Here is a 144,179-nt window from a genome sequence, read left to right on the forward strand (position 1 = left end):
TATTGCAGAAAAAATCTGTCAATATGCTTCTATTATGATCTCTTGATCTGTGGCTATAAAAACCTTTAGCTGCAGCCCTTATTATAAAATAATGGAAGAAGCGATAGTTGATTTTTTTCCCCTTTCTTTTCATCCTCCCTCTCCATAATACATGGAGATTTTTTTTCCCCAGTGCCTCTAGAACAAAATTAAACTATATTCCTTCTGTATTTCCGTATTAGAATAATACAGAAGAATTTCTATCACTAATTAATTTGATTGACTCTCAGCAGGAAAGGATCAGCTGTAGCATCATGAACTTTAACAATAACTACCAACTGATGGGCATTTCACATCAATAAGACCATCACTAGCCTCCCTCACCTGTCACCAGGCAGGGAATGAGCAATAACCACCCCCTGCAGATGCACTGCTTAGCTCTTTCTGCCCGATTAACAATTTATAATGGTGATCAAGAAACAGTCAGCGGCAAATCAAGACAACTGTCTGACTGCCTGTTTAATTGGCCTTGTTTTCTTTTTGATAAATGGCTCATGACTGCTACAGGCCTCTGTATTTTGACTTTTAATAGGCCACTGTGATTAGACTACCAACAGATACTAGGTCAAAGCTGAGGGAAGGTGCAAAAAATGTTAATTAATATCAATAATAGGCAATTATTAGTTAGACAGAAGGACCTACTAGCTGCGTGCTCTAATGACTCAGAGCTAACTTGAAGGGAAACAGTGCCAAATTAGCATAACTGTGTATGCAGGCTGCATTGTGGATCCTAGCAAACATCTGTTATGTAATTCAAACAGAATTCTTCCTTTTTGCACGATGCTCACAAAATTATCAATTCTTTTCAGTCATTTCAAGACACTAATGATACCGTGGGGGTTACTGACCTCACAGTTGGGTTTTGAGTCTGTCCTTTGTATCAAGAGCTAAATTGCAAAAGTTAATATTTTAGGTGTGGTTTTCTAGATCTCTAAATTAGTAACTCCTGTATAAAGGTCACCAATACTCTAATTGGAGGAATACATGCTGAGCAATCATGCTAGTCAAAGTGTTGCTCTCACTACAAATAACTTTTCCCCCACTTTGTCTCTTACGAAAACAAGCACACAGAACAGTACTGGATACTGAAATATTTGTGTATCTGCTGTTTTTTACCTGCTGAATAGGCATGAAGCAATGCAATGCCATATGATGAGAGAGTCAAAATTCTTACACGTGGGGATGACACAAAGAAGAGAAGGAGCTCCTTTGAGTCTCTAATGGGTCTACTTTTCTATGGTGGTTTTGAGGATGCTGGGTGTATCACCTTTCTAAGTAATGGAAGAAGCCTATATATAAGGATATAATGGAAGAATCCTATATAGAAAGATAATGGCCCTACATTTTAGGGAATCCTTTATTCTTGCAAGCTTAAACTCTAAGAGAGATGAACTCCTGTGGTGTAGAGGTTAGAGGAGGTTTAGTTGAGAGTTGATTATCTTGTAAGTAGTTTAGGGATTTTTTTTCTCTTCACTAAAATGATCAGAAACACTTTAAAGAGTTAATGACAATCAAGCTCTGACACAGCTTTACTCTGGCTATTTCTGAGGCAACTGCAGTGCCCACTAATATGGCTGCAACACTGATGGCAATTTGGTCATGACTGAAGAAGACACATTGATGAAGACAGAATCCAGGACTCGTTATCAAGCCCAGAAAGAACAATCTCATGTTAAGGGCCATAACATCATCCATCTCTCTCTCTCTCTATGTGTGTGTGTGTATCTCTATCATCTCTATCTCTCATTCCTTTACCATTTTGTAACTACATCTCCTTATCCAGATGTCAAACCAACAAGTGTCACCAATCCCTGATTTGCCTGCACCAAGGTCAGGTTGACTGTCTGCTTTAGCCACAGAACTGTCCTCCTAAATACATCAAAAACTTTCTACAATATTTGAAGTAAGCAGTGTTTATGGGCACACGTATAACCTATAATCCTAGTAGTTTTCTACTGAAATGCATAGTCTATATTTTTATATTTACAACAAATTGAGAATGAAAGATGTGACTTCAAAAAATTATTTCCTCACTTAGAATTGTCTTGGCTTTTGATTTTACCTTGAGGAGAGGAAACAGTGGGAAGGATAAGAAAACATATCAGCGAAGTGTTCCAGGCAGTTGTGGCCAGTTTTCGTCTCCTAAGGAGGGTATTTTACTGCTTATCTGTCTACTCAAGCTTCACTTACACGAAGAGGGAATTGCTTTGCACTTCCAGCTTTTGTAGCCAAAATGTATGTTGTGATGCTTATCAGCTTAAGGAGTCATACATGTTAGTACTTACATTTTGAAATTCTGGTTGATGCCACATTGAACCATCATAGAGGTACACTGAAAAATTATCATTTTCAGGCCTTAGAAGATTTTGTTTCCTACAGAGAAAACTCTCTGATTAGTTTCATAAAGAAAAGGTGAATAATGGTGTCAAATTTGCTACAGAGTATTTACATGCTTCATTTAATTTGTAATTTTTTTTTCAGCTGTGACTATCATGTTATTAAAAATATTACTGTTTAAACACAAAATTACCTGAATTTGGTAACTTTTGACTGTTTCAGGCTAGATTATTCCATCTTTTATAAAGAAAAAAAAGTTTAATTAGCTACAGCTGAAAATCTTTTTTTTTTTAATTTACATGGAAAATTTGAAGGCATCTGACAGAGTAAAAGATTTTTAAAAAATTCTGAATTTCTATTTTGATAGGATTTGTCTTGAAAGTAATTTGTTCAGTATACCGGAGTTTTACAATCTTAAGGGCTTTTAACTTCGGTTGTTGTCTGTTATCTCTCTCCTAAACATTCTTGATGTCTAGAGATTTAACATTAGTTTGGAGGAAGAAAACAAAACCTTCAGTCTTCTGTAGTGTACGTACCTTGATTGACCTTTTTTGTATTTTCATTTATTTTGCATAAATTATTTTTCTAGCCTCATTAGGGAAAGAATTGTGGAAATGTATATTTGATACAGCATGGAAGCGCTGCACTGGAAATCACGCATGATACAACACGTTTTCGTACATAAGGGCTATTGCCTGAAGAGCTGTGGGAGGTTTTATTTTCAGTAAAATAATCTGGCCCAGCTGTTAGGTGTATTCTTTTGCTTTCCAGTTCCCTCAAATTACGTGAAGTGAGTTTTAGAATGCACAGAAAGTCTCCTTTGATGTTCAGGTCTGCTAAAAGCTGGAGCACCAGAGGCCTGTGCTGGAATATTATACCTGTGTTATGAGGTCTTGTTCTTTCAGGTGAATTCTGATTAAACCTTTTCTGAGATGCTCTGAAAGGACACATTCTCTTCTTCATCACAAATAACCACAGGAAGTTATTTTTAGGTTAGCAAGGAGTCTAGAATACATATATTCTAGAACATATATAATAATATAGGATTTTGGTCCTCACATGATCTTCTAAACCATCTTTTGTCCTCTAAACCATCTCTAGTGAGTCCTCTGGTGACAAGGTTATAGAAAAGTGCAGGGAATTTTCGTCTTCTTTCAAAAAGGAATTTGAGAAATTTACTCTGGTGTAAAATAAAAACAGAAAAAAACCTGCAATTCATAAAATAATTTGAAGTATGAAAAAAGTACTTGTAGTTATCTCTAAGAACTGTGCCAGAAATGGATGAGTCTGACCTATGTAGGTCGGATTGCCATTTTCATATGAACCCTAAATTACTGGCCATTGATACCTGTGACAGTGTATTTCTGTGCTAGATGCATGTGTTTGAAAATCTTTGAGCAGGAACTTTATTTGACTGATTGTAACAGGCTACAATAAGCTCTGAAAGAATGGTTGTTGTCTGAAGATGGTCAACATTTTCCATATTAAATATGCTTCTATTGTATAAAGTAGTTCAATGGGAAAAATACAGTACACTGCAATCTTTCTCTTGAAGACTTTATATTCTTGCATTATGAAGGACAGCTGTCTGTAAAGCTCATCCAATGAGATCAGCACAGTGTGGAAGCTGCATGTAACATTGAAAATAATGAACATCTGTATTGCACAACTTCCCATATCAAAACTTAGTTTAATAGTTCCTTGGTTTAGTTTGTATAAAAGCAGAATCACAGAATCATTAAGGTTGGAAGGATCTCTGGAGATCCTCCAGTCCAACCACCTCGTAATGAAATGCAGCTCTGATAATGTTTGTTTGTTTGTTTGTTTGTTGTAGGAGACATATCAAACACTTAATATCCAACGTGGGCAATTCAGGGAACTTGAACTTCTTGTCTTCAGATTTTGCTTCAAAATGTTGCTTTTAAACATTAAGGTCTCTGGAAAGCTGTAGGCCTTAGAAGGTTGGTTGTGCATATTCCAGTTTTACAAATAGGAATGTAAAGTGGATTTATCTGCTTTTGTTTGAATGGTCTCTTGAATGAGATTTTGACTATTGCATACATGAAGTGAGAAATTCTGTGGTTTTAACACTATTATTATAATGCATATCAAGCTATTTATGGATTTAATTTTTAAGATCTATGACTTTATCAGACTTTCATTTTATTAGCTTTTTTTTAAGCAGCAGAGAACACTTTATCACAAGCTGTCATTTCAAAGCATTGGGTTGAGATTTGGTAGAAGATGCCTTTCTCTCCTGTTTTGCACAATCTGCTCATTGGCTGCCTGTTACCCCACCTCCTTGATAAGATAATAGTATGTGTCTAGGTCATTATTGCTTTTGACAAGATAATGGTTTAAAAAAAATCCCCCAGAGATTTGTAGTAGTAGTCATTTGTGTCCAAAACACATGTTCTACAGTCTTAGAACAATAGAATCCATGAAAAATAGTTTTGATTTCCTGGAGCCATAACAACTGGTTCTGCTAGCACTTTGCCTTGTGTTTGGCCGGTTTGGGATGGGGAGCCTTGCAGACATTCTGCTACTCTTTTTGTGCTGTGCTAAAGGAAATGACTCTCTCCTTTTATGCTTGCCTAGTTCTTAAAAATTACTGTCCAGACTACAACTACTAGAGATTTGTGAATGTAGGTGGCATGATGTGGGTATAGACTCTGGTGTATTAGCTGCTGAATATTGAAAGGAAAACCTGAACCCAGCTACAGAAGATGAAATTAGGGCATTGTTCTGGTTGTGAAGATTAGAGAGGGGTTGAACTAAAGCCCTCTAAATTCAGCACAAATACAGATCTCTGCCTTTCTCAATTGTTTCATATTGAAGTTATTGGGAGACTTAATCTTGAGTTCAATGAAAATATCTTTTAAGATGTAATGTATTTCAACAAAATTGTCTTCACCTCAAATAACATTAGAAAACCCTCAAATGAACAATTTCAAGTGCATTGCTCTTGTGTATTTTAGGTGCTACTTACTTTTTGTTACAGATAAATTATCAAATGGAAAAGTGTCAGAGGAGAAAGTTCTCTTTATATTAAGTAATGTTCTCAGAACTTTGTACTAGAATTTATGGTTATATGCTGTGAAGAAAGTACAAAATTTCAGGTGCTACTAACATGAAAAATACTGTCCAGCAAAGATTAAAAAAAAAACCAAACCAAAACTGGAAGAGGAAAATAAATGGCCTAGGAAGCATTTGGAGCCAAGTAGCCCGCTGTAGCCTTTTTCTTCCCAAACAATGTGTTACCTTTGTATAATGATTATACCATCTTTGTGTATTTTATCATTCCTGATAAAAAAAGAAAAACTGTAGGAACAAAATGAGAATTCTTGATACTTGGGGACTTATTTTTGACTGGATTAACATAGAAACAATGGCCTTTAGGGGGACTTTAGGGAGACTGATGAGATTGCACGGCTGTCCTCAGACCCAGTCATGTGCTGTGAACTCAGATGCACAGGATGCACCAGGGAGGAAAGTAAAAATTCTGCTCTCATCTAAGCCGAAATCCTGTAAGACTCATTCAAAACAAAATCCTTCAAGTGTATCCATTTAATCTGTGAGACCAGATACAAGATTAATTTGAATGTACTGCTAATCTATAGATCTCAGGACACTGGAGCTTCTTGCAGGGACTGCCTAATACGCTGCCTGCCATAGTGATGCCCACACAGCTCCTGGTCTGAAGAGACCTGAGCATCTGCGCTCTGCAGATCAGCCTTGCCCAGAGGCTTAAAACTGCTTTAATTTGTTTTAGACCCAGAGCACACAAGATTGAGTGCCTGGACGTACTTTCACCATACCTCAACTTTTCCTTTGGGTTGTCTGTGAGCAGATAGAGCAGGAAAGCCATTCTAGTTTCCTAGCATAGGTACTCTCTCTTATGAGGTAGAAATTAAAATCATTGCTGTGAGAAGGAAAGGTCTGTCATGCAACTTCTTGAGAATTACCATCTTGTCATCCAAAACCTCTCTTAAGTAAAACTACAGCTAGCTAAGAAGATAGACTTCAAGGGAAGTAGTAGCCTTCCCTGATTGTGCAGTCAAGTGGGATCAAGTTTAGAAGAAAGGATGTCTATCTGGATTGCCTGATACCACTTATATTCACATAAAAACACACAAACGGCTAAGAAAATTAAATTATACTGCTTTCTGGTTTTCTGGGAGAAAAATATTCTCCTCTTGGCCAGCCCAAAGCAGTCTACTTCTCCTATAATTTTCATGTCTTATGCTTGTATTTTTACTTTCTTGTCAAAATTCAGCTATATTTTTAAAATGGAATCCCTGTTCAATGTTTTTATGAAGTCTTTTTCTGGGAGAAGTTCAGACGAAGGATGCAAGCAAATGCAGCACCTTCACCCAGCAGCTGGGTGAGACTGCAGGTTTCCAAACCAAATGAAATCTAACAACTAATTCTACCACCTTAGGGGAGAAAAAAGCTAATGGTGCTTTGGTCTTACCCTTTATTATATTACCTATAAGATCTATGGTCAGAACAAAACCAGGTAATTTCTCCCTGAGCACAGAGGACCCCAGACCTTGTGTGGAAGGGCAAGCAGGGCACCTTGTAGCCCAGTGACCGTGCTGCTGGTCCCAGGGCCCATCACAAGAACAGTTCTATTCCACTTTGCTCATAGACAAGTGCTTCTGAGATTGGGTGAAAGGCTTGTCACTAAGGACAAGTGCCTCCCAGATGTTATATGGACCTGATGGCCTGTTTATCTGCTTTTATATATGTTCTTTCCCTTGCACTTGGTTAGGCATCTTTGGCTTCCCAGACTTTCGGATTGGAACGAGACCGTAACTTAGGCTTTAACACCATCTTCGTACCTTACAAGCCTTTCCCACTGTATGTCATCTCTGCACTAAATAAAATAAACTGTATGTTAAGTATATCATAAAATCTGCTGGTACATCCATAATTTGTTCATCCAACCACACATTGTGTTATAAATAATTGTCACTAGACTCTATTTTCAGCACTCAGGCTGCAGCTATATCTTTCCTCAGGAATTGTTCACCACATTAAAAATTACCACATGGTTAACTAATGTTCTGTTTAGCATTTTTGCAAAGAATAATTGACACAGATGCACAATCAATGCTGTCTATATGAACCCAAATTTAGCTGTTTCAGCTCTCATTAATGCAAAAAATTGCATGAAATGCTATATTCTCATGGTGAAAAATTTAATAAATGAAGCCCAGTTATGCTTTTCTGTTATGCAAAGTAAGTGAGGATGTGTCATTGGAGTAGGGAGGTGTTTTTTGATGGAAGAGGTTTTGTTAAAGAAAGCTTTGGATGGGCCAAATACATGAGGAAATTCTCAATGAATTTCCAGGATCTCTTTTTATTAATACAAGTTAGTTGTGAAATTTGAATTCCATTCCTTTGTTTTAATGGTTAGTATATTTTAAAACTAGAGAAGCTTAATTGTGACATATGAAAGTCCTTATTTGGGGTAGATTTTTAATCTGATTGCTGTCTGCCCTGCTGTGTAAATAGTCTCTTGGGTATGGATTTTTAAGAGTGTGTGTTCTCCTTTACATTTCACTGTGTGACAATTCCTCTTTACCCATCCTCTCCATCCTCTGAGCAAGCTGAGAGCAGACAATAGATACATACTAATGGAGCTGTGTACTTGCCATCTGTAAGAGCAGCTGCTCTCCTGCATCTGTACAATATGTTGGAACTGAGAGCTTCACTAATCTGCATAATAAGGAGAAGGCTTATCCCACTCTAGCTAATAATCGCAAGCAATCGATGCACTTCATTCCCCCACTGCAGAACACAACAAAGTTGCAATATGTTTGCATATTCTCCAGATATAGAGAGGTCAAGCAAAAGAATGGACTGCTCATTCTGCCTCGAGCAATGAAGAAAATTCCATTCTCTGTCATTTTTGAAACTGTTATCAACAAACCCCCATTACTATATTCTTATTTAGCAATTCAAATAGAAATTAAAAACTTCGAGATTCAAATTAAAATATCAGTACCTCCAATCAAGCATATCCTTTAAACTCTCTGTAGTATTGAGTGTTTTGGGTTTGTACAACGACCTCCTTCACTAACCTTGACCCCTATGAAAACACTACATTAGCTAACATAGGATTTCCCCACCCTAGGTGCTACTGAACATAATCCATGAACAGAGAAGTGATTAACTTCTTTCGGTACAAGTACATTACATACAAGCACTGAGGGAAGATCATACAAATGCTCTTCTCCTAACTGTTGTGCACACAGAAGATGAATTTGCAATTCATGGCCATTTCAGAATGGGAATTTGGTTCATGACTCCCACAGAGGCAGAAAAGACTGTAATGCTGTATTACACTGAGGAGCAGCAGAATGAGAGAGAAAGTAGGCAGAGAGCAAGTGATAAGCAGTATTTATTTTCACTTCATTTACAACATCAGGGTGAAAGGTATATCTCATCACTACCAGCATCCTGCAGGCAGCAAGGCTGAACATAAAAAAATTATGAAAAAACTTTCACCTAGAAAACAGAAAAGTAAAATTTGAAGGTAAATATCTGAAGTCCTGTTACAAGAGCATTAATAAAAGCTATTCTCTGATTTCTCGGGAACTGGTTGCAACTCTATGGTTTCTAATATTAATAACTTGCTCTAGATGAAATGAAAGAGGCAATACTGAAAGAAAACTGAATGCAATTGCATTTACAATGTTGGAGTAATTTGTAATCAGTCTGTACAAGTTTATTTTCCTGGCAGCAGCAGGAGCTGTAGCTAGCAGCCCATGGAAGGTGGTAAACAGGTCTTCCTTCCCTCCCTCCTGGAGGGGAATTGTAACAGTTCTCACAGTGACTCCCTGGCACCTTCCCAGCGATTCCAATGTATTTATAGAGCACAGCAACTGGGGTAACAACTGGCTCAACAACAGTGCCTATATTAATCTATGAACCTGCTGTGGCTAGAAAAGCTTATAGGACACAAGTTACGACTTGTGGGGTATAAAGGGTTTTAAAAAACTTCATGTCAGAATCTCTAAGAAGGGTGGCATCTGGCAAACCTCTTGGAAAATATGAGAAATGTGTGTGCATATGTGCTCTACAAACTCACTGTCATGCAGGTAACTTTTCAGCTCCCACAGACTTGAATGTTTATGATCAGGCCTAGCCATAGCTATGTTTAGATCTGGCTATCAGTTTGTTTTAGCCCCAACAAACCATGGTTTTGTGGGTGAAGGCCATGTGCCTTAAGAGCTGGGGAGGCTGCACATAAGGGCATGCCTCGGCGACTTTGCTTCGTGCCTGTGCTCACCTCTCCCAGCACAGGGAAATCCTTGTGGCAGCACTTCTCACCTCAGTTCAGCAGGATGTAAAAAGCTTCTTTGAAGAGAAAATGCTGGGAGCTGGCAGTGATTATTTTACTTCTCATTGTACCGGTGTGGGGGTTTTTTTTGCATGCTGGTAGAAGGAATCAGATAATTATCTCTGAATTTTAGTTTTCAGATTACAAGAGGCTTATCTTGAAAACAGAAATCAAAATATGCTCCAAATAAGCGAAAATTTTTATGTTAAAATCAATCTATTGTGATTTTTATTGTTGTCACAAAAGTCAGGGTTTAAACATTAATATTGGATAGCACTGTGTCAGTGATTCTGAAGACCATACCAGTGAGAACCTGTGTATTTGTAAGGCTGCAAACAGTAGATACACAGGTAAAAGGGGAGATAAGACCCAATCACTTGTGACAGAAAGGGGATTTTTTGAAGAGTGTTTATTAATATTCTGGTTCTGGAACCCAGGCAAGCAGTTTTGGTGTTCCCCACCTGTGTCCGTGGGTGTGCAATGGCTGTTGAAGCAAAGTTTAGAGGAGCACTGAATGATGTGATTTTTTTTAAACCCTAACCTTCCACCCCTCAAATCCAGTTTTATGGTGCCCTGGACAATAGGACCTACTTCAGTTTGTCTGTTATGTTAGCATTCAATATTGCTGTTCATGCTGCAGAGAAAACTGTGGTAGATCTTTTGGCATTTTATGCTCTTTCAATACACTGAGCTCTGCAAATGGAGAAATTGAAGAAAGCTTGGGAGAAAACTCAGATTTGGAGGAGATGTCCCACTCACATATCTGCCTTTTCAATACAGTCAGCCAGGGCTTTTGCTCACATCATGTTTAAAAAGGAAACAGTAGCTCTAATGGGGGGAAATCAACAAAACCCAGTGGCATGCCCAGATGTCCACCCTCCATTCAGTGGCTGACAAATGTGTGGCAGATGGTACAAGTGCTCCCGGATGTATTTACAGATCAATGTAAACGTAAATAAATAACTAGCAGCAAATGCAGCACCTACCCTGCTGCTGGTGCCTTGGGGGCACTACTGAGTCTCACCTGACTGGAAACATGGAGCAAGAAAGAATTTGCTTGAAGTTCCTTGTCCTAATGGACAGAAGGGAAACGGCAAATCTTACAAGCTCAAGCTCCTTGTATTCCTAAGGAGAATTCCAGTGACAGGTAAATGCATGAGCGAGTGTTTTTGCCCCCTCCTTCACCCTGGGTGCAGTGATCCTACCTCAGTGTGAGTGAGATCTCATTTTCCCCACCCTCCATAAGTAAGAAGATGTTGAGCAATGTACAGTCTCAGCAGATGCTGTGAGATTGACAAAAATCATTGTTTTTTCTCTGCAACAAGTTCTCCATTTTATAACGATGAGAGAAGAAGGGAAATGTGTGTTTGGCTTTTTTATTTCCCCATGCAGCAGCAGTGGCTTCACTGCAGTGGGGTGGCAGGGACCCTGTGGAAGGCTGTTCCAGCCCCTCTCACTGCATCTCACCAAGCTTCACTCTTGGGGTTTTGCTGAAGCAATGAAGGAGCACTGACCTATCAAAGCACAGTTTCACAAGTTTCTTGTTTTAGAGAAGGTTTGTCATCCCCTAAAGCTAATCAAACAGGAGAAAAACAATCTCTAAACCATTTTCCAGTGATATTAACAGCCATAATTATGACATGCTCTATAAGCACATGTGGGCACTGCATGTCTTTCACTTGTTGGCAGACAAGACCTGGTTGTCTAAACAGAAGTGTTGTCTTTGAAGCTTCTAGGTGGGCAGAAACAACCCCAGTACTCCTCAGCTTACCTTAAAAGCAAAGCAGCCTCACTTGCTTGGCCCTCCATTCCCTACTTGAGTTTTGATGCTGTCATGTCTTCTCCAAAACCAGTAACAATACACTTGTCCTTGTGACTAATAAATTTATTACTTGTGAGATGGTTCACATACTTGAAACCCCTCAGTAAAGGCTGTTAGAACCATTACTCTCTGGAAAATCCAGGTTAAAATTTTTACCCTGTGAAGTCTATGACAACAACCTACTTACTCAGACTGCAAAAAAAGTATATCTGTATGTGGGAATGCTTTGAAGTCCCACAGTTACCAGCTGTGCACCATGACCATTTTTGAAACTATCTCCCCCAATAAAAACTTCTGAATTCAGACATTTTTCAGTTTAGAAATATTTCTGATGCTACATAAAGCTGGAACATTGTGACTTGCCTGGTTTCTCTGGATTTGAACCCGTCCCTGTGATTTCTCAGTGTAGGATGAGATTACTGGACTATCTAATTTTAGGATGTATATTTTAGTATGGATGTATTGATAAATTGAGCCTACTATTGTAGCACTGAGTTGAATATTTATTTGACCTGTGAACCTTCCAGAGCTACTGTCAGATTTCAACAAGGAGGTTTTTTGAGCTGGAGAAACAATTACTCCATGGAGGAGTTTGATTCATTATCCTCACTGTTTAAAATTAGCACCATTTGTCTGTTTTAAAATTGTGTGCCTTGAAGTTCCAGTTCTTAATAACAGCAAACCAATAAGTTCTATATAGTTACAAAAATATTGATTTTAAACAAGTTTTGAAGTAATGGATGGTCTTAAGAATACAACCACACAGAAATGAACATCTCTCAAGGCAAATTGGCTCAGTGGAGTTTTTTCACTCAACTTCAATGGGCCCAGGATTATCCCCTTCTGCTCACAGGCATTAGGAGATTAGACCTTTGCTAGATAGTTATGATTCTTCCTCTGATGAATATTTGGTTTGTAAAACTTAACTTTCTGTGAGGATTTCTGCACATTTTATACTTTGTATTGCACAGAATAAAGGTTTAGACCCAGACTTTGGACCTGAAATCTAAACAGAATCTCGGTGACAAAGTCAGATGATGCTAAACCTGGGAGTCTGACATGAGGACAACAATATTCGAAGCCAAAAAGAGAGGGCAATGTCCAAATAGAAATTCCAACTGTAGGAGCAGTGACTCAAAATCTCAAATGCCTTCTTTTTACCTTGAAAAACCTGTTTTCCTTAATGTCTGTCTGAAACAATTAGCATCTACAACTGGACAGTGTATGTGAAATGAAGCCTTCTCTTCCTGCAGCTCTTTGGTTTCAAAGTTTAAATATAGTGTATCCTTTACCACTGACTATTTCAATTTGCCTTCCTGCTGACTCCAGTCTGTAGTGCACTCTTGCATGCAGGCTCAGGTGGTGGGATTTTGTTTGTTGGTTTGTTTGTTTGTTTTGGGGGGGGATGTATTTGTGGGTTTTCTTGTGTTGGCAGTTGTTATCTCTTGTATGTGTTTCAGCTAGAAAAACTGAAGGGAGATGTACTACAACATTTGAAAAAAAGATGCTATTTCTGGAAGAGAGGAGTCTTAATTTTTGATTTTGACTTTGTTGCCATTTCTCTGTGCCCATATTCATCCAAAGGCATAATTGCAAGCCAAGACTTTATACCTAAAGCACAGCCTAAGGCAGCAACCTCTACCCAAGGTGCTGGGTGAAATGTGCAGCTTCTGTGGCACAACACTCAGTTCCTGGGAGCAGCCCTTGCTGGTACAAGCAGCAGCCCAAATGTTTAACTGCATCATAGCTGGAGCCTTTGTGATCCTGGGTAACCAAGCTTGATTCTCTGTTTCAGTTTCTCCATTTGCCAAATGAGAAAATGGACACTTTCATCACAGAAATAGAATGGAATTAAAGATTCAAGTAATACAGTGCTCTGAATTGAGAAAAAACCAAACCATCCCAAGTATTGTTATTGTAAAACATGCATTTGTAAAAGAACCCCAAATTCTTACAAAGATTAATTCAATTCCCTGGAAGTGATACATTTCTATAAGGCTGCAGAAGGTCTCCTGTAATAATGTGGATAGTGTTAAAACCCCTCTAGCAGTTCAGTATGAATTATTTTCAAAACCAAAAATTAGCATGAGCTGCATGATATCTCTGAATATCAATCTATCAGGATATAATTTTAATTCTAATCCTGTTTAATTTTTTCTTTTGTCTTCCAAAACACCCAGAAGCTATCAACAATATCTTGTATCAGCTGTACTGATATTATATCACCTATAGAGTACATGTCAGATTTGAGGAGGTTCTCTGTGAAATATCATCAGGCTGTCCCTGACTGAACATCCAGCCCACAGCAGAGCAGTGAACAGTACTGAATGGGGAAGAAATGCTGAGTTTTAGGAGAAAGAGTGATGTGCCCACAGGACATAGCAGCCAGGGTGAATAATTTTCCCCTGACCTTCTGGCAACCCAGTGTAGACCACAAGAGATCAAAGCCAGCTCAACCATCTTTACAGAGTAATGGAGTAAATAGGTCACCCATTACTGATCCTGGGCTGAAAAAATAGCTCCAGATGTATTTCAGATAGCCTGACACCTTTTGTACAAAAGCCTTCTTACTTGGGCTGTGTACAAGAAAACAGGATTTCATTTTCTATATAGTTCTTAAAACATAGGAAAGCAAATAAATACAACTGCTTATCACAGTAAGTGCCTTTGCCAGTGTTAAATACCCAGTGAAAAGGAAACTCATGTTCTTCAGTGTAGTTTGAAAGTAGCACCTTTCAAAAGACAAATGCTGCTGTGAACCTTTAAAGTTATTTAGCTTTTCCTTAGCTCTGTGTTATAATGATTTGTTCTGTTTGGAAAACATGCAGCAAGGGAGTATATTTTCAGTTCTGTGATATGTGGAGTGTGCTTACCTGAAGGAATATGAGCTCGTGGTGCTGGAGGAGGCTTGCACACACAAGACAGCAAAAATTTCTTGGCTTAGAAATGTTAACAATGCTGCTAGCAGCAACAAAAATCAGACCTTCTTGCTTTTAACTTGGATCAAGGGAAAAGACACGAAAGTGAGAAAGACTCAAAGATATTGAATAATTGGTAAAGTCAAATTAGATTTTAAATGTATTGGGTCTTCTGCCTATAAATGCAATGGACCATTTTTTCCTCTCACTTGCACCATTACTATGCTGGCTGAAATAAATGATGCTCCTCTTTTTAGTCTATGACATTGCAATGATGCCATTTCACACATCTAATGGGAGCACATTTTGCTTGAATAAGCCTATTAAAAAAAATTCCTTGTTTTTGTTGTACCAATGTATGCTGTGTGTGACAGCACAGCAGGTGGCTGCATGGAGGTGAACTCTAATTAATTCAAATCAAAAAGTGAGAGACCCAGATAACAAGCTCCACAATTAGCAAATTACATCAAGTGTATGCAACTATCCATCAGGAAGTGGCTGCCTGGACACCAGTGGTAAATCCAGCCAGTTCATGGCTGTGGCAAGCACTTCCCCAGGGGAGCAGCTGCCCCTCTGTCACTGCCACTGCTGCCCAGCACGACAGAGGGGCTGGCTGGCCCAGGCTGGGACCTGGCTTGCACTGGGTGGAGCTCCACGGACTTGTTGTGACCACTCATTTTGTGAGGAAACAATCTAGTGAGCAGCAGTCAGAGATAAAATGGGTGCTTGCCTTGCCTCCTTGTCACTGGAGGGTCCTGAGCTGTGCCCTGTACTCAGCAATAGTGTGGCCTTACAGTCCCTTCTAAAAGCTGTGCTCTGAGTGCTCCACTGTGCTTTTCAAAGTACCTATAAAACATAGGAAGGGCTTGGGGGAAAAGATTTGCTCCCACCATAAATCAAAAGTGAGCAGACAAAGGTCAAAATACCAAAAGCCACAAGAACATTAACACTTAGGATATAAAGATTCCCGAAGAAACTAATGCCTGCTCTTTCCCCAGATAAAGCAGACACCTTATCTTGGGGAGTTTACAAAATGGAGCCAAGCTATACAAGTAACCACTTAACTAAAGCAGGGCCTGGCTCTTTTAGCAGTCTGCAGTCATTAAAGCTCCAGGAAAGTCTCCCAGGAGCCAATATGCTTGCTTAAGTATATGCTGTAAAAGGTCCCTGAGATTTACAAGGAGCTGCTCCATGCTAAGCTAGGCACCATCTGATAAACAAGCAATTTTAGCTCCAGGCTAAACGATGCTCTTTGAGGCTTTGATTTACAATGCTGCAGATGATATATTTGTAGTTCTAGGATAGGTTCTGCTGTGGACCTGCTGTGATTACTCATCCATGAACTAAGTTAGGGCTCAGATCTTCAACTAGGAGGTCAGAAAATTGTCAGTGGAGCAAGAAATGTTTGATAAGGTTTATTTAGATGCTAACCACATTAAAAAAAACTAAATTAACCAAAGAGAGGTGAACAATTCTTAAGCTTTCTAGGGAACAAGCTTGGCTTTTTTTCCTTTTTTATTTCTTTTGGTAGCTTAATTTTAAATGTATTTTGAGTGAAAAAGATATGAAAGTAACTCCCAAACTGACTTTATGGACTAATTTTACTTTCATTAGGCTATCTTTTCAAAAAGGGGGATGCATTTAACATCTTAAAATAGAAAATCCTAACTTATTTTGTATGAGGTTTCTCTATCCTGTTGTACTTCTCTATAACATCTGAAAAACAACTTTGAAAGAATCAGCACAAGAGAAGTCACATAAACTTCAAAAATTAAGATTAAAAACTTAGGGGAAAGAAAGAAGGAAAGAAAGAATTTCAGGAATGTGTGGCTTTCATAATTTTTCAGTGATCCCAGACATGTGGGCCCAATCCTGCACACTGCTGGGTGCCTCCTGAGAAGTGGTGAGTTGTCTCAACTGCTGTTAAAGATGGAATCTGTTAGACATTGCTTTAACTTTGCTGTCAGGAGTACAATTCATGGATTTAAAAAAATGTGATTTTAACCTTGCTGCTACATGTATTAGGATTTCTTTTTTTCCTCCAGAAAAGAGCACAGATCAAGCAGTTTTAAAAATAGGTTAAACATGAAATTTTAGTTCAGAAAAAAAACCCTTTATTTATTGAAATTTATGTGTTCTGAAATTCTTTTCTATAATACTAATTGTTGATCTTATCTAAATAATATGTCACTGGAAAAGCCTGGAAAATGGTGGTTTTTTGGTATCACAAAAGCTGTAGACGAACTTTAAAAGTATACCTAATTTTTTGCTTCTTTTTCTAGGTTGTTTTCAAAAGCAAGCCTTAGACTTTTGAAAACTGTGTATCTGATTTTCAGAAATGCTTTGCTTTTAAGGTCTAGTTTTAAAAAATCTTTCAAACACAGAATTTTGTTTCACTTTTAAACCTATCCATCCTTGGCTCCATTAGGTACTAGGTCCATGAAGCCCTCTGCCTTAGAAGCACTGCATGCCCTGAGTTCACTCCACCTTGGCTTCCTGCAAAGTTCAACTGAATTTATATTGAAGTTTCTAAATCATTATGATTTCATAATGCAAAGAAGGCTTTTATCACATGAGCATATGACTGAGAGCAAACAAAACCTGTTGTTGCACAAAGCCTCTGGGACTCAGCAATCGCAGGAGGGGACGGTGCCAGCTGTACTTGGGGGAAATATATAACAAGATGTTTTCATTTTCAGCAAATACTGTGCAGAGTGTGCATGTGGCAGTCAAGATACTCGGCTAATATAATCTGCTGTTGTGTTATATGACATCCATTAAATTCAGAGATGTGGCACTTATTTAAATATCAGGGTTATAGGCGGTGTCCAGAAATTGTTAAGAGTTGCAATTGCAGTCATATAAGCAGCAATAACTGGAGTTAAGGCTCCAAAACTATAATCTCATTTTTCTTATTGTAAACCACAATATTTACTCATTTTCTGCAATGCACTTTTTTTAGATTAAAATTTAGAGTATGATATTTTGGCTGGATCTCTTAGTACAGTTTGGTCTGGCTTTTGAACCTAAGAATCAATATGGGAGTTTTTCTTAGTGGTTTTTTTTTTTGTTTGTGGGGTTTTATTTTCTGTTGTTTTGTTTTTTGAATGCCAGCTGGTTCGTGCCAACCCTTAAGTAAAAGGAAACACCCTGGCTTTTTTTCTGCTCACAATGTAGATACAACTAATTAAGTCCTGCATTTTCTGCAGATAGGCATGGGACATAAAAGAAATTGTGGAGTGAGTGTGATAATGCAAATATCTTACAGAATTATTCTACTTCACAAATCTCCCTACTAAAGTTTGAACAACTTCAAGAAAATAACTTTTAATTTCAATTGTTGTTTAAACAACTCAAACACTTGCATTGGCCACTTTTCTAGAGGGTATGCTGGTGTCATTCCTAGTGACATCAAGAGGGCTTGTGAATCAGCAAATGAATTCCATATCTACCTCTTAGTTATATAATATACAAAATACAGTATCCAGGTCCAATTGGCAATCTACAAGGTCACTTAAAAGGAAAGGTGCTTAACTTTTTAAGTAGCATGTAGGAGGAGTTCATGTTTTTTTTTTTTTTTGTTTGTTTCAAGACTTTACATAAAATTAAACACAGTAACTTTAATGACAGAAATACTAATAAAAAATAACAAGATAAAAGTCATAGCTTCTACTACAGTAGTTTTTTTTAATTTATTCTTTAATTGAGAAAGACTCTATGGGAATTTGTTTTCCTAGAGTATCATCAGTTAGAAGTAAGTTTTGCAATAAAAAGTGAAAGCAGTGAAGGCTTGCAGAGCCATGCTGTCACTCAGAGCAGACCAGGTCCAAGCAATTGGACAGCTGGAGGAAGGCTTTGTGAGCAATGTCCACTGCAGAGCTCAGAGTTTCAGCTGCTTTAAAGCCAGGTGATTCTCAAGTGAGAGAAGTAGTGATGGCAGCAGGGAGGAGCTGAATGAGGCTGACAGCAGCTTTGCTGCTCCAGCCTTGCTGGAGTGGGTGCAGGAATAATGAGATGCATCCATTTCCCTCTCAGCTGTGAGCAGCCTCCATCCCAGCAGCCGTGGGTAGGTGGGAGCAGGTCTTGAGTTGTCCTCTGCTGATCAGAGGAGCTCAGAATGGCTTATTCAAGCAATGAGAAGGGGCAGAAGTCCTCTACTCCTTGCTTGTCCCTGTCCTCCCATGAACTCACAGCCTGTGGGTGGGTGGGCAGTGTCTCAAGCTCTGCTGTCCAGGGATCCATTGCAGAGAGGTCCTGCTGCCCTCCCTTCAGACACCTGCCCTCTCTACAGCCTGCATGGGCAGGGGATCAGCAGAAATGTTTATTCCCCTTTTATTTTGGAGCCATAAAAGCCATCATGGCTTCTGCCAGGCTATTTATATTGGTTTTTCTTCCATAAGAGCCTCTCCATCCAATGTCAGAATATTGGTTGGGTAACCAAGAGTGTGCAGTTTTCTCTCTGCTCTACTTCTGGGGCTTTCTGACCCATGGAGCTTGGTCTTTGAGATCCTCTGGCCTCATTTCAACTGTCAAGGTCAGATGAATGTGGAATCTGAATCCTCATGAATATCATTATGCCTCAGAATTTTCCCAAATTTTGCATGCTGGCACCTTTTTAGATCCTTTGCAAGGCTACTCATCTTGAAAAATAAAATGAATTGGTAAATCTCTATGCCAATTGCAGAAGATAGAATCTAGGCAGCTCACAAAAATGTGAAAATATGCAAAGTAAACAGATTGTTTCTGACAGTAACAACCCTGCAATTGCATAAAGCATCATCAAATTGCAACCTGCATGTATTAAGCTTTGAAAACAACTGAATTCACAGTGACACATTCTCAGCTCTTGAATTCATTATCACACCTGCTCAGCTTGGAGATTTGCAGCATTGTACCTTGTTCTAAAAGGTGGTCTCCAAAGGAGCACTGTATTATCAATGTAATCTCATTTGGGTTCCATTTTATGAATTTCTCTGTGAGCTGTATGGAGAACTGTAGTGAGGGCAGGGCAAAGGGGTACCAAATATAGGTAAATATGGGCAAACTCTTCTGTGGGTGCTGCCTGCTGCAAAGATGTTCATAGCAGGACCAGGGGTGCTCCTGAAAGGAGGTTGTGAAGGGGCACTGTGCTGCAGTGCCATTAAATCATGCTCTCTCTCTGGCTGCAAGAGCCCAGCTGAGCTGATCTGCATGCACCCTCCCCTCTGTGAGTTTCACAGTTCACTTTACTTTGTAGAAGTTTCCAGGAGAAAAACAAACCCAAAACTTAAAATCTAATGCACTGGGAAAATGGTAATAACTGATCACCAGAAAAGGAGATTTTAAAACAAAAGAAATACAAACAAAAACAAAAGAAATAAATACTACTACATAAATACTATGCCCCCTAATACTATAGCTCCCACTTTCATCCATATGCAAAAAACAAAACAAAACCAAATTTCACGATATTGCTACAGTTTTGACCCTGTGCAATGTGCTGAGGATCCCTTAAATCAACATGTTAATGGATACTATTGCAGGCATTTTTAATAGTTTAATATATTAACATGCTGTAGAATTTTATAATATTTTAATTGCTATGAATTCTCTCAGTTCTGCCAGATATCTTACTAAAGTATTTTCCCACTTAATCTAACAAAATGTATATATGCAGACTTCTATTTGATGCTTGTCAGTAATTGTCATTAATGTGTAAATAAATAATTTTTAATGGTTTTCTCTTGCAGAAGTAGTTATTTTGTTATGGTTAGAATATGAGAGGTCTCCTGTTATAGCATTTATTTAAAGTCAGAATTAAAGTTAGGCTGTGATGCAATACATTCTTTATTAAACAAATGTGTTCTTAAGCAGCCCACAATTTATTGTGTATTTATATCCATCTCCTTGTTTTTATATAATTGATACTTGGATACAGATGGTATACTTAAGAAAAATACTTTAAGCTGTTAAAGGCTTTCATTTTTATTTGTTTGGGTTCAGTCTAATGTGTTTATTTACCCATTGCATGTCTTTATTTCTCACAGATGTACAACAGCACAATTTTCCAATAACAAAACTATTTCCTTTCATGAACAGCTCCATGCTATTACAGTAAACAGCTGCTGAAGCCAATCCTGGCTGGGAGCTGACAGGCATATTTCTCCAGCACAAGATCTTTCAAGGTCTTGCAGAAGCAGTTGGACAGATAGAAGTCACCCAGCCACCCCCTGGAGGGGACACTGGAGTGCAGTGAGTTATGAATACATGACTTGGGTAGAAGTTTAGACAGCTTTGCAGCTTCATATGGAGCACATTTTCAGCTTTAGGTAGACGTGTTGTAAGTAGCTACAGATCTGTCATATGCTATGATTCAACATGTTTTAGTGAGCTGTAATGTATAATCAGTCATTTCAGATTAATTGCTTGATTAAATTAGTAAAAATGCACACACATTGCATTTGAGTTATTTTAAAATGGCATGGTGCAGTAATGACCCAAGCTAGCCTCTTGGATTACCTGCCTTATTAGAGTAATAATGTGCAGATCTTGTTTTGCGCTACGGTTGCAAGGCCTTCTTTACATGTAAATTCACTCATGTTCTGCATGCTCTTATTGATTTTTACAAAAGAGAATTGGTTTGTTTGACCTACCTTACTTTGAGTTTTTTCCTTTTTCCTAAGGAAATCAATATAATAAAGTAATTCTTTCCTGCTCTCCTCTTCTTCACTAAGCTCTTCTGAGAACAGTCAGAAAATGTCTCCCCTTCAATTATTTTAGACTTGTTTGCATTAAATCCTTTCAAAGGGACACATGTGGGTGTGCTACTTTAATAAGGATGCCTTCCTGTGATATAAGCTAAATAAAATTTTACATTTAAGGTGAGTAAGAACCAGTTATGGAGAAAATTGTTCAATATAAGTTCCATCCTAATTTCATTTTCCATGCAAAGCCTGCTCCCAGCTCTAAAGTAGGATAGGAGTTTGATGATATAGTATGCATAATTCATGATTTTGGCCTTCTGTCTGCCCTTCTTTTTCTGGAATACTACATATTTAGATTAGGTAAACTTATTCTTGTCTCCTATCAATACAGTTTGTTTTCAAGCAATATAATACAACATAGAGCATTGCACCTGGAGAGAGTGAGACAGGCAGCAGGAGCCTCAGTTTGCAGAGCAAGCTGTTTTCTCTTGCAGAGTGCATTGCTCTCATTTGGAAGTTCACCTCTGTTTCATCCTGGATATTATCTATTGATGGCTTTCCAGAAAGAATGGGATGCTTTGCACCACCCTGACTTTATTAGGCAGTATTTCAGGGGCAGCAATAACAGTACTGGTGTATGCACAGTGTATGAAGCACTTTTTTGATACTCATTGCATGTGGTCTGATCCAGAGCCCAGCTCTTCTATTCTTTGTACTGTTATGTATTATCACCACTATAAAATATTTGGAAGTGTATTTTTGATGTTAAATCTCATAGACCTTCAAGGCATTAGTTTAGACTAACATGCCCCATAACTATTGAAAGTTCAGCAGGTCAGATAGGATTTAGCAAGTGAAAACTGGCAAAATTTGATGTTGCCAAATGTTTCTGAGTGGCATTCTTGTTTTTTGTAGTCTTTGAGTAATCTGGAGTCATATTGAGGAGAAAAACACTCCTTGTGTTAAATTTGGTGTCAGATGTTACTTTAAAAATCAAATGTGTCCATGCAAGGTGTTACCATACTGCAGAGAAGTAGTTGAATTTGAATGTCTGAAAATAAATTGTTACTGTTAAATTACCCCTTTGAAGTGAAAGCCTAAGATTATAATTGCTTCAATAATAATAATAGGTTGTAAAGAGACCAAAGTAAACAATGGACTTCTGGTTTCAGAAATTCAAATGCTGACCTTCATTTTAGATTCCACTCTTTATAATTTTGTTCAAATTTTTCAAATTGGATTTGAAAATTTACAAATTGGATTACCTGTTGGAAAAATTACCATTATAGTTTCCATTTATAATAACATTTTTGAAATCAACTATCCTGCAACTATCCTGCATTTTTCACAAAGGGAAATATTCATTAAATATTAACAAACTTTCAGTTACTTAGCAGTCTTTTTTTTAGTGTCATTTTCTGATATCACAATGAAGAAACTGAATGCTTTGTTTAGCCTAAGTTTTTTTGATTGGAAGGAACTTCGCAGAATCCCTAAACTGATCCCCTATAGCTTTGAAATAGCAGAACTGAATAGTATTCACAAGTACTATTGCCAGTCTGACATCTAAACATAATGTTCTCCCAGTCAAGAAATTAAAATTTATTTAATTTTATTTAAGATGATCTTTTGAGTCTTTCAGGTGCTTATTGGTTAGTAATTTTACCCTTCAACAAAATAATAATTTTGAAAGTTTTGAATAAGTGTAATAGCAATGAATTACCACTTTTCCATGCTGAATCTTCAAGGAAAAAACCAAACTACTCAGGCAATTGAATGTTTGAAACCCTGCTTTAGAAGGAATAGTTCAGATTGCTCCACTTGTTTGCAGTGGGGTTGGGGAGGTACTGGCTGTGCTGCCTGCCTGACTGCAGTGTCTGATTAGAGCACTGGGGCTGAGCTTCAGAGCTTGAGTTTGTGCAGGAGCACCTGCAAGGCAGAATGTGTTCTTCCAAATGTTTCATAACTTGCCTGCTGTTCAAATTTAACCCTATAGAAAGAAAATTAAAATCAATGAGTATTCCTGAACTTATAAAATAAATAAATAAACAAACATCTTTTCCCCATGCCTAGATGCTGTAGTTGCTCTGAGCCTTGGATGCTGCAGTTGGGGGCTGGAAAATGGCTGTGGAGATGTCTCCTCAAATGGGGAATTTCCCTTTATCCTTCTGAAAATACTTCCTGAAAGACAGGAATTGGTCCCTGAAGGTTAATTCACTGTCACAGACAACACAAGCCCATCCTTCCCAAACAGATTTTGTTTACCCATACAATTACTTGGAAAGAATAATACTGTGGATGCTACTTCTGTCAAAGGTCCTCTGCTTCAGTATAGATCCAAAGTCTATGAATTTGTATTGGGAGTTCCTGTGTGTGAGTGCTGTTTGTTGTCTTGTCTGTGGTCTCTTAACTGTCCCAGAAAGTGCAATAATTGTTTAGCACTGCAACTGCATAAAGGGCTTTGATGTGTTATATGTTGCAGCTATTTATTTTAGATATCAAGCTCCAAATTTTTGGTATTATCTGCTATGTGACCCTTTCCTACTGAGGTCAGGATTGTGGCTGCAGACTTGTCATGGACTCTGAATTCCATGAACAAGGTTGTGGTTCTGCTTCTTTCTACCTAGTGTGTTTTAACTAAAGAATGATTTTCATGCTCCGTAATAGAAATCTGATAGGCAGGGAGAATCTTAAGGATATAAAATATACTGTTTAAACAGCCCTTCTCAAAGATCCTGCCTTCATCATAGGAGTCTGTAGTAAATATAGCCAAAGTACCTCTGAGAAGAGTCAAAAGTGGTGGGTGACTAAATCATAGTTAGTGTGCACTGCAAAGTGACTAATAAATCCAATTCCTAGCTGCCATCATGGTGTAACTATTAAAATCTGGATTTTTTTTCTTGAATTTGTTTTTTGAAAAACATCTTCATGCTTATTTCAATCTCTCCCCTTCAGCATTATACCTCTAATCAGAAAGCAAAATAGACACATCAGGCAAAGTTTAAAAATGGGAAGAGAAACATTTGGTTTTGTATGGGAACAATTAGAGGCCGTAAATGGAGTAAGAATTTGCCTCATCAATCAAAGATGGGTGTTGGAGAAGCTTGTTCTGTGCAGCAGGAGAGGAAAAGATCTGAGGCAGTGTCTGTGTGTGCAGGTGTGCCTCTGCAATACACGTTAACATTCACAGTTATGATTGCCACTACTTGGGAAAACCTTTTGTTTTCCCATCCCAAACTGCACATTTGAGTACCACATCAATGTAAAAAGAAGGCATCAACAATAATCAAATAAAAGTAAATATATATTCATTTGAGAAAAATGCTAAAAAGGTGAATTCCTTGCTCTATACTAGCTTGAGCTTTTAATGTGTCACTTAGCAGTGACTCTGGGATGTGCCTTTATCTCTGGGAGTCCCAGTCAGAGGTTTTGCACTGGGTCCCCTGAGTTCTCACCATGATGAGGGACTGAGAGTGCAGGGAGGAGGAGAGCATCCAGCTGCTGGAGCTGCTCTGGATGGAGTGAGCAGGAGCCTGGCTGCCCCTGGTGTTAGTCTGGAATATAAGCTGTGCTCACTTGGCAGGCTTTGGTGATGACTGTACTGTACTTGTTGTGCAGCTTGCAAGGGCTTTTGTTTCCTTTCAGTTATTTTACCCTGTAGTCCTTGAGTTCAGCAGCATGTCTCCTTACATAGAAATCACTGTCATAATTTGAGACAGGCACTTGCTGAATTTAGTACTTTGTAAAGGCAATAATCCTAAATATAAAAAAAAATCAGCATTCCAGGAAGTAATAGAGGCAAGTGTTATATTCTTAATGTACTGTACATTTTTTAAAGGTTAAAAAATTTCAGTATGTCTCAAAGTAGCTTCTGAATGATAGTAGTCTCCAGCTGATTGCTTCTTTGACATCCAAATGACATCCTGTGTTGCACATTCATAATTTAAAATATGAAATGTGTTGCAAAGGAGAGAATGGAAACTGAAAAGAATGGAAATAGGATTTAGATTTTATATACAGCTTTTCAGAAAAAAATTAGCAAGGAATAATGTATACATTCCTAGTATTTCTATTTACTTAGTACATACACAACTAGAATGAATGTCATGTTGTATATGTTCTTGTACATAAAATGGAAACCATAAATATTTGTCAATCATTTCATATGTAGAGTGCCTATTTTAAGCCAGTGGGCTTAAAATGATTTACATTTTTTACTAGCCAATTTTTTACAAAAAAAAAGTATCCAATTTAGCCTTAAAGACCAAGCCTGTTTTCTATTTAACTGCAAGTGGTGGAGCTGGCCCTTGATGACTTGTAGAACAAGTTCTTCCCAATTATGCCTGCCATATCTACTTATGTAAAATTCCTTTTATAAACTCTATATTACAATTTTTTGCTAGCTTAATCATATTGGCTAGTGATTGATGTTTTGAATATATTTTATTTATGCTAGAACTTATTTTGGTATAGATGGAATTAAAGGCGTGCATACCTCAGCTTATAATGTGGAACAATAGAAGCTTCTGCAGAAACTGAATGGATAATATCTTGTGTTATCCTACATTATACCCCTTAGATGGAGACCCAGGTTTTTGAAATAGTAGCTGGGGCATTTGGTGGCATCTAAAGAACTGCTTCAAGTATTTATTTCTTACTTCCTTCTGCCCATCCCTGCTTGCCTAGGGCTGCAAATTATGTCCTTATGAAAAGTGATTAGAAAACTTGTACATTCAAGCAAAATTTGGCTTTCAGATTTGCACATCTTTATATAGTTATACCAGTATATGATTTTAACGCTTCTACTTGGAAGAAATTGGTTTCACATTCTTGATATCCATTTTTATCTGCAATGCATTACTGTTCAATCCTTTTTGTCCAATTGGTTCTTCTCTATTCCTGCATATAAAGGTTCAAAAGTGGCTGTGGTTTTACAGCCACTTCTCTTTTTCTCCATGTTTTTACTTTAAGTAGATCAGCCATAGGTTCTGTTAGAAAAATCTGTGAGCTCCTGGAGCAATAAAGAGAGCAAAAATCTATTCTTGGAGATGTTTGCTTTTCTTGATTTACCTTGTCTTTTTCCTATAGTCTTTTGTCTGTAGTTATTAATTATAGTCAGGGCAACATTTTCAATGATTAATTGACTACTTCTTAAAACCATAAGGCTGCTTAATAAGCAAAACACAGTGAAAACTTCTATTTTTGTGAGGCCTTCTTTGGTAAGAAAGCTCCTGTGTACACTAGCAATTTTAGTGCTATAAAATGAGGGGAAAGTTTCTCATAGATAAGCGATGTTTAGAGTAATAAACTGCTTGTTTTAAAAATGCCCCCACTCCAGTATTAACACATTTCTGGCTTTAGCCCTTGATTAAAACTTGAACTTAGTGGCATTCTTTACACAGAAAGGGGTAAAAATAATTGAGTTGGACTCACTAGCACTGGGAGAGGGAGATAAGAATTACAGCCTTGCATGACATCTGCCTTCAAAAGATGCTAGAAAGGAATGATAAACTTCAGAGGGAAGAAGGATGTGATCAAGCCAATTCCTTCCTAATTTCACCAAGGGATTGAGTTCAAGCTACAAATTAATGGGCAGTCCCCAGTTTTGTTCCTCTCCAAGCTGTGGTGTGCTCCAGGTGCTTTTGGATGCTGTTGACTTCCACTGCTTGTGTAAGAGATTTGACGTTCTTACAATTATTTATCCAAAACTGTCTTTTCAGGTGTCTTGATGTACCATCAATATGTTGTTACAATTTTCAAGGCAGTGCAAAGGCCTTGCAAACCCACTTGATGCTGGGTAGAGTTCAGTGGACTGCAGGGAGTGTTGGCTTAAGCCTGGCCAAGTGAGCCAAGTCACCACATCAGTGTTTCTGTGCCACAGACCCCTCCTTTCTGCCTGCATGCTTTCTCCATGTGATGGACCAACAGTGCTCATGTCTCTTGCTGGTTGAAGGACTTGTGCAATGATAGGAGCTATCACTTTATCCACTCTTGTGAAATTTAGTGCCTGAAGTGGCTGCCATCTATATGAAGCATAATTTTCTCTGGAGTACTTGTTAGTGTTTTATTTGGATTTCTTTCAGCTCTTTTATCTCCCTCTATCACATAATTTTTCCCTGCGTAGTTTGTTTCATCATGTTCCTTCTACTTCCACATCTTTTACCTGGGATACAAATACAATACCTCAATATGACATCACAAGCATTGGAAATCAGGCAAAACTGGTTCCATCCTCTCACCTTCAGACACTAGTCCCTGGTGATGACACTGCTTCCATCAAAGAAGCCTCAATGACATTAAGCATGTCCCTGGCTTTATCTCTTAACCCATCTTGCATTACTGCTTTTCTTCTGATACTGGAAGGGTGCAAGCTAAAAGAGCTGTGATGTTTGTGTTGATAGAGATATTTAAAGTGTCTCCAACACAGTTAATAGCAGGGTTTATGCCATTTATCCTGAAATTTGCTTGTAAGCCTATATGTCAGCTAAAATGAATCTCTTTGTAATATGGAAAATGAAGGCACTAAGCATCTTGCATACTGCCTGACCTATATCTTTCTCCACTAATGGAGCTGACAGGTCTTTCCCAGGGATGTGACAGGGGACATTATTTGTTTTTTTGAGTGCTTCTTGTAGCTTCTCTGAATCTTTTCTTACTGATGTGCAAGGCAAACCACAAAGACAGTCTGACTGCATTCTTTAGCAGCCTAATCAGAGATTAAACCAATCAAACTTGATAGACCTTCATAGCTTCTAGCAGAGTAGAGCCTCTCTTGGAAAGCCTTAGAGCAAAACCCCACCACAATAAAAGCAGATCTGCCTTAACAGGAGCAAATGGTTCCAAGGGTCTCTAACCATAACCCAGACAACTCTAGTCAGTAATCAAGGAAGGAAAATTGAAAATGTATTAAGATTTCTGCAGTCATTTGATTTGAATGAAAGAAAAAAAATGCAGACAATTGAGTTTGCTGATACTACAGTGAACCACCCAGATTCTACTGGGTTTCTGGCAAGGTCTGTAAATACAGCAGCAAACATTTACATCCTCTTTTCCTGGCGGGGTGAAACTTTCCTACTGGATTAAAATAAATGACAACCTGCATCACCAGGCAATAATTTCCCTCCCAGGATTGTTCTTATCATTTGTCTGGTTCCTGAAACTAATCAAGGTGTAGGCAACACCAAAAATATCCTTACAGCTGTATCTTTATCTTGTCTGTAAACTTTCAGGTCCTCTGTAATATATTGTAGGTGACACTGCTTATCAATAAAATTGACTTAAGTACCTTAAATCAAAGCCACAATTAGACCAGAACTGGTGTTGCTAATATATGTTAGTAATAGGATGGAAACCTCATTTTGTGAAACAATAATTATTTGTAATAGTTTACAAATTAAACTTTTAGAATGTTATAATTGGTCTAATAATGTACTGTTGTTAATGACTGAAGCAAGCTAAGTTGATCTATGGTTAGGCAATAAAGCTCTTGGAAACAAATAGTCACAATAAATCAGAGTTTTGTAAGCTTTTTAAAGTTAAAGCCAGAGGATGCTCCCTTAGAAAGGGATCTCAGAGAATATCACTGGAATTGCTTTGTAGATATGATTTAAAGGATGGCTGTGTTGAGCCTTCTGCTGAGCATAGCAAAAAGGGATGACCTGTCTAGAATTCTTTTAAAGTTCTGAGTATTGCAGAAAACCTATGTTTAGTGCAGTACAGGTACTGTAAACAGTCTTTGAACTGTTTGGCTGTGTCCTTTCATAGTGCATTCAGTACCACCCCTCATACTCACAAAAACAATCCTCAGTAAAATGAGATGTCCTGATTAAAAAACCTTACATTTTTAGGATTCTTATATAATCTGGAGAATAAGAATTATTTATTGAAAAAGAAGAGTTATTAATCTGGTTGGATATATTGTATGTGAACAATGTCAAATGTTTAATATTAAAGATATTAGTCCTTACTTTCAGCTGATTTAACATTGCCATTCAAGAGGAATAAATTCTACTGAAACTTTTCAACATAATCTATTTTTTAAAAATAACTTCCCCCTACTATGTAGTTACTTATCTCTACTATAACAAACTTAGTGTTTTATATTCATGTTATACCTTCCAGTGAAGAATGTAAAAAATCCACAACCCCAAACCATAAAAACAACAACAAGAACAACAAAAAACCCTACAGTGAATTAAAGAAAGATGAGTTATCACTTTATTGAAACAAATAGGATTTATTTTTCAATTTAAATTGCCCTCTGCATGCTAGCAAAAATATTCCAAATTTTTTTCATAACCCGGAAGGTAAATTATCATAGAGGAGAAAATTTTAAAAAATGCTATTCATTCCTAATAAAGAAGCTGCAAAACAAATCTAGTAGAAGAGAAATGCTTAGGAGATGAAAAAGCTGATATAGAGGCTGTGAAACACTTGGTGATAGGTGGGAGTTATGAGATGGAGGAGGAAGGCAACACATTAGTCTGGAGCTCCTTAGGGACTTTAATGCATGCAAATAATAAGGAAAAATAAGAAGCCAGATGTCCTGAAAGACAAACATTTTCAGGGTTTGTGGTTGATGCCATTTCAGGGAATACTCTGAAAACAATTTCTGTTCTGTATTGGCAACTTGCTGTGTTTCTGACCTAAATTTTTATTTTTACACACAACAGAATTTTGGCTGATCACTCAGAGTATTTAGTTGCAGTACTCTTATGTGGGACAGTTGTGTTGGGGTGTTAAAGTTGTTCTAAATCTACATTGGTACAGACACCCATGAACAATCATTATGGCTGTGACCAATGGCCCATTACATGCCCTGGTCTCTCTAAAAGCAGTCTTTACCACTACTGTTTGAGCTACATGGAAAAAAGCTTGAAGTTGAAATGGGTAAAAGTCAGTTGCAATGAAGCCTACAAATACTGTTTTGCCGTTCTTGGGAATTCTTTGATATATTTATTGTGAATTTTGCTAAGCCATATTTAATGTATGCTTGAGAAAAACTGCTTCTCCTTTGGCCAGAGCCCCTGTGCAGGGCAATAGTGAGGCTATTCCACAAAATCCTAATTTTAAAATATAATTTTGTCTCAAAGCCAGGACATACCAATGCTTTCCATTAGTATATGAAGAGCAACCTGCGTCTATAGCCTATAGAGGGGGTTCCCTTTTCTCTCTACAGTTTTCACACTAATTTCCATACCAGTCATATTCAGCTGCCCTGGAGAACCATGCCTGCAACTACTCAAACACCTCTGTTTCTCCTTTGACTTGGACATTGGGACAAAAAATTCCTGGGCATCCTGACCTTATAGGATTGGCTTAATCCTGCCTTGAAATAATGGTCAGAAGGATATATGCTCTCTATGGGCAGTCAGCAGCAGTCACAGCTAGACAAAACCCAACCTCAATGAAGATAAATCAGAAAGAAAAGACTATCTCATGGATCTGCCATGGATCTGCCAAGGGCTTGCAAAGAATTTGCTGGTGCATCTCTGAGCTAAAATTCTAATACATACAGCGTGTTTATCAGCTTTGAGGTAGATAAATGATGGTGGAAAAGTGATGTGAGTACATGGAGGGGAAACTGGCATATGCTAATTTAATTTTTGTTTAAATCCCCTTATTAAAATTCAGTCAAGCTCAAAAGCATGGGGGAAGGTCTCCACATTTAAAAGCAGAATATATTCCACCAAAAAAAAGACATTTCAAACAAACTTCTTGGAGGTTAAAGGGCTGGAGAATGCAGGAAGGAAAGAAGCAATCAGCAGGTTGCAGCTGTTGGAAGTGACAGCTCAGAGGATTTACAAATGTAGTTGCTATAACTATATTGCTTGAGTCACAATGAAAAGTAATAGAAGTGCAGTTGTTGAGAGGTGGTGACTAAAGTTGATGGAATAGTAGCAATTCATTTGAACATACAAAGGATTTTGGAAATGGAGGAGCCACAGAAAAAGGAAATAAAGAAAAATAAATGAGAGAAACCTGGAAAATGGATGTAAGAGTGTCCCAAGCAGCTCAGGATGTGTCTGATGTGCATTCTAGGGGAGAGTATTTACTAAAATATCAGGGTTGTTCATGTGGCTTTGTATGGTGAAGCATATTTTTCACTTTGTGCAGTGGGGAGCAGCTGGGAGCAATGGTACTCCCACAAATGACTGCTGCTTGTACCTGCCTCTAGTGAAGGTCGGTGTTTCTGCAGGGAGAGGAAATGTGCACAGACCAAAGAAGTGACAGCACCAGGCTGCCAAGGTCCAGCCCAGTCCAGCAATGGACCTGTGCATGATGCTTGAGGGCTGCTTCTCTTGATTGTGGAATCCCTCAGCAGTGTGGGTGAATCCTTCAGTAAAAACCATGGGATCCCAGTAATTGCTGCTCGTGAAGGTGAGATTGAGAGCATGCAAGTGGATGTACTCTGTGCAGGGATTGCTCACGTTTGGGAGTCTGCTGAAAGAATGGGTGGAATCCTCACAGGAAAGCCTGAATAAACTGGCATCTGTACTGGTGTCAGTCTCTTGGAGACAAGTGGATTAAGTGGGTGTGGTAGAGATGCTTGGATGAAGGAAAATGCAGCATACAGCCTTTGAAGGTGCACAGTAGACAGTATCAATCATGGACATTTTATGATGTTTTGATAGTCCAACCTGGAAGTTCTCTGAACATTTTATCACCATCAGCTTGGGAAACAGCAGCTTTGAGGGAGACCAAACAAAATCTATAACTGCCTTAAATCCACTGAAAGGAGCTAAAAGAATTCAAGTTGCTTCTGTGAATTAGTGGGTGAAATAAGTAGAAAGATGCTAGGTTTTAAGTTCAGCAAACTAAAATGACCATATTAGCACAGCTGTTCTTCAAAAGCCAAGATTGTTACAATTTTTATATATGTCCCCTGTGAGTGAGATGAAATTGAAGCACCATCGTAAAAGCAAAGGAAAGCAAAAGAGTACAAATCATTGGCAAGGCTATTACTTTAAGGTGGAAGAATTAGTGATATTTACAGAAACAATATGATCAAAAGAGTAAGATCACTGGAAAAGGCAGTCTGAATTTCTTATATTTTTGTTTATATTTAATTTTTATCAGCGTATACTCCTTTTTTCTCAATTTGAGCAAAAATACAAAATTAAGGAGCTAAGTGTTATCCAGTACTCTCTATTTTTCCTCCACAGGAACTTAAAATATGTGGCTAGCAAGTAGTCTGTGTAGTACCTTGAACTGCAGAAGTTTTTAAAGCCTTCCTGCAGAGCACATTTCCTTAGTTTACTGTTAGCTGTTGCACCTTTCTATTGCCACTATTATCTTTTTCTTTTTACATATATAAAGTATTCTAATATATGTTACAGAGAGGCCTGAACAAAGCCCAAGGGATGAATTCTCCCTTCTAATGCCCTGCTAATAGTCAGTAAGAGCTTGAAGTGTTTTATTTTAAAACAAAAGCCCCTACCTTATAAGTCCATGTGCCACAGTGAGAATTTTTAAGAAGTCCTGCAAAATTTCATAATCAAACCATTACTGGTCTGTTCTGGGCTCATCCACAGTGACAAACACAGGATTCAAAATAAGTAGGGATGTGTGAAATTGTTAATGACAGCCAAGTTCAGCATCTTGACGGGGTCTGTTTTCCTATGAGTCATGGCAGAATTGCTTCTGACCAAAGTCTTCCAAAGATACCTGAGTAAATTAGAAGCAGCTGATACCCAGGCTGGAGTGTTCAGAGCCCAGTTTATTACAGCTGTGTGTGCAGCAGCTCTGAGCAGAGTGTTTGATCACGCTCCTGCGCTGCTGATGAAATTGTCACTGCAGTTGGGTCTGGCTGCAGCTGGGTGGGCAGGGGAGATATTGTGCAGCCTCTGGAAGTGCCAATTAGCCTGGGAGCCTACATGAAGCAACTGGCTATGTCATGTGCTCAAACTGTTTAAAATTTCAACATTGACAAAACAATAATGAAATACTAATTTGCTGTGTGTCTGCAGAACTTGCATGGGAGTTTCAGCCTCTTGGAGAGAAAAAAGCAGTGAGAGATGCTGCAAGCACAGGTTGTGGAGGAGCTGTGAGGGACAGGTGACACTGAGAGCTAAGCAAAACCAAACTGTTTTTGCAAGTGTTCACCTTCTGAAATGAACATTTTTTATTTTACTAAAAGGAAATGAGAAGTCTTGCTCAGATACAGATTGCCAGACTAAGTCTGTGCTAGCACAGGACATTTTGTTGTAGAAATATAAGCATATTTATACTGTCCTAATTTAACTTACTGGCACTTACATTATTATGACTAAAACTGGCATATATATTATTACAATTAATCTTACTCAGCTAAAACTTTCCTATCATGCATAGCTATGCCAGGAAGGCCAAATCTTCTAAACTGATGGTTACAAGTGGAAGAGACAAAACAGAAGCTGATAATTTAGTGTGTATCCTCTGCCTACTCGCACCTTTTAGCATCTAGAAGCCAAAGCTGGTCTTGAGCTGCTATTTTCCCTAAAAAGAAACGGTTGCTTTTGCATTTCTCTCTGAAATACTTTCTTGTCGGTACTTTGAAAAATTATTTTCCTATGTTTATAATAACCTCTTTTCAGCCCATGCATTTCAGTGCATTATAGCTTTCCTTACCGTTCTCTTTGGTTCTGCTCCTGGTAAGTGCTTCATTCTGTAATTTTGTTTGGGGTTTTTTTGTTTGCTTTTGGTTTTTGTTTTTGTTTTTCCTGTGTGTTTCTGTAGGTTCCTCTTAGTCTCCTTTCCATTGTAGCCATTTTTTCTTCCTCCTCCCAAAGCCACACAATATGTATGCATGGAAGTACTTCAGGGCAGATTTACTTATGAATTTACCAGAAGCAGGTATTTATGGGTATTCTCTGTTTGTTCTCTCACATAGCTGGTGGCTGTTGCTGCTTTGGTTTAGAGCCACAGGAGTAAATGAGTCCTTGAGTGAACAACTACGTTTCACCCTCAAGAGAACAACCCTCATGTATTTCATCTGCAAAAAATTCAGAAAACTGGAAACTACATAACAACAACTAGCAGGATAACTGGGCAATTCAAGACTTTGGCACCAGAAGGCTTTTGTAGCCATCTTTGATGTATCCAAGTGTCTCTTGTGTTTCATTCCCAAAGGTATTTGCCTCATAAAAAAGGCAGAGATTAAATGATACAAATATGTACAGAAAATATCACCTAGCAAAATCAACAGAGGGGAAAAACAGTGTGTTGAGAAGATAATTCTACCACAACCAAACAAAGCTATAAAAATAAGATACAGTAGTAACAGCATTAGAATTTTTCTGTTTAATTTAGAGTCTGTGGAGTGGTGCTGAGTAGAAGTTGAGGATTTACCTGAGTAGGAAGGAGACAATGTGTGGGGGAAGGTCAGTGTTGTGTCAGTACAGTTGTGTCGTGGTTTGCTGAGTGCCCCTCTCCTCTCTACTTTGATAACTGACACCAGTTTTAATTGTATTTAAAACTGCCCCTCAAAAATGAAAATGTGAAAGTTCTAGTCCAAATGAGTTTTGAAAGATATAGTTCAGAAACAGGAGCTAATGTCTTCCACAAGTGGTGAAACCAGTGCAAGGTATTTCTGAAAGTATTTGCTTCTGTTTCCTTTCTCTGCCCCTTTTGCTTCAGTAGAAATAAAGTTGGGGGACTGATGCTGCATGAATTCTTCCTGGCCTATTCCTGTAATTATTCAGTGCCCATCACAGGATTTTTAGCTATAAAAAAAGCTTGGTATGTCGTGTGATATTACTGTTCACTTCAAAGAAAAGCATTTGGTTAAGAAACACTGGCAATTCCTCTTAAAAAACTTCTTTAATAACTGGATTTTGCAATCATGGAGTTAAAGGTAAAATAAAAAAAAAAAAAAAGAAACAAGATTTCAGCCAGAGCTGAGTGGCAGTGATGACTTTAGGTAATAGTACAAAATGAGACGTGGCTTCCTCAGGGTCATTTTGCTATGGATTTATTTCTTACTTGACTTCTCCAAAGTGCTTGGGAAGTTCTGCAAACAGATCTCCAGAACCAGGCTCTTTTTACTCAAAATTTCTGGTTTGACATCGCTAGATAGCTCAAAATAGTGAACAGTTTAAGGACTTTTATTTACTTTGTTCACCTATAACAATCATGCTGCTGCTAAACTTGGCTTTAAGTTGCTATATCTGAAGATGAACCTGTCCTATATGGAGAAACAACTCATACAGCTGCAGGAGTGTCCAATCTAGACAGATCTGTGACACTCCAGGTGTTGAGAACATAGCATTGCAAATTATTCTGGAAAGGAAAGGTAAAATGTTCAATAGTTTAAACATATTTTTCAAGTACTAAAAAAAGTAAGCTTCCCCTGCTTTTCTTTTGGAAATAAATACTGCCAGGAAAAAATTTGCAGATACATATTTGGCAAAAAAAGTATTTTTTTTCCTTTTATGTCTCATGATGAAGTATGAATAAGTAACCAATTCTTACAGCCAATGTCAGTTCTGCTCTACCAATTCTACTTCTAATGTGTTCTGTTTTCTAAAAGAAGTTCTTTTAATATAAAATGTATCGAATTCAAGGGGCACATCATTTAGGATTCTGCAAACTGGACCTTAGCCTGTCATCTTTTCCTTTAGCTCTAATTTGCAGAGTAACTGTCTGCCTCCACAGTGAGGATTAAGTGCTCCCTTCTGCATGTTCCTTAGTTCTTAGACAGCCCTTGCAGCCTCTGATCCCCCCAAGGAGCATGTGCTGAAAGGGGAAAAGCCTGTTTATATTAACTACATAAGCTTTCTAAACATAAACCATTAAAAAAAAGTCAAACTGGGGACTTTGATCAGCCTGGACTGGGCATCAGAGTGATAGAATCACTATAATGTATATGAAGTTTTATAGACAACTAGGAAATTAAAAAACTTAATGTTTTTTTCAGTGGTATATAACTTCTGGAGCTCTCTGAATTTTTGTGCTGTTTTCTCAGTTTTTCAGTGTTGAATAGAGAAAGCCAAAACACCTTCCACTTTCCAGGAGGTCAATTGTATGGGTGTGTCTGAATTAGTGAAAACCAGACCTAGCTTCAAGATGCAGAATTTGATCCAGGTTATATATACTTACTCAATTTGGGAAGATTCAGATTCTAGAAATACATTGTACCCATTTAAAAGAAGGATTTATAAAAGAATCTACAACTGCAGTATTCTCTACTAGTTGACCTTATGCTGATCCTCCTCTAATAGCTCTATCACATATGAAAATAATAGCTTTGAGACCTTGCTCAAAGGCATTTGCCTGCAATTTTTTTTGTGAAGGGTCAGTCTACACTGAGTACTGGACTTGCAGATATTGTGTCATCCTGTGACTAAATCTGAGTGAAGATACCTTTTTTTTTTCTCTTGTGCTTCTAAAAATGATAATTCTTGCTTTTTGGTACTCTGCATGGAGTCTTTGCACCCTTCATGGTTCACAGAAACTTCAGAAAATACAGAAGGAAAAAAAATACTCATTTTTTACTGGTTTTAGCTCTTATTTTATTGATTCCTGACTTATCAGGGAGCAGATGATAATTTGGTGCCAGATGAGATGGCTGCCTACACCAACAATATAATTTATGGCTGCCACAATGGACAGTAGGGCAAATGAAGAACCTTTGCCACTCTGGATATGTGGGATCCTGACTATTGACCAGCACTGTTGGAGCTGTTTTAAGAAACATCTGCTTACACCCACCTTTTGTTTTCTATGGCTGCAACACTGACCATGAGGAGCTTTTCTTTTCTTTTTTCTCCCTGGAGACACCAGGGCTCTGACTTGGTGGAACCAGCTCATCTCCATTATAATATTAGTGCTGATCGCTGCATTGCTAAACTAAGTTGACCTAACTTGATATGCATTTCTCTGGCTTTAGCTTTCCTCTCTATTAAAAAAAAGTTAATGTGGGTTTACTTAATGATTTTTCTTCTCTTTTATTTCCAAGACTGTACAGGAAATAGTTTCATGTCTTTGGGTTTGCATGTGTTTGGATGAAGCGTGTGTGTGGGAAACCTTACTGCATCAAAGTCAAATCAGTAAGAACAGCTTATTCTTTTACTGCCAGAGAGTTAAGCTGAACTTTTCACTTGGCTCTTGCAGCACTGAGTTCCACAGAGGAAATCTTAGAAAAATTATCTTTTGTACTCCAGAGACTCTTACTTGACTAACTTTTGAGACTTCAGTGCAAGTCAGCTGTTTGAAAACTGTTATGGTCCTGGAGGGAAGGAGTCAAGACAGACCTCAAGAGGCAAATCACTGCTTTTATTGGTGCATCAAGCACCAATGGAGCATGCTTATAGCTCTCTAAAAATTACTGCTCAGCTAGGGAGGACTCAAACTCTTTGAAAGCTGGAAGTATGGTCCTCTCAAACACAATATTGTAGTAACCCTGATAACTCAGAGCTTGAGTGTCAGGGAGAGATGATGTTCTTGTCTATGATGACTCTGGCAGGACTATCTGCAAATGTTACTCCACTGGGCTTCAGTGCCAAAAATCATTTTGGCAGCAGAGGCTGGGATTGATCCTCAACGTGAGATAGAAATGGGACAAGCAGACAGAGCTGGTGATAATGTGATGATGAATAAAGCAATCCAACATTGTGTTTGCTTCTTGCACAGTTATTTGCACAGAAAAATGCCTTAAGAGGAAGAAATAGCTAAGTTAGAAAACATGAGTACTGATTTCACTTGGTGAGCTGCTGTTGTGCATCTTATAGGTTATTAACAGTAGTGTATTTGTCCATATGAGGATATATTTGTTAACTCTTCAGTTCACTTGTAGTACTCTGACTGTTCAATTTGTTTTCTCTGGCATTAGTATTGGTGAAACTCTGCTATTCCTTCTCACTTTTGATGTCCTCTTTTCTTTGCTAAACTGAAGACGAGTTGGTAATCACTGCTGGTGTGAGTTCTGGAGCAGAAGTATATGGCTGCTTAGTGAAGGGTAAAAAAGATGTGCTGGGCTGCTGTTAGGTTGATATATCTGTAGTTTCCTTTCCCTGGAAACCCTGAAGATATGATTCCAAAAGGGAAAGATGAGGACACAAATGTGGCTCAGCTCATTCTCCTGCCACAAAAAAATAAGTGGGAGGGGTGAAGAATGAAGTAAGATTGCTTCATATGAATATTATTTAAATTTTAATAATTACATTATTATAGGCAGCTACCAATCTAGAAGTACTGTAAATAGATTTTATTCCAGTACTAAGTACTGTGTTGTGTTGATGATTCTCTAATAAATATTGTCTTCTTTCACAGCTTTTTTGTCCCCTGGAAATATGATTCTAAGTTTTAAGATCTAGGTTTCAAATAGCATGGTATTCTATCCATAAGCCCTGTGAATATTTTTACAATTCAATGACACAAATATATTTTATTTTCAAAATGTTCATTCCCTTATTTCATAAGTTAAGGGAAGGACCCCCACACATAGCTGTACTTAGTTACATCAGCATGCATCACTGCTGCACATCAGATGCAAAAAATAAACTCAAAGAAACTGCTTTATACATGCTCTCAAGCTACACTTTTCAATCTAGAAGATAAAGGCTAATTTTTCAATGGCACTATTTTAGAACATGCTTTTCCTTTCCAATTTTCATTTACAAAACTTTTTTTTATGCTTTCAGAAAATATAAACCCCTTCTTAATCCAGAAAAGTGTCCCTGTGAGATTTGGAATAATGTTTGTCTGTTGATATTATTCATATATATGAAAGAATGGGCTTAGTTATTATCTGTGATTCAATCTACTCTTTCAAAAAAGGTCCCAGCAATTACCAGGTTAGTAAGTTCATCTTTCCAGTTGCCTTCAAGTGCTGTAGTTTTAAGTGCTTGTTTGAATGCAAGAACTGTGCTCCTTCACTGCATGAACAGTATCATACTGTGAGATTTACAAGCAAGCAGCTTAATACTTTCCCCAGTATTGTCTTGAAGGTATTTCACTTCCTTTATTTTCCTTCTTTGGTAAATAAGGCTGCAAGTTGCAAATCTGAGTGTTTGAAATTAGACTTTCAGGTCTTACTGAGGCTTTTAAATAGCAGCATTCAGGTTCTCAGAAGTGAATCTGGGTTTATTTTGGAAGCCTACAGAGTGTACTGGAACAACAAGTTTAAGAACCTAGCTTAGATACTTCTTTAACCTCTGTTTTAGGGTTTGTACTGAGGTGTTTTCTTGTGATAAAGGGGCAGGTATGTGCTTGTCTTGCTGCTCAAACAGCAGCAAACTCTAAATTAAACTGCTCTTACATATAAAAAATTGGAGCCTTAGCTTTCTTCCATGATCACTGAGTATAGCTGTCACATCCTAAATTGCCCTTAATTTATTTTACATCTTTAAGTTATTCTATGCTTGAGTGTCAAAACCGGGAAAACTGCTCGGAGTGTTTGAAACGAATTTTTCATTCTCTTTAAATTACTAATGAAGCTTGAATGATTCAAATATGGAATATATAAAAAAATAGTTTTCACCCTGTAAAACTGCTGTTTCACCTCTCTCTTAAGATCACATTACTTAGAAACCCATGACAGATGTTTCTGTGCTTCCTCCTTTTGCACTGCTGTGCAGTGCCCTGAGACTCAGCCAAAGTGGCTGTGCAGAGGCTGATCCAAACCAGGTTACAGGGCGCTCCTGGACTGTGGGCCAGGGATGTCTGTGCAGAGGCAAGAGAAGGCATCCTGTGTTCAGCTTCACAGCTGTAGAAATGGCTCAAAAATACCTGGTTTGGAGCACATAATGGGAGCCATCCCTATGTATCTACAACTGCCCATGCTGCATGGTCCTGCAACATTTCTCCCTGCCAGTGCTCTCTCTGATCAAAAATTTATGGTTGTGGTTGTGCTGTGGCTGGATCAAAATAATATTCCTTCATAAACAAGGAAAACATTGTTTATTTAAGTAAGATTTCCAAAAGAATGTGGAAAAATTGTTGTAGCCACTGCACTTGGATATAATTGCAAACAGGTGCCTTTAATAACAGGTTATGGCTTCATTTAGTCAGGTTAAGCCCCACTTTGCTGTGCCAGGGTGAGATTGGCTCATTGCACCAGGGAGAAGAGACTTGCCAAGCTCCTGGAGCTCCAAAGCCTGAGTCATAAAAGCCCTTAATGTTTACATTATCAGTGCTGGGTTTTTATGGCCAAATGGGGTTACACAAGTAAAAATAATTGAAGCATCGTAGACTCCTTTTGAATGAGTCTGGTGAACACTGGAAATACCTAGGTAACATTTATTTTGTTTTAAATATAAAGGTATTTATTTCATTTTTCTCCATGCCTTTCCTGTTTGTTATAGTAAGAAGGCTCATGCCACCATTGCCTCTGTCCTCCTGCATTCACTTCAGCTGGTGAGAAATGGTGCTCCTTAGACAAACAGCTTTCTGCCTCTGAGGTTGCTTTGTTGGATTCATTTCTGGTGGGCTTGCAGTGGGTCACTGGATACAGGAGAAATGAGCCCAGCAGAACTCTGAAACCTATTGGGTACCAAATGGGACAGAAATAAATAATTTGAAGCCAGTCTGGATTAGCTCCACCAGACTGCTTGTTGTGGTTTAAAAAATGGAGGATTACAGCAGTCAGGCCACTGGGTCAGACTGGAAACAAATTTCAATCTTGGAGTTAAAGTGAAAACTGGTTTTTCTGCCTCTTTTCTTTCCTCTTTCATCCAACATCTCAAAATTAAGCTGTTTTTGAAAATAAAACTGTTTAAAAGCACTTTTTCTATAGATTGATATTAATGGAGGAAAAAGTTTGGAGTTGTGTATTTGAAGGAGTCAATAAGCTGAAGGGAAGGAGTGTTTAAGTTATCCTACACCTGAAATTCTGATGCATTTTTAACATTCCCCTTCAACAAAATTAGGGAAATTAAGAAGTCTTAGAGGCAGGGGAAGTCCTTGCACAGAGAGATAATTCCTTAAAATAGGCAGGGGTGTAAGTGCTCGGTAACTGCAGCAGATGGTGTTTGGCAGTAGTGTTCCAAGGGTTCTGCACTGTTTATGAGAACATATATAAATGGGTTTGAAAAGGGAGGAGAGCAGTGAGGTGACTAAGTTTGCTGTTGATACACAATTATTCAAGGTAGTGAGGATGAAGGCAGACTGTGAAGAATTACATGAGGATCTGAAGAGACTGTGTGACTGGGCAATAAAACAGCAGCTGAAATTCAGTGTAGATAAATGTGAAGTGATGCATGTGGGGAAAAACAATCCTAGCTTCACATATAAAATGATTGGCTCCAAGCTGTCTGTTGCCACTCAGGAGTGAGACCTTGGGCTATGATGGATAGTTCCATGAAAACATCAGCCCGTGCTTGACAGCAGGCTAAAAAGCAAATCAAATTTTAGGAATTATGAAGAAAGGACCAGAGAACAAAACAGATAATGTCATTATGCAGCCATAAAAATCTATGGCTCACCTTTACCTTGGGTACCACAAGTAGGTCTGACTTGCTAATCTCCATGAGGGTGCATTAAGATGGGAAGATTCAGAAGTGGGAGAGGAGTGTGTATCCAAAGCTCTGAGTAGGCTGGGACTCTCCTGTATGGGGAAAAGTCAGCCGAGGATGGTAATCACAGGTTAACAAAACTGTGACTGGGGGAGAGGGATGGATCTGTCACCACCTCTTTCAGCACAAGAGTTAAGGGACATTGAATGGAGTTTGTAGAAACTGACTCAGAGCAGGGGAAGGCATCCCTTTCAGAAGGGAATAATGCACCTTGTCAAAGCTGTGCAGAGGGTCTGGGGGAGAATGGACAAATAATTGGATGAAACGCCAGGTCAAGCACTGCCAAATGCAGAAACCCTAACAAGCTTGAGAAATCTCTTGAAAAAATGCTGGAGACTGCAAGAGCTTTGTTGGAAATACTGTGTGTGCTTGTCCTGTAGTTTCAGTTGTGACTGCTTTTGCTCTCTGCTTGAGACTGGTGAGTGGATTTGGGAGAGCAGGGTCTATGGGCTGACTGTTTGAGCCCTGTCAGAGATCTATGAGGGGGATGCAAGCAGCCAATTCATGCACCTATTGCAGGCCACTGGGACTTCGATTTCTCGTTATCCAATACTGAGTGCAAAGATCATTGCAGAGAAAGGACTCTGATAGCACAGCAAGCCTGCTACTCCAGTCCCATGTACTCTTAATGCTAATGCATCTACAAGTGCTTGCAGTGCAAATTCAGATGTGATTGATGCTGGAATCTCTGAGCATATATCAGTAGTAGGAAATTAATTCCTTGTGAACCGGAGTAGTGTTCAAGGAAATCAAAGAGCTTTTGAACTTATGCATGAAGGTATTCACAGATGGAAATCCAAGATTTTGGTAAGACCCTCCTCCAAATATATAAAGATATAAATAGATAAATATATTTTTGGTAAAAAATAATAAATGCATCCTCCTTCGTACATTTAAATTTTTTTCTAAAGTCAGTCATCTGTATTTACTGCATGCATTACTGCATATAAGCATTCATTTCACTACATAATTATTCAATTAGTGAGATCAAGTATTGCTCAGTCAATTCCAATAAATTGAATCCAATTGTAGACCAAGCACTCATTTCCTTACCTGCCTCCTAGAGGAGTGCTGATTTACACAAGTGGTGCTGCTTAGGATTGAAGAGAAACCTGACTTAAGGATGAGAACAGCAAAGCAGTATGATGTGTATAGTGAACATTGTGGCTGTGACAGCCTGGTCAGAGAGGGAGAAAACTAGGTAAGTTTTCCTAGAATCAGCTGTGAGACTTTAGGGAGTTGAAGATAAACAATTAGAGCTTGTTATTATAAACAACCTGCAGGTGTTGTTTTTCTACTCTCTGTTTTCCTCAAAGATTGTTTATAAGAAAGGTGTTTTGTTAATTAACCAATCAGCTGAAATGCATTAGTTAATTGACCAATCTGGTCTCTCTGTTTCAGAACAGTGTATAAAAAGAGAGAACTGGCAGCAAAGTGAGGTGCTGTGCAAACCAGCCTTCTGGTGAGTCTGTGCTGTGTCTTACTTAACAGCGACAAACGTGACAATGCAAGTTTTAGCAAGATAGGGAGGGAGCAAAGATGGTGTGCTATGTGTGTAAAGCCTGTGAAACAGTAGCTGAGGTGAGTAAAGAGTGTTTTCTTGACTCTGCCTACTAGTTTTTCCACCAATAGTACACCTTCCATGTCCTTTGTTCCCCAAATCAGAATGTTCCTGTTGAATAGAATAGAGATAAATACTAAATTCAGCATTTCTTTTGGGTTGGCTGCTGCAAAAATTATGGAAGGTGTATGGAGTGATGTTAGATGTGCATAGAAAGAGGAAAGGGCTGAGCAACAAACATAAAAAGGTCCAGTTGATTGCTAAAAGCCTTTCAAAATAAACTGCTGGTTGCTACTGTAGTAGGTAGTGTCTGTTTCAACAGAGCATAAGTTGAGACTTGAAGGAAAGCATAACTGGCTGAATGTCAACCAACGCAGTAAAGGAGTCTTGAGAACCTGAGTTGATTTAGAAGTCCTGAGCCTGACCTTGATGGAGAGGGAAGGACTTTGGCTCTGCAGCCTCTCCAGAGAGCTTTGTTCCCACAGTGAAGGACATGTTAAATTGGAGTTTTGCTTGTTGAAACCTGTGACCATTGCCTGGAAAGGACAGGTAGTTGTGTGACAAATGTGATTACAGGAAGGACTAGACATTTCTGTTTAGGATGGTAAACAAGTTTCTCCTATGGTTTTAGTGATGGAAAAGCTTAAACCTGCAGTGGAATACTTGGCCTAAACTTAATGATCAATATCTGTCTCTATGTGTCCTATACTAGTGACACGTACTCTTTGCAAACTGGTTGGTAACATAGAAGATGTTCCACATCCACTGGCTCATGTAGGAACTAGGTGGAACAGCTGTTCCCCCTAGCAGGTTGTGTGCTCTCTGGAAAACCCTGACCACATAGGTAATGGTCTTCTTGCTCTGAACTATTGCTGCAGGTGAGTGGTTGCCTCAGGGATAGCCTGACCTGAAGCTTTCAGATTTGTGCCACAAAGAATCAAGGACATGATAAATATGCAAAAGACCTGAGTTGTATTATGAATTGTGAATCGATTCAACAAAATGATAATTTATGAATTAGATTACTTTTTCTCATCTGTTAAGAATGACAAATCTTTCCGTCATCTTGTCATCTAACCAAGCAAAAACTCTTGGTAGCTCTACTGGTTTACTCCCAAACTTTGCTACTACCCTTGTTGTTCCTGATCTGCTTTCTAATTTAAAAAAACCCAGAACTTGTAAAAGGCCAGGAGAGCACAAGTTTTTCTCCATGTAAATTAACCTTTTCTGATCTTCCATACATATTCCTTGACCAATATCTTATGTCTGCCTTCAAAGGAAAATGTGAGGTGAGGCACACAGCAAATCAAAAGGAGAAGTACTAGAAAATGAGACATTTTATTCATGTGTTATCTTAAATTGTCTTTATCACAGGGAATGTTCTTACTATTTCTTTCAGAAAAGTAGAAGAATCAAATGTAAAATACCCTGTCAGAGGTATTACAGTGAAAGGACCTGAAGTATTTTCAGCTCAGTGTCTGTTTAGAGTGTTATGTCCACAATTCTGTATTATGCAGCCAGAAGTACTATGATCTATCCAAATATTCTTCTGGGGTATTGGCCTATACATACAGTTTACTAATCTCTTACTATGAATCAAGAATGTGCATTTACCTTTAAAATACACAGTTGGTACAATGCAGTGTTGCAAATGCTATCTAGTGCTTTGGAGGAACAAATTATGGTTTCTTTTGCTGACTGATGAACCTTAGGTCTACACTGTCCTGTTCCAATATAATATTCATATTAGTAGGTCTACAAAAGCCTTGTTAAAATACACTTGTTACAGCAGTCCCTGACAGCATATGCATTGTTCCAGTCATTTTCATTTTGTTTTAACCCTCCATCATGAAAATTTGAAAACAAGTGGCAAGTAGTAGTATAAAGCCAGAACAAGGGCCATTCATAGCAAATAGTGGTGCTGTGCAGTTTGTGCTTATAAAGGAAAACCTTGTGTAAAGTATTTTGATTTCTTTCAGATAAGAAATACTTGACTTTAAAATTAACTGGAGAAGCTGTTCTGTGCAAATGTGGCTGCAGCAGCAGCTGGCCACACTGCTCTGCAGCTCTTTAGGCCATTCTGACTTCTTCAGAAATGCCCACCAAAAGTTCTCCTATGACTTTTGATGTCTCCTACTACCCATTTTGTATTGAATATGTACCTATAATATTGGGAGGAAAACACCAACTGCTTTCTCTCTGTAGGAATCAATCTGTATTTTTCTAGTTCTACACCTATTTTATCAGCTCTGACTTGTAGAATGCCTATATTTTGCTGGATTGTTTGTACTGGACGATGTAAGTGTGATAATGTTCAAGTGATCATGTGAACCTAAGTTTTAATGTGTTGATCAGCAATACTGGCATGGTTATGGTGTATTTTTCTTTTTGGAAAGGTGATACTGAACATTTAAGATGGCTTTTGTGCTCCTAAAGGTACTAAGATAAATTACTAGAAATTTCCATCCTTTGCTCTACCTTTCTACTTTCCAGTATAAATAGATGCAGATGCTCACCCAGTCATAGTTAGACCAGTTTAACTGGAAATATGGCAGAATTCCCATCATCGAGAGTTTTCAGCTCAGGACTGAGTATCAATCTAAATACTGCTTTTAGTTTGATCTGGAGTTTGTTGTTCCCACCTGTTGGCCCCTGATTGCCTTTTGGCAGGGCCAGAAGTTTGTAACCAGCATTAAAACAAAAGGCTCTGATCTCACAATGCTTTCTGAGAGGTTTATAGCACTATGTCACAGCTGGTGAGTTGAGTTTGCAATGTAACCTGTTTTGTTACAAAGTGAATCCTATTCAGATTTCAAAATTTTCACCATAAGTTCTCTAGGATAAAGCAAAATGAAAGAAAACTGTAGAATTGAAAGAATAAACATGAAACTGTAAAATTGAAAGAATAAACATGATTAATATTTCTTTTATTTTTGTAATTAAAATTATTAATCTACAGTAATATGAAGTTTTTTCTTCAAATTTCTTGGGTAAAGAACTTTTTAAAAGTATTAGTTTGCCCACGTCTGCCTGTGTTATCACTGTATTTCACTGTGCAGCTCATGGAACAGCACTTCAATTCTCATTTTTTGTTCTACCTGTAGAACAAGGACATAAGTTCACTTTCTTGACCCCTTGATGAAATATTTCTGGAACAGGGAGAATGTCCCCAGTCAGCCTTTGAATATTTTTGAGCTTTAATTGATAAGGCTTATAGTGATCCTTGTAGAAACACACCTTCAAAAGAGATGCAATCTTGGATATCAGCATATTGATCTGACACTTTGGTCTACACGTTTCCTAGGTTGCATCATCTCATTGCTGTTTGCAACAAAAGTCATTGACCAAATTCAAGGTACTCTTAATCACTCTGAAGAGTCAGGTTTCCTTGTGTTCTTTTTATGGTTCTTCTGAGTAATACAAGCTGTGGAGTGCTTTAGTTAGGCCACTTCTGTGTTCACAAAATTCAAAACTTCTACTCAAGCTAAGGTCCTAGCAAAGATAAGGGGAAAAAATGGTTTCCCAGAGCTATTGTACTTGCCTGTAAAATTAAAATTAAACTTATGGCTCTTACAGCATAGTGAAGAAATCTGAATGATCCATCTGAAAATGCAATATTAATGTACCACCTCTCCTTACTTTTTTTCTCCAGAAGTCCCTCATGTGTGAACAAGTAACATGAGAAAAGTTCTTGTATGAACAAAATACTTTGCAAATAGGAAGTGAGATTGGGAGGGCTAGTGGCATAGCTTCAGTCAATTAAAAACATTACTAGAGATGCACTTCCTTTTGATTCTAGAAATTCAAAAATGTCTTTCTTTCTCAGTTTAATTCTGGTTTACTTGATGCATGTGGTGATGAATAAAATAAAAGAATCTTACTTAGAAAATGACTTCATGGAGCTGCCAATATTTTATGAAGTATGAATCCAAATTTTGGTCAGATCTGTCACTGGAGTATTGCTGAATATTGCTAGATGAGACAACTGATGCTGACCCATTAGGAGATATACTGAGAGGCCTGTGTGTGCATGGAGAGTGCCTCTTTGATTAATAGTCCTGCTGCAAGTGTGACATATCTGTGCTGCTGTGGAACTTTTCCTGGATGCTAGACACTTATGTTTAATGATATTTGCAACTTCAATAGCAGGAAAAAGATTGAGATGATCCTAAATTGCTTTTCTCAGTGTGTGCAGTGTAGAGAAGGAAATGAAACCTTAATTTACTGGGAGGTTTTTTGGTCTTTTATATGTGCCTGTGTGTGAAGCAGGGGCTCTGGCTTTAGTCCAGCCGTGTGCATGGGGGCAGGTCTGCTACCCAGCCGTGCCCTGTGTGGGAGGGGGCTCTCTCTGTTCTGGGCAGGGTAAATCCCGTGTGTACAGCCTTAGGGCAATCCTGGACAATTATGCCACTTCTTTACATCAGAAAACACTCCTATAAGTTTAGAACCATCTCCCAAAACCTGGGATCCATGCAAACTCAGAACTCAAAAACAGGCAACAGAGTTTAATGGCTTTTTGGGCTCTTCATCTAAAACGTATTACTATCCATTATTGCCAGAACAGCCCGAGGCCTCGGAAAGGATCGTTTTGGAAACGATCCCTTTAAAACCGAAGGAGCCAGTATCTTCGCGTTGCTCCTAGCGAGGATGCGGGCCGGGAGCCCAGGGGCTCGAGTGCCACCTACCGCCCGCTGCTCCGCGGCTGCCGCTCCGGCCGGGGGACCGCGCGCCTCAGTTGAATTTGGAAATTCAATTGATAACCCTTTCTTGAGCTATCAACTGAATTTACAAGTTAAATGTGGCTGGTGGTTTACAGTCTGTAAATTCCCTGCGTAAGAGATGCTGGAGAACTCAAGACATGTTTAGCATATGGAGCCAGTAAAAAGTTAAAGAAGCTCCACATTTGAATTTCCATCCCTAGAAAGTTAAACAAAGGAGAAGGCTGGATTTGGAAGGCTCTTGGACCTTAAATGGAAATACAGGTTTTCATAGGTTATTTTAGCATCTAGTGGTTTTTTAGTGGGGACTGTCAGGTAATTTTCAGCCAAGCATTAACTCCAGGTGAAGGGGAAAATAGAGAAGCTGGTTACCAAACACCCTCCGTTTTCTGCTCACAAAAGGTCCCCATCCTGTCTCACACAGAACTGCCTGCTCTTGCTGCAGCTCTCATGGGGATCTGGCACTGCCCACCATTGGAGTCTGGAGATGTGGGACTCCAGTGCATCTTGAAATCATGGGAGTTACTCTGCTCATTTCAGACCCTTTTCACAGCTGCATTTGTGAGGAAAAATCCCCCAAACCTGAAAACCAAGCCCATAAAAATGTGAAGAACAACCCCATCTATAATCTATAGACCTTAGGGACATCCAGAGCTGTTGGTGTCACTTGGTGCTCTACAGTAATTATAACAGATATTGCCCAGAAAACACTGGGCACATACAGATCTCATGGATAAATGACAAGCATGAGGAGCTAACTGTATTGCTGTATTAACCTTTACTAATGAGATCCCAATAAGAAGGGAAATAAAGTTGCTTCAGAAATAATATAGATGTTGTCACCATAAACTACATATGGTGAAGATTTGGTGTAATTGTCATGTTGATAGCGAGCAAGTTTATCTTCAGTTTATATTTCTTTTCACAATTTAAGAGCCAGTATTGGAAAATGGATTTAATTCCTGTGGAAACCTTTCAGTCTGTCCATAAATAAGAGCTCATTCTCACTATGTTTGTGATGATGTGATTCTCCCTGTTAGGATGCTGAGAAAGCCTGCTGGGAAAGCAGGCTAATCTCCTGTTCACAAAGTTCAGTCAGAGTCCTATAGGTTATTTCAAGAGTAAAGGAAAACCTATTTAATGCTTCCCAAAGAGTTAACCATTAGAGCTTTGTCCATAGAGACAAATCAGCAGTGTCTTTGTAGGGCTAATGTCACTCAACTGAGCAACAGAGAAAGAGATCCTGTGATTTAGGCAACCAATCAAAGTACACAAATAATGAATAACTGCTATGTGAAGTGAGCCATTTATACATTATTCTGAGCTTAAAATTCCTTTAAGTAGATTTCTTGGTGAATGGCAAAAATCCAGCACTCTTCTAATAATTGTGATCTATATGTGGGGTTTCCAGGAACCCAGAAATGCATGAACTGTACCCATTGAATACAACTCAATGAATAGATGAGCTAGCTGTGCCTGTAACTTTGGGAAAGCATTATCTTTTGTTTGGTTATCTGGAGTCCATGTAAAGGTAAATGTTATTTTAGTGATTAAGAGAAAATACTTTTTGATTTGATAATGCTAATTTGCCCATTAAAAAACAAATAAAACTTCTCTTTGAGAGGATGAGTGGGAAATCTTGATGACCTTTAAATTTTCTTTTGTTTAAGAAATGTTTACCAAAGCCTAGATGCCCTAGTAAATTTTAACAATCATAATGTGGGATGCTTATAAAACAAAAATAGTTTACCCTTCCAGTTTTACTTTTAAGAAATCAATATAATAAGAAAGTCCAAAGTGTACACAATGCAAATATACTCTTAACTCATTAGAGGTATTTTCTAATTTGTGAAATTGAAACAAAAGGGAACAAAATTCAGTGGATCAAATACTATTGAATAATTTTTGGCATGATTACATGGTTAATTATTTTCATTGTACTGAAGAGTGTGCAAGATCCCTCACAGCTCAGATAAATGAAAGCATGCAAAAAGCTTGTCACTAAATTTCACAGAGGGCAAGATGAGAAGACAGAACTGCAGGCTTGCTGAGTTAAAGGATTAGAAAAGGTTGTATTAAAAAGTTCATATGATTATTCAGCAAAGTCTGGCCACAGAATGATTGAACTGCTATTTTTGGGCACAAGTAAAAATGTTGTGGCTGAGCACCTCCCTGGTAAATGGCAGAGGGGTGGGTTTTAAAGTCCATTTGGGATGGGAACACATGCTTAGACACAGCATATTTCTGAGCTAGAGTTTTGTCTGCCAGAAGGAGGGAGGCTGGGTCCTTCTCCATTGCAGGAGATGCAATTGCTGTAAAAAGTTATCAGGTCAAATTCAGGGCTGTATTACTCAGGAATGAATTACACATTTCATCCCAAAACAGTGCCAGTGAATCCTCTGAATCTGAATTGCCAAGAGGTGGTATAATGGCAAAACTGACATATACTTGATAGCTGTAACCTTATTTACATTGACTCTGACAGAACTCATCACATTTGAAAGCAGTATTAATGAAATGTTAATTGAACTACTAAATACCATCAGCCATTAAAATTACCAGTTGCTGCTGTAATCCACTAATAGAATATTTACTGAAAACTAAAGGAAGAAATTATTTTGCTTAAAATACTGGTAAAAAGCTGAAAGAATAAAATTAAGTTGACCTTTTGATAGATGTCTGTTTATTGATTTAAATTCACCATTTTGTGAACAATGTCAAAGAGGTCTGTTAGAATAGAAGCATGTATAATAACATGAGCTAAACAATTTTTATTTCTTTGTGTGTCATTACAGAGAGATTGAAGCAAGCTTCACCTAAGTGTAGTGATGCAAAAAAAATAATAATACCCAGTCTGGATGTAAAAAAGCAGAGGAAAACAAGAGCTTCATATTAAAGTGCCTTCTAGGTAGCTGACATGACGCATCTAGTCAGACGTAAATAATGACAGACGGAAACTATCATGAGGTCTGTGAAGCATCAACATGCTGCCATCATTTTCTTTCTAACCTTGCTTTGCTAGCAGCTCTCAGACTTACAGGCTGAGAGATCATTTAAAAAGCAAATCCTAATGATGCTGCCCACTGTAGCAACAGCCAGTGAGACTGGCATCGACTTAGCTCAGTTTGGGAACTGGGGGTTGCAGCCATGGCTGGCTCCTGACACCCCAAATGGGAGCTGCCCCTCACTCCCTCCCTGGCTCCCTGCAGCTTCATGTGCAGCTCACTGAAAATGATCCACTTGTATGGGCAAGGAAGGAGCAGGCACTCCTCCTTCTCCCACCCCTTGCAAATAAGCCTTTCAGTTATTTTCTTTGTTGGCTTAGGTGTATTTGGGTGCAGGATGCCCAGAGTGATTTTCATTGCACACATTTTATTTGTAGTGCATGTGTCTGGGAAAAGAGAGGGAGTAACGTGCTGGTATCCCTGTAGCTTCAGCAGAGCTGTGTTGTGGTTCAGATAAACACATCTGTACACAGCTGCCATAATCAATGTGGAATAGCTGAGCAGTTTTGCAAATGCAACTTAAGGAAGAAGGGGGAAGAAGGATAAAATATAAAAACCTCACAACAGGTCACCATCTTGTCCAGCTCAGTAGACTCTATTCATCAAAACAATGTCCAATAAAACAGTTGCACATTTTATTTAAGCTGGTGATTGCATTGCAAACCATTGGGAAACAAAGCTGGTGTGAGATAATGTAATGGCATTATCACTTTGCAAATCAGCATGTGGCTTTGCTTGGGTGCTAGCAGGGCATGAGGGCTCAGAGACAGATGACAACATGAAAAAAGAAGTAGATCAGACTGCTTGTAAACATTATTTTCATATACAGCAATGAATTTCATCCTGTTTGGTAAGCCTGACCTAGGCAGTATAAATGTATTTCCATTGTTTGTATGTAAATTAAAACATGACAAAAAAAAATTCTTCCCAACCGTCCCCATCAGAAGGCTATTTATGCTTCACAGACCTTTCCAGTACTTTAAGCACAGCTAAGCAGCTACCTCAGGTAAAGAAGGTGCTATTTTTCCAAGGAAGCATTTTAAAATATTTCCACACGCACACTTCTGAATGTTCTAAATACTAATGCAGAATTTGTGACTCTCAAAGTAAATAGATGGCACTTAATTATGCTGGTGATGTCAGGTATTGTATAGGTTGATTTCCCAAGGCGTAAGTGAAAAATGTACTATTTGGTCTTAAATTTAGACTTAATAAATAGCTAATTTAGGATCTTGCTCTATATGCAAGGATATAATCACAAGGCATTCATTTTTAAAAGGTTTCATTTATTCTTGTGAGCTTAATTATTGCAAGGAAACTGTGAGCAATTTGTTTTTTTTTACCAGTGTCTGATTTCTGAGAATGGTTATTAAATATTAAATGGATGCATAATTCAGGCAATTAAGAAAGTAATCACACAAAGTAATGTAATGGAAGTTAATTATTACTGCATAAGCAAATAGTTCATTAATGCTAGTAGTTGCTATGGCTGCATTCTTAATACATGCAGAACTGAAGCATGAATCCTCTGTGTATTCAGAGGTACCAGAAGTATGGTACTGCAGAAAGAGTGTTCCTAATGAAAGGCCCAGGCAAATAAGGTCATATTGACCCCTGACTTGTCTGAATGCTGCAGGATCATCATTACTTAAGAGAGTTTTATCAAAACCATGGCTGCTTTAGGTGCTTATAATACCTTCTGTTTGTAATACAGGCTGTGGCTTAAATCAAGGAAGAACTTGGGGAATTCAGCTGTTTTAAAATAAATTAATAAATTGCCAATCCTGCTTCTCTTGTTAAAATTCTACCCAGTGGTGCTCCTCTTGTTAAAAGGCTATAAAATCATTATATGTAACTTAAAAGGGTTGTACAATTTTTCAGTACAAAAGCATAATAGCTGACAACCACCCTTGTTAGATTTTGTTCTTCAACGATGAGAGCAAAATCTGACATTCCTTTGCTCCCATTATTTCCCTAAAGCAAAGCTTTTCATGAGGACTATTTTAAGCCAAGAAGAGACACTCGTGCAGCTACATTCCACCTAGCAGGCTGTGATGCAGTAATACTAACCTTAGTGCTGTAGGATTTAGCCAGGGATGGCAGGATCAGAGACTGAGGGGTGAATGGTACAAAATGGTGACAAGGTTCTCATTGGAGCCTTGAAGGTGTGAAGATAGGACAGTTGTGTCCTTCATGTGTGTCCTTAGAGAGGAACAGAAAGTCACGTGTCCATTTTAGGCTCTGTGTTGCTTTAAAAGGGGAAGAAAAGAGCAAGGCAGCAATGACTATGCTGGAGAGACCCTGCAGGCCACCACATGCCGGCTCCTGCCGGCTGCCGGCTCTCACATCCTCCTCCTCCTCCCTCAAAACGCTGCCATGTTAGGTAAAAGAAGGTGGATTTTGTCACTAATTGTGCTCTGCAGCTAGGCAAGAAGTGCAACTATGTTAGTTCTGGGTAAAGACTGTTGTGAACTGCCTGGGCTATCTGTAGAATCAAATGACCATTTGACAACCAAGAACACTGAGGGTCACAGTTTTTAATGACCTGCTCTCCTCACTTCAGTGCATCCCACAAAAGGACAGGAAGCAAACAAGTATGTAGAACCTAGCTCTTGCTAGCTCAGTGCTTTCTGAGTTTTCTGGAGAAATCCTCAAATGACTGCTTTATGCTCCCAAGATATCTTACATTTGTGCAGACTGGGGGACCTAAGGAGGGAGTGGGGGGAAAGCGGTGTGGTGACAGCTCAGCATTGCGCTCTGGTCTTCCCAAGGAATAGCAATCAACTAGAATACTGATATGATGAATCTGGGCATAAAACTCTTGTAAACCCTTGTGACTGGCTAGGGGAGAAAAGAGGTTAGACCTTTGGATTGAAAATGTGCCCATGCACACATGCACAATGACATGTTTTAATTTATTTTAGGGCCATTCAATCTATGAAAGTGTTCATTATTTTGAAATACTTAATGCTGCTTCAGAATGAAAACAAATGTTGAAGTATAGGAAATTCCTGTGGGACAGAAATTGTGTTTTTTACCAGCTCTAATAACCACCATTGCAACAGCATGAGCAGTCAATCAAACAGGAATTGAGCCAGCACAACCCCAGGAAAGTTCCTTTCATCCCTTCTTTATTTGAGAAGCAAACCCTTAGTCTTTTTGCAAGCCCTATTAAAAGTACAGCTTTTGCAGAATGTCTGGGGGGGGGGCATGAGAGTTGTCTGCTTGGGGCTGGGTGTGAGGGAACAAGTACCAGACTCTGCCAAGCCCCACAAACAACACCTTGCAAGTGGTGTGGCCATCTGAAGCTTTCCCCATTGAGTGCCTCTCCTGGAGGTGTCACACAGGAGGGTGATGAGCCCCTCTGCTCAGCCCCCTGGAGACCTCCTGTGGTACCTGTTGCTGATGGCTGGGTCTCTCTGTGTTACCCACACCAGTTTTGGAGCTCTCCTGTCATCTGCTCTTGACAAAATCTCTTTCTTACTGCATCAGTTGCTGAGTCTGGTGCGGCTTTGCACCCAGACTGGTTTCAGGGTACAGCTCTTTGCTGAGGGCAGTGCAGCCACCCAGAGGGGAAACAGGTGGCACAGGTGGCACTTGTGGGTGACTGACTGAAAGGATGCTGAGCTCAATTCAGGCTTGTCATGCTGCCCATCCTACTTGCTCCTGCTAGGAGGTGAAATCAAGAGGGAGTGTTTCATGATCAGGGTGATGGTGAGATTGGCCAGATGTGATAGGACTTCCATATTACCCAGAAAATTATTAAGCAGCACAGGCTGCTCTGTTAGAAATGTCCTCTGCTGGTCTGCAGCCAGACCTCACCTCCTGCCCATTCCTGGTGCCCTCCAGCAGCTGTGGCTGGGATGGACAAGCAAGGCACCAGCACTCACATCTTCCCAACACGTGTCTGCCATATAGTTCAGTCTGACAGCATGGGACTGGGTCTGGGTGCTCTGCTGGTTTGCTCATTTTGGTGGGGCTCTATACCTAGTGTCTGCATCTCTTGGTGACTGCTTCAGAAATTTTGATAACTGCACTGAATGAAGTTTTTAATTTCTCAATATGTTCCTTCTCTGTTTTTGGCAAATGAATGTCTGCTAAGTGGACTTAAAGGTTTTCCTTTGAATGAAAATTTGTTTATTATATACAGAGAGATATGACTAAATAATTCCCAATAATAATTTTAATTTCTGTCATTCCAATGACACTACTAAGAAAGTAAAAGTTCTATAAATAATTACAGAAATAGAAAATGTCTCATTAAAATTACAATCCTCTGAAATGAAAGAATAGTTCTGAATACAGAATTTAGTAACAGTTTTCTTTATCATATGCTTTTAGTATGCTGTATCTTTGTAATCAAGTAATTGTAATCATTTTCAGCTACAAATTTGAAATCTCATTTTCTGTCATCTATTACAGAAATAACCCACAAAACTAAATAATTTAACAACAATATTTACACTAAATATTTTTTTTCTTTTACTGAAACAATTAAGTCTTTTGTGAAGAAAAATAATCAAGCAAAACCAAACACAAAAGCTGATTTTTATTTTAAACCTCATTGTTGTAGCTCCAAGTTCTGGCTTAATATGAGTAATTGGCAAATGTTTTGTTTTCATTTATGTAGCAAAAATGAATGCTGAGAACAGTGCAGTAGGCCAGGACACTGACCTGGGCTCATAGTCATACTTCTCTAGCTGGGGACATGTTCAAATTAAAATACTGGTAACGGCCAAGTATTTTTATTTAGCTGCATAAATTTAAAATTGGAAATAAAAAAAGATAACTTTGAAATTCTACCTGTCTCTGTCTTGCCTATAAATTTATCAATTTCTAGGCTCAAACAAAGCATGAAAAATCTAAATTCTTTGGCAGATGTCCCCTGTGTGAACAACTCCCTGTTGGTTTCCTATCTATACAGAACGTTGAGCGTTCCTTATTCTGCTTCCAAACGTGGCTTCACATGGCAGGAAAGGCTTATACCCTTGCTTTGTTCAGGAGGCAGAATCTTCACAGAAAATACTTTGGGAAATTTTTTCTTAACTAGTTCTAAGAAGCTATATTGGGGCATCTTATTTTGAGTGATTTCTCCCTATTTCTGCAATAGTCCTGTTGATTTAAGTCAATATAGTCAAACAATAAACATTTCAATAACCAGGTCAGCATGTAGTATTCATAAATTCTTGCAGAGCTGCTCTATATCCATCATGCAGTATAGTAAAGGTTGAACACCACAGCCTTATCCTATTTTTCATTTTCCTTAAAAATATGCACATCCTTTAAAAAATCTTACCATGCTGTTATTCATAGGTTCTGGGAAGCTGTCATGAAACATAACAAAAAGAAGTGTACATATAATTGTAAGGACTCTAGCAGAGATAACAAGGAAAAGTTGAAGTTTCAAGTACTTATTCAAGTCTTGGTTAAGGGAAATTATTTCTGGTTCTCTTTGGTCTTTGGCACAAGCATTGAAGTAAGGAGTGCCCAGCTGTAGGATGTCAGTCTGTGTAAGCATGGTGATGTTACTGTTATCAGTTATTCTTGCAGTGTTTGCTCATACTACATTTGTTCTCATTGTGATAGGATTCCATGTAGGGATTCAGAATATCTAAAGACCTTCCACCAAAGTTTTAACAGAGAATACCATCAACTTGAAATGGGTCTGGGATGAAAAGTTTGAACAAAAGCTGAGAAAGGTATATGCTTGTGATGGTTCAGAATAATTTGGTTATTCTGTATGGAGGTTTTTTTTTTTAATGCAGAAATTCTTCGTTAAAGTACAACTTCATTTTCCTTCAGTATTTTTCTTAACTCTCTAGCTAGTTTGGGAGTTTCACTGGGTGTTTTCTGTTCTTTGCTGCTTTATTTTTCAGCAAGTTTTGCTTAAGCAACTTAAACAGGTCAGTCACCTGTTTCCCTTTTTTTATATATTGTCCTGGTTCCCATGGTACAGAGATTGTCCCACTCGGACAAAGACATCCTGGGAAAAAGTGGGCCTTGGCTGGGGAGCAAACAAGCTGACCTTATGGCATGTAGGTTGTGCAGGTTCTGGCCAGCAGTCACCTCCCAGATCACTGGATGTCACTTAGAGCCCAAGGCCATCCATGGCCACCCAAAGGCAAGGGATTAACTCTGTGACAGCACTGTGTGCAGCACCGTGTGAGAGAGAGGTGCTGATACATTGCAGTGATCTGGAAGAGGAAGGCTGAGTGTTATCCCTCACCAGACCTGCCACACACAGGGCAGGCTCTGCTCCTCCTGTGTCAGCCCCATCAGCTGCTCTTGCTGCTGGCAGCTGAGCTGCACCCCAAGGGTCCCTCTGCTCGGGGTGCTGCGCGACCCCGCACCCTGCACGGCCTCCCCAGTTCATGGATTGCCTCTGTTTGAGGGAACCTTTGGTCCACTCAACAGAATTACAACTGCAAGTTCGAAGGAAAGAAAGAATGCAGCTGTACAAAGGTACAAACCAAAGGTGCTAAGCAAAAAGAAAGGCCACAGATATTTCAGCTGAAGTTGAGTGTGAGTAGGGCACTTGCTGGCTGCTGGTGGGGTTGCAGTGGTGGGTTTGCATGTGTATAGTGGGAAGACATTCATGGCTGTAGAAATTTGGATGAGGTTAATATCTCATCTTAATTACCTTTATTAGCATTACTTTAAGTTTATACTTCCAAATTGGCTAATGAGATGAGAGTAGAGCTGTGCTGGATAATTATCTCACTTCCTAGTATTTCTATTCCAAATACAACTAGAAATGCCTTGATATTATCCTATGGATAGATAATGAATGATCAAAATAGTTCAAATGGAGTTCTTTTTAGTTATTGCTCACTACCGAAGTGCACTGTGTGCTGTAAAACAAGCACAGAAAATAAAGGCAGGTCCAACATGAAAAACTGTCTGAAAAATTGAAGTGGACAAGATAGAGTTCCAGATGAAATCTAAGGATACCCCATTTAATTTTATTTTAGCAATTTTCATTCCCACTTTTTCTTACAAAAGCCTTGCAGCAGGAGCCAAGTGCCTTGCTATGCCTTTGGAACTGCTTTTCAGCTTGGCTCCTTGTGAGCTGTATGTCTGCAAAGTTTGCTTGGTCCATGATACTCACCAGCAACAGTTAATGTCATGTGCAAAGACTAAAAGGTGATGATGACCTTGGAAAGGGAAAAGGCTCCACTCTACCATTGCCTGGTTGCTTGCCCCTTCAAGTGAAGGGATTCAGGCAGGGAATGATTCACTTTGAACTTGTGTGGACTGGTGCTGACTCCATAGCTGTTCTGCCAAGGGAATACTCTAATGTCATGGGTTATTCAGTGTCATGCTAGTATATAACATTTATGTACAACTTGCCTGGGCCATTCTTAGAGGTGGAAAACCTTGGAAAGCATTTTAGGACTTGTTCTTGGAATATACAGGTCAGTTACTGGCTCTCAGAGTTCAAGAGGTGCTTTATCTGTCTTGTATAACTTTCCATAGGAAGTGTTTGCTAGATCCAGAACTCATTAGTGAGCTGTTAATGGTTCATCTCAGTGTTTGGCCCTGAACTGAGATGCTGATGGGCTGGCAAAGCTTGTTCAACAAAATGCTTCCAGAGAAATTCTCAGGAGTACGAGATCAGCATACACTTCTTGCCCCATCTCTGTAAAAATATAAAAGCTATTTCACGGCATCTGATGCTCGAATCTGTTACTAAAATAATAACAGTACAGAATTTTTTCCCACTCTCTAGCTCCAGCCCTTCTTTTTGCAATTACATACTTTTCCAGAACAGTTCAGCTTCATAGCTGTGGAACCTAGCAGCCATGCATTATTCTAGGACTATTTCATACAAAGGAAAGATGTAGCTGAGCATTAATATTTTTAATAATATAAAACAGCAGTTGCTGCAAGCCAAGTTTTTTGTCATTCCTCTTAAATGAAAAATTGACATTGAGTGCAGATTCCTATTTTCAGTAGGAAATTAAATAGTTCAGGACAGTTTTTAAAAAGCCTTTCACAAAAAATTTCAGATGAAAAGAGCTAGAGGATGTTTTTCCTCTCTGGACAGCAAGTCTCAAGTCAACCAGGACACAGAGAATTGTTTTACTCTTTTATATAACAGTCACTAAAGTATTCAGGAGTGAATGAATCCACGTGTCTGGGTCACTCTTAATGCTTTGTAGATAAGGAGCAAAGGACAGCTGAAAACATGGAGGAGGTGGCAGAAAAGCAAGGCTTAAAAATGCATTGATGTCATCCAGCAGATCATCTTGGATAGCAGGTGAGAAACACAGGCATCAGTAAAGAGTCTGAGCAGCTACAAGCATTGGTGAGAGGCAATTAAATGTAAGATTAAGAGCAGTAGTGGATCATGATGTTCTACAGGAGCAGAAAAAAGCAAAGGTGGTCCCTGCAAGATGCTGTGTTCCAGGAGAGATGTACAGTGTGTTCTCTTTTAAACAGGTGTGAAGGTGTAGAATTAAAATTTTTTGCCTCTAAAGCACAGGTCTTGGCAGAAGTGCAGGTCATGTTCTTGCCCATCCTGACCCTAATTTTGAACTCAATGCAAGCAAAGGAAGATGATTCCTGCCAGCTTCAGAGCACTTTGGGTCAGATCTGCTGCACAGTACTTGGCAAGGACCAGGTACCACTGCTATGATCTTTGCTGCAGCCAGCTACAGTGTTCAAATTAATTTGAGAGCCACCTAACTGGTGTGTTGCCATTGCTGCTTAGGGATAATAGCTTATCCCTGCAAAGACAATAAGTGTGAAAGTCTCTGCAGATGCTGTCTGGGGCATTCCTAGGCAAGAGAGGGAGCTTGGCGCCATTTTTATAGTTATGCCTGTTAAGATTTAATAGATGGAAAGTTTCATTAGTGAACTCTGTTGCAATTAACTTGAAGGAGGTTCCAGCTTACTGTATGCAGTCCTTCCTCAGAGAAAGTTGTTTACATTTCCTTTTGGAAATTATTGGCTCTTCAGCACTTGATTGTTAGTGAATAGCAAAGGCTGTGATTTAACAAAAAAAACCAACAAAACATGATTTTCTCATTACTCTAGCAGAAGATTGGGTCAGTTGTATAACTTTTTATTCCTTTGTGAACATCCCAGTTGCTGAAAGTCAAAACTGAGTTGACCCAAGGGCAAGGGATAACACAGAAATGCAAATATCAAAGAAAGGTTTCCTCCTTGGTAACATCTGTAATGAGGATTAATGGGGAAGTGACCTGGTTTTTGTTTGGTTTTTTTACCAGTCCACCCTGAGGCCAGATCCTGCATGCTTCACACAATACTTTCATTGCAAAATAGATTAGGATTTAGGCCTGCTCAGTCTTGTGGGTGACCTGCCATGAGACAGGAGGCACACAATTCCTACCAACTTTAGAGCTGCTGCAGATGGGTTTTAGTGCGCTTAGGGGAATTTGCCCTGTGTCAATCCATTTGAAAGAGCAATATGTGGCTGCATGAAGCTGATGGATGTTCATAATGACTGAAGATCATGTTCTTTGAACCTTCTGGGTCTTCTTGAGAAGAGCTGTATGAGAGCAAGCAGTGGTTGAGCCCACCCCCTGCCAGCACCCAGCACAGAGCCTTTGCTCCCTCATGACCATGAGCTGGTGCTGGTGAGATGTCTGGGGGAGGCTTCCCCCGTTGAGAGGCTCTGAGCATGCTTTTGCTGGCACTCATAACCATGGAGTGCAGGCAAACTGCTCTGAAAAATTTATTTTGATTCAGTAAAAACTTCCTCAAAGACCTTGTCCAAAGAAAGAAATTGATAGGCTCTATTTGGAAGAGTGTAATGCTAGCAAAATCATGAAACAGAGATCATGTACTTGACCATGAAGTTTGGTGACCTGAATGAGTTCTGTGTGTTGGCAGTTCAGAGCACCATAACTGGTGGTTGTGCTTGTTTTCATTGTACAGGCGTTTCTTCTCTGAGTGAGATAGTGCAGAGCTGGAAAACTGGTGCCATCAAAAGCTGGAAGGTTTTTGCACTTTGTAGTGAAATGGGAGATCTCTGTGCGATGTCTGTCTAGTGGGTGATGTGTGACTTGTTCTAGGCCTGGTGTCATAGCTTGAAAATGAATGAACAGAAATAAGGAAGAGATTACACTGTTTTATGATAAATTAACCTATCTGTAGAGTATTAAATATCTGTCTCTGGAGAGACATTATAAAGCCTAAGTATTTTCAGTGTGACAGTGGTATTATAAGTATTTAATGTTTTTCTGCTAGGATGTAAAATTACTAACCAGCATCTTAAAAAAACAACAACAGAAGAAAATAGGAAAATGTGAACTAATCAAATATATTTAATTTTGTTTTTAGCTGAAATTTCAGTGATTGTTTCATTTAGCACCAAAGATAATTTTTTTCCTTTTAACATATTTCTGTGAAGGGCAGAGCAGATTCATCAAAGCTTAAATACTCTGTAGGAGCAGAGTGGCCTGTCTGAGCTCTGCTGTGGGCAAGGTTTGCAGGGCTGAGGGTGGAAAGCTCTGTCAGAGTGGACACAGACAGATTATCAAATGGCCCATATGTGCACTCAGGTCTGGACCACGTGGGCCAGGGTCAGGGCTGGAAAGTGAAAATTGCTCTTTCTGCCATTGCTAATCCAGCCAAGTGTCTTTTTCAGAATGAGTGCCTCCACCTGCAGTGCCAAAGATGAGCCATTTTGTATTAAAGATTTAGGGAGAGCAGAGAATGGAGCAGCATAAACTCCCTTTTAGTCTTACCCCAGGGACTGATTTATAAGAAGGGAAACTGGAGAGTCAGAAATGGGTGCAAGTAACCTCATATATTGGGTTATTGCTCCATGAGCCCCCTCAGTCTACTGGGAGATGCTTTCTCTTCCCTTTTTCTTCTCTTATGGTACAGTGACTTACTTTGGGAGATCCTAGTATTTTTGAGAAAATCTGAAAAAAAATTTAAAAATCCTACCCTGCTTCATATTTGATTGCAATTGAGAAGGCTAAAGGAAAAGTTTTGGACATGTACAACTAATCCTTTACTTCTTATTTTGATGGCTTTAGAGTGAAAAATAAAGGGTGAAGTGCTATACAGAGAAAGTGGATGTGTATGTGAGAGACAGGGCAAGGTGTATCCATTCAGAAAAACAAGTTGTGATTGCCATGACACGTTGGCTGCATCACTATGATCCTGTCCAAGAGCAGGACATGGTGTGTCCTGCACAGAGAAGTGCACACCTGCCCACACACACTGCCACCACGCCTTAACAGGGAGAGACACGTCAGCTTTTTCTTAGCTTTGGATCTCACTACTTCATTTAATAAATGGGATATTGTTAATTAACACTAAAATTGCTAAGAGTCAGAGTAAATTGAAGTGTCCTGTGAGGAAAGAGGCGGACCCAGGTCGGTGTGAATAGGATGAAGAGCTTCTCCAGAGTGGTCCCCAACACAAATGTTGAATCTGGACCCATTCTGAGGCAGGGGTTGAGGTGGTGCCCTCACTGTGGTGGGCTTTGTCACTAGATGTGTTTGGGGCTGAGTCCATGCAGGTAAGGCTGCAGAGCTGCTGTGGCTGCAGCTCAGTGGGACAGCAGTGCACCAACCCACAGCATGGGAAAATCTTCCAGCCCTCCCTGCCTCCATCAAATTATTCCCAGTATTTGAGTGCTGTAATCCTAGAAACAATACTTCCAAAGGCTTAAAAGACATGTCATGTAACCTTTATTAGTTTATCACTACAGCAGAGACACCTCCAACTTGCTTTGATTTAGTGACACAACTTGTGGTTAAAAGCTTTAGTTGAGGCCACACGCATACAAGCAGTGACTAGTGATTTGGATAATTAGTAAGAATGGCAGGGCCCTGTCTCTTTACATGAAAGGTAGCAATGATAAGCAATTAAAAATGAGCTGTAAAAGGTAAAATCATGTGGCAATATGCAGTGCAATAGACCAAGTTGAGTAAAGCAACATAACAGTTTCACCAAAAAAAGGTAAGAGAATGAAAGAAAAATGCACTAATTTTGAGTGGTGTTTTCAATGAAATTGTTTCTAAAAGGGGAAAGTGGAGAATCATCAGCTTTTCTGACATAAGAGGTAGCTCCATCAAAACAGCCAATGTCGTGATGCTTGCAGGATTTGTTTTCTCAGAATATTTATAAGATGTTAATGGAGCACCTTGATGGTATAAAAAAACCCCCAAAACACCACAATTAATCAGAAAAGTGTGAGGTACAATTATGTTTTCTCTTACAATTATTTTTCTACCTCATAGCACTTGCTCACTACTTAAGTGAACCCTACTTGGCCCCACCACCTGTTCTCTTTACACTGGGAAGGTTTCAAATTGGCCCCAGCATTATTTGCTTTGACAAATTTGGGCTATATACCCTTTTTCTGCCTGTCTACTCCTCATATGCCTTCTGAAACTGGATTTCTGACACAGTACCACTTACTTGGCAATAGCCTTCCAGTTATATGTAGTGTCAGAGAAAACATGAGAATGGTTATCAATTATTTCTAAATGTTTGGTTCTATCATAGTACAGAAATTGTGATCAATAGACAAAATTAGGGTATGATATGGATGCATTTCATATGGAACTTCTTTTTGAGGGAAATATTTCTGTGGAAATGAGGATTGATGTGTGTCTATGACTTAGAATCTTATCTGGAAAACAAAAAGGATGATCAACTGTGTGATGAGAAACAAGGAATTCAAATAGTTCAAAAATTTCAGAAAGATTTGGCATAGGGTTGGTTGATCAGAAATAGTTTGAGACTTCCAGTTTTCTCCTTCTCAGCTCTCTGGAACATTGATTGAATCATGCAGGGCAGAATAAAATTGCAGACTGCAGCAAGACTGTTAAATAGTGTGGTTGGAAAAGATCCAAACATGCTCACACAACTAAAATGTGTTATTTTGAGTGAAAACCTTGCCCAACAGTTTACATGTTGTGCTAGCTTCAAGGAAATATTGCATCAGTTTGATTGTACTGTGGCTGATAGAGCAGTATTATTCAGTGCACAACAGGATTGGGTTTTCAGGGATCATTTCCTGATTTTCAGGATGTCTGCTGAGATCCATGGCACAGAGTGTGAAGAGAGAACTCTTGTAGGCCTTTCTCTGTTTGACACAAAGTGTACTGAGTGTTTGTGTTTGAGAGCATTGCATGGCATTTACGTCAATGGGAATCCAGTTCCATGTCTCAAACGCTGGGGTGTTGCTGCTAAGAAAATAGCAAAAAAACTTGGCTTTTAGACATGGAATAGCTTGCCAAATCAGTGATTCAGTCTTTTTGGAAGATATGAATGCCTCAAAATCAGTTACCTCCCTCTGTTTTAGATTATTTGTTTTTCATGGATGGTCAAATAATAGTATAGGCCAGAGTTAATGTGAGAGTGAACCTAAACTTGCAGCCAGAAAGCCCTCTGAGGGTTTCCCTATTTGCAATGGGTGCAACCAGCCACCTCTCTCTTGGAAAGAGCACAGCTGTGATCTGTGTCAAGGAGCAAGGGCTGCTCTGAGATTGCAGTGATTACCTGATTTGCATCTCCAGTTGAAAGGGGATTCTAGCTAATCAATGGACTCAGCTACACTTGTTTCAATTTAAATAAGCAAGTCTAAAAGCCTTCTCTGCACCCCTGTTTGTTTAAGTTGGCTTTGTCTCTTTGATCTCATGTTAACATACCTTAATGGCAGGTAATGATTGATAATGGTTTATTGTAAAGTTTGGGTAATAAATAGTGTTTTACTCATAATAATGCTGAATAATGTACTTTTTATGACCCAGTTTGATGGAAAATTTCCTTGTCAACTCTGCCTAATTGTCCAAACAAACCACCCATTACTTAAAGAGATACATGTCTAAACTAGACACATTAATTAGGGTCATGACTGAGCTACACAAAGGAGTATAGTAACACTTCAGTTATCTTTAACTATGATCTTTGGACAGCAGTCCTAATGTTTAACTGAAGTTTAATGGGAAGCTATTGTTTACACTATCCTTTTGTAGCTCACAGACGTGTTGGAATCTATCCATAGTGGCTGGGTGATGGGAAAACTGATAGGTCTCTGAAGGTCTTTAAAGGTCATAAGTAACATTAGTTTGAACACCAAGAATGACAAAATTGAGTAAGACTGGATAAAAAGGAGGAAAAAATGGTTTCTGGGGTTTTATCCATTCAGAAACTGAAGTCAGTAAACATCACATTCCATTGAGTTGAAGGTTTAAAAAGGGCTGTTTTTAGGTGTCAGCCTTCTGGAATACTGTACTGGAGAGTGCTGTGCCAGCCCTCTATGAGTGCTGGCACTGCCGAAGTGTCCTATAGCCACTGGAGTTTGAATAATGTAGTGAGACCTCAGAAGGACCAGGGCAGACTTTAAAATAAATGCCAAACTTCAAAAAACTTTAGGCATAGTGAATTACCCCAAATTATAAAGAGCAATGAAATTCTAATTCTATGAAAACATCAGCTTCCAAGAGTAGTCTGACCTGTGGGACCAAATAATTTTCTAATGAAGGGTTTCTTTGATGATGAGTTCTGGTCCCTTTAAATAAAGAATGCTCACTTTGTATGGTACATAAGTACCATACAAACAAGTGTAAGACACTGCTGGTAACAGAGAATTTGTATTCTCTCTCACTGCCCCCATGCAGCAGAGCGTTTGCTGGGCATTGAAAGCAGCAGCTTCTGTGCAAGGCTGTGTCAGTGTGCTTGGAATGAAATGAAAAACTCTTACCTGTCCCTTTCCTACCTCTATTGTTGCTATTCAGTATCAAAAGTGTAGAAGATGTTATGCCAGAAGGGATTTGTCCTTTTTATCTAGGAAGAGAAATGTTTTTGCTATTTGCATTTCTGAATTGCTTAGCTGCCCAAGCATGCTTTATGTGTGCTGCTTGAAATGTGTCATCAGATCACGTGTCCACTGTTCTCTGGCTGATGTTGGACTTTCTCCAACAAATATGGATTATGTTAAAGCAGGTTCTGAATTGACGAGGATATGTTAATAACTCCCAGATGGGCATCTTTGTGCAGGGAAATCCAAGCAGTCTATGGCAGGAGCTAGTGTTTGGCAGGTCCATCATTCCGTCATTAAAGGCCACATTATTACTCCCAACTCTGCTTGCATGACAATTGCTTGCATAAACTCAGTCTCCCAAAACCATATAGACACAATTTGCTTTTAGATATACTTTACTCTAGTAAAGAATCTTTTTGTGCCAGCTGGTGCTTCCTCCAGTTTATAATATGGATTTTTATAATTAAAGAATAGGGTGAAATAAACACTCATGTTCTACAAATGCACACCTAAGGTCATTTTTCCAGATGCGTGATATAAATATCAGCTCAGAATACTTATACTACCACTCTGAAGACTGTATTATTCAATGATGTGTTTATTTAAGTTTTGCTTGGAGTTACAATTGGATGTGTTATTTTAAAAAATTTGTTTTGTGCTCTTAAAGGGGTTTGAAGTCTTCCTATGACTTGATAAAAGTAATATTGCTTTCCACTTACTTGCATGGATCAGAAGGAGCTGTTATAACTAGATAAATGCATAAACAATATATGCAAGTGTAAATTCTATGATAAACATATCTTGATCACCACACTCGTTCCTCATCTGTTAATCCATTTTACCAAAACAGTCCAAGCTCTGTCCATCCAGCAACCATTTACAAAGTATTAATGGCTGGAAAACATTATTTTCTTCTCCATCCAACAGTTTTCCTCAAACCTAACCCACCGAGTATCCAATTGTGAACTTAGGAACAAGTGCAGAAGCCAGGTTAGGCTTTCTGTGGTATTTAAAAGAATATAAATTGTTAACGGAATGTATCTTTTGCTGCTAGGAAGTGAAGCAAAGACTTTGGATTCTGGGAATGGGAAACATAGAGGCTCTTAGTTCTTGGTCTTATCTTTAGTTCTAGAGCCATGTGTCCAGGAGTTGAATCCTACAAAGCATTGCCTGTACTGAAAATCTGAGGAGTAGTTACAAGGTTAACACTTAAACACCTTCAGAAAATAATAATAATTTTTTTGGTGAAATAAATCACTGAATTGTCTGGATTATTCCACCACAAGGTCAGTGATCTCTATACCCTGTTTACTGTAGTCTCACAAGCCCACATATGTACTTTCTCCTGTACCTAGATTTAAACATGGATTTTGACTGACACATCCGTGATAATGATGACTTCATTGTTCTTAACAATAAAGAGGGTAAAGTATACGTTTTGAAATAACATCTTAAAGTCAGCTGATGAGAATTTACATTTTTCAGCACATGCTAGGGAATACTACTGTATTGGGGCAGTGTTTTTTGATGATAACACAGAATGTCAGTACTATCAATGATGCTTGCATCATTTGGATCTGATGCAAGCATCAAATATATCATGAGGGGTCCTCTTAGTTTTGTGCTTCTCTAGTCTCGTTCTGCATGTTCTGATATTATTACTCTCAAACTGGCACTTAATTTTCTTGGCTCTTAAAATGAGTGTTGTAAGAGTAGTTGAATGTAATATGTGGTATTTTAATATTGTGACTCTTAATGCTACATAAAACCTTTGTTTCCTACAGGTTTATTGAGCTGGTGTATTAGATTTCCTGCTGCATGAGCAAGAAGATTATGGTGGCTTACGTCTAAGTATACTTTTGGGAGGCATTTTGTGTTTTCTCTATAAATAGTCTTTCTAAAACACAATTGTGAAACTATTAATGTTTATATCACATTATACATCTCTCTAAGTTTACTGTCATGAGTATACAGGGTGGTAACAAGAGGAAACCTTTTTGCCTAGGAAACGTGTTCGGAATTGTTATTGTTAGAAGCCTACTAAAAGGCAATTTTTTTAATATTTATGTTATCTGTAGGATAGTCTTGGCTTATTACACTGAGTCATCCCTGTTTTCACCAATAGTAAAATTGCATCTTTTATGGAGTTGAGCACTTCAATGGAGCTTGCAAATACACAGCTTTGAGCAGAAATTTGGGTGTTCTGGCTATTCCTATTTTTGTGAGAAAGTGATGAAATGAGTCACTTGAAATTATAAGTTCTTCAAAAATAAATTTTGGGCTTGGGGATGAGAGTGCGTGCCCAGCAAAACTTGTATTTTGTACTGGATGAAGGTTTTTACCTAAGCAAGAGAATGCATTTATTCTGGACTTTTAAGATGCAAACCCTAGAAAGATCCTTCATCTTGCCACACATGGAAACTGTATGGGGGGAGGGATGTAGAGGCAGGTCATACCTGTATTACTGACCTCCATTCTGTTTCAACCAGCAATTTCTTCACGATTTGGGAGAAAATGCTACAGGTCTAGTTCTGTGAGCCCCCCGCAGACATTTTCCCATCTGTATATGAACAGCCACTTCCACCATATTTTGGAAATGTAGCGCGAGTGAGAGAAGCGCTTGGCATGTCCCCACGCAGCGAGCTGAAGATCGCTGTCTCCGAGCGGGGCCGGCTGTGTGGATGAGCGCCCAGCGAGCCCTCTCGGGCTCGGCACGGAGCGAGCCGTGGGCAATCTGCAATTTGCTGGGGGCATCGTTACCGTGCTGTGCCTGCGGGGCAGGATTGCGGGCGGGCCGGGAGCAGCTGCCGCCGGGCTCCGCGCAGGTGGGACCGCCGCCGCCCGGGACACCGGGCAGCCATTAGGTCAGATGAGTTACATTAAGTGGCAAGTGATAAATTCAAGATGACAATTCAAAACAGCAGTGTTTCTTCTGGTAATTAATTCCAGTGGTGCCTGAGGCAGTGCTTAGCTGCTACAACCAGTGTGGCCAATGCTGAGCAGCTAATGAGAAAACATTACAGCAAGGATTAGGGGCCGGTGCATTCTGGCAGGATGAGGTCACTATGATTAGAAAATATTAGTTCAGGCTTAATGTGATAAACTGACTATGACAAAGAGACTTTATTTTATCTTGAGTGGTTAAAAGGCAAAAATTCTTCTTATTTATTTATTCTTGGTTTTTTTTCCCCTTCAACTACCTCTTACTTTCTGCCTATAGTCCAGTGGCACCAAGCGTTGCCTTGGTGCTGTCACAAGCAAAGCCTGCCAAGGCTAGTTACCTGCTGCAGCCAGACACAAAATCTTCTCTTTATTTGTTTTAATTACTTCTGTCAGGTAACAACACAGCTTAGAGGAAGGAGCTGTATGGTTGTTACCTATCAGCAGAAAGAATGATGAGAAAGTAACACTGGCACTTTGCTACTGCCTTGGGCACTGATGGAATCACACGGTTTTGTCTCATGGAAGACAACCCCACCTCAAACTGTGACGGCGTTGGGGATGTGGAAAGGTGACACAAGAACAGCCCTCCCCTGCTGCTACAGCATGGCTCTGAGGGGTTACTTGTGAAGCAAGAGCTGTACCCAATGGCACTTTAAAAACCATTTCTGTAAGTTTTTTCCAGGCTGTTATGCTATTCCCCTGTTATAGTTGCAGGATCTGTGTTATTCATAAAGTACTGGTGCTGTGTGCTGGCCTAATGGAAACCTGTGGGTTATAATGTGCTTGCTAAGCACTTCTACAATGGAGATGAAACAAAGACTGTGGAGTGAGACTTCTTTCCTATTAATTGCAAGGATATAGATGAGATGGGCTGCCTATTGTGGCACTTGGATTCTTTTGTTGTCTAAAGCCTGAAGTAATTTCCACATTTTTGTTTTCCTCTTATCAAATTTATGTAACAATAATTTTTAAACTGAAATCATTATAAGTACGTCAGCATAAATGTTTCCACAGAGCAGATAAAAAGTGTTTAATCACATCAGCAAGACTTCAACTGGTCCCAAGTGTCAAATAACATAATTAATTGGCAAGCTTGTAACCAAATTCTTACATTATCTCAGAATAGATTGAGCTATCAGGGATGTTCTTACCCTGTGTCTTATTGGAGTACATACCTTCATCTTTTAAAGAAAAGCAAAAGTAGAAAATATAAATTCCATAGAATTTTTTTTCTAATTCAATTATTTCTGAACACAATTGAAATAGTATAGTAAAAAAATATGGTCTCCAAAGGAAAACTTGGAATGGAGTTTGAGTTACAGTAGTAGTTAAAAATATTTATATCAAATACATTGACTCTTTCAGTAATTTCATAGACTTGCAATGACACTAATATTATTTTTCTGAACAATTAAAGCATCATTATGGGTACTATGCTGCAATCTGATAAACTACATTTGTTTGCAGGGTACTGAAATAGTTTTGGACATCTAAGATTATTATATAAACAGAAAAAGGAGTATGTTTGCTCAGGTTTTATTAATTTTTTCTAGTAGATGCATGTGGAGAATTATTTTGTCTTCATTTTCAGGTAGAAGAAAAAATATACTATAGTTAAACCCTATAACTCTGCCTTAGAACCTCCATTAATTGAGAGGTTGGAAACTATAACTTAAGTATATTGTATGCAACAATTTGACGTCAATCTTACTGTCATTTATTTTTAATGTTTGAATTTTCATATAGAAAAAACACCTTAAGAGCAAATTGAACTCTCAGTATAATTAAAACACGTGTTTTAGTCCTAGGTAGGCTTTGGAATTTCTGTGGATTCCTAGAACATCATTCTAAATTGTTTCATTAATACTGATGTCAAATAATATTGCAGTATAACTTCCATACTTCTAAGTATGAACTTGTAGGTGGACATTTATGTAATACACACTAAAAAATTAAAACTGAATTTTCAGCTTGGCTGTGGGATTTGGTTGCACATGGGAGGATAGCTAATAAATGTGAATGTTAATCCTGATATAACCACAGAACACCTGAGCTTGAAGGGACCCACAAGGATCATCAGGTCCAACTCTTGGGGCTTCTCTCATTTAAGTCCTAGTGTGATTTAAATACAAGCTTCCATTTAATCATAGCATTACAAATATTTTATTTCAAAATTTTGGCCAGGGTTTTGACCAGTCTGTGAGTTTTCTGTCTTCAAAGCAAACACACAGAGATTGTAGAAATAGATTCCTCCCAGATCCTGGTGCCAAACCTGTTAGAAGAGACAGATGCTTGGAAACTTTTTGCTTTGCTCTTACTAAACCAAGTATCGTTTATACTCACTAATACCTGCATTCGTGTATTCTTCTTCTGTTCCTGAAGAGCTGTTTAGCGCAACAAGCGTGGAGTTGGCTGAGCACACAAACACTGTGAGATGACAGGGTTTTGCTGCAGTTGGGAACTTGGAGAAATATAATTGCATTGTTGTCTCATTGTGCTCCCACGTGTAAGTTGCTTAAATGTCATTTGGTGCTGCAGGCTCTCACTCTTCCCTTGCCCATAACCCTGCTCACCCCGCGCTCAGCCGTCATGATCGCGGCGCCTGGGCCGAGCGCGGCGTGCCGGGGGACTGCTGAGCAGGCACTGCCCATCATCGACCTGGCTGCTGCTGTTTGTGGTACTTACTGGGAAACTTCTGCAATCAATACAACATGAGCCCGCCTCGCTCCTGGGAATGCAAACCTGAAGCAGAGCACTTAATCTTGAGGCTGGCTCTTGCTCCCTGCTCTGCTGCTAAAGCCGGTACTTGGCCTGCTTGATGCGGCATTATTGCTGCCGGGGTCGGGTGTGAGCTGGCGTGGCGAGCGCTGATGAATGGCTGTGTGTGATGGAGCACCTCTCCTGCCCAACCGGGGACATTTCACAACGATGGACCATAAGTGTGCACGCAAAAAACCTCGGAGTTTGGTTGTGAGCTCATATAGAGAAAGTTAAAGAAGTCAGTGTGTTAGTTTGAAACAACTATTTGGGAAAAAAGAATGGATGAGGAAAGCATGGTCTTATTAAAACTTGAAGAAACCTTTCCCTTTGTTACAAAATTGTAGGAGTGGCTGCAGATATGTATATTTTCCTGCCATCCTACCTCCTCTTTTCCTTGTATCTTAAAAAAAAGAAAATCTCTGGTCTTCAAGATTATTTACACAAATTTTCTCTTCAGGAATTTATTTTGTTTCAACTGTGCTCTCCAACACAAGGTTTTAAATTTTGTTTGAAGCTGATACTACGGGATAAGACTGGGTGCTCAAATACATCTTGAAAAATTAAGTTTCTCATCTCTAGAGAAGAGAGAAATCTCTGTGAATGAAACAAATTGCAGAAAAGCTCACATTAATGCTGAGGTTTCTTCCTTAAAAAGCTGAAGTAACCAAATAATCATTTCTGGATTTATCTAGTCTGTCAGCCTCTGATTCCATAGGTTTCCCACATCTCCTCCCTCTCTTACAGACATTGTCCATAATGTCCAAACAAAACCCAAAGAACAGCTCACCCACACAAAGTGTGGCACTAGGTCACCACTAAAACCACAGGCCAGCAGGAGCTCTGACATGGGCACTATGGCTCTATTCTACAGCTGATTCAAAGTCAAATGATCGTGTTTATGGATCCAGATATTCATAACTATGGAATCACTTCTTGCAGGTGTAAAGCACTCCAGAAAATCAACACAGGAACACCCATGCATTGTGATTTGAGATATGTTAACCAGCTTTGTGTAAGCAGCTGTTGTAAAGTCTGTACTGAGGAGAACCTGAAAGGTAGGGTAAGTCCAACACCCTTTGTGGTCAAAACCACCCCTTAGCCTGTGAACAAACATCACTCTTGAGAAAAATATGTGTTCTGCCTTAGAAATTCCAATCCTGCATGCTGAAGCTTTACAGTAAAAAATTCAGCTGTACAGTCAAGTGTCCACTTCAATCCTAATGCTCTTTCATTGTGAGTGTTGCACATGTTTGAAAACTGTTCTGTAGAAGGCAAGAGCTTTGCTTCAAACATTTGCCTGTTTCCTAAACCAGTCCAATAACTGGATAAGTTGCTGTGCAATCCACAGCACTCTTTCTAAAGACAAATTCAGTGCTGACATTTTTATAATAGTATTTGCATGATGTTAGTATTTATCTAGCTATAGGCCTTTGATTGCTTTGTGATACTTAGCACAATGTTCCCCAAAATCTTTCCTCGTCCTTTTTTTTCCTCAACCCTAACACATGGAGATGAGATTCTCACTAGACCATTACATTTTATTACAGAAGACCTGCATTTATATAAATACAGGTTTAGAGAAGGATAAAGGTTGGAAGGCAGAGTTAGCTGATAAGAATTGAGACTACCCAAATAAGGACAGTTCGTTTTAACTGAGTGAAAGTCACATTATTCCTGGTCATGACTGGACTTGAAAGTTGTGGGTTTCTGGCATGAGTCCCTGGAGTGTGACTCACTGTGATAGTGGTTGTGCTGGAGCCTTTAGTGCTTGGCTGTTTCATTTTGCTGTGCTGCATGAAGTTGTGTACAGATTTTGTGGAATAAAGGAGCCTCTTTTGTACATGCAAACTGCTCCAAACTACTGCTTTTGATTTCCACAAAGAGCAGCTAGATGCAGGGAGAGATTTTTGTCTCCTGCTGGTTCCGTTTTCTTGTACAAAGGCAGTGCAGACTAGGAGAGGTAAGCCAGTTTGTTAGGTCAGTCTGGGCAGCCTCAGAGGAATGATGTAAACCAGTAGCATAAGCTGATATGTTTTTACAGGTAGAGGAGTCAGAAAAATTAGTTTGGACTGAGAAACAAGTAATTTACAAGAAATAATATGGAGGAAGCTGATAATTTAGCAGCTCCTTGTAGTCTTTCATTGTTGTTCCTCCCGCTGCAGTGCTGCCCCTTACTTTGTGTAGTTATTCTGAAATGTCTGAAAATGATCTCTTGCATAAATTTAATTAGTAAGAAAACCTCCATCCTGCAGAGTGCGGATGGTTTTGTAAAGGAGACTCCACTTATTTTCTTACTGAAATGCTTTTTTTTCTTGGTTATAGCTGTGGCAGGAAGCAATAGCATGAGGTTGGTATGGAAATCTGCAAATGGTCCAAGGTACAAGGGAGATATGAGACAAGGCTTTGTGCTCAGGTCTTTCCCACTGAGCTGGGGCTCTGGTGTCCAGCAGCAACAGCTGCAGGTTTTAGATATGATGGCCTTCCTGAAGAGCTCTAAATTGTGTTCTAAGAGCTAAAGCACCAACATGGGAGAGGGCAGAGTGCACATTTGCAACTGGTAAAAGAAGTTGGAAGGGTGTAATGAATGATTAAGGATGCAGGAAGTAGATACGGTCCTTAGGGTGAATCAAAGAGATCCAATTGAAATGAAACTAAGTATTAAAAAATTAAACTAAGTGTAAGGTCTATTAGGTTAGGCAGCAATTGTAAAAAGAAAAAATACTGAAAGCCTCATTTCTGAGATTTTTAAAACTGAACAAGTCAAAAGACCAGAAAATATACAGCAGATAGCATAACATAATGATAGGAGGATAGACTTACTCCACTAGGCCTATTTAATTTCTATTCCTCTGAGTCACTTAAGCTATTTATGCTTAATTTTACATAGTTATGACTACAGAGTATAATCATCCAAATTGCAATAAAATCCTTATAACAGATTAATAAAAAAAAAGTGATGTCTCATTTTGCTTCAGTGAGCTAACATGCCTCAGAAATGAATGACAATCCATGCTGCTGGGGCAGCACAGGGTCACCAGTGATGCATTTAGGTAATGTTAAGTCCTATACTCAATTATAATCCTGTATTTTGTTTTTCCAGAAGTAACACCCACAAAGTAGAGGATCCTGAGTGCTGTAAAACTGTGAACTACAATATATACTCCAGACCTCCTTCCCATTCAGCTCTTAACCCCTGAGGAGGTGATGCTTTGGCTCATTTTTGGGCTGGTACCCTTAGCCCCATGTCCTGAGTTGTGTGGTGCTCTTTCTCCCTTGCCCTTTTGAGTGCTGGGTCCCACTTGCTGCTGGAGCAGAGGGCAGTGACCAGGAGCCCCTTGCTTTGCTCCCTGGCTGGGCAGGGATGTGATGAGCGCCTGCCACGTGCCAAAATCCCCAGGCTAGGGAGGGAGAAGGGGAAGAGGAGGCTGTGGGCCCGTCTCCCCAGGCAGGATGGGGGCCACTGCAGGCAGCACCCAGTGCAGACTAGCACCAGGACCAGTGTGTGCAGGTACACTCAGTTCTTCATTTGACTCCTAACATACTTGTTTCATGACATGGCTGTTTCCCCAAACATCATATGACTTGGTTCCAGTATTGTAAAAACAACTTGAATGTCAGTATTTCATTTGCACTTTGTCTAGCACAACCACTAGAAACTCTTCTTTGGAGTTATGTTTACAGCTATTTGCAGAAAATTATCCTGATTACTTTTGCTTTGGTGCCTGGCTCTGACATTCAGAGCCCATCTCATGGAGGTCTTGTGGGGTTCTCTCCCTGCCCTTCCCTACCCCCCATGAAACTATGTTCTGAATTTTCTATAAGCAAGAATGAACTGTTAACACTTAGCATGGCAAAAGATGTTCTGGATTTTGCTAAGAACTGTTTTGATGTTTGTAACTGGCACATAGCATATTTTTAATTTCTATCTAGACAATCATAGTGATACACAAGTTGTATCATCCTGTGAATGGTCACTAAACTCAGCCCTAGGACACCTGATTGTGACAGAGAGAACTTTGAGCACAATATATATAAGTTGATTGGGAAACATACTTATTCATCACATTTATTTTAATTAGAATGGAAAGTGATTTGAAATTCCTATTTTGCAAAAAAAAAAAAAGTTTCCTACTAATGGGTTAAAAATAAACAGAAGCCTTCATATAAAAAAAAAAGGCAAAAGAAACAGAGAGAAACGGTAATGACAGTTTTGAAGTATCCAGTACCTGTTGTGACAGGAATAACAAATTAATTGGGACTATAACGGATTCTTTGTAAAGGTGAAGTAAACACACTTGACTGTATATTTTTCACCATCAGTTAAGTCTCAATTGGTTCTAAAAATAAACAGAAGACATTGAACAGTTTTAATGGATTTTGACACCTAGGTATTATGCTGTCACTCCAGTATAAATGAATCATAACTTTAGACTGCGCCAAGGAATTACTACACATTTGGAGAAAATTTATGGTGCACCAGGCTTTGAATCATGATGTGATATCAGAACTAAAGTCACAAGAGGAAAAAAGTCTGGCATAAATTATTATTTACCCAAGCCACACATATCCATGTGAACGCAACAAGTATGGTTTGTGGGGTTAGTTAGAAATGCCACAATAATTTCTAGGTGTTAACACCTCTCTGAGTGGCTGCTCTGGCAGAGCTCCCAGGGAGCTATATCCAGAGGGGAGCTGAGCACAAATGCTGGGCAAACCACTGCAGCTGCCAGATGTTTGCTGCTTCTCAGAATTTGACCTAATTAAGATTTTACCAATGAGGAAGTTAAAAGAAAGAATTTCAGCGTTTGAATTTGCACTTATGTTAGGCTTAAATTTACTTATTCTAAGATCTAATGCAGGACTTGCAGATGATTAATTTCTTACCTTGGGGTCAAAGATACCTTGAACTTTTTGTGGCTGTGAACATCTGCAAAGTGATGGGTTGCTGGGTTCAAGCTGGTTGTCTAATTTGTGGTCATATAGGTTGGTAAGCCTTAAAATATACAGACATGCATATAATATTTGCTGAGTCTTTATCTTGTAATTTATTTGGAAACACAGTACTTTGTGCAGTTGCTTAGACAATGTAAGCATGCTTTTTAATACTTCTAAAGAAAATAGGTATAGACAGGTAGACTTCATAGGAGGCTCAGTTGTGTTCAATGCACAAGTGCGGAATTGAGGTTTTTCAAGTCCTCATCAAAATTATCCTGTTTTTAAAACACTTGTTTTTCAAAGCACAAGGCAGGTTGTTGTAAATACTCAATCTACAGTACTTTTACAGCTTCCTCAACAGTTCCTCCTGTTTTTCAAGACATTCTGAACTCATCTTTTCTAGAATTTTGGCTTAAAACTTGACTTTTTCTTCTGAGATTATTATAAAATTATAATGAGAAGAGATGCAGTTTTTAAGACTATTAAGCAAAAAGGAGCAAATCCAAAAATGATTATAATCAGGCAGGGAAGAGGTTTTGTCCAGAAATCCATAGTGTATTGGTTTGTAAATCTTTCACACATTCTGGCTGTAATACTTTACAGAAGTGGATTGATTCACTATTTTTGACCTGCTGGGAGGCTAATAATTTGTTTAATGACTTTGGTAATCTTCCCTTCAAGCAGTGGCACGGGTGCTGAGCTTGCTGCTGATGGCGGTGAGGCTCGAGGTCAAATCCTTAACTGATACAAATACTCTGTTCCTCCCCAAGCCGAGCCTGGCAGCCCTGCCTGCCTCTCTCTCCTGCTCACACGTTTCTTTTCCAGGCTCTATCCAGAGGTTGCCCTTGTGTGGTGCTGGTGCCAGAGTGGGTGGGCAGCCATCACCCTGCTCCACAGCTTCCAAAATCTGTCATGTGACTGCAGCTGTAAAGAGTGTCCTGTTTCTGCAGCTGCCACTGCTCTCGCTGCAGCTATTAATCTTGTAGAGGAGACCAGTGCTATGTTTGAAACCACCTTTGTATCATCTTTTATTAACCAGGTTAGTGCTGAATGGCTATCACTGGGTGGAGAGCTATGCAAATGACATGAAGGGTAAGAAATGGGGAAAGAGAAGGTGGTTGGGTTTGTTCCCTGGAAAACAGAAGAAGGAAGAAGCATCCACTGTTGAAAAGTCTGAGATTTTTTTCCCTTCAGTTTAAGACAATTTCATGTACTTTATTCTTTCTTCCTTAGGCTGATGATATACACTTCAAAGTAATTTTTAAAATGGGAAAATCCATTTCCCTCTCCCCAAGGACAGTGTAAGGATGCAGTTTAGACTTTGCTGCAGGGAAATGGTGCCACTGGCATTATTGTACCCCAAAACTCACTTGAGTGGCCTGCTTTATGCACTGACCCTCTCTGTTTTCTCTTAAAAAGAATCCTGAACAGTCACTAAGCTCCTCATATGCTCTTCAGGAGGGGTAAGGTCTGTAAAGTGTTCCCTGTGAGAGATGGTGTTTTCCTGGGCTGATGCTGGCCAGGGTGTGTTCACCACCTGCCTGTTGAAAGAAGTCACAACAAAACCTTTACCACTCCCAGTCTCTTGTAAGCATGTTTTTAACTCACCTGCTGGGCTCTAGTGGATAGTTTTAAAATGTGCATCAGGTATAATGAATTGGTGAATAAACACTTCTGTGATAGCCACGTCTCTCCCCAAAACTGCTGCCAAAGCTTTGCCAAGCAGTGGTAGCTGCACACAGCTCTCCCTTGGGAGCTTCAAAGGTGGAAAGTCTCAGCTAATCAGAAATACGGATGTGTATATAAAATATGCATTATTCTAATCTGGGTTGTTATGGGAGAAACTGCATCCCACTGTGAGCATAGATCCTCCTCCCTGGTGGCAGCTGGTGTGTGAAAAGCATGTGGAGAAAAACATGGGCAGGATGTTTACTGTGTGCATACTGTGTGGGTTTTAATGCTTCCTCAACCTGTAAAGGGAAATTTCCTGGGCAAAGTGGGAGGCCTGTGCTGAGCATCCTGAGCTGGGGTGTTGGCAGGACTGCTGTGAGATTCCTGAGTTTATCTGGTGCTGACAGCTTCCATCCTGAAGGGGATACTGCATCGTGGGGCTTGGCATCCAAACATTTTTTATATGAGTTGTGAGCAGAAGTACTGGTACCTGAGAAGCTTCAAGCACATTCCTTTTTATAGCTTATCCACCCAACACAAAATGAAAAGGTGGAAGATACACAACACATCATGACATATTTTCCCCTTTGCTTGTTTCTAATATGTGCAAATGACATTTTTAAATATTAAAAATTGTTCACCTTGAGTTTAAAATACTTAAATTGTCATCTAATTGTGTCTTGTTTCCTCTGAAATTATGCTAATTATTATAGCAATTTATTAATACAATTAATTTTATAAAGGCTTTAGCGTTAATTTCCCTGTTAAGAACCCCAAAGCATTCTCACAGTACCATTACTTTAGTTCTAATTTTAGGTCTTTTTTGCTTTGTTTATTTGCAGTGTGGTAGCATTTCTTTTTGTCATTGAGTACATTACTTAGGCATTATCAATTAATATAATATATAGCAATCTAACAGGTATGTTTCTCTGGTGTTAGAGATAAACAATTAAGATATTTACCTCATGGGCTTTTTCCTTAAAGGGGCTATTCTAAAATTTTTCTTCTGGTGTTCTGCAAACTCTAAGGTATTTTGTTTTCATAAATTATGAAAGGAAAATGTCACAAGCTATCACTGTTTCTGTGCTCTGCCTTTGCTGACAGCTGTATGATGCTCATTCAGTGCAGCAGATTGGGAGCTGAAAGTTTCATCAATAAATATGACTCTGATGGCTTCATGTCAACGGTCAAGGTAATGGCCTTTTATTATCCTGGAAACACACTTCCATAAGGAGTGGGTATATTTTTCTTAAATTCTTCTGAGGAGATTTTTTTTTTTACTTTTGCATACAATTTTAGTCATTGTCATCTGTAACTGATATATAAGGCATTTTAATAAAAGAAGAATAATAGATTAATTTTTAGTTATCACTGTGGGCTGAGGAAGAAAGAAATTAAGAGAATGCTGAATTGTCTTACTGTAAACTTTATGATGACTGTAGAAGTATTTTATAATATTTTGAAATCTTTGAAAAGGGAAACATGCAACTGACCTATTTGTAAAAATACAAAATTCAGCACTGAGAGATTTGCAGTGTGAAAAAATCACAGAACAGCTTTATTCTGCACTAAATGTGGATGAGACATAATTTTGTGTTTCATTGAATTTTGAAATTATTATTATTATTATAGTAAAAATATTAATTTTAAAATGGAATTTTCCAGTCTGTTGTACTACAGAAGAAAATTATTGTGACACATATATTTACTGCCAGGAATAGTGTGCATCCATATGAGAAAGAAATTCACATTGTAATATTTCAACCTTGCACTGCTGTTTTGTAGATTAAATACTTTCTAATATTTAAAATATTTTTGCAAGTTTTAACTTTTCTTAGAGCTTTTTAAAGTGGTCTAGTAAATGTATTTATTGTTAATGAAATTAGATTTTAGTAACAAGTTTAGATAGGTTTCTCTATCTGATTAGTTAGATGGTCAATATTTGGCCCTCAAATACTAACTTGTAAATTAACATCTAGGGAAAAAAGATACCTACCACTACAAAAATATTTCTCATTCAATGGCTGTACTGTGGTTTTATATTTTATCCAAGAGTTTTAACTTATATTTATAAGATTTTTGAATATCTGACTAGTTTTAAGGGTATATGATTCTCAATCATATCTGATTTGCAAAACCTTCTCATTAAATAATATATTCCACAAGACAGAAGACCAGCTAATTTTGGTGAATTTCAGCATATCTGGGAGAACTGACAGGTGCCAATAGATTAACATATTAGTGTGAAACTATTACTGGGAGATGCTGCTTTGGCCCTAATAATGTGAGGAATGTGGCCCCCTTTCATGTGAAAACTGTGCTCATTTGAGTTTAGAACAGGAAACTTTTCTGCATGAGGTTTATCTTCCATCTGTGTTACAGCATTTTGTAGACTTTCTTTAATAGAAACCATACTAAAATCAAGCTGGAATTCCTTCCAGGTATTTGAGGAATAAAATAATCTCTACAGCACCCATGAAAACAAGATAATTTCTTATCACGTGTCTTAGTCTCATCTAGTAGTTCCTGTGATATTGTTTGCATCTGGTGGATTCTGCGTTTTCTAAAATAATATTTTTTATATTTTTCTATAATAATATTTATTATTATTATCTCAGCACCACCAACTGGTGCTGAGAAAATAAGACCTCCCAAGTGCTGTAGGTGTTGGGTGTGGTCCCACTGCTTCTGTTGCAGCCGTGGCCACCGAGCCCTCCTGGCAGAGGGGGTGCTCTGCTCGTGGAGATGCTGGGAGCTCCAGGGAAACTGAGGGATCAGCTGTCCTGCCCAGGCTGGGCCACAGGGCTGGAGCTCTCTGCCACGTGAAGAATTTGAAAGCACTAATTAAAAGTTATGTTACTAGCAGGATGCTGACTCTGGGCACTTAACTGATGTGGACTGCTGAGGTGGGAAAGAGGATCAGAGTTAGGTGATATGGCCCTGATCTGCAGTAGAGACTTGTCCTTGTCTTGTGGCTTCCTTTTCCTCTGCTGCTGGTAGAACTGCAAACTTAAAATTCCATTCTGATCCTTGCATGCTAGACGGTTTCAAAAAAGTAGAGATATGAAGCAAATAAAGCAACATTTTACTGAAAGTTCATTCATCAAAAAGCTGCATATTTTGAAAAGGGTAAAAGTACTACTAGACCCATCAGGGATAAGTAAAGGCTATATACTATAGATTATTTTAATCCCCTTGCTAGATATAAAAGGGATAATTACATATTTGTGGTTGAAGCCATGTGGTGGAAAAATCAATACAACTTTTTTGTATGACACTTCATTAGTGTGAAAAATTTTAAAAGCTGAAAAGAACTGCCTTGCAATTAAATGCCTCTGCTATTTCAGATTCAGTAATGGGTTTGTATTATTATCTAGTTTATTTGAAATAGTGGTTGCACTATAGCAGTAATTGGAAAACATTGATTATGCACTTGTATATAGAAAACCTGGCAAATCATTACAGGGCATAGCAACAGTTAGTTAGCCTTACTAATGAAGCACTAATTGCTGTAAGTAGGTTAACATGTTAGTGAAACTACAGGGAGATAGAGCTTTGAAATCTTTTTTCTGTTCAGTGTTATGTATCTTTTTTTCAAATCTTATTTTAAGAAATCTCATTTTGCAAACACAAACCACAAGACTTTCTTGATGCTATATTTGGAATAATTTTGTAGATTTGGTTTGTGTCGGTTATTTCATTTATATAGAAAATCTGGCACACTTTAGTCATATTTATGCTACTCCAGTCAACATGGTGACTTTAATGTATGTGAATGGCTAGCTGGAGTGAAAGGTTGGTTGGCTCAATTGATTTCCTTATTCTAATGCAATTATGTCATCCATGCTATATGCTTCTTGAACAATTTTTTTTTGATTTTACTGTTCTATGTTTGATGAGATAGTAGCTAAACTGCTACATGACTGCTTGGGATACAATTTTAAAAAAACTCCTTTACTTTTTGAAAACCTGAAGGCCCCATATCTCTCTAGTAAAATGTATTAGAAATAGAAATGGATTATTTTATTATAGCTATTGACTAAGAAAGACATATTACAATTTCTTTAATTAATTATGTTACATTAGTACATTTTGCAAGCTTTTGAATCAGGGGTAACTTGAACTTCCCTGTTGCTATCTGCTTAAGAACATATCTTTAGGGTGTGGCTTAATAAACAGCAGTAGGGATGAAATCAGGACCCTTCCTGGAATCATTCATTGCTGGCCATCCTGCTCACAGCCCTGCCCTCCAGGAGAGGAGCAGGCAGCTCTCCCACGGGCAGAGATGCTCCCTGAGCCCAGAGCAAGGGCAGCCAGTGACTTCCCCCTGCCCTGGCCCTGGTGTCCCCCAGACTCTCCTCAGGAGAGTGAGTGCAGGTTTGGCTGCATGGGGCAGGTCCTGCAGCTTTCCTTCTGTCCCTCCATCCCTCCGTAAGGCACAGCAGCTCCACTGCATTTTGATACTGCTTGGCTGCAAAAGTGCAGGGCCAGGATTTCCTTGTTTTAAATAGGTGTTAAAGTCTCTCCCAGATTCACAGGAATAAAGCATGACCCCCTAAGAAGTTGCATAATGACCCTGAGTTACAGAACATCTTGGAACAATTCTTACATTGAAAAGTAAATTAATAACAACACACAAACTTTACTAACCAAGTGTTAGAAAATGCCAGTTGAGATTCTTACCACATTCCAATTTTTAAAAAATAACTGTGTGTGGTTTTTCAAAAGATTTTAAAGGGTAGGAGGGATGTTTTAAAGGGAAAACTGCTTTCAGTTCAGAGCTAGCCTCAACTAGCTCTGCTTTGACTCAAAGCTACTTAACAATATTATACCCCTCTGTTCATAATAAAGAGCTGTTTTGTGCAAAGCAGCTCATTATTATGAATGTAAGGGCATGTTTGGACTAGTAAAGCAAATCATAAAAATTGCTGCCCATGTCACGTTTTTCCTTTGTCAATAAAAGATTTTCCTCAGGGTCAGAAACAATTATTGACCAGAGAAAAATCTCAAGTTCTGTTTGGAAATTTTACCTGGTGATTCTGGAAGTAAGGATGTGAAGTTTTCAAACTAAAAGTATTGTGTGGTGAACATTATCTGCAAGGTCTTTGGTGTTAAGGAAATCACGACATCTGCCAATCTTTCAAATTCCAAAGGGTAAAGAATGAGGTCTGTTAGGCTGTCATAGAACATGACAGGCTTAATGTAAAGTTTATAACAGAAAAAGGGCAATCTTATTGTGGTTTATTCAGTTTTATGTTGCTTGTTCAGTAGAAAAGCTCATTTTTTTATCTAATTTATAGCATTTGAAATACCAAACAGATTTTTTACATATCTCCTGAGCTCTCAGCTCTTCTTGGCTACTCCTTAGTCATTCCTTTAGGGAGCAGTCTTAAATCCTTCCAATTTAGCATCTATGTGAGACCAGACAATTGTTTTACTTGAGCATATCCTTCAGTTGTTATAGAGCTATTTCTAAACTCCAAACATTTTAGTTTAATTACTGCTTAGAATATTTGCTATATTTTTATCTAGGTTGCCTCTCACTTGAGCCCATTGGGCTGAAGAAAGAATTACTCCCCATGCTGTTCTGTAGCCTTTCTTGTTCAGATCTGTAATTGGCCCTGTGTTTTTGACTTTTTGCTAATAAGCAGCTTACTTGCTCTCCCACTAGACTCAACCCACCACTTTTGTTTCATGAATTTTACAAAGGATTTTAATAGATGCTTTAGGCTATGCAAAATGTTATATGAAGGAAAGCATTAATGCTCTAGCCTTGACACAAAGGATGTGTGAATGGCTGCTTATCATTACCGTCAGGTATCAGAATTTTCATTAGGAGTTCTGGAGGACAAAAGGGGGAAAAGTGTAGCTATATGAAAGAATATTAACCTATACTGTGCAACCAACCACGATTGCTTAGCATTTTACATTAACTCTCTTCAGACACTGGCTCTCATTATTTTCACACATACATAATAACTGCTTATTATAGCAGTACAGTTCACACTGATATATTGTAGATAAGGTTGTGTCAGCACTTCCATTATAAACCCTATTTTCAGAGGTTTAAAAGGCAGCTGTAAAAATTTACTCCAGACAGAAGATTGGTTTTCCAGGTTTCTGCCTCGAGCAATTTTTTTTTAAACCAATTAAAAACAATTGGCTGTTTTTTAAGCTACAGAAGTAAACAAAACAAATTAAGAGGTTTAAAGCATTTTTGCACTTCTGTAACTCACAAACCTTTATTAAAAAAGAGAGAAAGAAATTTAGACAACAATCTGTTAATGTTATACTCACCAGTGCTGTTCTGCAAATGAAGTATACACTGGGCATTGCAAAAGAGTAGTAAATCAGGAAACTAAAGCTTAAAATTGACTCCCGAGCACAGTGGATGATTCTTAACAAAAGAATTTTTTTTTAGCTCTAGAATATAAACCTGGTTCTTGCTGTCACCAAAGAAAGATCTGATTTTTCTGAGGTGCTCACTCCTCCAAGGACTGAAAAGAATTGTATCCTCTTAGGCTTCTCCTTGGGCTCTTTGGGAAGCCAAGGCGTGATTTTGCTGTCCTGTCTGTGGCAGCAGCAGGTCTCATTCACTGTAGTGTTGGAGTGTCTCCTCAGAACTTTCCACTCTAAGATAATGGTCAGGAAGTGGTGGAGGTTAAGAGAACTTCTGGAGATGGGCTGAGAGCCTTCCCATTTCTGTGTGTGACCAAGCCTGCACCTCCACAGAGACAATGGAGCTCAGCTCCCTTCCCACTCTGCAGTCCATGGATGCCTCTGGAGGCAGCCCTACTGGTGGGAGAGGCCCACTCATCAGCCTCCAGGTGATTTATGGCTCCAGTCACTATGGGACACCCTGGCATGACACACCTTTCACCAACTGTGCCCTGAGTACCTGCAGCCCCTCATCCTGCCACAAATTCCCTGAATTTGTTCTTGAGCAGAGCAGGAACGTGCCTCCAGTTGAGTTTGAGGGCTTGTCCTACAGGAGATGTGGTACTTCCTCACCTCCCATCAGGAAGGTGAAGGTGTGGCTGTCATTTGCAGTGCTCTTTCCTTTAGCTAATCCTGTGAATATTGTCCAGGTGCCAGCATGGCGGGAGGAACAGCGCTGCTGGATTTTGCTCTCTAGCTGTACCTGGCAGTGAGAAAGAAAAATAACAACACACCCATGGTTATGGAGGTTACTTGGGAGGTACCCAAATTATTCAGCTTGATGTCCCAACATTTCAGCCCATCTGTTCAAACAGGGATTTATCCACTACTGTGAATTGTGCCTTAGTATCTACTGGGTAATATTATGCGTTAATTTCTGCAAATAGATTTAGGTATGACATTTCTGACAGTTGTTCAGCTGAAATGGATTAATAATGCATTTTTATGATCTTCTTTTCACTTAAAAATATACTACAGTGCAGTGCATTGAGATAGCACTAGTTTTAAAAGAAATACTTTAAATATATTTAAATAAAGTTGGCTCATTTGGGATAGAAATGGGCAGAAGAAAAACAGCACCCTATGCATGTCCTTGAACCCTTGTCACTAATTTGGAGGTATTTTCTGTATTTCCCCTGAAATTATTTCACAAGGAAATGTCATGTGCCAGAAATGTGGCTGGGAAATGCTACTACTTCATCTTTTATGATAAGAACAAAGGACCAAATCCTGAAGTTTTTCCGAGGTATTGTGTCTATTTGCCATATGGCAAGGCCCCCATCATAGAACTGAGTGAAGTGTCTGGAACTTGGGAAGAAGTATAAAGGCACCTGGAGCAATGGCAGGATTTGGAAATTAAAGCCTATCAGTTGTGTTTCGAGGGGCAGTTCATACAAACTGGAAAAACATGAGACAAACACAGCAAGAGTCCATGGAGTATCCATAATCTCATTTGTCTGCCTTGTGAGGTTATAGCTACACAAGCATGAAATGTAATAAGATCCTAAATAATGTAAGTTTTGGTGTGGTTTTTGTTTGGTTTTTTTCTGCTTAGTTCTACTTTATCCTCTAAAAGTAGGAGAAATGTGTGTCAACTATGGAATATGGAACACAAGGCAGGTTCTATAAAGTGTTGGTATAATGCACACCACTTTAAATAATTGTAAGCTATTCACAGAATTGCATAGTCTGTAACCTTTTGAGAGCAGAACTAAAGAAGCATTCAAGGAGCAGGGTGTTGAGTACATTTAAAATATGTGGAGAAAGCTGTATAAACTCCCCAACACCTTTGACTAAAGGTAGATATCAATAACTAAAATGCCTCCAAACACAGAGACATGATTCAAAAAAATAATGCTGCTAACTTAGAGACCAGTGAAAATTTATTTTCTCCCCTTATAAATTAGCAACATTTTCTGTAAAACACTTTGACAGTGTTGTCTACAAAAGACAAACCAGGCTGAAAGCGGAGTTGGAGACGAGAACAAAACTTTCCTAGTTGGCTGCAACATTGTTTAACTTGAGCATAGGGATCCACCTTAAGAAAGGTCCAAGGAGCGAGATGGAAACCAAATACAGTCAAAGGAAGTTGGGGATGTGGGTGTCAGGTTGTCAGTAATCTGACAGCTGTGGTAACTACCCTCTAATCCAGCAGCTCCAGCCACGCTCTCGGCTGACACCGCAAGGACTGACTGACAGCTGAAGAGCGGGCACTTCTTACAGGCAAAAGTGACATCCAGTCTATTAAGGCTGACAAGCACAAAGCAGAGATTTGCCCTGAATGGTTTGGTACTGAAGTCTAGTAAAGGGGTTATTTGAAAGGTCTTAGAGAAAGTGTCAGACTCAAGCTCAGATGATAACAATATTGTAATGATAGCACTGGACAATGAAGTGCTATGATTGCCCATACAGGCCAGGAAGATTGCATGTGGATATTGAGCTCCAGAAGCCAGTTTACAGCAGCAGGTTCTCAAAGCAAACTTGCAACAGCTGTAAACAAACTCTATGTCAGAAACTTAAATACATTTTTTTCCAGTGGATGATAATCTGCTCGTGCCTTTGTTACTTTTGCTCTAGTGCCTAAGGAAAAAACTAGCAGAAGGGCAATTACTGCCCACCCTGTAAAAGATAGAAATAATGAAAGTGTCACACTCAGCATCTTGCAGGTTGAATCAAGAATGTTCTCAATATTGAAAAACTGCATTAATAATTGAAATAGCTGTATCCTAGTCCAAATGTTAAGGAATGGAGAAATCTGGGCATGATACGGTACTGAAAATTCATTCATAGATGTGCTCAACAAAAAGGGGCTAGTAAGTAAATATAAAAAGGTACAGCATTATGTAATAGTTAATCAGCTGACTCCTATTGTGAGGCTCCAGGTGTTACAAATGTGACCCTTCATTATAGCAGGATCTGAATCTACTATGGACTAGCACTTTTTAATGTTCCTGAGGTGTTCCTTTTTCAGCAAAGCTCTTAAAGTTTTCCTCTGCCTAATTTTTCTTGTTTTTCATATAAAATACAATATTTAATCAAATAATTATGTGAATTTTTTATTTTTGTTTACATAGAAGCTTAATTCTGTAGGCAGCTGCCTCTTCATTCCCACTCTCCCTAGTACCATCCTTCAGATCCCTCATCTGGCACCCACGCTTAGTGGGTGCTAGAAACCACATGCACCATCTGGCTTTTCAAGTAGAAACAACACCATTCAACAGTTTAAGCCACACTGTACCATCTAGTAATTCTTAAAAAATCTATAAAATTGTTTTCCCAATATCAAAGTGATCCTGAAGTTAGGTTTTCTTTTGTTGTTTTTGTTTTATTTTGTTTGTTTTGTTTTTGTTTGTTTTAGTTTTAAGTCTTTTTCCCTGCCCTCTTTTCTTTCTGATACTCTGAGGAAATCACTCCTTCTTTCCATTAGATTATTTTATGTAGTCCCAGTCTATGAACTGAAGCTAGCCCAAAAGAGCTAAGACTCAATTTTATGTCTCTTCTGCTTGTTGACTGCATTTTCTGGGGAACAGATGTTTACAAGCAAAATTATCAGATCAGGCTTAAAACAACTCAGATTCTAATTGCCAAAGAAAAAGAATGACCAAACAACAGTCACTGACTGAAGAATGAAGAGTTTACAAGTGAAAAACCGGCAGTTTTTCAGTTTCAAGAGTTTACAGTGCTGAAATCTGCACATGGTTTGATTACCAGTAGGTGAATAGTCAAGGCTGGAGTAATTTTCATCCATTGCTACTCATTGTCTAATTATTGCCTTTAAACAGAACTTTTCATGGAGATGAAATACCAGGGGTGGAAGCCCTTCTGTTTGAAGACAGAGGCATGATTGCCGGCTTTGCTGCAGGTGTGTGGAGGAGCTTGCACCTGTAAGTGGCTGTAGGAGTGGGCACTGCTTTCAGAGAGAAGCCAAGGCAGAATAAATGTGAGTGTGGACAGTCCTGCCCAGCCCAGGGTGCTGTGGACCTCTCACATGGATGTGTTGTATGGCCTGGCTTAATGAGGTCTGTGGATTCTGGAGGAGTTTTTGGATGTCATTGTGAACTGACATTGTGACCTCTTTGCTCAAGTCCTTATGCTGCCATGGAATATAAAAAAAGTTCTGCTCTGACCCATACAAATAATTGTTTATGTTCCCCTCCATGTGTTTTGGATTTCTTGAACATTTATGTGATGTAGGTTGCAATGTTTTGAGCTGCTGAGACCAATGAGTAGAACTAAATGTGTGAGTGAAAGTATTCCGTGTGAAGGTCAAACCTCACTGTTTTCAAAAACAGTGAATGGGAAGTAAGTGAAAATTATATGAATACATTAAATGTAGTTAATAATCCTGTAAAATATACAACATACTTCCTAATTTATTCCATTATATATATGGACATGTGTATGTATAGATATATGCTGTATTTTTCAGTGCGATGGTTTCGTTAATTTGGGGTGGGAGTGAGTTAATGTTTTTGTCTATGTGTGTTTGGGGTTTTTTTGGTTGGGGTTTTGTTTGGTTTTGTTTTTTTTTTTAATTGGTAAGCTAGGATTTGCTTTTATTTCATTGCTGCTTGGTGTTTTGTTTAAGCAACTATTTAATGTGACTTTTTCAGCACACTAGATTTTACCTGGGGCAAACAAACCTGCTTACGGATCTTTGTTTCTAGAAGCATAACACAAATACATAACTTTTGGCAAGGGTTCAGTAGAAAGAATTACCTGAAACTTGGTGCCAATGTATTCCTGTATTTGCTGTTCTAAACTAAAAAGCTGATCAGTAACTCTGTTGTAGCCATCTGTCATTTACAAAATGACACATCCAATTTAAAACCACTAGGAAACAAAATGTTTAATCAGAATTTTAGGAATACTTGCTAACCATGAATCTTGAAGACCTAACTACTTAGCTATTACTGTGCAATTTATCTGACAAGGGGTGTCATCTATTGCAGACAATGTACAAGTGCAAGTCAGCATCACCTTGAGCAGGTTACTTTATTTGTCCTTTGCCCCAATTTTCCAGTCTGTGGAATGGAAATAGGGATTTTCCTATTTATAGCAAAGGGATTGACAAGACAGAAAGTTCAAGTGCATTTCTTACATAGAAGTCTTGCACAAAGTTTTTACTATGTCTGTCTGACAAAGGTATTAGAAAATACTACAGATTTTTGGATATTAGTGTGAAGCTTTATGGTGGAATTATGTGACTGGGGGATTTGATAGGACAGGAAGCCTGTTATGTGTTTCTGGAACATAACTACAAGATACAAACACAGAGTACTGAAAGGCAAAGTTTAGTGATGAAAATCTGCGCAGAAGTTTTATGCAGAGGTTGATTCCTCCTGGGTCATCAAACTCCCTCCCTTTGTAGGTTAAATTTTGTTAGACTTTTTAAACTCAGGTTAAGCTTGTAATAGTAATGCTTGTAATATACTTTGTAATAGTAGCACCATAAGTTCCTAAGTTACAGAGTTATCCTGCATAAATACACAAAGCAAAAGAAAACCCCTGTTCTGAGGAGCGCAGCTTTAACAGATGGGACAGATGTGAAATGATTCACCCAGGATCACCCCAGAAACAGGAGGTCAGTCACAAGGAGCTCCAGGAAGACTCAGGGAATTAGGCTGCCCTGGCTCCTTCAGGCTCCTCCTTGGAGTGATGTTCTCCTTCAGGCATTGTCCTGTTTATCTTCTTTCACCTCTCCAAATAGAAATTTAAAAGTGCTGCAGAAATAAAATTTTAAATATAAGTTATATTGGGAAATAGAAATGCCCAATGATAAAAACAGAAGTAGTATTTCCTGGGTGTGTTTCAGAAGATGGAGCTCTGACAATAATGTAAGCTCTTTAAACCAGTCATAGAGCCAACAGAAATGTAAATCTTTATTAGCTTCTGTGCTTTATTATACTTTATTATATGCCATTAACAGTTATTTTTAAAATATGGTAAGTGGATTCATTTTCCATACAGTAGTTGTGAAAGCATTGCAGATATAAAGGAAAAAAAAATAGAGAGAATGACCTCTGAAGACGTGAAAAGAGAAAAATTGGATAATAAATGTTCAATCAGTCTGAGGTATTTTGTAAATCAGACAACTTTTATTTGGATATACTATTGTTTAACAGCCGGTTTAAATTGGGACCAGCATCCTGATTCTGGACAACATGGCTTTTATTGGAAGTCCCTGCCACTTTTAAACATCTTTAATACATTTTAAAAATAGAACTGTAAAACCCAGTAACCGGACTTCAAAGGGAAGACATGTTGTGCCAGAATGAGGAAGCTGGTGCCGATTTTCACTGGTTGTAAAGCCCTGGGAGCGCCCTGCGGTCTGTCCCGCGGTGACAAACACCAGGAGCACAGGCAGCTGGCACGGGACACCGCCCAGGGGGACAGAGGCAAGGTGGCACCCTGGTCACCAGCGTGGGACTCACCCCTGTCCCAGCCTCAGCTGTCCATTAGTGCCTCTGCAGCAGGGCCTGGCCTTCAGGAGGGGATCAGGGACACAGGAAAGCAGCTCATTAATGGCAGCTGGAATGGCCAGGGGCTTTTGGTTTCTTTTTGGTGGTACTTAATGGCAAACAGGGCAAACCAAGAGCAAACCTGCATGTAGTGCCATGTGTGGGGGCTGTCCTGTCAGATTGTGCTCATTTTACACCAACCATTTAAAAAAATATTTCTAACATGTTTGCACACTGCTTCAGGAGTAGGTGAGTAGTGATATAACAATTCTCTATATGATGGGAGAAAGAGCCAAGAGGGGAAAAAGAAAACACATTGATTTTTAATTTTTTTGGTGTTTCTACTTAATTTGTGACACTTTTAAATATACTAAGGTGAGGAGAGAGGCTCTGCTAGCTTAAACTGGCTGTGCTCAACTGAGGCTTCACCAGCCTGAACCAAAGACTGCCCTGGAGCTGGAGTTGGTGTCATTTAGTTGGTGTTTGTGGAGGATTAGACCTGGATGTTTCTCAGATGAGAACTGGCAGAGTGCTGTGGTGCTTCAGCTGCCCTATTTCACTTGACTCACAAGCAGGTCCCATTAAAGGACCATTATTCATCAGTGTCTCTGCTTAGGAGCTGCTGCTGTGGCTATACCCCTAAGAAAAGCACCACAGCAGAGTGAGTCCCTTCCTCTGTAGCTTTCTGCAGTGACTATCTCAGAGCTACTAGAGGGCTATGCTGCAGGAAGGTATTGTCAGAACACAGCTCCAGAAATCAGTCTGAGATGAGTAGGCTATGAGAACTGGTTTATTGCCATCTTCAAATAGGCAAAGATGTGAAAGGGATCTCTCCAGTGACATATCTGCAGAGAATGTTCACCTGGGAATAGGCTAATTGAACACTTGATGCCACTGCAAACCTACCTATGCATAACTAAAATGAGCACATATTTGACAACTGCACTGCATTTTAAAAGAAATTTTAAAATGCAATGATTATAGAGACCCAGGGCTTGATGTATCTGCTTAACAAAGAATTTTATTTATGATAGATAGGTTTTGTGTCAATATTTTGGAAAATTAGGACCCAAAGATGTGTTTCACTAAAAATTTAGGGGAAAATCTTCTGGCAGAAGATGGATTCAAGACCATGTTAGGATTTTCTCTGGCTGTAGCTTCAGCATATCTTTCTGATTTTACTGTTAAAGAAAAATAAAGCTTTTGTTATGTACTAGAATCTTATTTTTATGTCCATAGGTGTTTGACATCCTTTGCAGAAAAAAACTTTTTGGATAAGTGATCCCTGATATAACTGAGCTATTTGATATTTGCACATAACCATCATTATGGTTTCAGATCCTTTTACAAAACTTAAATAAGGTGTCTGAATAGCCTACAGAGGGCTCTTACAGGTCTCCCTTTCTTCAGTTGCCATGTCTAAAGGAAGTCAGGATTGGTTACAGCTGAATTTCTTCTAATATTTATTCCCTAGCAGTGCTATATTTGTCTAGGGTTTCTCCATCTTAACAGTTTTAGAGTTTAGTTAACTCGGATGCTGCTACTGTAATTCTGGAGAGCAGGTTACCAACAGTGCCCAAGAGAGCTGCTCTCCCCCAGATATACTGTGTGATGTTCTCTGCAAGGAAAGAGGACCCAAATTTCCCCACATGAGGGAATTTTGTTACTGATGGTGCTGACCACACACGTAGCCCTGTCCCTTGCAGGCTCTCCAGCTTACAGCCTCTTAGAACTGAGTGCTGCTGCCACACACAGTCTGCCTAAATCCTGGCAGGGGTTAAAAACCCTTGGAAGAGATTGCTGAGTGCTGCACACTTAGCAGAGTTTTTGGGGAGGTGGGTGAACCTCACCAGGTTTGCTGCTGGTTTTCTTCACTCCCACACTGAATTACTCAGGTATTCCCTATATGGAACTACTCTAGAAAGGAGTATGGAACCCCCAGCTAATATAAGCAATTGCTGTCTGCCTGCTGAGCAGCTTTTCCTACCTGGATTGTGAGGAAGACCATGATGCCCTTGGACAGGACATCCCGTGGGGAACAAAGCACCATTTCTGGGTTTCTGCATTCGAGAACAGGGGGCACATTGTGCAGGGTCCTGGCTAAGCTGGTGGCTCTGTGCCAGGGAGGAGACTCCTTGTGGCAGAGGTCTCAGTTGCCAGTGTGGGAGCTGAGGCACTGGGTGTGCAGACCCTTGCTGAGAGGTGAGGCAAGGTGGTCAAACTGCTTTGTGGGGGTTTGGCTGCCATCCTGGACATAAAAAGCTTGTTATTTAGCTAGGATGTGTATAAAGAATAATCAAAGTAATAAGAAAGGGCAGATAGGGGACTGTGTGTGATCGTTTTGAATTTCTCTGTTTTTAAGTAACAAATGCTGTTTTTTTTTCATCACATGTTCCTTACAACCCCACTTTATTTGGCTCTTGGATTCCTTGTGGGCGTCGCAGCACGAGCACAGAGTCAGAAACATAGCGAGGACCTCAGGAGAGTGCCTAATCTGACCTTTGCATGGAGACTAAATCAGGATGCTTGATTGCCTGGCTTGCCCTTCACAGGGATAGCAGTGCATAGGTAGTAGCCCCTGGGCTGCCTTGCACACCTGTGGAGGTGCAGGTTAAGGCTCCCTGTCGGTTACAAGCAGAGTGTAAAGGGCAGCGGGCTGAACAAGGCGCTTGGGAAGGTCTCTGGAGCTGATGCTTTCACTGGCATCTATTAATAAGTTGGGGCTAAAACCTCTAGCTTGAGGAAGAAGCCAGCAGAGAATTTTACAGCTGTAGACAAATATCTAAAAGGATTTGGTTCATTAAGCATTAGCAAGAAATCACACAGGAATGCCTGAATATATTTTAAAAACAAATAAAGTGTAAGTTAAATACACAGAAGGCCTTCCTCTCAGAGAGTAAATAAAAATTTTCTCATCTTTTCTAAAGGTCTTCAAGCAGGAACTTTAAGAGTTTAGAAAAAGTCTACCAATGAAAGTATACAACCATTTCTTTTACAACCATTTCATTTCTGACAGCATTCATTGGCTTAAAAATTCAGGAGAGAAATTAATGTTTTCTTGGGATCTATGGGTCCTCTCAACTCTTTTTCCCCAGTGCCCCCAAGACTCTGCTGCCCATATTTCTGTTTTGTGAAGAAAGTTATGTAACAAGTGATAGGTTTGAGATCATTCCAGCCAGTAAGCATTCAGAGTTGGGTGGAACTGGGAATGATGGGTCTTGGTCTCCTCAGTTTGTTGCCTCTGCCTTTTCTTCTTCAAACACTCTGTACTATAAACTTTTATTATTACTGCATGGCAGAAATCTTACCCTCAATTAAGCTGAGGGAAGGTGTTAAAATTCTCCTCTAATCAACATCAGAGGAAAATACCTGTTTGAGGAAGAAATGGAATATGTGTATGAATTGTACTTATACTAGAACAACTAGAACATTGAAGTGGCTTGTTCTTGAATATATATAGTATTGGATATCAGGATGCTTGTTGTCTGGTAGACTTAGAAGTAGCCCTTTTGAGCTGAAGTGCTAGATTGGTTCAATATCAGGCAAAATTACAGAAGAGCAAGTCTGTGTCTGATATAAATGCTTGGACACATTTGATGAGTTTGGAGAAAATAAGCAAATAATGCTTAGCACACTCATTCACAATGCTGCACATTAAAAAAAATTAAGAAATGTGAAAACTCAGTTAATTGTACAAAACCTGAAGAAAATAACAACAAAAAAGTAGAAAAAACCCATCTCCCTGCAGTGCTGTAATCAATGGAGTTAATGAAGTTCTGCGACTGCATTATAATATTTGCTTTATAAAAAGAGCATCCCTTACATTTCTTTTACTTCATTTAGACTATATTTCTTTTATTCTCAGAATAAGAAAGCACCATAGTTTGTATCAGTAAGTGCTACTTATTTATACATTGGATTTAATTATATATGAAGATAATCCTTCTTGCTTTAACATACAGGTTGATAAAATTTTGGCTATAGAATAGAATATTGCCAGTAAAAACTCAGTCAGAATACTGAGTCTTGGAATAAGTATAAAAGTTATGCTCCTTCTACAGACAGGCATATGAATAAATATGAATGATTTATCTCAGCACCCTCGTTACTTTCTTTTATTAAGAGTTACAGCCCTCTGTATTATACTTGCTTTGTTTCAGCAACATTTTCTGGAATGCTGCCTAGTACTGTTTTTCTTAAAATAGATAGAAATTAAAAGAATATGAAGGTGCCAAAACTAAATAGTATTGATTATTCTCTTTCCAGCAATACAATCCTTCCAAACCCAAACTTTTAATTCCTAGCATCCTTAACCTGTTGGTCTAAGTAGTCTAAACTAAGCTTCTCTTTTATGTGTCAAAAATAAGCTGGAAACTACTAACAATTTCCTCTCATTTAAACTGTGAGAAACTGCTAACTTAGGGAAAGTTTGCTTTTCCATAGAAAAGATCTTGACTTTGAGGAGAAAGTATTTTCATTGTATTTAGGAGGCTCAGAGATGATGAAGTTCCTTACGTGGCACATGAAATTGTCACAAGAGAGTTAAATCAGAAGCAATATTAATAACAGCATTGTTATTCCTTTGTTGTGGTATTTATCCCCACACTTAACATTTTACATCCCTGCAGATGCTCATACCAGGGAGAAGACAACCTTTATCTAGGGCAGTTTATCAATCCTTGTTGGTCTGGACTGTAAAGGAAAGGCTTATCCTTATGCCCTTTGTTCTCTCATTTTCTCCTTTTTCTGCTTACATCAGAAACTTGCTAGGGTTGATGGTGATATCTTGGTAGTTGGGCAAAGCATAACACAACTGATCAAGAAACAGGCACAGAAATGAGACCTGAAACAGAGTAATGACAGGATATAGTCTTTAATAGGAGTTATCCTATGGGGATAAATCAATGAGGAAAAAGAAAACGTAAATAAATGTATGAACCAGGGAGTTTTGTAAATAGAGTATCTGAAACTATAAAGTGGCATTCCCCCTAACTTCTACTTTGGTCAGCATTTTCTTATATGATTTTAGTGGGAAAAAATTGGGTTTTGCATTTGTTTTGGAGCCTGCTTGGTGAATTTCTTTGAAATCAGTGAGGTTTGTGTAGGTCATTAATCTCAGATAATTAGTTCTGGAGGTAAGCCAGCTCAAGGGAAGCTCATCTTCTTCTTAAAGCAAGCAAGCAGTGCAGCATGACAAGGGAGGGAAAGGTCTGGTGATTTGTGCCCTAACGCTTGCTTCTGAGAATTGAGTTTTGGATGTGTTGTGTGACAAAAGAATATGAGTCAGAACTTGGAATGCAAAGGACAAATGTATTGGGTCTTGCCACTACAGTGGGCTACTGACACTGTCAGTAAATTTGGACTGGGATGAATAAGAGCATAAGAGAAAAGAAGGGTACAAGTTTGAGAAAAACATTGGAAGTCTTGGTTTGGCTACATCCAAGATTTAGATACTTAACTGCATAATAGCAGAAAGAAGAAAGACATTTTTTTAAAAAAGCAGCAATGCTTTATTTTCCAAGATCTGGTGTAGCAGCAATAGCCTGTGTGGAATGGCTCCCATGCTCCTTCTGCTCTTGTCTGCAAGTTGTTCTTGCATAGGCAGGTAAAGATGAGTGAAATATTCCTCCAGATTTTTGTCAGCAGAAATAGGTTCTGATGCATACAACAGGCTGAAGAAAGAGCAGTTCTGCCTGTATTAAGCATTGGCTTTCATTGCAAAACAGGATATACTTTTGCCAATTTCCAGTGGCAAAACTGGTGGTGCCACAGCTAAAAGGACACCATCTGCTCAGTGCAGAGGGGAAAAGGAGGCAGCAGCAGGGCCATAGTTTAAGGGAAAAATATGAAATATTAGAGCCAAACCAAAAAATGCTTTCCTGAGTGAGGTCTTCAGAACTGGGCCCTTTGGGAAATGCACACTGATGGATGCTCACTCTTACATTTGGTTGTAGAGCAAGATCAAGGCTTGTGCTACAGCTTTAATTTCACCTGTGGTAGATGTACACCACAAGCCTTTTTCCCACTAAAGCATCTGTGATTTTGAGTTTCTGAGTTTTTGACTCTTTTCAGAATTACTGTACATCCTTAAATGCCATTAATTTTGGATTGATTTGTACTTATTAAAATCTAAGCATCTCTCAGGAGACTCCAGCTAGATTGCTAGAAAGTGTGTTTCCAAAATAAAACTTCCTTTGTTTTTGAAAAGACTGACTGCTGAGAGAAAAATATGTGTGTTTTCTGTAGTAAAAATTCCACAGAAAGCCAGTTCACAGATGAAATTGTCATCAGGTACAGTGGATCAAGAAATCATACATACAGCCTTCTACTGCTGAGCCAGGAAACCTGTTGTTAGTGACAAACTTTAGTGGTAGGCCCATATGACAGGTCTACGTCAAATTTGTTTACTTACTTTTTGTATAATAGGTACATTTGAACTGATGGAGACTCAAAGTTTTTGTTAATGTTAGTGGTGGTATAACATCTGCTGTACCAATAACATTTTTTTTCTCTTATAGAATTTTAAAATATATTAATCAATATCTTGGCAGAAAATGCAGCATGGAGAGCTTCTGCCACCCAAGGACCCTTGTGGGATTCTGTTAGTTCCCATGAAAACCTAAAATCTGAGCTACAGCAACGATGGGTTCTGGTAGAATAATGCAAGGCTGCTTGCCTCAGTGGGCAGGCGAAGCAGCATTCTCTGTGCATCTCTGCAGTAGAGCTCAGAGTCTCTGCTGTATCCAAGTACAGCTGGTGTGCTGGGCTTTAGGTCACTATTTTCTTGTTGCAGAACAGTGTACTCCAAGTGCATGGCTGTGTATTTGCTCTCACAGTTGTGCTTTTCTCACTTCCAGTCATTCTGTTCGTGGTAGCAATCACTTCTCGCTAAGCTGCTGCTGACCCCGGGATAATCACCTTTAATTACTTGGGGGAGCAAACATGGGATCAGCTCATTTGTGAGTGATTAGTGGGTGTGGAAATGCAAGGAAGCTGATAACTTTGGCCATGTGTGCAAATACACACGTGTGGAAGTGGGCAGTTTGCTCTTCTGTTCCTCTGTGTGGCCTGTTAAAATGTTTGGCATCACTGTGGCAAAAAGTGGGAGTTGAGATCAGTGTGGTGGGTCAGAGCGGTTGTGATGATGGTTTCAAAAGGAGGAATCGGACTAAAAGCACTAAAAATCTAGGTCAGCATCTCAAATTACCTTATGAATATCATTGCTGCTGTTCAGCAGCTTACAATATCTGTTTAACCCAACCTGAGGTTTATTTAGAGTGTTTCTTTTAATGGTTTATAAGTACTAATGGATGTGAGTTTTATACATTTTCTCACATGTGGGTGCATACAGTGTGCACTTTGTGTGTCTGCCAATGCAGACCCATATGCTATTTTTTAGATGCTTGATTATAGTGTGGTAAATGCACCAGCAGTACTTCAGCTGCATTAGTAAACAACATTTATTTCTGTATGATCAGCATCACTTCGGGTCTGAATACACAAATATGCAAGTTTAAAATTCAATTTTTTTACCACTTGCTTTCCAAGGAATGTTTAATAGAAAGTCATCAATTAACCAAAGCAGTAGGCATGTTTAGGTTCAAATATAGGACATTTGATGTCATAAAAAGAGTTACAAATGCTCTTTGCATATAATTAGCCTTGTGCTCAGGCCCTAATATTTCAAACACTTGGATACATATTAAATCAACGGAAATATTCATCTATGAAATGTTAAGCAAATGCATAAATGTCTTTGCAGGATTGGGAAGTAATTAAGTGGAACGTTAAAAAATACCATTATGATCTTATCTAATGTAAAAGCGTGCAGTATTAATGCTTGCTGGTTTAGTGCTTGCACAAGTCCCACTTCCACAAACACTTGCGGATATGAAATGGGTATTTGCAAGGAAAATACTCAGAGGCTGCTTTAATAGATTTTACATTTTTGGCTTTCAGTATTAAAACATGCTGTTACCATGTTAATTTCCATCTAATTGAACAGTAGCAACATGCTGCTGTTTCAGTGTGCATAAGCTTGGTGGCAGATTTTTTCATCAGTGGCCAGGGACTATTGCCTTGTTATTACATTGAATTAAAAATGTATTAAAAAAGAAGCGCCGCTGCTTGCTGTAGAGAGACAGTTTGTTGTGCTACCAGTGTTAAGATACTATTATTTATTCTGAAGAGCTGGGAATTAAACACTCTGCAAAAGAGGTCTGGGGAAGATGGCCAAAGTTAGCCTGTCAATAGCAGCAATGTATCCAGGACAGCTGTGCTACTCCACTGATTGGGCTTGCAGGTTTTTTCTCTCCTTTCTCATCTGCTCAGATGTAATATTTTACACCTGTTTTAAATTTATTAATACCATCTCCTCCCATTTTTACTATTGTATGATCTTTGGTTAAATAGTGTAATATGAATGCAATCTTGTATTTCAGATGGTAATGGTAAGATTTCTTTTAAATACTTATTAATTGGCTTCTTAAATGGCCGCCTTGAGGATGCACCCACTCGTGTCTGGTAAGTGTAGTACATCATCACTAAAAACACCTTTTCCTGAAAAAGTACAGCTTTTTAGTTTTAGCAGTGGCAAAGCATTTGGTTTATTCTGTTTTGTTTTGTTTTTAAAAAAATAGGTGGTGCTGCCTCTTGCTAATTCTGATTCAAAGGGATGTAGCTGAAGTTATGGCCCCATAATTGGAATGCTTATATATTATCAATATGTACACAGTTGGCTTTCTACTATTAAGTGCACGTCAGAAATACGATATTGCATTTATACAGTTAAAACCAGGATCAAATATTTTGTAAGTGTTATGTATTCAAAATAAGGCTGCTGATGATTGCAGATTTTACCACCAATACCTACGACTGTCATTGCATGACACATTTACACTTGTTCAAATGAATCATGCCTTTTTAGTTTAAAAAATGTGCCATTTGTGTCTGCATTCCTGCTACTAACAACATCATTAAAGTTTTTTGCAAATCTTGTAATGACGAGAAAAACCACAGTGTTCAAGATGCATTTCAGATATTCTGTGCTGTATCTTCCTGAAAAAACTATTATTCCAGACAGAGCAGTGTAACTCTTCTGAGGAAGTTTTCCCCTAAATCACAGCAGTAAACACTCCTTTCCATTTCCCATTCCACCAGCACTATTCCATGAGAGCTGCTGGTAAGCCCAGGCTTATTAGGCACTGAGCAGAACTGAAATTTTTCTGAGACACTGCCCATTAGACAAACAGAACATCTTCCCTGAGAGACATCAGGGTCATGGCAGTAGCTAAAATTAATTCTCTTACTCAACATTATAATTTTTTTTCAGTAACAATGTGGTTCACTTCAATAATGTACCTAACTAAAAAAAAAAAAAAATTATTTATTTCAAATAATCACTTTTATTTCAACTAAATTTAAAATAATTCAAATTAAAAACAATTTCAAAGGTTCAGTGTCTAAAAAAAAATTCAAATTCTGAAAGTTTTTTGGAAGTGTCAGTAAGACTGAAATAGCTAAAATGAAAATTTTTAGCCAACATGAATTTACTTTATTTTCAAAATCTGAAAAACCTAAGATGCAAAGGAATGACTCTCCAGATGTCACTTGCACTCAATAGATATATTTATCATTACTTAACATTGTAAGTACTGATTTTAGAATGCTCAGTATATTAAAAAGGTTGTGACCAAAACCCAAATCCTACAAGGATCCGAGAACCCATGTTTAATATTTAGGTATTAAGTCCAACTGGCACAAAGGGGAATGTATCCTAAATTGATCAGCGTTTGTGTTGTTGACAAAACTGATTTTTCTATCAGAAGTTGACAGGTCATCAAAACAGTTTTTTTTGGTTAACAGAAATATTTTTCTTTGATTAAATATTGCCAAAAGATTTTCCATATATCAAATGGGATTTTTAATTTTTTTTTTTTTTTTTTGTTAGAGTAAGAGAAATTAACAGCAGTATGAATGAGATGCCCATTTAGGGAGTCAGTTATCAGTTCACATCTCGATCGACTTGGGTTTTGTTAGGGTTTATTTTAGTGTTGAATAGAGAATAGTATCAAAACCTCAATATTTTCACAAAACACTGCTGTTTTTCAGCCCTCTTAACGTTTGAGGACTCTGAGTAAGTGCAAAAGGTATTCTCAAGCTTATAAGACAGGAGTGAATGTGTTTATTGATGCCCTTGAGGATCACATTGTGCAGCAAGGATTGGTGAAATGAATAATCAAAAATAGAAACATTTGAATGCATAAACTAAATTCTGTGTATGTGTCCCAAGACCTGCTTAAGGATTTGACTTGTAAGTATTGTAAACTCGCTAATACTAAATGAAATTTAAACTTGATTGAGTCTCAGCATGGAGATGCCAACATTCAAATAGATTCATTAGCTGACTTGATTTCTCTGATAAAATTTACTAGCAGGCACAGCCAGAGGACTTATCCTGGATGATGTTCATGTCGTTAACAGGAGCTACCACTGGCAACATGCACAGTGTCAGCCCACAAAAAGAGAAAAGAATAGAAAATTTAAAACACTACAGTTATATATATAAAAAAAAGAGGCAAATCTGACATGTTAATATATTGTTATTTTTGCTTTACTTATCACTTTACAACCAGTGTAACAGCCAGAAGGGGACACAATGGAAGTTTTTGTGAAGCAGGGCATGCTTACTTCAAGGAGCTAGTGTGCCAATAGAGGCACGCAGCAAGTGAAGCTAACATACTGGGTGAATTATGTGTCCCATCACACCAATGGCTGCAGAGCAATAAAACCACCCTAAGTGTTCTAGTTACAATCAATTACATCATGCTTTAATCACATTTTAATGATGTATTAACCAAGATTTCAACAGCAATTAGTTTAATGGGTGTTTGCTTTTTTTAAACTATTTTAACTGTGGCCATATCCAGTAAGATTAAGAAAAAAATAAAGCATTGATTGTGACCTCCTTCTTCTGCAGCAATTTTGCGTGATGGGAGTGAAGAGGGAGATTTTTCAGTTACTGAGTATTCATGACTGTTAAGTTAATAACGTGCTATGCAATTATGTACTGTGGGATTCTTCTCATCCACAACAATTCTGCAAAATCTAACACACTAAACTGGAAATAATTATTGCATCTCACATCCTTTAGGGCAGAAAGTAATACACTGGCTGTTGCTATCTAGGCAAAGATTAAAAAAAATCAGAGTAAAATTATTAATCATGCTAATCTTTAATAGAAGGGTTTAGAAAACTTCTGTGGCTGCCTGTAATTTTCCCATTGATACATATTTTCCATATAGAAAACTGACAAACATCTCTGGAAATCCAGCTCCCTTTAAAGCACTCCTAAGGATATTAACAGATAAAGAAAAGAGATTTCACAGCAAAACCCACATAAAAACCAATATTAGGAATGATACCAAACTTAAAGAATGTTGTAAAATGAGCATGGAAAAATGTACAAAATGAATTCATGCCCATTTACATGCTTTCAGTCAGGCTACCAGATAACAAAGCCTCTGTCTTTGTGTTAACACTGCAGATTAGGTCAAGTTTTTACCCCTCTGAGCTCTTTTCCTGTAAATGACGGGTTTTGATGTGAAACAAGCAACATGTCAAAGCAAGTTGAAAGATGTAGGCATTTTATGCCATGTCACAATGACAGGCCGGTGAATATTTGGGCCATTAGGGGCTTATTAGTGAATAAATGACCAGATGGTTCAGTGATGCACAGAGATGGACAGAACTGGATGCTACTAATCAGCACTGTCTGTACTTGATGTCAAATCACATGACACAGTAACCCATGGATACCGAATAAAAGTTACCATTAGCAAGTCAATTTGATATCTGTGTGGTGTAAACAGACTTATAACTGCACTTCAGAGCTGCCTGTTGTTAAGAAGAAATAATGGTAGGGTATTTAAATAAACACACTCTATCTTATCAAGTTATGATAAATATAAATAGAATTTCAATTCCCAGGACCTCTTTCTTATTTTGAAGAAACTGTGGAAGCATTTACATATTAGCCTATCTCCACAGACAAAAAGGCTGGGCTGGAAATGCTGTAAAAGAGAAGCAAGAGGCACATTCTTCAAACACCACGGTTAGCAAGTGATGCTTTGTTTGTGCATTTGTGACAGAAATGCAAACTTTGAGAACAGGACCCATTTTCTGGGGGAAGGTTGTTTGCATTTTTGTGCATTTGTTGTGATTTTTTTTACTGGTGTTGACATATGTTTGCATGCTGCTACCTTAGATTTTTACCACTTTTTTTTTTAAATTTATTTTGACAAACCCTTGTAAGCAAGTAATTTCTAAAGCATTACACCAAGGTTAGGAGCTTTGGGCATTAGGTAAGGACCAGATCCTGAGCCAGGAGCTATCTTGAACCACCCTGTAGAATAAGTAGTGCCAGTCTGAATGGAAGGGGTTGAGCTAAGGCTGGTGTTGGGGGAGGCTTCATTGCTGAACTACAGCTCCATGAGCTTAAACTAAAAGGAAGTTTCCCCCTGAATTTGGGGAAGTATGTTTAAGGATTCTCGATTTTTGGGGTGTATCCTCATCTCTGAGTCCATGACAAACCCACCAGTAATGCATTTTATTTTGAGGTAGAAATACTTGCACATCTGAGGGATGCTTTACTTCTTTCTTATGGTTCTTTATAGCAAATGAGAACAAATGTGGCATTAGGACTGATGATTTTTGGTGATGTACTAAGGTGGTTGAGAAGGTGCTTTGAAACGATGACTAAAACTTCCTTAATTCTTGTCTGAAGCATCAGATGTCACTGTATGCCTTTTCTATGACATTCACATAGAAATTTTGCATAGTGAGTGAATAATGTTAACAATATTTTGTGGCCTTAGTTGTGTTTAACTGTGAGTTACCCTTGATCCTGATTTTCTCTCTTGTATATCCTTTGGGAAAGAACATGGGGAGAATTTTATGGTAGGAGTGGTCATGAAACTTGCTGTTCTCATGATTAAATAAGCAATCGAGTAGGAATTAGGCAAGTCCAATAAAAGAAGTACTTCTATGCGAGCAGAAATTTGCTTGCATTTGTTAAAGTACAAAATTTACTAAAAACTTGGATTAGCAAGAAATACAGCAAGATGGCTTAAAATTGTGAAATGTTTTGCCTTTTAAAAAAATCCCTATTGTGGCATGAATGTGTGTTTATATAGAAGGGACAAAGATAATAATAAATAATAAAATAGTATGATAAATAGTATAATAAATAATAGTATAATAAAATAGTATAAATAATAAAATAGTATAAATAAATTACACAACATTGTCCTTCAGGAACATGCTGCTCAAGTGCTTGTATTGCTATAGCAATTGCTGCAATACTGCATTAGGCAAAATTCTGGTATCTTTAATGCCTCTGAACCAGTGATGATCTGAAGATGCCTTAAGTAAAAGTGAAAGGAAACAGGACACACAAGAAGGGATCCTTTGGCTGGAATTCAAAGTTTTGTGATATTATGAAGGCTGAAAACCAAGATGGATTAGAGAACTTTGTGGGAGAGCTCAGCAGCAGTTATTAAGAACACTGGACTAGGATCATCCTCCAGCTCATGAAACTCCTACACAATCAATTGCTGGAGGCTGGGAAGGACAACCACGCCAAGGGTGCTCTCAGGTCTTGCTGTTCTTCACTTTTCTTAACTCACATAACTCAAATCAAGGTAAAGGTAAAATGCATCAAATAGCATAGATTTGCAAAAATCAGAAACTTGAGAACATAGTTTACAGGTGTTTATAAAAGGCAAAAATTATGACAAAAGAAAAAAAAGGAGAAAATGATGTGTAGATTTGCTTAAACTAAGATCACACCTAAAGGCTTATCCCTGTCTCTATGAGATCTGGAACATTGACTCCATGGACAGAGATGAAATTCAGTTCCATGTAATTTCCTGTAAAAATTTGTGTTCAGTTGTGACTATTCCAAAGCAGCAGGTCTCTGAGCAGTTTGACTGGGGTGAAGGTGAATTCTAGCAACCTTCTGGCTGGTGAGAGGAAGAGGAAGAAAAAGAAAGTCTATCCAAAACACACCTCCCATGGGTCCAACAGTAAAAACATAGCCAAAAACACAGAGAAGTTCAAGACATCCTCACAAAGAAGTAAGTTGAAAATTCAACTGTATATTTAGCAATCTTTAAGTAATAAGTGTCCAAATAGTAGACAGATATTTTGGAGGAAAAGTCTCATGGAACACTAACAGCTTTAGAGAAAGATTATAGAGAATGTATTAAGTAATTGTGTGTCTTAGTGGAGATGGAGAAAAGTCTGCCTGCCTGCTTAATGCCCATTTCTGTTCCTATTGCAGTCAATTGGAGTTTTGACATTGCCTTTTGTGGAAAAAGCTTGACCCTCTATTTAGTGCATTACATTGAATAATTGCTACATACCTGCAGAATGACAATGGAAAAAAAAATGTTTTTGACCTGCTGCCTCTGGTGGCTTTGTAAGTTTGCTGAGGATGCAGCAGCTTGATATAAGCTGCTGCTTATTTACTAATTAATTTACCTGTGAATATATGAATAGCTCTTATGCAGTGGTTTCCTAGCAATTCACTTCTGATATGCATCCTTTGTTTTCTGTGACAGTGCGTGGGTGACTGGGTGTGCATGACCACAGGCTTCCCTGTCATCAAATGTGGGGATAATTTTCATCATTACCTGTTCTTTTAGCAAATTAATTTGAACAAGTCTCCTATTTGTCTTATACCTTCAGAGGTTTGGGATTTGAGTCAAACTCCTATCAGAAAAGCAAAGCAGATGATCATTACATCTCTATTCCATATCTGAGTTTGTTTTATGAAATTTATAAAGGAAGGGTTTTTTAACACTTAAAGAAACATGACAGCTTAATTCTACCTTGACAGAGAGAGTATTGATTAGTTTTACTAACTAGCAACCTCTTCTTCTAACCACCAAGTTCTAGCCATGAAATTATTTCATCATCAAAATTTGCAAGTGTGTGTCTGTTTTGTAAATGTGCACACGTGGATCAGGTGAACTGCATATAGGAAATTCTCCTGGGTTTGTGTGGCAAGGTTTGGGCAGTGGTGGGGGGCTACAGGGGCGGCTCCTGTGAGAAGCTGCTAGAACCTTCCCTGCATCCAGTGAAGCCAAAGCCAGCTGGCTCCAAGAGAGATCCAGCACTGGCCAAGGCTGAGCCCATCCGAGATGGCAGAAGCACCTCTGGGATTTAAGGCAGTAAAAGAAGTTATTACTTGGGGGCAATTGCAGCCAAAGAAGAGAGGAGTGAGAATATGTGAGAGGAACACCTCTGCAGGCACCCAGGTCAGCAAAGGAGAGGGAGGAGGTGCTCCAGGCAGAGTCCCCTGCAGCCCCTGGAGGACCCCACCCTGGAGCGGCTGGATTCCTCAAGGAGACTGTAGGAAGCCCATGCTGGAGCAGGCTCCTGGCAGTACCTGTGGAGGGAACAGCCAACACAGGAGCAGATTTACTGGCAAGACTCAGTGACCTGGGGGGCTCATGCTGGAGCAGCCTGTTTCTGAAGGAGTAAGAAGTTTCAATATTAATTTTCACCTAGACTGGGGCATTTCATACCTGAAAATACCAATTTTACAGTACAAGGCCAATGAAATATATAAAAGAACCAAACAGGAAACAAGAAGTTCACTATTTTCTCTTATTCTGTTCTTTGTCCTGTTTGTAGACCCCCTCAATCTTGAATTAATTTTCTTCTCTACTGACCAGGAATTATGAGGAAACAAGCCTGACTATGGAAAGGTGTCCCTTTTTTGCCTTCTTCGTGTGGACTGATAAACTGTGAGTGAAATACTTCCACAGCAAGGGTAAAGATACCTGGAAATCTCTTCTTTTATGACCATGTGCAGGTGAGAACCCAAAGCACTAACAAAACAGACAAAATATTTTTTCCATTATTTCCTATTTGCATTGGAGATGAGTTCTTAGTCATCAGCTGGTGAAAGAGAGGAGAGCTGGAGAGACCCTGCTCTCACAGGACCAAAAGAGGAGAGGGAATTTTTGTCCCTGTTAACATCAGAGATGTTGTGGCAGTGCCCTGTCTGGGTTCAACGTGAATTCTGAAGCAATGCATTGGGGCTTTGTGTGGACAGCTCAGTGCAGGAGAGCAAGAGGCTTACTCAGCTCTTGGTACCAACTTTCCATCCAAAGGAAAAGTAGCAGGCTGTTCTGTAATGGCTGAAAAATTAGATGCAATATGAGTGTTTCCTTCAAACATTGCAGCTTCTGAATATGGACTGAGCCATAGAAGGCTCCTTCCTGCTCACTCAATTTAATTTTTTTTTTTACATGGGTCACACTGCTTTATGATTTTACAGGCACGCCACCTTCAGCAAGCATTATTAAAGAGCTTCAGGTGCTTCAGTTCTTCCTCAATGTGTTAAACATTTGAAAATAAGTATTTGGATTATCATAAAATGTTTGAACACCTCTGAATTTGTTGTAAGTTTGAAATACTCAATATTTACAATCTGGGAGTAGTATTGGTTCCTATCTTTAAATAGCTCCATGGTTTAAAACAATGAACTATTTCAGAGAAATCTCAAAAAAAAGTTCTACTTCATTTCTTATAGAAAACACTTAAACCAAAGAAATATCCGCCTGCATCAAGTCTTATGAAATTAAAATATTGTTTTCACTGGTTATGACTTGGCTCTAGGCTATTAATAGTATCATGTTCAGAAACTAGTCTAAAATTCTGATTTACAATGAGCAAGGCATTTAGATATTAGGATGGATGCCTGTTGTAATAAATATCTTTAACAGATGACCTATCAAGAATTACAATCTAAAAGAAAACAAGCAGCCATACGTGTAGTGGTAACTCATCTTAAATTTGTCTAATAGCAGATAACTTCAGCTTTTAAAAAATCGCTTTTGGTTTTCTTATCCAAACAGATGCTTTCACTTGTCTGAGTCACAAAGAGGTCAATTTATTAGTTTTTCACAGTTAGATAAGTTGCATGGTTAGTACTGCTGGTAAACAAGCTTTCCCACAGACTGACTATAACACCTGTGTTTGCAGAAATCTAGACGTGGATTCTCCTGGCAGATTTTTTTTGTTATTGGGACAGATTGAGGGGAGGAAAAACACCATCTCTTCCAGAGATGATGATGATGGTAACGTGGAATACAACTGAAAATTCACTGAATTTCGTTTTTGCTTGAGTTGCAAGGTATGGTTCCTTTGCCTGAAGTGTCCATTTGTTGTTCCAAATGCATAAAACAAATATGCTCGTAATTCAGAGGAAAGTGCAAAAGTTATACTTATGCTGCAGCATTTTGGACAGGCAAATCTCCCTACTGCATATTGCAGTACTCTGTTCGAAGCATCTAACTTTGTTCAGAGTCCTTTGCAGACCCCAGGCCCTGAGCAGGGAGCCTATCTTCCTGCAGAGGTATGCCAACTATCAGAAGACATGGGAAAAAAACCTCAAGGTGCTGCCAGTGCCAGAGTACTGCTGCAGAACAGAGTTGTGAGCCTTGTCCATGATCCTGGATGATTTTCTTCACTTCACTAAAATGATTAGAAAATAGCAAAGAAATGTTGTTGGGAATTAAAATGTGTCAAAAAGGAAAGCATAGTTTGGCTGTAGTGCACATAAGACTCTTCCACTATAATGACTCCTGTTTTGTCCTGCAGTCACTTGGAGATGAGTGAGTTCTCACAAGCCCTTAAGTTTTTACTTTATTTTTTTAGAATAACTAGGTGTTAGCAAAGTTATATTAACAATATGCTTGCCTGGAGTATTTTGGGCAACATTTGTGGGCAGGCAGTGAAGTCAAATAACGCCAAAGATCGTCTCTAAGGTAGGAGAAAAAAAATCCCTTCCCATATATTTTTCTTTTTTTTTTTCCCTTTCCAAGAGAAAACATGGAATCATTTTTAAATTCAGAGGGATTTTGAGACTGAGCTGTAAAATCCTGGGGTATATGTGTGAAATAATCTACCAACTAAAAGCTATGGGCTGGTCAGCTGACCTACAACCCCTGCTACTCTGCTACTCTCCAGTGTGCACTAGTGTATGATTCATATGCACTTATATCTGACTGTGTTCATCTTCGAAATAATCACTTCATTCTAGATAAATGTATTCAGTGCTATGACTACTCCATCCATCATATTAGGTAGGGTTGTGCAGCTGAATGCAGCTCTATTCCAAATAATGATGGTCTCTAATATTTTCCTGAAAATGTGGGTAATTTATTATCATAGGCTAATTATGCCCAACACGGCTGCAGGCTGACATTTATTGCAAGAGGTGGGCTGAAGGGAGCCAGGAGGTATTGCATTGTCACCAGAGCAGTTTCTGGGAAGAAATTTAGCTGCTTGTCCAGCATTTCTGTCAGAGCTCTGGGAAGCATTTCCATTCCTGCAGTGTGCTGGATGAACTTGCTTCTCCCCTGCTTCAGACAGGATTGATGGTTACCCATAGATTTCCTTGGTTAGGGATCACAAAAGCTCCTTCTCTCCCCACATGTGCTCCTGGTAGGAGAAGCACAGCTGCTTTGTTTCAATGGCAGGCACATTCCTGCCTAAATCAGCCTAAACAGTGACCTGATTTGCTGATCCCCACTCCTATGGCCTTGGTTTCTTGTCCAAATGGCAACGTTCAACCATTTCTCTTCCCCACCTCTGAATGCACAGACAGGGACACAAAGCAGTAAACTCCTGGTTTATAGACATCTGCTTCTCATCTCTGAAAAATACAGCTTTCTGTGCCTGCCCAGGAGAACTCAGATCCAGAAACTTTCTTCAGTATGTGATCTCCCAGGCAGAAAGAAGAAATGTCACCTGTTCTTTCTACTGTAATTTAACCCTTTCTTTGGGTTGTTTCTCTTTTCCATTGCTGCTTTTGCTTGGAAATTAATAGCTGAGGAAAACATTTTAATGGCTGTGCAATAAGTTTTTGTTCATCTTGGGAATTTACTGCAGGATAGCTCTACCTAATTCAGATCAATGATAATTACTCATTGACTTCAGTAGGAATGAACACTGCCTCTATTTTTTATTATCTGTGCATGAAATAGTTCAGTTTGCTGAATTCTTCTTTAATCCCATATTTTTGCTTACACTTCTCTTTTTGTGAGTCTTGCCACTCTGACCAAAGCATCCCTAAGAATGTTAGCAGAGCCTTCCCAAAATTGTTAAAATGGCTTTTAGGTCACATCTGTGGCTGTTATTTTCTAGGTAAAATAACTCAACCCCCCAGGCTTTTCTTACAACTGAGATCTAGAGACCTGATATAACCTTCGTTGGCCTGCGGTGCACCCTTTGCAAGGCAGTACTGAATTCCAGCAGCACAGTTCTGCAAACAGGCCTGGGTGAGCTCCACATGGGTTATAGCCATGAAAAATCTTCTTCTGTAGAAGATACATCACCTCCTGCTTATTGCTTTAGTCCCTTGCTAATGCTGCTTGATGTTTGTCTCTGCCTGCTGCTGTGTGCTAGGTTGGTGGCTTCAGGGATTTTTCTGCAATAACTCACCAAAGTGGTCAATGTGTTAGGGTGCTTCACCCAGGGATGGACTCAGCCATTTTACCACCAGGAAATTTATGCTGGGTAGTCCTGAGAAATAGGGAAAACATATTAGTTAAAGTACTCTGTGAAAATACTGCTCTTAGTGAAAGCAATCACTGCAGAGTATGCAATGATTCTGCACTGTGAAAAGGTATTTGAGGCCAGTGAATAAAAAGACATCATTTCAGCTATTCACTTTGTCAAAACCAAAACTACAGATGCTTTTCCCATTATTTTTGTCTTTGTGGAGCCATTCAAAAGCAGCAATAGCATCAGAGAGTGTACAACTGCTTTATTAGAGGTGCTGTTCGGAGGTGGTTGATTTTGAGGTTCACTTAAGGTGAACAGTCAAGAAAATAGAGACCATCCTTTGATCTGTCAGATTGGAGAGGTGCTCAGAAAACTACACAATGAGTAACTTCTGTGCCAGTGATTAATTTGCTGAGATTTTAGGCAGAATTGTCTGTTCTTTGATTATCTTTGAAGACCAAAATAAGCTTGGGGTTTATAAGCAGGTTACCTATGTTTGGGGGGAATTAAAGAGAAGTGATTTCATGATTTCTACTGGGAAACAAAAAGCAGATTCACTTTTTAGCCCAATTAAGTGTGTTAATGTAATTATTGGAGTTCACTGCTGTCATATGTGGGGATTCCTGGAGCACCTGTGGTCCAGCACTTGTACGAATGGTTCTCTCCAAGCAAGGCAGTGCCTTTCCCTCTCCACCTCTGATAAATGGTAAAAACCACACAACTCCCTAAAATCTTCAAAGATCTTGGCAAGATGAAAGAGCTTTGTCCAGACTAAGGAAAAGGGAGAAGCAATTGTCTGAATGAAGAAGGGTGTTTAAAAGTGAACACCTGTGATGACTCTTTCTATTTATAACATATCATTATCATATGTAGGAGTGAAGTTCAGCACTCAGCCATTGATTTGAGGCAGGGTCACTTGCTGTACTCTCAGCCAGTGGCATGCACACAAGACTGCTTGGGATGGCTTTGGTTTGCCTTATTTCTGTAGGTGGTGTTACCCCTAGATATGACTGAGGAAGCAAGTAATTTATTTTCAAAACACTGCATATCCAGCAGTTTTTAATTTCCTTTTTCAGCCTCATCTGGTTTCATCAACCTACAATTTACATTTCAGGGAGGCACTGAAGGTCTGTGGAGGATGAGTTGAAAGGTGCTGGATGGCTGTGTCAGTGGTGCCACGTGTGTCTCCTTGGCCCTGAAGACACAGGCTCAGCTGGAGGTTGAGAGGGGAGGTTCCTGTAAGCCTGGAGCTGTGGGAGGTGAGCAGAGAGCATGGGGGTGGAGGGGGCACTGCAATTTGGGATGGAATGGGGTGTCCTGAGAGCTGGCTGTAGCCCTGTATTTACAGGCCATTTTTCTCACTGTATGGTTAATTTTTTGATTCTTGGTTCCCATTGAAATAAGCAATTGTAAGTAATGAACTTGGAGCCCATCCAGAACAGTGAGAATCCTGATAAAAATGTGCAGTTTCCACATGATCTGAAGTACCACACCCAGATTTATATCAAATCAACAGATCTATATCAAACCATACTACACAGTAGTCTTTAAACCTTCCTGCGGGTTTAGAAAAGTAATACATTTTGTTTCTTATTGTTTGTATGGCACTCTAACCTGCAAAATAGAAGGGATATAGGAATATGTACGAGCTAATGGCAAACTTTAATTACTGTGTCAATAAAGACATTAAAGAGGTGATAGAAAATAAAAGAGACAGGGTCCTTTCTATCGATTGCCAGACCTGAGGATGTGTGGTAGCCATGGGCATTGGTGTATTTCACCACAGCCACTGTCCCGTGCACCACTGCACTGACAGAGAATGAGGTGATGTGGAGCTGTCATTACTGATCCTGAATGAAGTACTGGCTGATTAATTGGAAAGTTATTATTTGCAGCCAGCATACTGTTTGTTGAAGCTCAAGCTCCTAGATATCATTATTAGTAATAACTAATATTATCCTTTATATTGCTGCAGAACCATGCCTTTAAACCACACCCTCCCGCTTGTCCCAGAGAGTTTGCAGTCTGCTCCTAAGCTTACAACTCAAAATCTCTACAGAAGGAAGGGAAGGTAGGAAAAGAGTGCCAGGCCCAGGCTGTGTTTTGGGCTTCCCAGGCAGAGACAGGACTGTGGGGTCTTGCTCCCAAGCCTTACAAAGACATTGCAGCCTGTCCAGCACCCTGGCAGGGCTCAGAGGTGCTTGGGATGTGATTCTCAAGCTTTTCTAAGGTATAGGATAGTCCTTGAGGGAAAGCTCCCAGGAGCTAAGAGACAAGCAGTGTTTTATCGTTGTTTTGTCCCTGTTCCTCCTGCTACTACCCTTCTTGTCCCTGTTTCTGAAGTGTTGAGGAAAAAACCTCAAAAGATGCTTGGACTTTGGTGGGCTGGGAAATTAATTATTTTCCTGTCCTTTGGTCCTCTATATTAATTAATGGATATAAGAAACACACCAGTAACCATTAGACTTGCTGCTCTTCTGTTAAATTTAACTTTATACTTTTCTGTCAAATTTTCTCAAAGTGGACTGTGAAACCTTTACTAATAATGTTTTCTTTTTCCATGTATCTGTTGAAATCGCTGGAAATATAACCAATACCAGAATTTCTCTGTAAAGACACAGAATAAAAATACTTGCTTGTAGTAATTCCTTACATTGGGCTGGCAGGAGGAAAACCTCTCAGTTAGTGGCAAGTAGTTCTTTTCTATGTCTGTCTCCAAATTCCAGGAATCTGGTGTTGCTCCTCCCTGTATGCTATTAAATAAAAGACCAATAAGGAAACCATCATTACTGCAGGTAAACTAAAAAATCATTAGACTTACACCAACTCCAAATGTGATAAAAATTGAGTTAATGGCTTTTTAGGTGACATTGTTTACCAAGATTTATAATTAACTTTTTGTCAATTTAATTAATTGAGTAGTTAATTAAATATTGTCTATAGGAAGCCACCATGCAAAGAAATCAGTTTACTGCAATCCCCCCTTTTTTAAAATAAATTTCATTGCCCTCAAATAAAGAATGTGTTTGTGTTTGTTTCCTCTGTTTAAATTCTGCTTCCTCCTTGTGAAACTGTTAATATGGTAGAGCCCTGCTCTGAAATTGCCCACAAACTCTTAAAAACATAGCTAATTACAGGTAGCCCAATTTAAACTTTACAGCATTCTTGATACATTTAGAAGGTATGGAAGGTGGTTTATGCCAGCCAACAAGCAGAAACACCTTGTGCTTGTGCAAATCTGGAGATGAAGCAAGAAGGACTCCTTCTGCTGACAGAAAGTGAGGCTCACTAAGCACAACTGGGAAGAAAATAAATAAAAATTGTAGCGTTAGTGGATTAAAATTGTTTAGCATTTCAACTCAAGAAAAAAGATGTAATTTTTACAACTCTTCTGAAAATTTGCCAAAACTGCAGAATATGGGTCTGCCAAACTGGCCTGCAGCAGATGTTGATAAGGAGAACTGCAAGGCCTCTGAAGCTCTGTTATCTGTGGGTCCATGAAAAAAGCTGTTGGCAAAGGATTGCTCCTGCACAGAGCAAAGTGCTGCCTTCTCTTACTGCCCTGACCCACACACCCAATCTCATTTTGCTCTGCTCCTCTGGGAAGGACAAGGAGACTTCCTCCAGCCCCAAGAAGGCATCCCCAGGCACAAGAAGGAAATCCTGAAACTGCTGAGCTCCTGTGCAAAGTCCAGCTGTCCTGTGCTCGGATCATCCTAAGATTCTGGAGGAGGCCTGGGATGCACAAAAGCTGCCACTCAATGAGAAGGGCAAGGTGCTGTACTTGAAAAGAGGGATCAAGGCTGTGACAGCCTGGAGGGAAAGAAACCAGGGCATTGAATGACTGGTGCTTGCTTTTCCGGATAGAAACAATTTTGGAGAGGCACATTTTGCACAGGAATATCCTAATGTTTTCTCATGACCTCTCAGAAGTTCTGCTTAGGAAATGAAATGTAAAACACGTTTATCTTGTTGTATGTCATTTCCTAAGTGACAGCTGATTACATTTTAGGAATGTTTTCTCATTTTCTGAATTAAATCAGTTTGGCATTCTGTAGCAGACAGTACTCATTAACCTTTTAAAGACTGCCAAACTAGTTTGAAGCATTCAGTGGAGGAAAAAAAAGAAAAGGAAAAACCCCTCTGTTAAACATCTTTTTAATCTGATGTTTCTGAAGCAACAGGCAACAAAGACTAGGTATTCTTGCTGTAATGTATTAGATGTGACGCTGGTTTACACTCTACTTGAGCAGATTTGAAGAGGGTACAAAATATGAACCAAGCTTGTGACGTGTAGTAGGAATGCAATTTATCTTCTTATCAAAGTTTGATGTTTAGAATGATACTGATTTTCATGATTAATCATTCCATATAACTCTCCTAGACTGTTGAGAAGGAGAAAATACAAGTCCACTTTCTGAGCCTCACTAAGCACACATGGCAGAAACCAGGAGATAAGGAGTTGCAAGATCTCAAACCACTGGTGCTGATGAATCCATGAATATGTAAGTAGAACTAAATGAGAAACTTAATGTGATTCTGCGGGTTTGTTGCTTCCCTTACCTCCCCAGCCCTCAAAATACATTATGGATAGTGACTGCATAATATTCAAGCCATGACTGTTACTAAAAAGTAGCTATTGAGTTGGTGAGTGAGGGGAAATTTTTAAAAATGCTGGTACTATATGTGTACTTCCAATGTTCGTGTGTCTGAGCAGCATCTATGATATTTATCTTGTTAGTCCCTGCAATAACTGTTGGTCTCTAATTCTTCAGTCTGTAAAGACTTCATAATATCCCTGTTTTGGGAAGGGTCAGTAATAGACTAAAGATACACAAATTAATCTGTTACTTCATTTATATCTTCCACAAGTACCGTGTAAGCAGAAAAGGTCTGTAGCCACATCCCCAATAATGTTGCTCTTCCATGCAGGGCATGTGTGTGCCATCACAAAATGGCATCTGTACGTGTTTTGGTGGGCTCTTTGGCTAATTAGGTTTTAAAAGAACATGGTTAAATCCCTGGCACAGCTCTTCTCACAAGAGAGGGAGCTGGCTCAGACACATTACTTTGGGGACCAATCAATAGGGATCAATTCCTGCAGTGTGGGGCTAGAATGTTCCCAGATCCAGACTTCTTGCCCGGGGGGATTTCTCCCAAATCCACTTTCTGGTAGCTTTGCTACCTTGTAATGCAATGAAGGCAGCTCCTAGATCATTTGGCTCACGAGGAGTGCAGTACTTAGAGATGAGTGTGCTGGTGCCATGGAATCAGCCAGCTGGCCATAATAAAGCCAGCCAAGGCAACTGGAGGCCAGCTGAGAGAAATCCCCCTCCTTTCCACAGCTTCTGGCAAGGTGGAGAGCTGTCCTCAGCAGATCCATGGCGGGAGCTGTGGCATCTTAAGATACCTTCTTTGCTGTACCTCCCCGCCCATTTTTCCTCTTCTGAAGGTAAGAAAAAAGGCAAGTAAAACTGTGAAGATGTTGAAACTTATTCCTCACATTCCCGCAAAACCAGCTTGAAATAGAAAAAAAGAATGTAAAGGATACCAATATACCATCCATTCAGCATTGCCAGAGTAAAGATGTGTCCTTTGGCTTTTTAGGAGGCTTCCATTTAAACAGCAGCCATCACCACCAATACTTATTTAGAGGGTATGGTGAGATATTTTTTTGTGCTGCTGAAAGAGCCACACAACACACTGAAAAAGTAGGAACTCTTGTAATTAAAGGAGGTTTTATGGTTCCTTTAAATTGTGTCCTGGTGAAACCGTTGTGTGGAAAACCCTAAGACACAGAATTGCAAATTAAATCTTTATAGGAAATGTCCCTGCAAATAGAAGATGTATTTTAACTTGCAGTAAGCACAGTATAACCACAATCATATGGGCTGAACATCAGCAAGGGAAGTATTGCTGGGGATTGTGAGCTTTTCAACTCTGTTGTAGGTAACTTCTCACACCAGTAGTGAGTCATGCCTAATGTGCATTGGATTTAGGCCAAATTTACTGAAGGGAAATGTGGTGCACACACCCCACTCCCTTGTACCTGCATATTGAATGCCTGGCCACCACAGAGGAAAAGAGGTGAGGGCAGACTCCTTGGGGCTTTTTTTCCTGCCTGATGGCACAAATTTCACTGGGTTGATAGGAAGGTTCTATCAAGCAATGACTCTTCCCGAGCTTAGATGGAGTTTCTGGCCACCAGAACATGTCAGCTAACTAGTATTTAAACATCTGTGTAGCAAAAGCTGTAAATATATGAATTTAATGTTATATTGAAATTATTTTCAACTCATAAAATTTAATTTCATATTTTTTTCAAGAATTTCTGTTCTCTCAAGACAAGTGTTGTTTAAAAAATACATATTCATATACACACTTATGTAGCAGTAATATACAGGTTAGAATTTCTCTCCTTGCCTTAAAAACCACAAAGGAATGGAAAAAAAATTATATGTTTGGTGTCCACACAGTAAAAGCAATTAACAATTTAGAGCATTTTGAGACAGAGGAGCCCAAAATGGGGGAAGAAGTAAAAAAACTGCATCCAGCATACACACAGAGCCTGGCACAGCTCAGCCCATGCTGTGGGTGCCTTAGTCCCAGCAGTTTGTGTCCCCACACCTTCTCCAGGGACAGAGCTTGCCTAAATAAGCAGAAGGCACACACGGTTATCTTTCTAGAGCACGGTTAAGAAAGCAATCCATCCTCTGATGTTGTTTTCTAATTTGTCCCATCCTGGGATGAATGCACAGCCACTGTACATACCAACTGTGCTATCTGGGGCTGTCCTTCCCAGGCCCTCTGCACTGGGGCTCAATGGATGTACAAGGAAGGTCTGGCTGTAGAACCATTGCCACAAGATGCTTTAAAGAAGATAGTGTTAATTTCTTAAATATGTTTCACCTTTCCACATGCATGAGGCTTCCTAACTGGCAGCCTTTGGATTTTGTTGGTTCTGGCTGCACACCTGCGCCTGTCTGTGCATTAAACCTTGACTGTAGGACTCTCGTCACAAATGAACTGTCAAATCATTACTACGTTTGATGCAGCATAATCTGTCTTGAAACTAGAATTGGTCCATCCAGGCTCAAATTTCACTTGCTACTGAGGCTAATATGCTGTTTTGAATATGCATTCATGGAGACTCGCATCCATTGGGATCCAGAGGGAGTACAAGCTAAGAGCAGATTTTCTGAATTAGCATGTCGAGAGGGAAGGGTCTTTCATTTAGACTGCTGCAGATGCCTCTCCCTCTTGTTCATTACAATTGCATTTCATCAGCTTTATGATGTCCACATGTCAATTGAGTGTGAGGATTTTGCACACAAAAGAGCCTCAGGGAAAACGACTTCACTAGCTAATCAGCTGATTATCATACCTCAAATGGGCTGCAGTGTGCTGCTCCAAATACTATATCAGCGAGAGTGGAATTGAAGATTAAGACAGCAAAAAGAAAGCTCTACAGCCCAGTTTAAAGAAATCAAACAGGAATTTGTCAGGGATAGAAAGAAGCAAATATAGCCAGGACAAGTGCCTTGAAAATATCCTGAGGCTGATTAAAAAAAATAACAAATGCCTTTCTTCAAAAGGTGTTGGGGGGTGAAAGGTTAATTAACTGTATTATCTGCCTGTTTATGCCCAGCTGTGTAAAGCTCAATAACACAAGCTCCCACCCTGGTTTTAACATTGCATCCAAGAACCAAGACCAGTTGCAAGAACAGCCTCTCCTAATAATTTAATTAGCCTCCGAACAAGCTGGATGCTCACAGCAAAGCAGGCTTGTTCTCACAGCCTCCCTTTATGTGGATCTCTGTTCTTTTTGGATCTGCTGTCTGGATGGGGTTCTTAGAGACCAATTTCAATAAATGATCCAAACAGTAATGAAGAAGCTGCTGTGGGGTCTCGCACAATAGCTCCTGGTTGCTCGTATGTATGGATTCCTCCAGCCCATGAATACAGATCTATAAGAAGCACCATTTAATGGTTAGCCTGGGCTTTTACTTTTTGTCTGAAATTTACCAAAGTTTTATCCCAGCTCCCTGGAGTCCTCCCCAAGTCTATCTAAAATGCAGTTAGAGCAGAGGCTGTCTTTTGCTTCACAGAGCGTCTGCCTTATGCTTTCATCAGAGTAGTCTAACTCACACAGATGCACTATTTAACAATGCCATCCCCTGCTTTCATCAGAAGGGGGAAGGTTGCAGAGCTGAGCCCTGAAGAATAAGGGGGGCAGGTCCCCTGTGATCGGCGAAAGCTGAACATCGGTGCCAGTTTCCATCTGTCATGATAGCCTATCTCCGAACCTTCAATCTGTCAAAAGCTTGCTGCCTAGCTGAAGGCTCCAGGAGATTTGGTGCACTAAACACATTTGACAACAGCATTATCACTGCAAGGAGCCCAGCAAAATGCCATCAATGTGTTAATTGTAGCCGGCTATGTAAAATGTCACTTCCCATATCATTTTACAGCGGCTTTGCCTATTTTGCAGCTCCTAATTTTCCACCCTTTATAAATACGTGGATTGTTCATGTGGAAATGTGGTTCTTTTTCATGTCAGCGATAGTTTGTTGGGTTTTTTTTTTTCCCCTCCTTAAATGGAGGTATAATTTGGGTCTAATACATTGCTCCAAGAAAGCAGCAGTATCTGTGGAAAAATAAATAAAAAGCATTCATGAAAATGAATTGTCTGTACATTGCTGCTGTTCTAATTTTATATCTCAATGGAGATTTATTTCTGGGTTTGCACATTCTTTAGTGTATAAATGATTCATTTTGCTGCTGTTGCTGCAAACTCCCTTTATCGAGTGCATGGTATTTTTACATTCCTGAGAGTTTTCCTCCACCATGATGCAAGAACACTTTTGTAATGATAAACATGAGAGTACAGCATAAATAAATGAAAAATCCCCCTTGAAGGTATGAATGTGCTTTTTAGCACCCAAGTAACTAATATTCAATTTCTGGTACAACCACTGCCAGGTGTTAAATTTCTCTAGTTACTGTCACTAATGCAAATTAGATTCTTTTTGCGCTCGTAAAAAATCAAATCCACATTAGAAATTAGCTATAAAATGTAATGACTTAAATGCTATAGTGTTTTACAAATCTCCCTGCATTTCTATAGCAGATAATGCTATAAACCTAGGAAAGGATAATAAAATATGGTAGAAAGTTGGGTTATTTAAAGGTCTATTGTGACTGCTTATTCAGGGATTTGATGTATTATTTTGCTTCCTTTCCTCGTTGGTCGAAATAAGCATGCTTATGATTTCATTTCTTTACCAGATTAGATGTAATCAAAACTCTCCTTTGAATTTCATGTTACCTTAGCTGCAAAGACTGTTTGTATTATTGGAAAATATCATGTGGTGAAGTTTATAATATATTTGCAACTTTTAATCATTAGAATCGTAAATTTGTCTGACAGCTATTAAGAAAGTTGCAGTGATCTTAGTAGTAGTTGTAATATTGAGCTATATGGGGCTCTGTGACAATTTTCTAAATAGATTCTTTTTTGCCCCAGCCCCCATAGATCTTTCAAAAACTCTGGTGAAAATAACTGATCAATGTTTATTCTTTTATATATTGAGGTAAAGGCTTTAAAAATGGTGAATAGCAAAAATTGTGTTTGCCAGCCTTTAAATCCAAGGAAATGTTGCCCATGCAAAATGCCCATTTTGTCATCTCTTGCCAAGTATTTAATTAAAGGTATTAAAACAAAATTACAGTAAAACTCTTAAGTCCTAGGTGTATAGCATATTTCCTGCATACTAAAGGAAGTTTTAATTAAAATTAGCATTTCTGAATTGTTGCATTAGTATAAAGTGAATTCAAGCTCTGCAGTTCACGTTCTGCCTCTTTTCCATAGGAAGCATAAAAGAAATTCATGCAGTCCCCCTGCAGTCACTGCCATGGGATGTGACCAGGGCACAGCACTTTCTCTGCAGAGCTCAGGCCCCCCCTACTTTAGAAGACATTTTCCCGGTTTCCTGTGTTCCCAAGACAAAAGTCACTGGAGAGGTGAAGTATTTTTGTTCCGTGTACAACCTGTTATGCATCCCAGTTCTCATTTCGTAATTGCGAATTGGATAGTCCCAATTCAGGTCCCATCTGCATCTAAGCATAAATGTATGGACTGGCTCAAACCCTGTTAGGGAGACTGGTAGAAATTCCTTTTAGGAGTAAATGTGATGTGAGTGCAATTCTCAGCTTTGAGTTACTGTGGTAAAACAATTAGCTTTGTTACCTGCAATTGGACAAGAGGAGGAGAAATATGCAATTGGAGAGAGGGGAAATATGGCTTTGACAGCTAGCTGGGAGAGTGATGGTTTTTTTGAGAATGATCCTGTTCAAGATTGAGACTATGGAAATAGTCTCAATACTATACTCAATACTATTCAACAGCTAGCTATCATTACTGTCTCATTGTTTCACAGTTAACAGTCTGTTCTGGCACCTAAAATCTGTGTCACACCGTTCTTTTTCTTGAATTCTAGGTTTTCAAAAGTGACTAGGAAGAAGAAAGAGTGAGAGATTAGTATGGGAGTCCTAGCCTTCCTTAGAAAGTGCTATGGACCTTCTCTCCAAAACTCATCTGAAGCGCTGCAGGTACAAAAAATAAAAATCTGTGGTCCCTTGAAAATTTTGGTGCAAGGATTCCCCGTCAAAGCAGGGAATGTGCACTCCTTGGGCACCTGGCTGGTGAGTCAAGTCTTCATCCCCAGTAGCACAGGTATGGAATATTGATATGAAATATAAATATTTATTGATATGATAGAAAAAATATCTATAATATTAATATTTATTTGTATAAAATATATCTCTAAAAGAGTCAATAATTTAGAACAAAAGAACGAGGTACTGAAACATAAGGGGCAGTACCTGCTCTGGCAATCTCTTGGTTCCACCATCAAGAATGGTTTAAGGGCTGGGGATGGGCAGAGCACTGCTCTGTGCCAACTTTTCCTGCTGACCCATGAAGCCCCAGCCACACCAGTAAGTGATCTTCATGAATTGTATGAAAATGCAAAATACAAAAATGCTTTGATTTTTGTTGGTTTATTTGTTTGTAATTTAAATCTTTTCAGAAATTTCCAGTAAAAGCACAGCCTCTACATTTCCACATCAGAACCCCATCAGTCAATGTCTCACTTCTACATGTTGAGTTCAAGCAAAGCTTGCAAGACATACACTCATCTCAGACAGTTTTTGTGTATGGCCCCAAATTAAGTAATTAAGTAATTGTGCCATACAATGTGATCAAAAGCTATTGGGAAGTCCAGAGCTGAAGTCTAATGCACTGTCACCAAATATATAACTGGTGTTAAACAACCTTGGGGTTTTCTGTATTCCCAGCATCACACAATCCTGTTTAGGCAGATGAAAAGGTAAATACCAGAAATTATTCTGTTCCTGACTGCTCAGCTCAAAAGGACTGCATGAGAAAGCATCTGTACTTCTAGCAGACAAAAGTACTTGAATTCTTCTGTAATTTCTCTGGCAGTTTTTGTTTATGCATTCAGCCCTCATGTATGCCTTCCAGGTATTGAGGTGCTGCAAAATTAAAACTGAAATCAGCACAAGTGATTATTTAGATTAGATTGCTTTATTATTCTAGCCAAACTTTTCTAATACTAATTAGCAGTTTCAAATATATCTTGTCAAGGCAGGTCCTTAGCTGACACCTTGCTGCATGTTCTCAGTGGGCCTGTGCTACCAAGAATTTGTCCTTCCTTGTAACAAAGTTTTGCAAGATTTTGTAGCAGTCAGGTTTTAGCTCACACTGCAAGAAGTAGAAACCTAATTTTTCTGCATGCACTTGACAGTCAGCCTCCAGAAGCTTGAGCAATGGGACTTCAGAAAACATTTCTGTTCTGCTCAATGTTTAATGTGTAGTCTTTCCATTTGCAGTGCCATAAATATGCAAAGAGGTAGACAATATTTTCCTGTGATTGTCTGTGGTTAGTTCCTCTGCTACAAATGTTGAAATCTTATTTCTAAATTTTTGCAGATATTGTAACAGATTGACAAACAGACACTTCTGCTGTTAATGAAAGGTAAGGAAGTTTTCAACCATAAAAAGAAAAAAATTTGAAATTTAAATAACAGTAACAGAACCCTAATTGTAAAAATAATGCAGTCATAGTAAGAAATATAAAATAATAACACATTATATTCTGCCCAAATAAAAAGAATGGATAACACTTTCATTTTAAGCAGCAGACATTCTATTTGTTATTTTTTATTTAACAGTTATATTTTAGGGAATGACTTTGTATAACATATATACCTGCAAAAAATATAAACTCTTTGAAGAGCCTGAAAAACAGGGAAATGGCACCTTTCTCAGACTATTTAGCTGAACTGTTGATTTCTGAGTTATAAACAAAGTTACTATTTTTATCTGAAGGGACATCCAAATGTTTTTGTCAATAATGCATCAGCTTCTAGCAAACACATTATTTACTCTGAGGTAACAAAGATAAATAGTAAGCAAGATGAACAAACATGTGATCAGAAGTGTGATCTTTCTTTTTATATTCTCTGTATTGATGTCACTAAGGCAGTATTAGGCAGATGCCATTGGGTCACCTAATTCTGATTTGGTTTCTGGACAGAATCATGGACTCATCACCGCAGAAGCCTCTGGGGTGGCATCTTCCAGTTCAGTATAGGTGGCACATAAGTCTGAACTGGAAGGTTTGGTTCTGGTAAGTTCTTCCCTCAGCAAAGCCAATGGGAATTTAATCACTGACTGTGGGAACACCCTCACCATGATGAATCTTGGGCAATTTCTGCATTGTTTGAAACTCGGAGGGAAAAGGGTTACACATGCTTTAACAGTCTCTGCTGAGCCATGAGGAGAGAGACAGCCCTAAAAAGCAGAGATCTGTTATTAGGTTTACATGAGTTGTCATTAAGACCTCATCTTCACTAAAATGAGATTTTTGAACTCTATTTTCTTTCACCCCTTTTCTTAAATTTACTTTAACATCGCAGAAACTGCTTTTTCTCAAAGCACACTAATGATAGCGTGGGAAAAGGAGATCTTTACTTTCATACCTCCTTATAGGCAGTTTTACAAGATAACCATATACATGTTTAGCATTGCTACCTATGGCAGTCTTTGTTATCTACTAAGCAGAATGTTGTTTTTCCAGCAACATATAAAAGCAGGCAAATGGCTGCTCATCATCTTCTTTTCAAGAATGTTTTACATACAATTCTCTCCTGACTAATAGCTCCTTCTATTGTCCGTGACTTATCATTGTCAGGATTCTGTGCAATTCATCCGAATCTATTTTGTTGGAAATCTGACCATTTTCAAAGGACAGGCTGAATAGAAATAGCCCATGCAGTATAGTCTCATGTAGAGTAAAGCATATATTGTTTTAGAATGTATAAGAATATTACTTTCACTGGTATGCTTTTGCTCAAATTCTTTCCTTTTCTCTTCCTCTGACTCACTCATTTTTTTAAACTCTTCTAAAGCACTATAAAGTAAGTATCAAAGGTATCCTGGGTAATTAGCCATTACAATACTGTCACAGAGGCTTCTGCAGTCAATACAGAGATAATTTGGGCAATGGTGAATGACAGCATTGTCCAGACTTTTGGGATAATCAAGGACACATCCAGCTGTACCAGACATCTGTCAGACCCATGAATCATTTCAAGTAGCTTTGCAATATCCAGGCAAGTCGAGCAAAGATAAACACTTCAGCAGCACGCAGCCACGGAAAAATACTGCTGCCACCAGAAAGCATTTAGCTGCTCAGAGCTGCAGGCCTGGCTCTCAGAACAGAAGGGGTACCACACACATCTCTGAGAATTTGAAGGGGCACACACCTTTAACATTACCTATTCTAGTATGACTGAAGTGGCATCCCCTGCACAAGCACACACGTATTCATTAGAATTACTGAGGCAAAAAGAAAACAAGGGGAAAAGTCGTGCAAAAAACTCAAAGGCTGAAGTAATCCTGATAAATGCAACATGCCCTCTTGCAAATTTGTCCTATTTATGTTGGCCTGAAATGGCTAGTTGTACGTTTTCTAGGTTTTGCATACCTGTGGTGGAACTGTTACTCTAAATGTGCATCAAGATTAACAAGGAGCTGGAAAACTCTTGGAGTTTCCTGTTGCTGTCACCTTAGTCACGTACTTGTGTTGGAGAGCTGAAAGGAAACAAAAGCAGTGCTTTGATGTCCTGGGTGAGTAATGAGGCAAAGTCTGGATCTTTGAGGTTTGGATTTTGCTGTGCCACAGTCACCCGCATGGCATGGGCAGGTACTCTCCAGTCTCTGTGATTTGGATTCTCCCTCTAATTACAAAGCCCATCTTTGCAAATCTCACTGACACCCCTCCTTTGAACTAAGTTATTCTCAGTGCTTTTTAGGTGTGTGGGCATGGCTGCTCTGTCCTAGCACACTGGCTCTCAAGGATGAGTTAAGATGAAGGGGAAACAGCTGGCAGGATCAGGTGAGCCAGTTTCCTTTCCTGTTTGAGGTGACCACAGACTATGGAGGTGAGCAAGGAGTAGCACAACTTGCATTCAGACAGTGTGGGTTTTGCTGCACTCTGCAGGCAGAAAAACTATATGGAATTGCTCCTAAAAATTCTATAAAAATGCTATAATTATGCCAGAAAGTAAAGCAGATTTCTGAACAACTGTGAGATATCTGTCATACAAATATCTGCCATAGACTTCTTTGAAATGTCACAGTCCACACTGGAGTTGAAATTGTTTGTGTTTCTCCCTTGTTATCTTTATATGGCACTGATGGGAAAGAGTGTTATTAAGATTTCAGAGTAGCACTGAAGAGCTTTGTTCAACTCCATCCAAGAGCCTGTGTCTAAGAGCAAAGCAGCACTGGCAGAGAAAGCTCCTGAAAGCTGTTGCTGCTGAGTGGAAGGGCAGCATGGATGGAGCTGGGCTGGGAGGTGCTGGAAGCAGCTGGTGATCAGGCAGGATGCAGAGATTGATTTGCTGTGAGTGCTGTGGCTGAAGCAATTGCTTTTGGAAAGCAAGAGGAAGAATTACTGGTGAGATATCAGGGGCTGTGATTGACAGATTGGTAGCTTTCCAGTGACAGAATGAGGGGCACTGAAGTATTTGGGGAGAAAGAGTGAGCCCACCACAGAGAAAATGCAATGCATTGATGTTGCTTCTGATTATGAAGATGCAGAAATGCATCTTGAAGAGCTGACAGAGGTGTTGACAAACTGTTGCTGCATCTTCTAAACTTGCATTTGTCTTTGTTCCCTGCTTTGGCATTTTCCTCTACCACCATTCCCAGCTACCACTGCAGTTCAGTATCGTTGTCACTTAGCTCTGAAGTTTGGGTAATTTAGGAACGTGGGTTCTGTTATACCAACAAAGGTCTTCCTCTCATTTCCATGCTCATGCATATTTTTCTGTTGTGATAGAACTGTGGTAGATTGCCAGTTTCTACCAATCCTTGCTGGTAGAGGACGGGCCCAGGGCAGTCAGGGACACTTCAATAAAACAGTGTACTTGAGCTCAGGTATTCCCCCTTGATTTCTGAGTTCTGACACCAACTGCTGGTGGTTCTGTACTGACCTACACTCTCCACAACTCCAGTTCCTAATCTGTAATGCATTGCCCATGCTATTTTGATATGATATTGTCTGGACATAAGTTTTTGCCTCAGTGGTTATTCAAGTCTGAGCACCTGAGTAAAATAATGCAGTTGTTAGGGATTGCAACATCCCTCCAGTTGTGTTGGCCCCTTAATGTCCCCATTTGCATTGCTAAATAATTTGATCATTTGATAAGAGAGTAGTTATTGATTGCAATAGAGAGAAATAATGCTGTCCTTGCCGTATCTATTTAATTTGTAGGTTATTTCTGCTATTTCAGTTTCCCAAGTTTAAGTGTAGAAAGATGCTGTTGACTTCATATATCCAGATGAAGATTTGATTTATTGTGAAATCATTTCTAGAATCTCATATTAGTAATCTCTTCAGGTCACCTACCCCGTCATCCTCGAGCTTTTTTTCAGTATCTTTATGGAACTATTTCAACCTTCTTTGCTTTAAAATAATCTCTAGTTAATTGCAATTCATTTTCCCCAGTAATATTCTTCAAGCTTTAGTAGTTTGTGCAGATCTCCAGAACCAGAATCCTCCCTGTAGCCAAAAGCCTGGAGCACATTCATTATTTCTGTGCTGAAAGCACTTCACTAATTTTGCTGTGTTGCAGCAGGGAACCTTTAAGTTTATTTGCTTTTATACCTGGCTTTGCACAGTTGTGTTCATTCATAAATGTGGAAACTCACTTCTCTTACTTCCTAAAGTGTACATATAATTCTTCCACTGGAAACTGTGCAAACTGCCTGGATATTTTTACCTCTTTAAGGAAACTACCTCTTTTAAACACACTGCTCTCATATGATAGATTCTCTAGGGCTGTTACTGCTCTTTATTCTTGTGGTTAGCTTTGAAGAAAGATTGCTCCAAGTCAATGGGTCAGATTCTTTGGATTGGCAGAGCCCTGTCAAGTACAAATAGCAATGATCCTGAGGAACTCCTTGCCACAGAATATCCTGAACACCAAAATTATTAATGGGTTTTTAAAGTGGTTAGATAAATTCATAGATATTTGAGCTATTTGGTAAAAATTAAATAAAGTGATCCTGAGAAAACACTTAATACAGCCAGTCCATAAACATCTGGTTACTGGAAATTAGGTTACTATAGCTAAGAAATTACTCTGCACACATCTTAGATTTTTTACTTGTTTCCTAAAGAACCAGAGCTGTTGGAGAGGAAGTACAGAGACAGGAGGATATCTGTCCTAACCCAGTATATACTATCAGGCAATGTTTGCGGCCTTTGAATTCTTGTAAGTTCATATTTACAAATAGGCTAATCAAAGATATATGAAAACTGACCCAAAGTATCCTAAAAAAAAATATTACAGGGGTTGGTACAGTAATATGTCTTATGTGAGCATGGGCAGTTGAGTCTCAATAACAGAACTGGCTCCCAGTCATTACAGGATCTCCCATCAGGAACCAGTTCAAAGGTTCCAGGAAAGGAGAGACTTTGCTCCTCAGAGTCACAGCAATCTCTAGCCCATCAGCATAGGGGAAGAATCTGGCTGTGCATTTTCAGCTCACTTTAATCACACAAAGACCCAACCATCCACTATTGCTTTTTCATAATCTGCTTTAATTGTCATTGATTTGTACGTTCAGGATGTGCCCTGAGCTAACTGAAGCATTTTGTCTGTGTTTGTGGCTGACTGCCTGTGTTGCAGTTCTCAAACTGCTCTCCTTGGGGTCCCTGACGAAACCTTTTTCTGGACAACACCTCTGTGTTGTCCAGGCAGGGTCTTGCTTGCAATGCAAGGATTACCTGAGGCAAGTCCCTTCTGCACAGGTTTCATTGTCACATTGTTATCCTCTTCCTGGCTTCCATTCCTCACAGTCATCCACACTTAAAACAATGAACAAACATATTTTAACAAGATAAACTGGCAGACGGATATTTAATCAATTATGCAGGAAAAATTTATCACTGATAACAATCTGGATGACCACAACCCACAAAAATCACATTTAACCGAAAGGACAATGCAATGAAAGAAAGTGTTTCCTTACTTGAACTCTGTGAAGTGACTACACCAGTAGAGACTCTAATGTGATCAAGAAACCATTTAACACATGCAGGTATCTTTCAACTTGAAACTTACAATTTTAATTTACAGTTAATCTTCTGGGCATTCCAATAATGCACAGTCTGATTTTTAGTAACAAAGTTGCTGTGTTTTAAACATGATTTGGTACTTTGCTGATTTAATAAATGAGGTAAGCTAACTGGACAAAAATTCCATGAAAAGGAAGGATGGGTCAAAAGGACAGAAAGGATGGTTTCTTCTAAATGTCATGTGTCATGGTGAGCAGGCACATATTGGGCTCATTGATCATACTTCTACCACCTGGAAGGAAGTGTCATTGTCCCTGCTCCATCTTTAGTAAGGATGCTGTGCCTTGCACAACACAGGCAGCCTGCAGCAAGGATCCAAAGCAGACAAGAAGATGGGTAGTTTAGTTGAGTGAAATGATTAGAATTCAGTTTGAGTAAGCTGAGGTGCTGCTGGGAATTTTGATGTGACCTCCTCATTTTGATCACCTACAATGCCAGACAATTCTCTGCTTGGGGCAGCTGGGAAGGGATGGGCTGGTTTGTGTCTCCATGTGGAGGGCTGGGCTTTAGACATGAGACAGAACCTTCAAGAGAGGGAGCCATTACATCAGCAAGTAGGACCAAGGGTAACCTGCATCTCAAGAGGGTCTGTGACTGCCACAGGCACCACCTGCTGAGAAACAGATCTGGGACAGCCTGGGGGTCTGGAACATCATTTTTTGTGGCACCAGAAAATCTTAGCGAATATTTCAGATTACTTACCAAAATTCCGCAGCAAATATTAAATAATGGAACTTGATCTTATTTCTGCCAGTAATGGCAACATAACAAAAGAAAGGAAACATTAAGAAGACTGAAAAATTAATTTGATTTTTTGAGTACCTATCTCTTAAAACAATTTTAGTTACTCTCAATGATGAAGAAATAAAAAGTACAGAACACACAATGTATTCTTAGATTAGCAGAAAAATATTTTTTATTTCACTTGTACAGACAAAATTAAAATATTGGGGTGGGAGGGGGGGGAATTTATGGCACCAGGCACAGAAAAAAAGTAGAATTTGCTGTGTAGAAGTTTTTCTCAGGAAAATATTCCTTTAAAAGAGAAAGAATAATCTCTTGAGAATGATCAAAAGCAGGAACTGTTAATATTTTGCAATTTTTAAAAGTCCTTATCGCCTGATAGAATTGTGGCTGCTCATGATGGGACTATAGCTTGCTGATAAAAGAGCTTGCTTGTCTTTGCTTCCTCTTGCAGGTCTTTATAGTCTGGATTCTCAGTGGTTACCAGAAGCTGTTTAGCCATTGTTGTAGCTGAATGCAGTGTGGCCTCAGTGCAGGGGAGCGGGATTCTGGGAATGCTTTAAGCCTCTCCCATGTCTGTGGTTTTATAACTGAACTTTGTTGTATCTTCTTAGTACCACAAAATATTGGCAGCAGCAGCAGCAACAAAATCCTACCAAATTTGTGTGGTCCAAATCCTTGTGGCTGCAGAAAATCCTGCAGGAAAGGGTAAGGATACTCCACTAGAGTAAACTCCGCACTAGATTTGAAGACTTCTCACAGCCACCCGTGTTGTAAACTGGGAGGAGACTTGGCAGATGGTAAGTTCTCTCTTTCCAATACCTTTCAGGATGAGGCTTTGTGGGAGTTCTCCAACAGGGAAAAAAAAGATGACAGAGGCTACTTAAGCTGCTTTTATTTTCCCATGAAATGCTAAAGGCACAGGGTTTGCTCTGTGATGACTTCATGCCTCTGACACTTACCTACATCTTTGTATTCTGCTTTGAAACACAATGGTGGGTGTACAAAGGCAAATCCATAACCTTGGCAGATAGAGCTGCCCAAGAACTGAAAAATGTTGCTTAAAAACATCCTTTTTTTGTCCAATGATGCAATCAATATTTTTTAATATCTCTAAGAATGACTTAGTAGACCTCAAAAGCACTACTCCAATGAGCCTAAGGGGAAAAGAACATTACTTTGCAAAGTATTTTCCTGATCATTTATTCAAAGTACTGCTGTGGCTGTGGTGTAAGCACAAAGAATTTGGCAATTCAGAAGTTTTGTAGGGATCTACTGATGTCATCCCACTGTCATGGGTAGCCTGCCAAGGACAGTAATTCAGACTTAGGAGGAACTAAGTCTGAATTAAGTAGTCACAGATAAGCCTCAGTGTACAAAACATTTTTCTAAGTGTCTATATTTGTTCTGTGGATTAAGTTTATTTTGATAATACAGAGTCATTTCTGCAAGCCAAACTAGACACGACTCAAAGTTACCTGAGCTTTACTTATGTTGTACTTGCTTGTACCAAGCTGAGTTCTAGTTCTCTATGTTCCAGAGGAAGTTAGAACTAGGAAAAAAGATGCAGATGCCCAAAATTATTTAAATTTCTAGATACACAGTTTCTTCAGGTGCAGTGTCAAATCATGCCAATATCACTTGATCCGTCTCCACTGAGATAATTTGAAAGTTACTGTTTCTGTATTGCTCCAAATCTGTGGGATGGCAGGGGAGCCAAACAAAAGCAAAACCCAAAGCACCACCACCACCTCAAAATATGAATAAATCTCATATTTTAACCTTAGCTCCCCTTAACTCCTGGAGCACCATCAGTGGATGAAGAAGAGGGTTTCCCTTGTAGCCAGGAAAGTAAGAATAATTTCAAAGAATCTCTTTGAAGAAATTTCAAATCAGTTATAGAAAATAAATTGTGTTCATTAAACTGGAACACAACAGGAGCTTCATCTGCATGTTCAAAGGCAGGATTTGTATCCTGATCTGTATTTATCCATCAGTATAGCCTGGACAATTCAGAGCATTAATTTACTTTGAAGGAGAACTTACAAAATTTATATGCCACTTTGGCATGCGGTTTTCTGAGCTGGTTTTCTCAGTGTACCCCCTCCAATGAAGATTATTGATAACACCCAAAAAGAGATTGCATTCCTTTGAAATGTAATTGAATTTTTTGAGTTCCTAAACATTTATGCAAAACTGTCAATATGTTGTTTGTAGGTCACCATCATATCAGAGGTGCCATAACCCTTTTTCCGTCCAGAAAAGCTTGTTGGCTTTTGCAGTGTGCCATCAACAGGAATATAGAGTATCTGCAACAAATTATTTTGTAAACAAGCAACAAATCAGGAATAATTTCCTTGTGTTATAGTACAATAACTTCCAATAATGAATGTATTCAAGAAGGCAGTTGTCTGTTTACAGATACTTCATAAACTGAAAAAGTGTTAAACCATATTTTTATGAAATATTAATGTACTACAGCATCTGAGTTTTCTATGTCATTGCACTGTTTTGAATATAATTTAGATTTATGTGAGAAATAATGGAAACAATATATTAATTCCAAATTCTATAGGCCTTTTCTGAATCAGGGAAAGCACGTTAATGGTTCCCTGCCATATGGATAAAAAGAGAGTTATCCCCTCCCTGTTCTTTTATTATTGTAAATTAAAGACCAAGATAAGAAAAGATGTTAGAAGATCCAACAGGAAAGATCTCTCACATCATCAGGTTACAGATTCTAAGTGGGATATTTGACATTTTCAAGAGATTCCTCTGCTCTCTTAGCTTGAGTTTATAGGCTGGCCTTCCACATCCCTTGAGTACAGCTTGAGACTTTCTTTCATGCAAAAATCACATATGGGTCTGCTTTTTACAGAGGCATCCATCCTGAAACTCATGCATGTAAGCTATTGATCTACAAGTGAAAAATAAATTCACTTGTAAGCATGTAGTTGTACATTTGCCTTTGTAAAAATCTGCTCTATAGGTTTCACTTAGCATGGTGACCATCTTAAGCTGTGTGTAATTAATCTGCCATGGAAATTAATTGTTTATTTATTACATAAGTATGCCTTTTAATAAAACTACTTTGTGAAAACCTAATTGCTACTATAGTAATATAGCATAACAGTTCCTCACATAAATACATGATTATTATGTACAGTCGCTTATCTGTGAACGAGCTCTGCTACTACTTTCCTTAATTAACGATACAAAGGGCTCCTTCATCTTTGTATATTCCCTAGCTAGGACATTGATACTCATTATTTCCTAAGTCCAAACACTGAAACTGTGTCAAGAATGCATCTATCACCAGATGGGTACTTATAGTCAGCGGAATTTTCCACTGTGTCAGCAAATTCAGCAATTTGCAATTTCTGTATGTCTGACGTGCTTTTATTGGTGAAGATCACTTTCAAATACCAAGATCATGAGACTGATTCCTTGGTTAGTCTCTTCAGCAGTCGAATGTAATGATAGTAATTAACAGCCTGTGATTAGGAACCACTCCAGAAACTCTTCGAATGTTAATTTGCTTCAACTAATATGCAGCACTTCTGTGTAATAAGAACTATGCTATATAGGTTCATGTGAAATCAAATTATTTTCCAGCATTTAATCATACAAATGATTCTCAGTTAATCATTTGAACACTAAACCTCAATGTTCTAATATGTGGCATTTTTCATTTGACGTATTACAAATATAAGTGATGGTATGGTGAATCAAGTACCATTTCTTCAAAACAGGTGAAGAACACACCATGTGGTTCACATAGTAACCAAGGGGATCTCATTTTATCATTTTGAAGCAAGGCATTTTCAACCTTTCCTTTATCCTTCACTTTTTGGCTCTTTATCCTCTCACTATCCTTGGGGTGCTTTTCTCTATGACACCTGGAGTGTACCCCTGAATTGCATTTCCTCTTTTTCACACTGCAGATCTCCAGGAAACTGAACCAGTTGCACTCCAGTGCACTTGAAGAGGAAGGAAGCAGCACAGAATGAGCTCACCTTGCCAGTGGACAAGAGAGACCATGAATAAACCACAGTGGAATTAGGTAATAGGCCTGTGAGTTGCTGCATTCCTTTTTGTGTTTATATCTGCAAAGGCAAACCATACTGTTGAGGATAACCAAATTATTCCTTAGGTGAAGGAATTGACCATATCTGAAAAAAAAATGTTCATTACCTAAGCGTAAACTTGAGACAAAAGGCTTTCTCTCATCTTCTGGCTTTTTGGGCGAACACACATTGTGAGTAGTGACACTACAGATCTGGGACTCTAGATTTCTGCTAGAAATCTATACTAACCAGAGCCCCTGCATCAGCATTGTCCCACCATGGGCCCTGAGGTCATACCCTTCTCACTGCAATTCTGTTGTCTAGTTCAATTCAAAACTGGGAGAAAGGAATAAAAGAGGATTATTTGAGAGAGATATTTTGAGCTTGTTTTTAATTTACTTTTTAAAATTAAAGTTTTCAATATGTAAGCACTTGCTGGCTTGTCCCTTCCCATGCTGGATACTTTGTCTTCTAGCAGCTTTACTCTAGGCATCTTTTTATTCAGATCTTTCTCACGACAGTAACACAGTTCTTCACCTTGAAGAACTGCAGCAAAATCCAGTCCTGGAGTGAGTATAATAAACAACAAGTTTAGCTGCAGTTGAGGTGTGTATTAGCCCTAAATGCCTAAGAAATCTTCTGAATTTATTGCAGTTTGACTGTTGGACAAATTTTTTCCTCTTGGAACTTAGAGCTAAAAGCAAATCTTATGGCAACTATGCAGTCTCTTTTATTACTCCCAGCACCCTTGATGTTGCACAGGAACATCCATCTGACACTTCTTGCAGTGTCTGATGCTCTGTTTGGGATACAGTGACTGCAGCTCACATATCTGATTCTGCAAGTTGGCACCTGCCAGTAAGGACAGGTTTGCAGCTTATTTTAGCATTGTTCACCCAACACAATAAAGAGGAGATTTTGAAAGTCAGCATTCCTGAGGATAGGTAGAATGAAGGGGAATGGTTCTAATCTAATTGTAAATGCCCTGTTTTTAAAATACTTCTTGTCAATAAATCTTTCCATTAACAGACATTCTGGCAGCCCACAGCACAGTAAAATCAGGAGTCCAGCTCCAGTTATGATATTATATTTCCATTATTCAGTGCATAAAAAAATGTAGAAAGTTACATTGAATTGGCTGATTTAAAAATGTGTTCAGTCTTCAGAAGCTTGTTTTGGTAGAAGTACTGAGAATTTCTTAGACTGTGATGTATTTTAACCATTACAGCTTTTACATTGTGCTTAACACCTAAAAAAGGACCTGTTCAGAAACCTATCCACAGACTGAGCATAGGGTTGAGAGTAGGAGATTTTGAGCTACAGTTATGTTTTTGCAGCCAAGTACATGTGTGTGCTTTAGCAGCTCATTTTCCAAATATACAGTGAAGGAAATAACATTTCTCCATCCCAGCAATTATTAATGGTGCTTTATAACTAATTAATATTCTTAAGCATTCAGAATCACCTACAAAGATGTAAGTAGAATCATTTTTCCCACTAGGTTGCTTCTACCACTACAAACTCAGACATGGAAGTTGAGTTGAGTTCTCTTTCTAACAGCTTTTGTGTTGACTTTTTGGTGGCTGTCCAGTTTTCTTCAAACTGCTGTCAGTCTAAGGCAGGTAAGGGATATTCTTAGCTTTCTATTTCTTTGCTATACTCCCATGTCCCCCAGCCCTGAATCTGCCTCCATTTCTCTGCTGTTGGACCTATGCAGAGTATTGTGACACCTCTGGACATTGAGAACTGTATAGCTTATTAAGACAAGGTCTGACTGACTGGGCCACACTCACATAACTTGGTGTTAAGTCTAACTTTATTAAAAAACCCAAAAAACAGTTTGTGAGGTAGGTTATCTCGTACACTTTTCACGTCTTTCTTATTTTAATTTATTTATTCTGTTCAAAATCTTTTTATTAGAAGCTCCATCTACTTGTGGCAGCTTTCCTCCAATGCTATCATGAGATTCACTAGTAATGTTCTATAAATGCAGCCAAAACCTATCTGCAAGAACATCTGCTCAACAGTGCAAACCTGATGTAATTACCAACCATCATCTTTTATACTCCTGCTGGGGCAACTGCTCCAAACATGACTTTTTGCCCTGAACCAAAAAGAAACTTGCTGTTATGTACAAAACCTGCTACAGAAAACTAACATGGCTTATACACAAATTCTAATGGAATCTTTCAGCTACAAGAGATAACAAATTCCCAAGTAGCATGAGTCTTGTGGAAATACTTAAATTTTGTCATATTCTCATTGGCTGCATCTGCTTCATGCATGGTTGTTCTGCGAGATAATTTTTAAGGGGTGGCAATAATTATATAAAGGACCTCTTTTCAAGAAATATATAATCACAAAAAAGATGTTGCAGATGCTCAAATTTGACTGTAATTAAGCTATAACAGGATGTCATTTATGTGTGTGTGTAAACAGGTGATAGATAGGAGGAGATGGATATTCTGTACATGTAAACAATAACTGTATACTGTATTTGTAGGAAAAACACAAATTCCCACACTATATTGTATTAATGCCAGATAAATGTTGCAGAAATCTTTGATATACAGCCCATACCTGTCAGCAGCTTTTTTGTGATTATGTACTGATACCTTCCTCTCCTGGGAATTGTTTCCAACATTGCAAACCTCCAAGGACTTTCAATTAATTACAGTCTTCTCTCTCAAGTGATCTGATTGAGAAATGCTTCCATTTTCCTGGTGCTGTAGCACTGACTTCCAGAAGGACCATGTACCTTGGTGTTCAGTTTCACATCCGGAGTCTCTGGCTGACTCTTCAGTCAGTGAAAGTGCAGTGTGTATTCTAAGTAAATACTCTGATAACCCCAGCACAGGAAATGTTATAATTACAGGGTCATACATTTCTCAAACAACATTGGTTTTACCTTCCTTGGGAAGAGCATCTAATTTTGATTGCACCTGCATAACCTTGTACCTCAGCTATTTATGGGAAATCACCTACAGTTTGCCAGTTATACTGTTAAAAAAGGCAAGGAAACCTGGACTGCTGAAATACAATCAGAAAGACCCACCAAACCAACATTATTTGATGTGCAAATGCAACATGCACAGGATGAGGTTTCCACTGCATTTCTAAATAAGTATATTTACAAACCCCAGCTTAACTTCTGGCAGAGCATCATGTCAGCATTGCCTGCCTAAGAATATGTGCCTGTGGGAACCAAGGCAAGAGCTCCTATTTCAGCCACCTCTCTGCTTCTAATTCTTTATGACTTCCAGACTTGTATTCTGGTTCCTGGAGATTTTGATCATCCCTTAGACCTTTGGTGGGATGATGTCTGCATAGCTGCAGCAGAAAGGGCTGTGCTAAAATGGGCTATTTTCATCGATTTAACAATGTCCCAGACACACAAGTGGGGATTTGTTCTCAGAGATAGCAGAGGCAGGTAAATTTTGGCACTAAGGGGCATTGCTTGTGATATATATGTATTTCCATGCAGAATGGTGGGTTTTGCACATTCTCTGCTATATTCTGATGGTGAGTTACTCCTAATCAACCCATTTTCAGTAGTGAAGTCCACAGGTCTGCACTGGGCTGCACCAGCCAAGAACTTTTGTCAGTGATGGTGACTTAATTAAATAATTCAAAGACATCTACAGTGACATTTATTCATCTCTTCACACAGTTGCCCCAGACTTTTTGTTAAACCTGTTGATATTTTTATTTCTCTGGATAGCCTTCTTATTGCTGCATGTCTGTAGTTTATCATTTGAGGAAAGAAGCAATTGCAATGACAGAACTAGACCTTGTTATGCTATGAGTAATATTACACACAGTCCAGCACTTCTGGAGGGAATCTTGAATGCTGGTGCTTTATATACATGATAAACAAGGGGAATTTGGTTTGTATTTGAGATAATTTATGGTATAGGCTGCTTCATGTGTAGCTGCTGCTCTGCTGTTCTTTCATGCCAAGATTCATTACCCTAAATGGGTTGGCTAACATCTCTGGGACTTCTCTGAAGGTCTGTTAAAGAGCTCTAAAAGAAAAGGATACAGATTTTAGCTTCACATGTTTTTCATAAATGTTTTAGACATTTGGAACATGTCATTAAAATTTTTCAAAAGGAACAGAAGGAAAGCATAGTACTAAGCATTTTCTTCTTCCTACTCATTTTTGAGTAATTAATTTTGGATAATGAATTTTCTGCTTATTGAAGCATATTTTGCCTGTTGTTCTTTGCCTGTTGATTAACAAAGAACTAGGTTATCATATTGCTCAGTAGAGGCAGCATTGATTAGTATTCCATGTCTATTCCATATAAATATGGAATATGAATCTGCCTCCCTAAAATTGTGGTTTGTGCAAACCAGATCCTCTTTTAACACCTAATCAAACTCTTAGGAGCACTGATACAGGTTTCAGGCAATTCTTCAGTGCTTGCTTAATGGCTCTTTTCATCCACTTTGACAACATACTGTTGTAAAAATACTAATTATTATTCTTACCATTTTACTATCTGAAAGAGTAAATAGCATTAGAAAGGTGTGCATAGCATATTTCCCCAAGGCTGAATTACTAGAAATATAAAATCAAGTTCTACTCCTACAAAATTTCCAGACCAATGTTATTTAGATACTAAGTTGCAATTTACAGATTTTTATATTAAAAAGCTAAGTCAGCTGCAAGGTATGAGATTTGGATTTTACTAAAAGAACACAAAAAAGGTACATTTCAAAATTAATTATGCATGCTTGTAAGTATGTGTAAGTGAACACCCTTAAAATCTGTACACAGATTAGATTTATAGAGTAAAATTCAATAATGTTTTACAAAGCAATAAAAGTACTTGTAGATTCTCATGAAAAACATCAATATATTTTAGTTTTAATAATGACAATGTTTAATAAATGAGATCCAGTTAGCATCTTCATGGGTACTGCAATGTAAAATCTTTTCTTGCACATCTATGCATTTAATCTTTATTTTTCACCAGTCTTTTCAATTTGCTTTTACTATTTCTCCAAATTTTTGGTTTGATTTTTTTTTGTTTGTTTTTTGTTTGTTTTACAATAGACCTTGCAAATTGTTTTACCTATTTTTCTTTGAATTTCAGGATGAGTAGTTTAATGGAGAAAGGTTATTTTTTTTGTGAGCATGTCTGGCAGGGAAATGGGTGTAGCTTGTTTCAGTGATTTTTGCATAGAGTACAACATAATTATTTTTATATCTCTTGGCTGAAAAAGAATCTTGCGATCTACAGTCCTTGAGAGCTGTTGTCTTGGTATTTTCCTGTATTGATTCTGGAAATGCAAACAATGCAAACAGATATAAAATAATCTGGTTTATTTCAATGAATCCTCTCTTGCTTATACCAGACTACTAGCTTTTACCTATTACTGAACATCAAATGGTGACACAGAACTTAAAGGAAAAATTAATTTTTCAGAGATGAAGGTGTCTTTTTCTCCAGACTCCATGGGGTACAACTGCCCTAGAAGTGGATATCACTGATTCTGTGTACCTTTCATATGACCTTCAGATTAGCACAGAAGTTATTCCCCCTTGCTGCAATCACCACCTTTGAAGAAACTCCCCGTTTCCATTCCTTCTCCTCTGAGCTGTGAAGAGGAGCTCACAGCTCCAGAGTGGCCAGACATCTGCATGTGGTTATATAAGTACAAAGTATTTGGAGTGAATGTTGCAGTGTGGGATTGGTGGTGGGTTTTAAAATGTGCCCAGGTGCTGAAGCAGGAGGTGTTTGTTACTGCCCATTTAGCAAAGCGCTGGCAGGACCCCTGTCGACCTTCTGTGTGTGACAGTGGGAGCAGCCCCTGCTGTAAATGAGGATCAGCCTCTTCAATTGTTTTTTCCCTTCTTGCCTTGGTGCTGTATTTGGGAGCATGCATTAAGTTAAATCTTGTATTGGCTCACTCAGCTGGTGCCACTCTGCCTCCCCAGAGCCAGAAGGACAAGCGGACAAGTCGTTTTCTGCTTTATTAAGAGATTTGAAGGTCAGAGCATCAAAATGGTAATTTCAATCAGAGCCAGTCTGGTTGCTCAGCAGACTAGCAGAGCTACTGTAGGTTGCAGATCTTAATGCATGCAGAGACTGTGATCTAATTCTGAGCTCTGCTTCTTGGGTCAGATCTGGTTGAGTCAAATCGTGATGCACCAGCCCATCGGGTCGTTCCTGAGAGGCTGCCTCCCACCTAGGTGGCAGCAAATAAAATACAAAGAAGGAAGGAAATGGAGACCTTGCTTTGCTGAACAAGCACAAATTTCTGCTTTAAGGATTAGCACTTAGAAAATTATCCACTGTTCTCTTTAGTGTAATCTCAGCAGACATACTAAATTCAGTGTCAAAGCCTTTGCAGGTACTGTCAAGTACCAGACATAGGCACTCCTTGCAAATGGATGGGAGTAGAAAGCAGGGACTGGAAGAAAGAGAATAGATTAATTTCCTATTGTCTCTCAATTAATCCTTGTAGTGCCAAATGGTATAATGTTAACTACAACAGGAGATATTGTTAGGAAGTCACATTTTTATCCAAAAAGGAGAGAAGTATTGCAATGGCTTGTTTTCAGGTGTAAATAAAACACTTTTTCTTGACAGTATAATAACTAATGAGGATTTGTAGGCCCTTAAAAGAATAGCGTTGTTTTTCAAACAAATATACATGAATTTTTAGACCCTCACTACAGCCCTCCCTGGATGCATAGGTCTGTGCCCAGCCCCAGCACACTAACAATAGCAGAAACAGCAATTATGTAACAACTGTGAGTACCATTTTTCAGACACCGTGGGTACTATATTATGAAAATAAAAAATCCCAAGCAAACAAATTAGGAAAATGAAAGTATAGCACAGCACTTAATCACCTAGTTGTCTCATTTAAATCAGTGGGTCAACTCATTTTTGTGTAATTATGCATGTTTTTAAGACATGCTTGATATGTCATGAGACTGTGTAATCTCATAATTGCAGCTATTCATTTCCCTTATGTTTGCCCTACCTTTAGAAGAAGGAATGCTCCTGCTTTACTGGTCATGGGTAGCTGGTGTACAAGGTGGGGACTTGTTAGTAGGAGCTAGTAGGCACTGCAATAGGATGCACAGCCACAGTCTTAGTTTAAAAATAACTGCTTATGGCTGAAGAGATGGTGAATTACAGAAGTTACTTGACTCCAGTGATACTACAGCAACCCTGCAGTAGACAATGGAAGTGCCAGGGTAAATGGCAGTACTCTGAAAAAGTTGAAACCACTGGTGCAGGTAGGCATAATTATGAATGGGGAACTCTGTCTCTGGTGAGTGCAGGTGGTGGGAGAACAGTAGTAAAATGATGTGTTTTATGTTGCTGGTGTCCCGTCTTTTATTTACTTTAGTCTGCTGGCAGGATGTTTGTCTGTAAACATTAGCACAAAACACTTAAACAGGAATAAAAGTAACTTTTATTGAAGGAATTTAAAAGTAGTCTCTGGAAAACATGCAAGAAACACCATGTGGACTCCACATCTTCTTCAAAGTAGAGCGAACACAGCAGGGATCTGCTACTGTCACCAAAACCAAATCAAAATTGCACCGTTTAATATTTATATAATTGAAAGTACAAATCCAGTTTGCTGCCTGAAAGTACCTGTCATGACAGCAAAAAACTCATCTTCTCAATCTTGTAATAACATCAAATTAATCCTGTAGTTTCAGTGTGAACCAGCAACATCAGGAAAAGAGGGCTTACCACATATTGCAAAATACAACTTTCCATTCTTTAAACTAATTAGAGAGGCAGCCAGTAGCACCACTATGGTTCTGCCAGCATTTCCACAATAAAACCCCCTTTTCAGGGCTTTATAACTTGGCTGTAAAAAATTAGCTTCAGGCTGAAGCTTGGCATACTGTGGTTCACCCCAGCAGCAAATCAAGCTGTGCATGTGGTTATGTGTGTGGTTTGTTGATTGTTTCCTAAATACAAATCTTAATTAAAATTAATTTTACCCCTTCTTGCAAGACAATGATAAAATAAACAAATTTTTAAATAAACAAAGTTACGTTATTTGGCAGGCTCTTGCAGCAAGTTGTTAAGAGTATGGAAGTTTGAGGTTCAAAGAGTCCAGACTTGTGATGCTTTTTTGTTTGAAATTAAATCATCAAGGGAAGTTTGAAAGCAGGTTATTGCACTTGCATGATGAACTTATTTCACAGGGTGTGATTGCATGAAAACCACCAAGTGGCTTTGACAGAAAAATTCCACACGAAAGTAACTCACACGAGGGCACATGGTCCTTAAAGCCCTTGGAACAGCTGTGCCAAAGGGAGGATCTGTGTCCCTGAGTTGCAGGACTGTCCAGGCCACTAAATGCTCATGTGGAGCAGCCATCAGTGCCCTTCTCCCCTCTGCATGTAGCAGTGACAATGCCAGCCTCTCCCAAAGATCAAACTGAGTCATCTCTTCCAGCTGTGGGTGGCAAAGTGCTGTTTGTTGAATTTCCATATTATGGATGATCTCAGTGCATTATTAGTTCATAAGTGTCCAAATAAGTCGTTATATTCACACATTTTGCAGTGAGCTGACTAGCATAAATAATCTTGACTGTAAATGTTTCTGTTTCAGCTTCACTGTGGTCTGTAAGAATGCCCAAGAAGTCATGTCACTACCACGCACCTGGAAACACTGCAGATGGACAGAGAAGTGGAAGAATTTGAAAGCAAATCAGAAAGAATGGTAAGAGGAGCAAAGCTGACTAATTGTTTTTTCAGGGGAATTTCTTAATTTTAATAGAGTTGGATGTTTTGTTATTTTTCTTCAGCATTTTAAAAAGTTAATAATAGTTGATTGTTAAATAGGTAAAATAGGTTAAAAAATAGGTAAAAATATGCAAGCCTTGGAAGCTAAATTTGCTTCTTCCAAAGAAGCAAAGAAAAAGACTCTAAAAACACATAAGAGATGGAGAATGTCATCAATATGCAGTAACATGCTCTCCAAATCATTCTTCAATATAAGTGTCACGAGGAAAACTAACAATCCACATCCAGTATTCCTTGATCAATGAACAGCTGAAGATGAAAATTAATATTATAGAGTAGAATAACCAATTATAAGCTAATTCAGAAGTCTATTCATCATGGACTCATTTTTTGCAATGGGTGGATGAGACTTGAAAGGGAGAGAAAGTGAGTGAGTAAGCAGCACTGAGCCAACTCACCCGGTTCCCAAGCCCAGAGCTTTGTCACTCCCCTAAAACAGAGTTTATGGCTGATGAACAGTGAAATATTTGGGCTCAGCCCATCTCCCCAACTACACGGAGTCAGCTAAGAGCTGCCTCTTATGCAGACATAGGCTCAGGTTCTCCATTAGATCAACAAAATTTTGTTCCAGCTTTAATTTTCTCCCAGAGTAGCTGCCAGGATATCCTTGAACACATAAACCCAATTAAGCCAACCTAAACTGATCATTAGGCTTTCAAGTATGTGTCTGCTGAAATTTTATAAGGCTGTAGTCTGCTTAAAGTTTCACCTCCTGCAGCCACTCACAGTTGACCCTGGGAGTCCACTGAAATAACAGAGAGACTCCTAAATTTCTGGAAGAGTCTTTGAGTTGTCACAGAATTAGAGAAGCTGCCCAGATCACTGTGGCTCACAGGAAAATTGCTCCAAATTTCTGCTTTACTCTTTTGCTCCTTGCAGCTGCTGAGGTGGCACCCACTCAAAACAGCTGTTGTGACTCTGACCTGACCTACACCTGTGGGCAAGCCCAGAGTGTGCAAGCGGAAAAGAACGTGAAGCAGATGTAGGAGATATGTCTGTGCTTCTTCAGGCACCATTTGTTACCTTGTGGACTGGTTTAAATTTTCTGATTTATTCTCCCATTGCAAAAATGATCATGATCAGGCTGTGATCATGGAGATTTCATTCAGCAAGCACTAGTACCCAGTGGAAAGTAAACAAAACCTAGTGCTTAGTGTCCCACTTCACCTCCCCACCCCAGTTCCAGCTTATATAGGAAACTCACCTTCACATAAACACCTCTAGGTCTCCAGAACATGCTGGCTGAGTAACCAATAACACCAAATAAACTGAATTTGTTGAATGAAGAGGGTATGCATGGCTCCCTAATTCTGCTGCTTCCCACTGACCTTACTCAGTCAGCTTTGTGACCATGTTGTCAGAAGCCAGTTTCACTGACCCAAGCTAAGAAAGCTACATCAGTTCTGCTCATCTGAACTTTGTTTTCTTGCAACTGTTTAAGTTAATACTTAAACAGACTGCAGGGCTAGGTGTGCAGATGTATTGGAGAACACCTAGAGGGATTTTATACATAGCCATGGGCCAACCCCAAGGCCTCAGCCAATCTCTGTCCATCCTCATGCTCACTTTTCCCTGTCTTATTAGACATTGTGAGCATCCTCTCTTTAAGTGCTGCATTTCTTCATCCTTTAGTAGGTTTTCTGTGATAGTAAGTATCTCACATACAGTTTTGCTTAAGAGGTGTTTGCTTCCTTTGATTCCCTTCTGGGAGTACTCAACAACCGTCTGGCTCAAGTCCCGTTTTCTTAAACTTGGGGATATGCTGACTAAACTACCTGACGAGCCAAATGCAGCCAAAAAGATGTAAGAACTTTATTTAACATATCCCACTAGGAAAAAAAATTACATGCAAAAATTAATGTATTATAGCAGAGGAACATAATAACATAATCTTTCATGGATCAGTTGGACTTTCAGGTCATCGATATCCATGGCCTCTACACTTTCATGTGCTGAATAAGCAATTCCCAATATTCAAAGATATCCTTTGCCTGTTTGGAATCCCTCTGCTTGTATTATTTTTTTCTGAAAGGTGCTGTCTAGCTTCCTTTTTCCCAGCAGTTTTGATTTCTGTACTTCTAAAAGAATCTCCTCTATGATTTGTGCAATATTGCATACAACCCAACTGAACAGGAATCCAAGGGCTGCTGCCAGTGACTGCTGAGAACACAGGAGGGTGAAGGAAGACAAAAGTCTGGCTATATCCTGCTTAATTCCATCTGCTGAAAGAAATACATACAGAGGGCTGAAATCAGAGGTGGAGTAAGAGGTAAGTCAGGGAAAGTGCCTGTACCATAACTAGTCTGAATTAAACAATCAAAACTGAAGATGGAATCACAAAAGGGAAATACAGCAAATGATAGCAAAAA

This window comes from Molothrus aeneus, chromosome 7 (genome assembly GCF_037042795.1).
Source record: "Molothrus aeneus isolate 106 chromosome 7, BPBGC_Maene_1.0, whole genome shotgun sequence".
NCBI classification, from domain to species: domain Eukaryota; kingdom Metazoa; phylum Chordata; class Aves; order Passeriformes; family Icteridae; genus Molothrus; species Molothrus aeneus.